Here is a 137,328-nt window from a genome sequence, read left to right on the forward strand (position 1 = left end):
GGGGGCAAATATTGCCCCACAATGGAAAAGATATGACTGCAGTCTAAGTGGAAAAGAAGGGGTACGCAAAAGGATGGTAAACGCCTCAGGTACAGGGTACAACACTTCACAAAAGTTTGAGAACTACTGCTCCAGTGTGTTTGATCTTTGACTTTTAATACAAACTTCTTTGCTTTTACTTTACTAGTATGCTAGCCAGCTCCTGATCAATGCCATTTACTGTAAGCGTGAATGCTTGGTTTCATTACAGGTGAATAACAATTTCTGTATATCCAATGGACAAAGAGCCTAGTATTTTGGTGGACGGTTATGAAGGCCCTGCATCAAAGCCTGAGGCCGAGGCAATTGCCTACTCTGCCTATAGGCCCTGAGCATTTCACAGCAGGGCAGAACTTTAAAGGGGAACTGAAATGAACAAAATATAATTTGATAACATGTTGGTTATTAAAATTGTAAACAAAAGAATTCAAAAATAGTATTAAAAAACAAAACATATATATGAAGTTTTTCCCAATACTGAAATATACGTTTGTTGTTATCAGAGCGCAGTCGTGTTCGATGACGTCACTGGCATGGTACCACTGTGGGGTACTAACGTTATGTCAGGCTACTCTACTGCTACTCTGACTGAACTGACTCATTTTAACAGTATGGACAGGGAACTGTACAAGTTAACACTAAAAACAGCATTTAAGTAAGAATTGAATCATCAAATGAAATAATAAAACTGCATATTCTTCACTATGAATGAAACGTATACTGATTATTATATAGACTGCTGTCACTTTAAGAACTACAGTAATGCAGGGATATAGAATATACTGATACACATACACACTTTCTTAAAGATGTTTACATTAACTTAAGACAAAAAATGTTTATGTGAACCTTGTGTTTTTGACACTTTAAATGCAATAAGATGATAAAGAGAATGTAGTTTAGTGCACGCGCTGTGACCGCTGGCTCTTTGTGCAGTGCGTTTAGCCGTGTGCGCTCGTCAAATTTAAACTGGCAAGGCGCGCCGCCGCGTCTCTCATACACAGTTTGAAAGCGGCTGAAATCACAGTAACAAGTGTCTTGCAGGTGTCGTCGATGGATATTGCTTATATTGGATAGCATCCTCGATGTCGGATTAATTTAGCAAGGTGATCTACGGTGAAGGTGAACATCACGGTAACAACTAAGAGGTGAGTGGAACTTGTTCACAGGACCCGCCGTGGTCACATTTATGCCACAGTCATTTTGCAAACAGGTTATTCGGTCCTTGATGGCACCGGAGGTTTTAAATTTGCTTGTTGGACAGATCACAATTTTTGAACATGCTCTTGAGATGCCATTTAGCTGGAGCTGTCAAGGTAGCCTACCATGCCAGTGACGTCACGGACCGTTGAAGTTCAAGATGGCTGCGCCCTAGTAACAAAACAACAAACTAATATCACGGATTTCCTTGTAACTACTGTAACAACCACAAATAACAATGATAACACATGTTATATCACCTTTACTTCCTATTTCGTTTCAGTTCCCCTTTAACTAATATTTGATTCTGAGGCATCCTTATACACAGGTTTCTTGTATACAAACAATACCGGATGCGCGCGCATCCAAGAGGCAAGACCGCTATATGTTATGCCGAGTTCTGTAAAAGAACATTGTAATTAACGTAGATTTCGCATTGTTTGTAAATTCTTGTTGACTCAATAATAAACTGCAATTTCAGAGTTGAATCTGTTTGCTTGTGTTTCATTTGCATATTAATATAACATTATGTAAAAAGTTAGTTAGTTAGTTGACTAGTATAAAATTGTCCAACTAAGTTTGCAAATCATAAAAACATGACATACCCTATGCATTTAGGTTAGTTTACAGCACAACAGCTCCTCGTCATCTCTGCTTCTGCTAGATATAGCCGTAAAGACTGTTGCTTTCTGCCTCTTAGATGCGCGCGCATCTGCGTGATGACGTTGCACAGAAACCCATGTATATGGAATAGAGTGACTCCTCCATACTGTCCATTACTGCAACCACTCAATTTTTGAAAGGAAGTAGACCAAATTCAGTTGCGGCAGGAGTGTAGCCTAAATTTCTAGTTTTATATTTTCTAGTGCCATTTTAAACACTTCCCACACAATGAACAAAAATGGGGTCTCACATTTTTTGTCACACTGATTAAAATTAAATGTGAATCTTCATGTGGGAATTGAGGTTTACTTTCCGTGCGAAACTCTTTCCACACTGATCACATGTAAACGGCTTTTCTCCAGTGTGACTTCTCATGTGGCCTTTAAGATGTTCTTTATGAGTGAAACTCCTTCCACACTGTTGGCAGGAGAAAGGCTTCTCTCCAGTGTGAATTCTCATGTGTTTTTTAAGGTTTCCTTTTTCAGCGAAACTCTTTCCACACTGTTGACAGGTGAACGGCTTCTCTCCAGTGTGAACTCTCATGTGGACATTAAAGGTTGGTTTATGTCTAAAACTCCTTCCACATTTAGGGCAGGTGTAAGGCTGCTCTCCAGTGTGAATTCTCATGTGGGCATTAAAGGTAGTTTTATATGTAAAACCTCTCCCACATTGAGGGCATGTGAAAGGCTGCTCTCCAGTATGAGTCCTCACATGGTTTTTGAGGCTTGCTTTTCGAATAAAACCTTTTCCACACAGTTTGCAGGAGAAAGGCTTCTCTCCGGTGTGAATTCTCACATGGTTATTAAAAGTTGGTTTATGTGTAAAACTCTTTCCACACTGTTGGCATGTGAAAGGCTGCTCTCCAGTGTGAATTCTCATGTGGCTTTTAAGGCTTGCTTTTCGATTGAAACTATTTTCACACAGTTTGCAGGTGAACGGCTTCTCTCCCGTATGAATTCTCATATGGCTTTTTAGGCTTCCTTTTTGAATAAAACTATTTCCACACAGTTTGCAGGTGTAAGCCTTCTCTCCGGTATGAATTCTCATGTGGCTTTTGAGGCTTTCTTCTTTAATGAAACTAGTTCCACACAGTTTGCATGTGAAAGACTTCTCTAACGTGTGAATTCTAACATGCCTGTTAAGGATTACTTTTTGAGTGAAACTTTTTCCACACTGTTGGCAAGTGTAGGGCTTCTCTCCTGTGTGAACCCTCATGTGGACTTTAAGATGTCCTTTTTCAGTAAAGCTCCTTCCACACTCTTGGCAGGTAAAAGGTTTCTCTCCAGTGTGAATTCTAACGTGCCTGTTAAGGATTACTTCTTGAGTGAAACTTATTCCACACAGTTTGCAGGTAAAAGGCTTCTCCCCTGTGTGAATTCTCAGGTGGACTTTAAGATGTCCTTTTCTGTTGAAACTTTTTCCACACTGTTGGCAGGTCAAATCACGTCCATTTGCTCTTTTTCGTGAAGTCTTTTCAGTCTGTGAGCAACTAAACGACTTTTTGTTGATAATAAGATGATTCTGTTTGTTATTCTTGTCTTTCTCTTCCATTTCATACAGTTCTTGACTCTCCTCTTTCAGTGCCATCAGGTCTAAGGCAAAAAAAAAAGAGACAAATCCAAATTAACCACAGTTTAATGGTCAAAGCACAAAAACAAACTTGCCCAGGAGATGATAATTATAGACGCATTTCAAATTTGCCATTTTTGTCTAAAATATATAAAATACAATTATGGAGTACCACAGGGCACAGTATTAAGACCTCTGCTTTTCTCCCTGCTGCCCTTGATAAATATTATTTTACTGTTATGCCAGTTTTACATTTCGTCACAACCAGACAAAACGTCTTAACTCTAGAAAGAGATTCAATCAAATTCTGCTAAAACAGAAGGACTAATTAATGGACCAAAAATCTCTGAACCGCATAACAGTGAATACACGGAAAGCAGGAAAATTACGTCAATGGCGGGAAAACGTTTTCTCACAAATTACGGAAATCAATGGCAGGGAAATAGTTAAGTAACCCTCTATTCATTGAAATATGAATATTGAAATCCACAAAATACATTGAAAATATTTAATGTACACTATCGTTATTAAATTAAATTGTGTGATATCTCAGATCATTATCTAGTCTCGTGTATACTACATTTAGTCAAGGCTGCAAAACCAACTCCCGTTATAAATATGGTATAACTATCACTTCTTCCACTAAAGATTGCTTTATAAATAATCATTCTGATCAGTTTCTTTTACTCTGCATACCAGATAGCTTATAAGAACTCAATGTTATAACAGAAACTATTGACTCTTTTCCAGTGCTTTAGACAGTTTCTCCTATGTGCTTAATTTTTTTTTTAAAGAAAATAGTCCAACACTGTGGTACACTGAGCACACTCTGTCCTGAAGAGAGCAGCCCGAAAAATGGAGTGCAGCAAAACAAGAAAACAAAACTAGAGGTTTTTCGCATTTCGTGGAAAGCAAGCATTATTGCATACAGAAAGGCCTTAAAACTGCTAGATCTGCTTATTTCTGCTTATTCAGTGGCTATAATAACGAAAAATAAAGCTTAAAGGTCCCATGACATGGGGTTATTTTATTATTTTAGAATGTTTCCTTGGTTGCCCTTATAATTATAGTATGTTTTTTAGATCAAAAATAGTCATAATTTAGAAATTAAAGGCATTTTTCCTAGCCTGATTTTAGCCTCTGATTTGAACCCTCTGTTTGAAGGGGCGTGTCTGTGTGAAACTTCAGTGTAACCGGCCACTGCTGTGATTGGCTGACATGCTTGCATATGAAATAGCTACGCATTGCATGTGAAACTCGCTCGAATACTTTTATTACAGCTATTATACGTTTTTACTATTACAGCTGTCGAGATTAACGAATCGTCAGAAGTTTTTAAAGTATTTAGATCTATTCCCATCACATAAAATGTTGCCGTGATGAGCATTGAGCAGATGACAGTCTGTTGTTGATCGCGAGAATGAAGATCTTATCATGGCAACGCAGTTTCTGCACTCTCTCTAATGCTTTCACCAATGCAAACACGATGATGTAAATACAGTAAGAGCTTCGTTGTGCAGTGTAACGTGCGCCATTGATTTTATATCGAGTTTGGCAAGTGTCCAGATAAACTTGCGCTGTGTGGAAAGATTGTTCTTTGATCGCTTTCTGTATATAATTTATTCACAATTTAAATACGATTATTTTCATCCTACTAAAAAAAAACGATGTGAAGTGGATATTTTAGTCACTGGCTTGACTTACTGATGCATAAACAGTATTGAACGATTTGAGAGAAAGATTACCTGTCTGAACTTGAACAATTACACATCAGAAAGTGTTGCTTGGTAACGTTAGCTCGATCGATGTATTTTCAGACGTTCATCAAAGCCAGCTCTATGACCCAAGTTGAGGAAACAGTCGTCGGTGAAATGTTTGCCGCAGACATGCAAAACTTTGGGGAGTTGTGTTGGCGCATTTCCAGAGAAAATGAAATTAATCCACTGGTTCTTCTGGGGCTTGGATGAAGGAATTAGGATATGTACCGAAAACATAACTAAGTTATTATTAAACCTCTCATTAAACAAACGCAACTTGATCTTAGAGAATTAGTCACATAAAGGCCGATCTCGAAACTACCGTTTCTGTCAAAGATACTAGAAAGCAGGCCGTATCATAGTACTGAGACTGCTCTCATTAGAGTTACAAACAATTTGCTCTTATCCGACTGTGGTTGTATCTCTCTATCTAGATCAGGGTTCCTCAATAGGCGGCCCGCGGGCCAAATCCGGCCCGTGGGAGGAAAATGTTTGGCCCGCGCTTATTTCAAGATTGTCATGGTAACATCAGCGTAAGCACGTCACTGGCATTAAAATTCAAACGCGCAGTATCTGACAGCATTCGCGCACAACGAAAATATGCCAAGTGTTAAGAAAAGAAAAGTGGACAAAGAAAATAGACAATTCAAATCTGAATGGACTGAACAATTTAGTTTGATGTTGCCTGACCACCACAACGCAGCGCGTTTGTTATGCACGCAGATCGTGCTGTCTGTAAGGCTGATAATATCAAACGCCATTTCATCAGAGCTATTGCTTCAGCAGTGTTGCTTTCGTCCACAAAAATTATGACGAAATATCTTCGTCAACGAACCTTTATCGCCTGACGAAAACGAGACGAGACGCAACGTAAATGCTGCAAGTTTAGTTAAGTTAGGCTAAATCGCGTTTATGACACGCGCGTGTTATTTTTTCTCTAGCAGCGCAATATCAAACATAGCCTAAATGGCTCGCCCCTGTGGAGGATAAAATTCGCTCTTGACCATCTTACATCAAGTAGAAAACATGAAGATATCAGAAAAGAGATCGATGGTCTCTTTCCTGCTCGTGTCCCACATCCTAGCTATATCACGCGTCTTTGTGCTTGTGAGTTTGTTTTTGTTTTTTGTTTTTTAACAACCCCCCAACCACCCCCCGTAGTTGGTCCATTAACACCAAGGTGATAAAAAAGACTGCCACCGTCACAGCCCTAAATATAATAAGATAACCTTGTTTGAAATACTATATTGACTGGGTTGCATTACTTAAAAGAGACTAAAATACAATTTTCAATTACTAAAACTAGACTTAATGTCATCAGATTTCGTCGACTAAAACTTGACTAGACAAAAAAAAAAAAAAAAAAAAAAAAAAGAGTATGTGACTAAAACTAACAAAAACTAAAATGACAGCTTGACACAAAGACTAGACCAAAACTAAAACAGGCCGCCTCTCACTGTCACTTCTCTCATTGAATGGTGAGTACATGCCAGTTAATACTTTTAGTTTGATCCAAGTAAGAACAATAAAATAGTAATGCTGATAGGTCTAATAATTGAATCTGCTATTGGGGAAGTTGATGAGAAGAGATCCAGTGTGGTGATGAGCAGGATCAGTCGACTCCCATGCAGACATGGAGATCCAGAGCTGTTGTTTGTTCATTTGTTTTTAATATCCACAATGCAAAGTTCTTTAGTTTTCAGTATCTGAAAAATGCTCATAATTGCTTGAATAAAACAGACTAATGAGAAAAAGAAAATAATAAATAAACAAATAAAATCAGAATAATTATATTGTGATTTGTGACTCTTTTAACAAAACAACAACAATAATAGCAGAGCAAACATTGAGACCATAACATTGTGGTCGGTGGCCCTTGGCTTTATATTGTCGGCAGAATTTGGCTCTTGGTAAAAACTAATTGAGGAACCCTGATCTAGATCTTAGTGTTGCATTTGATACTATCGACCAAAACATACTTTAATATAGACATTATTATTATCATTATGTTGGCATTAGTGGAATTGAATTTGCATGGTTCAAATCCTACTTATCTGACTATCAGTTTGTAGCAGTAAATAAAGAGGCATCATATCAATCAGTACGGCAAGGCTCAGTACTAGGACCGTTGCTTTTCACCCTGTGCATGCTACCCTTGGGAGATATCATTAGGAATTAGCTTTCACTGTTACACTGATGATAGTCAGCTCTATATTTCTTCATGCCCTGATGAAACATACCAATTAACGGAATGCATTGCTGATATAAAAAATTGTCTAAGACTCGATGGATGTTCTGTCAAGTCATCGTCGTCGGTTAGGAACCTGGGTGTGCTCTTTGATACCAATCTTTCATTTAAAAGCCACATTTCTAGCATTTGTAAAACCAAATTCTTCCATCTTAAAAATATATCTAAACCTTGACATAGGCTCTCAATGAAAAATGCGGAAAGGTTAGTTCATGACCTCAAGGCTAGACTATTGTAATGCTCTACTGGGTGGTTGCCCTGCATGCTTAATAAACAAACTCCAGCTGGTCCAAAACACAGCAGCTCGAGTTCTTACCAGAACCAGGAAGTATGACCATATTAGCCCCGTTCTGTCAACACTGCATTGGCTCCCTATTAAACATTGTATACATTTTAAAACCTTGCTAATTACTTACAAAGCACTAAATGGTTTAGCTCCCTAGTACTTGAGCGAGCGCTTAACGCATTATAGTCCTTCACGTCTGTTGCAATCTCAAAATTCTGGCCAGTTGATAATAGCTAGAATATCATAATCAACAGCAGGTAGTAGATCCTTTTAGCACCAAAACTTTGGAACAGTCTTCCTAGCATTGTTTAAGAAGCAGACAAACTCTGTCAGTTTAAATCTAGGCTAAAAACACATCTCTTTAATCTAGCATAGACGTAGAACATTATACATTTATATTGTTCAAATCTATATTATTCAAATCAGTTAAATGATTGTTAAAAACTAGGTCAGCTGGAACCGTGAACACTTCCTACAACACCCAATGTACTTGTTACATCATAAGAAGAATGGCATCTTCGCTAATGTTAGTCTTTCTGCTTATTCCGAGGTTTACTGTAATCAGCTGGATCGAGGCCGTATCCAGATCAGATGGAGGACCTGCGCCTAGACACGACCACAACGCATGATGTAGTCAGCCGGATCCGGCCGTATCCAGATCAGATGGAGGACCTGAAATTGGTTTAAGGGGCAAAAATCTAGCTGTCAGTCAGTTTAAGCTTAAAAGGATATTTCACAGCTGGAAAGATGAATGTGTATTTAAATTGGGTCATTTATGTAATAGAAATGTGAAATTATTTTATAAGTTGGAGCCTTCTAGACTGAGAAAAGCCAGAAAATTTATTTTTGGCTCATGTGGATGAAAGACAACAACTCCCAGAATGCACTTGCTTCGCTGCCCTGCGAGACCACTCCCAAGCCACACCTACCGGTTACAGAAGGCAGTATCGGCAGAAATTATACAACTAGGCTACTAGTTGACTCAAAACTGAAAAGACGCCATTTTATTGTGAGTCTCCTGACCGCCAAGTAGTGTTGTCACGATACCAAAATTATGACTTCGGTACAATACCAGACTAAATACCTCGATACCGATACTGAATCGATACCATGGGAAAAAAACTAAAACAGTAAAAGTAATTGAAAAATATGACAGAACTTACAATTCATTGTTTTATAAATTAATAAAAAAAATAAAAAAACTTAATTCTGTTCCTGCCCTGCTTTTTGACCATTCCTTCCCCTTTATAAAATAATAATAATTACATGCCAGTGTGTACGTCCTTACAAAGATGTTTGCAACATTGAAATTATTATCAATCACAATTCTGAACAGGTTTGGGATGACCAAAATCTTATTTCATGAAACGAGTTATTTAATACTTGTTAAATGTAATTTTATAATTACAATATAGATATTTCATTTAATTTGATTTTTGCTATTAAAAATAAGCAAAAAAGCTAATTACAAACAATATGACAAATACTATAAGAGACAAAATAAACAGTGCTTAATTTCTTTTTTGAATGCTGTTAAATAGTAGCCTACTGTAGCTGAAAAAATAAAGTCTTCTCTCTATAAATTAACTATAGACTGATTCTTAATAAATAGATCAAATTTATTCAGTCAAGCATTGGGTGATTGTCTTTTTTCTGTTGTTGTTTCATTGACATTAATCACACAGAATAATAGGCTGCTGGTCCGGCCCTTTAAGACCTGCACGTAGACTACCCAATGGAACACATACGATTTATTTTTACAAGCGGTTTTCGTTCACTAAAGACATACCCGACTGTGTTTACGTGAATACTCGCCAGGACGTAAATTTTTACCAAGAATTTTGATTATTCAATCCTAATAATGCGTGAAAGAGAAGCGCCTGACTGAAGTCGCGATCACATGCTGTGTGAAAGTGTGAGAAGCGTGTGTACGCGCTTCAGGTCTGAGCCCGGCCGCGCAAGCACGTCCCGCGCTTTATTTTCTCATGCATGCATGTTTCGCTGTGCAAATATATTTTACTGTTCTGCTTCCGTTGTTATCACACAAATGTTTGAAGAACATTAAAGAAATACTGCTCTTATTATTTAGACTTAGAATGATGTCACTCTTAAAGTACCGGTACTAATCAAATTTAGTATCTTACCGATTTTAATAGCTGGGTATCGCGATACCTTTCTAGTACCGGTATATCGTGCAACACTACCGCCAAGCAACTGTTCCTCACTGTATTGCGGCTCGTACAGGTAGCCACGAGTATCGGATTCACGCACCTATGGGCGGGATGAAAACATGCGGAACGGCTCCTACTACTGGCTGTAGTCTCTAGCCTCTGGCCAAAAAAGCCTCCGATGACGCCAAATGATGATTTTTTTGCGTCGTCTGAGGTTTTTTTTTCCAGACACACAATACAGAAATCTCTCGTCTCATGAGGGAGGGAAGCACGGTCATTCGAAAATACTACCGGGTTTCTACTGATACAAAGCTTAATACTAATCGGTGAAGAATCCCTTTTAGTTTATGTTTTTTATGCCGTTTATGACTTTACTCAGATAAAGGAAAATGGGTTAACGCGTTAATGGGTTACACGTCCAGATGCATTGTTGGCTTATTAAGAACATGTATGTAAACTCACGCTCACTTATTCCCTGAAAGTTAAAGTTAAAGCAAAAACAAGCTTTTGGCATCTGTCGCTGCATTACCGGCGCATAATCACAGAGACGAGAGAAGAATCTACCTCAACAAACCTATACCGACTCTTAATTTACTGATGATGATGAAATTACAGGTTTGGAATGAGATGAGGGTGAATAATTAATGACAGAATTTGGAGGTGGAGACCATAGAAAGACTATTTCTATAATACATAAGATTTCATTCAACATGTTATGGAATAGAATGCAAAATTTGCTCTTGAAAAAGAATGAAACCAACCTGTTTGTTCCTCGGTTTCTTCATGTTTGACTCTGAATGTTTCTTCGATCTTGAAGTCTTCACTCTCCTCTTTAATAAACGACATCTTTATAATAGTGTGTCACATGGATCTCAGTCGCTTCACCAGGAGTTTTTATGTGTTTGGACACACTGTCCTGTTTAAAATTAAAATAATGAACAGAGAGAAAAATAAATGCAAACTAAATCTCAGCCTTAGTTCAGCGCACTGGTAAAGAGTAATTCAGAGTGAGAGTTAATGGACTAAAATGATCTGATTAAAAACACTCAAAACTAAATCTCTGGGTGTGTCTCAATCAGATCTAGTTCAGTTCACTGGTAAGAGAGTCAGTCAGGTCACTCATTAAGACAGTCACTTGCTGCCATCTACTGGCAATGTAGTTTCATGTTTCATGAACATAAATGTGCTAAAGAATTTAAAACCTACAAGTATATTTTTATGATTTATTATTTTATTTTTTTCATTTTAAGTTTAGTAAATTTAACAACTACTTTAAAAAGCATTATTTTGTTTATAGATTGCAATGTTAGAATGTTATGTGATTTTTTTTATCCTTTTTTGGATAGACTGCAAGGTTCATTCACTAGGTTTTATAGCCTTCAATATGAACATTGTTTGTAGGACAATATTGATCAGGATATGAAATATATATACTTAAAATAAATAGGTTGTTTTTATTCAAATAGAAAAAAAAGTAAATACTTTTACCATTTTAGAGATTATAGCCTACCATACATCGCCATTTAGCCCAACAATTCAGATTTCTTTAGCAATTGGCTATTGCCCAATACCTTATGGCACGCTTTAAATGCTGAATTTTCCATTTTTAGCTAAGCAGTATCATGCTAATGATACATTATTATCACTGTTAAATGGTTATTTAACAATTAGCCTACATTCAGTCCTGCATTAATAATTCAGTTTGTTTGCGCGCATTAATGCGCTTTTGAACTACAGATCAAATTAGCTTTAACGGGAGAAACACCACGAACACATGTAGGCTAATTCTGTCATATGACACCACCACATTTATTTGCGTTAAACTTGACACTAGAGAGCAAAATGAGACGAAGATTTTCTGTTCCTAATGCGCTTTACTCATAAAAAACTATGTTCATTAATGCTAATATAAATTAACCTACATTGTTACTTTCCTTAATAATACATTTAATTCACAGTTCTCTATATAATTGTACGAACAGCGTCTATTGGTTAAACACTTAAAATTATTAAAAACACAAACCTCTCTTCAGCAGAAGGACAGATGAGTGAGCGCGGCGCAGCCTTATGACGTCAACTAACACACCAAAATAAAAGTCCTGTTCACACGCTAAAACATTATTGAAATAAGCATACAGAAAACACATTCAAAATGATAAGATAAATGATTAATTCATTTAAATGTAAGCAAATGTGAAGTGATCTCAATTATAATACCAACTACAGAGCATTTGTGATTTTCTCAATCAAGGGTATCTTCATATTTTTGTATTAAGTCTTCATATTATAAAAGATTGGTAAGAATGTTTAAATATTCCAAACTAATTAAAAAAAGTGTAGATCAAATGTTAATGTGTGGTTTAACTTATTAACAAAGACTGAATCCTTTTTACAATATCAACTTATTTCATAAATAAAATCAAATTGCAACTTTATTTGATTAAAGTTTAAAATTATATTAAAAGGGCCTGTAAAGGATTACAGTGACTGTCTGAATGTCAAATTTGAATTAAATTAATTTAAAATAATTTAATCTAAATGATAATTAAATCTGGTTAACATGTCCCCGGATTATCTTTATCAAAATTAACAGTGTGGAATTTGATTGGAAATGTGACTATAATAATATAAAGAAGTTTCTTCTTTAAGTTGTTACTCATCATCTACACTTATTAGGAGTCAATGATGCTCAGTTTCTAGATACAAGATACAATAACCAGTTTACTAGAAACACTGTAACTCTTGAGCTATATCCATCACCAGTGCTTAATTTGTAAATTAATAAATTCCGGATAAAAATAAGCAATTAAAAGGCGCTGTGACCGTCACTGACTATTCAACTTCCGTTTTCCCGGAACATATAATTACGTCACTAAATAGTAATAGCGCAACTACAAGACCATCATTTACATTGCATTATTTTTTGAATACTTCGATTTTGACCCTACTTAAATAATGCTTGCTTGGATATAAAATTAGCAAAGAAGATAAATTGCATTTATAACAATTAATGTAAGTTTACCTACAAACAAACCTTTTTGAAAGAATTAAAAATATGTGTTAATACTATTACATCTTTAGTGAATAAGAAAGCAAGTATTCAATTTGTAAGTACTTTAATTTGTACACTGTAATTGATGTATAGATCAATGTTTTTCTTCATCTTCTCAAATTTTTATTTTATTTTCAGTTTCCAGCTAATCATTGTTAACTCTTCTTTTCGCATGTGTATTCTGATGAAATTGAACATATTTGTAATACAATTTGTATATAGTATTACAAAGTTGTATTTCATAAACAATGTATATTGCACACACACAAAAAACATTCACAAGTTTCTGAACGGCGTATTATTCTTCTGTTATAGCTACAGACCAAAAGAATTAAAAAATATATGTCGCTGAAAATATGATAATTATTATTATGATTAATATGATAATTACACACTGACATCCAACATTTATTCTGTTCAAATAAATTTGCACAATGATGGTCCAACAAGGCACAGAAATAGCAGTGTTGAAATTGTCTGTTTTACCAGAGCCCTCTCTGCTCTCCTTCTGAGTAATCTCTCCATTCTCAGTTGCCTCATTAGATCCTCCATGTGAGCCCGGTCATAACTGGCCCTTGGCAGTCTGGACCCTGGAGCACCTTTCCCTGGCAAACTGGCCTCTTCATTGCTGACCTCTGACTGACTGGCCCCTGTAAGTGTGCTGACATCTCAGGGCTCCAAACTGCGACTAAAATGGTCGCATTTGCGACCAAATATATTTATTTGCGAGTGAAATTTCTGCCAAGGTCGCCATTGGCGACAATACAAATTTACTCCCTTTGATTGTAAAATCTGCATCATACATGCATGTTTTATAACCAGTAGCCTATCGCTTCATTTGTTTTGTTAACGTCATGAAATGAGACGCTTTGTGTGAACTGAGTGAAAGCGCCAAAATATGAACGGGTAAAGCGAATGTCACCTTTCGCGTCAGAAAAAAAAAGTCAAAGCGAAAAATATTGGACTTCTTCAAGCAATCCTCATCTCTGTCAATCACCAGCACGCATGACACACCTCTGCTAACAAAAAATATGCGATATTTTAAATGCGTCATTCTGTTCATAGAACGCTCCATATGAAAGTTTTTTTTTTTTTTTTTTTTGCAATGCCAATCTAGCGCTGACTCCATGACGAGCCAATAATCAGAGTTGTTCCCTGCACCGCACTGCTTAGTTTCTAGATTTAGAAACTAGAATGTTTTGCCGGACTGGACAAAAGCGAAGCGAACTGGGCGAGATGAGACAGAGTGTGTCTGTGCGCGAGCAATAGTGCGCGAGAGAGACCGATAAGGGTGTCTGCGCGCGAGAGACTTCAAATAACAAGAGACCTTTCAAATAACAACTACAGAATTTTATTAACTGACATCGGGATCCCGCTTACATGGCTACCTTCCAAATAAATCAATAATTTGACACAAAATATTGATTTAAAAACGATTGTATTGCTTCCGTGTCCATGACAACGCTCTGTTTTTCATGGCAACTGTGTCTTATCAAGAAATAACATACTGCATTCTACATTAGAATTTAACCAAGCCATGTAATAATAGGTAATAATAATAATAACAGAAGATAATATCTCTAGTCTATCCTAATAATTATTATAAATACAATGTATATAAAATATAAATACAATTTAAAATATTAATAAATTATTTATTTTTATTTATTCTGGAGAAGCACTGAATTTTGGTGAATAAGAGGACCCATTTTATTTTGATACACATTAGCAGGAGATGTAGCACAATATGAATGTAAAAAGCAGTTATAATTAGCCTATGTGACAAATCAACAAATAATTTTGGCCAAAATCGTGCAGCCCTACTGAGGTATGATCACGAGACACAAAAATTTTTTTGTGACTTTTGTTCAAGAGCGGGCAAAGAAATAGCGGGGAAAACGGAGTTCATTACAGGAACTAACCATTTCAAAAAAGAGACTGTGAGAAAACACGGGGACAGTAACAAGCATAAAAATGCACGCGATCATATAGGCTAATCGCGAAGAATGCTCCACAGACTGCACCGTTAGCACGTGCAGTTTCTCGTGCATGCGAGCTGCGGGAATTTATTATTTATTATATAAAAAAAAATTTTGGACTGTATATAGTTCATAAGTCGGAAGTGACATTCAGTTCCCAAATAAGCTTCAGTTCCCAGAACATTCACAAGATGAAAATGCTGAAACTGTAAGAAGAGGAGAGACATGCACACAACAGGGTGACTAAAAGTAAATGCATTATTATGTGGCTCTTAAAAAAATTATTTGGCGCCTGTTTTTTCCCCCTATAGGAGCCAATGGCTCCTTACTTGATTTTTTTGTTTGGAGCCCTGCATCTGTTTCTCTCTCTCTGTCTGTTATGTCCCTTTCATTCCCTTGGATCTCCTCCTCAATTTCTCCCTCAATCTCTGTAACAATAACAAGGTATTCTTGCTGTTATATGTATGCTGCCTTCAGATGTGCACCTATTGTAATTTAAGAGTACACTATACTCCTTTAGTGACGTTCATCTAAGTTAATCTAATGCCAATGGTAAAGTATGAATAAATCTGTAGATTATCTACATGTGGTGTATGAATCTTCTAGAAAATCCCTGAACTGTTTTGAAGATGTATGTACTAATCTGAAGGTTGCATTATGAGTGTAGTCTATCCTTGAATTATATAACATGGGAAACATTGTTAGCTGCTTTTATCATACCGATGTTTGATGTGCCATAATAGGTGTGGTCATTATTCCTGACATTAACAGCTGGAGGCATACTCCTTGACGTGACTTTCCTCCTTTTCGGTTTAGGCCGATGTATAAATACTGTTGGCACAGCATCTGGCCTCAACCTCAAATTGGTCATCTTCAAAGTGTACCTGTAGGTAGGCTAATAAAATCTGTTAATAATCAGATAATGCCATGGCCGGGCACAGTCAGGCCAACAGACCAGAGCAGACGCCAGAGCTTCAGGCACCAGAGCTTCAGGCACCAGACAACACACCAGTGCAAAGAGCAAGCCAGCCCGCCCCGAGAAGGAAGAGGCCCCACACCTCTGACTTTGAGGAGAGACTGCTCACAGCATTGGAGGCTGTGAGCAACAGACCGGGACCTGTCTCCAGCCCTTCTCCTCCTCCTGGGGATAGTGATAGCTATTTTTTTTAAAAGCCTGCAGGAAGACTTTAGAACCATGTCTTTAAGAACAAGGCATGATCTCAAGTTTGAGATGCACCACCTGGTGTATGAGGCAAAGTGTCGTGAGGTTGACCCTTGGGCTGAGAGGAATGGGGTGCAGCTGACAACACTGTGAGGGGTGTTAGTAAGCTTGTTACCCTCGCAGTGCTGTCAGCTGCCCCCTGTTCTCTCTCCCTCACATGCATGCATGCACGCACACACACAGTATCATTCACACAGGGAGTCGAGTGCAGTGAGGAATGGGGTGAGGAACCAGAGTGCAGTGAGGAACCACGTTCACGTCTGTCTGATAGCTGGAGCCAGCAGACTCATTCAACATGTTGACGTTACAGGCCCTGTTGGGACCAAGTTTTTGTTAGCTCGTTCAAGAGTAAATGTTTTGTCACTATGCAGTCATATTCATCAACTAGCTTATTAATTTTGTATGAATTGTTTTTTCAACAAATATTGTAATAAATTGTAAATACGTTTTAATATTTTTAAATAAATGCACAAAAAATATTTTCAACATTCATGGTTGTGCGTTTCATATAATTTTTTTACTCCATGTTATATAGTTTAAAAGTGTATAGGTGCTTAGCTATGGAAACTTTGCGTTTAATGTAATTGGTGGCTCTTAAAAGAGCCGTTTGTAGCACTAGGCTTATACTCCAGGTTGCCAGCTGACAGCTTCCTCAGTGGAGAAATAGGAGGTATATGTCTCCCGGACACGGATGGCCTCCCGTGCGGAGTTGTTGCTGCCCACTCGGCTTACTGCCTGAAGGCCAGCAACTTCCCTGTCCGTTTAGCAGGTGCCCTGGTTGGCGTCTTGGAGGTCCTCCTCAGGAAATTATGCAGGACACAGGTAGCCTTCACACAGGCATCCACATTTGCAGGGCTGACCCCAATGATTCCTCTGTACATACGCCATTGAGACGTACAATCAGCCTTGCATGTGACAGCCTGAAGTTGAATACTCTGCACCTGCCAGAGTGGTGGGAGCCAGGAAAAGGCCGCATGAGGTTGGGACGCAGTGGGAAGGCCTCATCAGCAACAAAAACATGTGGCTGCGGTCCTAGATGCACGGCAGCAGAGCACCCTGTGGCAGGCCAAGAGTCCTGTCCAGTAGTGCCCGGCCGAAGGTAGAGTTGGCCAGGGGTCTGTTTCAGAAAGGAGGTTAAGTGAAAACTCTGAGTATGTTAACCCCGAAAAGAGGGAAACTCCGGGTTTTCCGTTTCAGAATGGGAGGTAAATCAAACCCGAGAAAGCAGAGTAAGTCAAGCCCGTTTCTGAAAGAGAGGTAACTTATACTCAGAGTCAGTTACCATGGCAACTTACTCTCTGAACCTAACCTGGTCGGGAGCAGGTTTTCTTCAGTAAACCCAGAGTTTCTTGCGGTCTCCTCCCCTTTTTTAAAGAGGAAGCGGTTTAAACACTTCATTCCTTCTTTCTGTACATTTATTCATTGCTGTTTTTACCGCTGTTTTTTCAAATTCTTTAATAAGATGAAGTCTATAACTCCTTAACTGGCAACTGAAAATATAGTAGATTAGATTAACATCATGTAGTTCTAAACAAATTCTACAGAATTAAACTGTGGCATTTACTGAAAATCACTGAAGTGTGTTCATCTGTGCACCAGAAGTTGATGGACCGTCCTCCTGCTGTTCTTCCACACACATGGGGGAAATATAAGAATGTCTGTTTATACTTAGATATAAACTTAGAATCTATACTCCACATAAAAATGTGAAGGTGTAGATTGTCTGATGTGTAGAAAATATTAACATTGCCTCTGTAGGCCTCTCTATGGCAGCAGAAACTGTTTCTTCATCCCCATCATCCTGTGAAGATGAGCATTTGGTTGACACTTAGGCCTACTATTTGTCATAATTTCTGGTGTATTGAGTCGGCTACTTACAACTGCCTGGGACCAATGAAAACCCCAACCCAAAGTAAAATAAGTGGCAATATCAAAAATATCCTAAATAAAAAATAACACACCTCTTACATATTATGAAGGCCTTTGGATCTTCGGGAGTGACTGGTTCTGATGAAGTCCCTCCAGGAATTCCCAAAAATGCTGCTGCACTGCTAGACACTGGATGCTATTTAGTTATTTAATATGTCAAATGTTTGTAAAGTCAGGTAGCAATGATATGCATGATTTAGTTTCCTTGCCACTGTTGCCTTTGGCTTGCTCAGTTGGGGATATTCAATTTAATGAATCAATCAATAATACTATTGATTAGCATTACCATTATTATTTTAATTTAATACTGTGAAGCTGCTTTGATACAATCTGTATTGTGAAAAGCGCTATACAAATATTCTTGACTTGACTTGACAAGCCTTACCTGATTGAATCATGTTTTTATATTTCATTTTCAGCTGCTGACACGTTCTTTTAATGACCTAGCCTACATTTTTGAATAACTGTTCTTTCAGTTTCACCTCTGATATTATAACAGTTACTCTAAAATAGTTATTAATTACTAACTACAAATGACATCTTCAACAGTGTAATTAGATTAATGTATAATTAATATCTTTAGAAAGTATTGGTTTACTTATTACTAATTACTAAGTCCCATATCAACCTCAACCACTTGAAAAACACAAGGAGAAGACAAGAAACTGCACTTTTAATGCTTTTAACAATATACAATTGCATGAATTATTCTTGAATTGACCAAAGTGTGTAGAGGGAGAAGGTTACATTAAAAATATACCTTTTAAAAATGTATGTTAAATATTGTTTTACACAGAATTGTTCTATAGTCTATGCAGTAGCCTATTTAATGTAATTAAATCAGATTTTATTTAAAATTACAGAAGAATTAAGAGTAATCCCTTTAATTAAATTACAATATTTAGATTACTTGGTAATTAATTACACCCAACACTGTATAACAGTAATTCCTCTTTTTGTCTGGCGCTGTTGCCATGGTGACTCATAATATCTGCGCTCCATTGATAATGGCTTTCTATAGTTGTGGTGCACGCGCTTAACTCAGAGTCAGTCAACTTAGAGTTGATTGAACTAACTAATTTCAGCTGATCTGAAACCGAAAACTCAGAGTTTCCCATCTCAGGGTAAGTCAACTCAGAGTTCAAGTTTTAACTCAGAGTTGGTTGAACCTCCTTATTGAAACAGGCCCCAGGACACCGCCGTTACTCGTCCTCCCGTAGCTGCCCACATCCACTACCCGAAAGCAATATTGGGCATCTACCACTGCCAGAAGCACAACTGAACAAGTCCCCTTATAATTAAAATACATGGACCCTGAATTGTCAGGAGACTTAATTACCACATGTTTCCCATCAATGGATCCAATGCAGTTGGGGAAAGCCCAGCGCATGTAAAACCCCTTTGCTATGCTCAGCCAATCCTCCGTGGTTTAACATTAAATGTTCAGAAAACTGCCGTTATGCATTTTTTAATTAAAAGGGAGGAGGAGAATCTTCCAGCTGTAAAAGCTGTAAAAAGTTGGCTTTTGAAAGACAATAACTTTATATACGGTGCACTTTCATATTTCAAACTTTGCAGGATGTTTTTGTTCACTTAGATCTATGTTACACACTACATGAAAGGTAAATTTCAAAATTCCATAATAGGTGCCCTTTAAATATATTTAAAAAAAAAAAATCAAAGAATGCAAATACATTTTTGCAGCTTCCAAAGAAAGTTGACTCAGCATTAATGCAACATTTCTAAGTTGGGGTGTCACTGTGCTTTTCAAATGTTAAATGCGTATCTAAAATAACTCAAAGATATTTAAAATCTGGCACAATTTGTAATTTTTCACCACAAACTAATATATCTGGAAGATTCTCCTCCTCCCTTTTAATTAAAAAATGCATAACGGCAGTTTTCTGAACATTTAATGTTAAACAACACTGAGTAAGCCAGTCCGAAGGTTTGGACATTGCGACACCTCATTTTTGTGCCACTTGTTCATTTGTTTTACCATGTACATAAATCACAGTGTCATCTGCGTACATTTGAATATGTACATCTGGACAAACATCAGGTAAATCATTCAAATACAAACTAAAAAGTAGGGGCCCTGATACAGACCCCTGGGGTACCCCTGTAAAACAATCTCTCAAAGACGATACATGCATTTCAATCCGGGTACACCGTTTCTTTGATGTAAGAAAAGATTCAATCCCTTTCATTGTTTCTACAAAAAAATTCAAATATAATAATTTAGACAATAAAATATTATGATTTAACATATCGAATGCCTTTTTTAAAATCAAGAAATACTGCACCCACAACCCAACCTTTATCTAATTTTGACCTCACTTGCTCGATAAAATAACTTACAGCCCTTTCTGTCGAATGCGGTTTACGGAACCCAAATAGGGCATAATACATTTTGTACATTTAAGAAATTTAAAATTTGCTCAGTTACTACCTTTTCTATTTTACACTACTGACAAAATTGAGATCAGCCTATAATTTGCTACATTACTCAGATCACTCCAACAATTTGGGAAAATAGATTGTCTAATTGATAAATTCACAAAATGCTAAAAAAAAAATACAATCCAAACCATCTATATCTTTGGGATTAGAATGTTTTAGATCTTTTATAATATTCTGAATGTTATTCTCTGAAACTGTAGTTAGATAAAATGTAGGTTTTACTGAATTAATAGAATTTAGTTCTTTATATTTAATTACATATTTATCAAACTCTGAACTGAGTTAACAAAATAATTGTTAAATATATCAGTAATTTCATCAGGCTTATCAATTGTTCTCCCTTTAACTCCCTGAGCTCCCACTGGTTCATTTCATGTCTGGGGGATACATTAAGAGGCAAGTAATTAAATAATATATATCATTTTCAAAAAGTGAGCAGGATTAGATATCACATAAGTGATCGCAGATGTGAACAATTGAGCAGATTGTGTGACAAATGCTTGTGTGAGGGGGTTAAGCTACAATAACTAATTACTTTTGACCAATTAATAGGCTAGAAACGCCTAGGATCAGCGATGAGACTGCAAGCTGGAAGCAGCTTCTAGATGTCACCACCAGTGGGCAAATTCAAGTCCGGATTGACAATTTATGCATTCTCTCACTGAATGAAATAATGACTATTGCACTGCATTATTTGATTGAATTTTAAAGTGTATATAATTGTATGTATAATCTGTCATTTACATTGTATCATTCCAGGGCCGGTTATAGACATTTACTCTATATCTTTGACTTTGAATACAAACTTTGCTTTTACTTCAGTATTTTGCTAGTCAGCTCCCGATGCGATGCCTTTCTCTGTACGTGCAAATTCAAAGTGTCTGCAGTCTGGACGCACTGACTGCACTTGCACTGTTTTAACCCTCTGGGGACCAAGGTGTTTTTGGGGCCCTTGGGATGTTTTGAAATGCCCTGACATTAGTGCTTTTTTCAGTTATTTATAAACATGTTAATAGCAAAGGTGTAAATTCACTCTATATAGCAAACAGGGCTACCATAATATGTGAGCAACATGTATGTACATGTTTGTATTTTTAAGAGAATAATGTTTATGCGTGGTTATTGAAAACGCGCACTAAATATGTGTTCCGAAGACTTTTGACTAATGGATGTTGTCGCTTCGAGTTCTGGCTTCAAAATGATGTGGAAAAACATCCTGCCTAATCGTTCACATAAAACAATACATTGATTTAAACTTTGTAAGACCATTTTTTTGTCAGAAGAGGTTATGCATGGGAGTGATAATGGCTATCAATATTTATGAGATTCAGACCCGCGGTGTGACAGACACTCCCCCAATGGCTAAAGGCCCATCAGCCTAAACAAAGAGATTCAAAGGTTTTGTTTTTAAATCTGTTTTATTGTAATTCCTCTATGTGGAGGAACTAAATGTTCAACTGAAGACACAAGTGAACATTAAATGCCTGGCATTTCCAAGGTGTGTCCTGCCTTTTACCAAGCTGTCCTTTGCTAAGCACACAGATCTTGCAACCAACTGTGCAAAAAGGAATATTTCGCAAAACTGCAATGGAAACAGTTTTTGCGCATTTACAGTCACCTGACTTAGAAGACGCGGCGTGTTTGGGATCCGTGTACGCAAATAATAATAATAATTATCATCATTATTAAAACATTTATTAGGCTACATATTTAGAGACGGTTTTATCCAAAAAAAGGAACAAAGCAATTCGTCAAATGTCATTCATAATACGGGTTAGACAATAATAATACAGGGCAAAGATTATCACAAATAAACAAGATTTTGACGCATATCCAAGGGTTTGTGAGGAGTGTGGAGCGCGCACTACATGGCACGGAGCCACGGACGTGAACACTTGCATTTTCCTATCAACAGTGGAAACAACTTAAAATAGCCTACTCTTATGTCTGGTCATACAGAAAATAATAATACATTATTCGCAACTACTTTTATTTGTGTAAACTCACAATAACAAGACAGCGTTGTGCTTTTGTAAAATAAAATAAAACAATCAGGCGCGCTTTCATGATCTCCGTGAACTGGAGCGCGAGAACTGAAACAAAATATAGCCTATGTAGACTAAAGCTTGAAATGTCCACTTTAAAACGAACAAATTCGAATCGAAAGCGAATACATTCTGATTATGTAATGCGTATGAAAGGAGCATTTCTCTCTAAAAGCGCATCTGCTTAACAGCGGAGATGGAGATGTTTTTACTCGACTTAGAAAACAATAGTTTATTAATAATATTTATGGCTCTTCTCATTCAGCACTGCGGGAAAAATATCAATTCCAGGTTCTAATTTGGCCTTAGATAACCAGTAAAATCTACAGGTTTTCCATATTAATTTGTGAAAATATCTGTAATAATAGTGGGTAAATATGTACTTACTCTTTCTGATTTCTGAATGTGTTGCTAAGCGCACTCCGAGTTGCAGGCGTAGTGATGAAGCTCCATTCCTTTAAAAAAAAGTTGAATAACACGAAAATGAAAGATCAAAATTAACAGAGCATTTTGAGTTTATTTTGCATTGCAAAAAAAAAACACGAGCAAAACGCGCCGGCGCATTTTTGGTCCCCAGAGGGTTAACTCATCATAAACTGGCAAAAGATCCTGATTGACAGAACAAGTTTATTTTTAAAATACAGAGACAACTTTTCATACCCAATATTTCATATATTCTGAAGTTGGGACACACTTCCATATGGTGAAAATAATTAGATGAATTGTAACCAGTATTGAAACCACACTAAACAAAATTATAAACGCGAGACTTTTGTTTTTGCCCCCATTTTTAATGAGCTGAACTCAAAGATCTAATACTTTTTTTATGTACACAAAAGGCCTATTTCTCTCAAATATTGTTTACAAATCTGTCTAAATCTGTGTTAGTGAGCACTTCTCCTTTGCCAAGATAATCCATCCACCTGGACCATCATGGCATATCAAGATGCTGATTAGAAAGCATGATTATTGCACAGGTGTGCCTTAGGCTGGCCAAAATAAAAGGCCACTCTAAAATGTTCCTAAAATGGAGTTTTACTGTATTGGGGGGGGGGGGGGGGGGGGGGGGTCCGAAAACCAGTCAGTATCTGGTGTGACCACCATTTGCCTCACGCAGTGCAACACATCTCCTCCGCATAGAGCTGATCAGGTTGTTGATTGTGGCTGTGGAGGGTCGGTCCACTCCTCTTCAACAGCTGGGAAGTTGCTGGATATTGGCAGGACCTGGAATACGCTGTCGTATACGCCAATCCAGAGCATCCCAAACATGGGCCATGCAAGAACTGGGATATTTCCAGCTTCCAGGAATTGTGTGCAGATCCTTGCAACATGGGGGCGTGCATTATCATGCTGCAACATGAGGTGATGGTCATGGATGAATGGCACAACAATGGGCCTCAGGATCTCGTCACGGTATCTCTGTGTATTCAAAATGCCATCAATAAAATGCACCTGTGTTCGTTGTCCATAACATACGCATGCCCATACCATAACCCCACCGCTAGCCACTCAATGCACAACGTTGACATCAGCAAACTGCTCACCCACACGACGCCATACGTCTGCCATCTGCCCTGTACAGTGAAAACCGGGATTCATCCGTGAAGAGAACTCCTCTCCAAAGTGCCAGACGCCATCGAATGTGAGCATTTGCCCACTCAAGTCGGTTACGACGACAAACTGCAGTCAGGTCAAGACCCGATGAGGACGACGAGCATGCAGATGAGCTTCTCTGAGACGGTTTCTGACAGTATGTGCAGAAATTCTTTGGTTATGCAAACCGACTGTTGCAGCCGCTGTGAAGATGCTGGATGTGGAGGTCCTGGGCTGGTGTGGTTACACGTGGTCTTCGGTTGTGTGCCCGGTTAGATGTACTGCCAAATTCTCTGAAACGCCTTTGGAGACGGCTTATTGTAGAGAATTTACAGGCAACAGTTCTGGTGAACATTCATTGCACGCTCCCTCAAAACTTGCTACATCTGAGGCATTGTGTGATAAAACTGCTCATATTAGAGTGGCCTTTTATTGTGGCCAGCCTAAGGCACACCTGTGCAATAATCATGCTGTCTAATCATCTTGTTGATATGCCACACATGTGAGGTGGATGGATTATCTCGGAAAAGGAGAAGTGCTCACTAACACCGATTTGTGAACAATATTTGAGAGGAATAGGCCTCTTGTGTACATAGAAAAAGTCTTAGATCTTTGAGTTCAGTTCGTGAAAAATGGGGGCAAAAACAAAAGTGTTGCATTTATAATTTTGTTCAATGTATGTCCAATGGACAAAGAGGCTAGTTTTTTGCTGCTTGATATTGGAAAAACAGAAAAAAATATATAAAATAACTTTACTGTATAAATTAAATAATAATTTAATAAAATGTACCTTTGGTAAATGCTAAAAAAGTTATTTTCTCTTTTGTTGTTTGATTAACATTTGTGAAAAACAGCTGCGGATATTAGGCTGTTGTCAAGACGAAAGAACGGATCCAATATAATGATGCGCATCTGTTTTCTTTCTCAGTTGTTTACAAAACATGACCAACTGTTTACAAGGACACTCGCAGAGACGGGCATTTTGACTTAATTTTAATGTTAATGTCCATTCAAGCTCAAAAGGAAGAGAAAGAGAACTGAATTAGGTGTTGACGTGCTGTGCAGACAGAAAACAGCATGCGAGTTCCAGTCTTCTTGCGCTTGATGCGTAAAACTTTGCAATTAATGCCCGAATCACATTGCATTCCAATTCGGGGAGCAGCTGGCCTGTCTGGATCATGGATTAACTACAATCCCTATAACTTCAGTTGCGGGGTGAGTGTAGCCTAATTTTTTTAAACACTTCCCACAAAATTAACAAAAATAGGGTCTCATTTTTTTATTAAACTGATCAAAAATGTGAATCAAGGTTTACTTTACATGCAAAACTATTTCCATACTAATCACATGTGAAAGGCTTCTCTCCAGTGTGAACTCTCATGTGTTTTTTAAGGTTTCCTTTATCAGTGAAACTTTTTCCACACTGTTGGCAGGAGAAAGGCTTTTCTCCAGTGTGAACTCTCATGTGGGTATTTAAAGTTGTTTTTTGTCTAAAACTCCTTCCACATGTAGGGCATGTGTAAGGCTGTTCTCCAGTGTGAACTCTCATGTGGGCATTAAATGTTGGTTTTTGTCTAAAACTCCTTCCACATTTAGGGCAGGTGTAAGGCTGCTCTCCAGTGTGAATTCTCATGTGGGCATTAAAGGTAGTTTTATATGTAAAACCTCTCCCACATTGAGGGCATGTGAAAGGCTGCTCTCCAGTATGAGTCCTCACATGGTTTTTGAGGCTTGCTTTTCGAATGAAACCTTTTCCACACAGTTTGCAGGAGAAAGGCTTCTCTCCAGTGTGAATCCTCACATGGTTATTAAAAGTTGGTTTGTGTGTAAAACTCTTTCCACACTGTTGGCATGTGAAAGGCTGCTCTCCAGTGTGAATTCTCATGTGGCTTTTAAGGCTTGCTTTTCGATTGAAACTATTTTCACACAGTTTGCAGGTGAACGGCTTCTCTCCCGTATGAATTCTCATATGGCTTTTGAGGCTTCCTTTTTGAATAAAACTATTTCCACACAGTTTGCAGGTAAAAGGCTTCTCTTTTGTGTGACTTCTCATGTGGCTTTCAAGGTGTCCTTTTTGAGTGAAACATTTCCCACACTGAAGGCATATGTAAGGCTTCTCTCCAGTGTGAATTCTCATGTGGCTTTTGAGGCTTCCTTCCCTACTGAATCTATTTCCACACAGTTGGCAGGTAAAAGGTTTCTCACCAGTGTGAATTCTAACGTGCCTGTTAAGGATTACTTCTTGAGTGAAACTTATTCCACACAGTTTGCAGGTAAAAGGCTTCTCTCCTGTGTGAACCCTCATGTGGACTTTAAGGTGTCCTTTTCTATTGAAACTTTTTCCACACTGTTGGCAGGTCAAATAACTTCCATTTGCTCTTTTTCGTGAAGTATTTTCAGTCTGTGAGCAACTAAATGACCTTTCCTCAGTAATAGGATCATTCTGTTTGTCATACTGGTCTTTCTCTTCTATTTCATTCCGTTCTCGACTCTCCTCTTTCAGTGCCATCAGGTCTAAGGCAAAAAAAAAAACAAAAAAACAGACATATACAAATTAAGCCCAGTTTAATGGTACAAAGCAACACACATCAAAATCAACAGTATCAAAGCAACAACATGTATGTTAGATACTATACACACACTAAGCTACTAAGATAGGTGTTACATGCAATCTCAAAACCTCTTCACAATATTGTTAACTCTTAACTAAAAATGTTCAAACTGTCAGCTATCAAAAAACAAACGTGCCCAGGACAAGATAGTTATAGACCCATTTATGTCTAAAATATTATAAAATACAATTATGGAGTACCACAGGGCTCAGTATTAGGTCCTCTGCTTTTTATTCCTGCTTCCCCTGAGAGATATTATTAGGGCCCAAGCCCTGAAAGGGCGCAGAGCCCTATTGTTCTTCTAAGGGTTTTTTGTTATTCTTCTTCTTTATAATAATTTTTTTTCAAGGTTTTTGCCACTTTTGGGGGCCTTAACGTGCTCAAAAACTCTTGAAACTTTGCACACAGGTCAGAACCCGCGGCCATTAGAGCCGGACTGAAGCTGGTACCCGGGCGTGGCAGGGGGGCTCGACAGCGCCCCCTGGAACGGGGTCCGAAAACTTGGTCCATAAATCAAACACGCTTGCATGAAATAATATGAAACTCGGTACACTTATAGATCTCATCGGTTCATATATCCTTCATGCTCTGACTTTTTACCCCAGCCCAACAGGAAGTCGGCTATTTGGCGTAGTTTAAAAAACACATGCAATGGAATTTAAAATATTCCTCCTAGACGATTCAACCAATCACCACGAAACTCGGTGTGCATGAAGTCAAGACATTGAGGATGATAAATTGCCAGGGGATTTTTGATATCTCGAACGGTTTGGCCGTGGCGAGGAAACGAATTTATGGCGAATATTGGAAACAGGAAGTGTGTTATAACATCCTCATACATTAACTGATCTTGATGAAACTTCAGCAGTGTGTTCGCTGTAAGAGGCCGATCACATGGATGTGACTATTGTGAGTCAAAGTTATAGCGCCACCAACTGGCAGCAGGAAGTGTGTCACTTTCAAAATGCTTTGAAATCACCCTCTTATTTTTACCCGATTTGCTTCAAACTTCATCTGTATAATGTAAACACACGACAGATGTAGACCTGTGAAAGGATTATTGATATCTTTAATACTGTCGCCATGGCAACGCTTTAAACTTTTATATTCTTTTTGGATGCATTTGAGGCTCTTAACATGCTTCAAATTGCATGAAACTCAACATGCATATCACATTTATTGCCTAGTACACTTGTGCGAAGTTTCAGAAACGGGCTTGGTAAGGGGCTCAGTAGCGCCACCTTTAGTCAAAAATGGGGTATTAGTTTTACCTACAGTAACCAAACTCGGTACGTATATTCTTCTCTTCGATCCGGACAACTTTCTAATTTACAGTCATTAGCTCCGACCAACAGGAAGTCAGATATTTTGGTTTGAATGTGTACTGTTTGGAGCATTTTCCCTCTGCCCCTCTGTGTGTGAGAGTGTGTGTGAGGAGGGGGGCTAGTTTAGTTTAACCCTTTCTCTGCTGTGTGCAAAATCTCTGGCACTTTTGAGGGCCTTAACATGCTCGAAAACTCTTGAAATTTTGCACACAGGTCAGAACCCATCAGGGCCAGGCTGAAGCTGGTACCCGGGCGTGGCAGGGGGGCTCGACAGCGCCCCCTGGAATGGGATTCGAACACTTGTCCGTATATCAAACACGCTTGCATGAATTAATATGAAACTCGGTACACTTATAGATTTAATCGGGCCGAACAACTTTCCCTGGGTCAAGTTTTACGCCAGCCTAACAGGAAGTCGGCTATTACGGGTTGATTGGAGAACGCTTGCTCTCGAATTTGAAACACTTCTCCTAGAGAATTCATCCGATGACCACGAAACTCGGTCAGCATGAAGTCAAGACATGGAAGATGATAAATTGCCAGGGGATTTTTGATATCTCGAACGGTTTGGCCGTGGCGAGGAAACAAATTTATGATTAAAAAAGGATGCATAAAGTGTGTTATAACTTAGTTATAGTTTTACCTACAGTTACAAAACTCAGCGTGTATATTGATCTTATCAAGCCGAACAACTTTTTAATTTACAGTCATTAGCTCCGACCAACAGAAAGTCAGATATTGTGGTTTGAATGTGGATTGTGTCTCTCTCTGTCTCTCTGCCATTCTGTGTCTGTGTGTGTGTGTGTGTGTGTGTGTGTGTGTGTGTGTGATATTTTGGTTGGGTGACAGTTTTAGGTTACAGATTGACAAGAGTTTATAGTTTAACAAAAGCACAATGTTGTGCTTTATTGCGAGTGTACACAAATATAGAGAAACACTTTGAATGATGTCCTGTGTGAACAAAATGACGGAGTATGTTTTTTTGTCTCCATTCGATCGAGCCACACACACACACACACACACCCCACACACACACACACACACACACAGCATTCCAATCTTGACATCGCAGCATGTTCATTATAGCCTTAATAAAATTTAATAATAAAATAGTCAACCTAACATAAAAAAATTACACTGCTCTGTTTAAATAGTCAGTTGTACAGTTCGTACCGTTCACAGTAAGCACCGCTCCACTGTGATGTTTCCAAGCATATATATATATATATATATAATATATATTATATATTTATAATATATATATATATATATATATATATATATATATAATTAAAGCTGCAAGCAGCGATGGAGGGCCCAAGCCGGTAGCACCGCCATCCGGTGCCTTTAGTGCAACACTGGAATGTGGGTAGGTTTCATGTTTTCAAAATCATGTTGTCAAAGACTACATCTGGATGATATTCAGAACTATGATCAAAACACAGATGGAGTAGATCGAGTCCATTCACACCGACAAAGCTTCAGAGGCCTACAGCTCGAAACTTCATTCAGTAACATTAGTTTTGATTTATATACTTTTTAAAGGCCCACTGAAGTGCCTTGGAATGCGCAGCTTTGTATGATATGTTGATATAATTTTCACTGAAACAGGCAGGGCATATTGAATGGCTCCTTCTCAAATAGCCAATAGAGTTTAGTTTACCTCAGACTGCAAATCGTACTTGACAGCACCAAGGAAACGAATCAGAGTACTGGTGATACGTTGGATTCAATAGTAGAGGTGTGAATAAATTCTAGCCATTTCATTCTTAACCAACATACAGTTGGAAAACCGAAAACTCAAGCAACTGAACACACATCAACCAGTGGCGTATTTTTTTTTTTAAAGTGGGTGGGACTGGGGTGTGGGGGGAAGGAGGTTGCTACAGTATACAATGCTAAATCAGATATATGTATAATATGCGTGTACAATAGGAATTTTTCCAGAAAAAATTACATTACAATGTCCAGAAGTTAATTTCAATGAGATCCACTAATTTACTGTATATTGTTAGTGCCGAGAATTCCACATATGTAGCTTGTGTCCTTTAATGGTCTAGTGGTATAACTTTTGGGTTAGAATCCGCACTCATATATATTTTTTTCTCATCAAAACCGAATGTGTTTATCAGTGGTTGTATGAATGAATAAACGCCGTGTCAATGAACACCGGTCGCTTTGGCCAGGTAGTATTTATAACATAGGGGGCGGGACGCTTTACATTCTAGAGAGCAGTTTGATTGCTTGTATCTCCTAAATGTGAATTTTGTCATTGGTTTGGAACACACCAGCTTATTCATAACCTTAAAGGATAATTCCAGTATTTAACACCTTGAGTCTATATTGTCGGTTGTTTTGGATGAACAAGAGTGGTGGACAACATTTTTTTGACAATGGTTCCTCTCTCGAGTTTTTGACTATAAAAGAATTGGCCATGGACCCATTTAACATTGGAGTCAATGGGCATGTCCGAAAATGTCATTAAAACAACCTTTAACATTAGTTTTCAAAACTGTGCAACTCACCGAGTGATTAATGATGTTAGTTGATGTTCCAGAAACAAAAAGTGTTGCGAAATACAGTTTCTGTCGTGTTTTATTCGTCATTTTGTAAAATCCCATTGAATTCTGTTGAAGGACTGAGTGCTCGTTAATATAAATGCGCTAACGGAAACGGAAAGGGGGCTGTTTACATTTGGTCGATGTAGTCTTTTTGCTCGCTTCCGTTTCTCATAAGGCTAGCGAGCAGAGCAACCATAGACATCATATAGATAGATCCCTATCGACCGCTACTGGCTACTAGCGCGGTCGAGCCGTGGGGCCGCCATCATAGACCGGTCACCCGCTGCACTCATTGCTCCTGCCATACAGATTACACTGAGCTGTCAGCGCATTTAATTAATCATTCCTCACTGAATACCCAACTGATTTTCACGCGGGGTTTTTTTCTGCAAATGTCATTCATGTAGCTATAATACAGGACACATGGTTCGGCATATTTTAATATTCATAGTAGGCTTAACAGTAATATAATATTCTGATATAAGATATAAAGTGACCAGACGTCCAAAATCAAAATATGTGATGTAGGATATAAGGTATTTTATAAATCACACACTATAAATATGATAAAGAAGCAGAAACATATAGTTGCAGTAAAGTAAGATATTTTAATAAGTTGAAGAAACAATAATGATTTGTGACACACACACACACTTACTCTCTCAAACTCACACACACACACACTCGATTTGCGCATCGCCGTCATGTGTGTAACGTTATTACACAGGTAACGTTATTACATTGCTTCCTGATATCACGTGCACAAACACAAATAACCTAACGTTATATGTAGATATGTTTATACTACAGGGCCGTTGAATGCTTGTATCTGATAACCGAGAAGCTCTTGTAATTATTACTTTACCTCACCTCTCCATCCATGCCGAGTGATGCAGTAAACAATAAACATAGCCTAGCTAACGTTAGCTGTCTACGATTTCAGTACAGTAATATCAAAGATCCTCGCTCCTTCTCAATTATCTGGTAATATTCTATTCACAAAATACAACCAAAAGTACGGTGATGTTAAAATTTACTTGTGAAAAGTAATCCCGGGCCCTATTTGCGCTGGTCCGCCGATTAGAACAGGAAAATGCTCCACAGTGCTCTGGAATCTGACTGCTGCTAAGCAACGAAACTAGGAGTACGACTGGTTTAAGATGGCGGCCGTATTTCTCAGTGCCCAGCGGCCAATATGGCATCTAGTCTCTAGGCTATATAATATCTATGAGAGCAACTGTGCTCCGGGAGAGTAAGCGAAATAAACAAACAAAGACATGACCACTGACCAGTGCAATATGAAGTTGAACTCGACTGTGACCGTGAGTGTCCCACGAGACATAAACATCGGTTATCGCCATCAAGTGGTCGGGAGTGTGCTAATGCTTCAGATTCAAATATTGAGCGGAAGTTACACGGTTGTGAAGTGTCTGAAAAAATAGTTCCACTATAGCAAAATAAACAAATTAAACTACAATATAGACTCAAGGTGTTAAATACCGGAATTATCCTTTAAGGCTAACATCTTCATACTATAAGCTAAAAATACATTTTTATTTCAGGGGGCCGGTAATGTTGATGATCGCATTATTTTACATATGCATATGATTAAATATGATATCACTTGTTTCTGCATCTTCGCATGCGTTTTGATCAGGAGATTCAGTACTCTTTTAGAAGATATCATAGCACCCCCCTACTGTATAACAGTGAAAACACAGACAGATCAAGCACAGCTGGAAGAAAACAAAACTAGAGGTTTTTCGCATTTTGTGGAAAGAAAGCATTATTGCATACAGAAAGGCCTTAAAAACTGCTAGGTCTGCTTCTTTCCGATTTTCTTAGAAGAAAACAAACACCACCCTAGGTATTTGATACAGTGGCTAAATTAACTTAAGCTTTATTTTAAATTAACTTAAAATTCAGACGTTTCCCAACAGCACAGCAGTGATGACTATGAACTTCTTTACTTGCAAGATTGATAATATTAGAGAGAAATTTATAACCCCACAGTCTACTACAGTATCGCATCAGAGAGTGCATTGTAGTGTCCCTGAGGAAAAGTTCCATTCATTCATTGCTATAGGAGAGGAAGAATTGTCTAAACTCGTTAAATCATCAAAATCAACAACATGTATGTTAGACACTATACCAACTAAGCTACTGAAAAAGACGCTTCCAGATTTTTGTAATAAAAAAAAAAACCTTGCACAGTGTGATATATTTCATGCAGTTGTGTACATAAATTATCCCACAATTTCCCAAGGATTTGTAAATCCAGATAAATTTCAGTTTTAAATAATGTGTATATATATATATTTATATACAAACATAGATCCCTCATTAGCGGCTTACGTTAAAGGGGTGGTTGAGTATGATTTCACTTTTCTAACTTTAGTTAGTGTGTAATGTTGCTTTTTGAGCACAAATAACCACTGCAAAGTTGCAACGCTCAAAGTTCAAAGTAAAGGGAGAGATTTGCTTTTAAAGATATAGTTTTTTTAAGGACTACAAACGGCTGGTAGGGACTACACGACATTCCTCACGGGTTAGTGATATCACCAACCCTAAAATTTACATAACCCCGCCCACGGGAACACGCAGTCCATGTTGAGAAGAGGAAGAGTTGTTGTAGTCGAGCACATTTGTGAGTCTGCTCAAACTGTAGCATCTGTCTTTTCACATGCAATAGAAAGTCACTCTGTGTGCATCTCACAACAGTTCCTATACGAGCGATTTATATATTACCATGACAGAATATGCTAATTGAAGATAGTTAACTCCACATCAGCAACATAAACTCATCAGAGACGTCCTGTTGCATTCTATGTGTTGTCACTTCTTCTTGAGTCTCTCCATCTTTGTCTGACTCCATTTAAACATTAAAGGCAGAATTGTTTCTGACATTTTAGTGCGTCTGTGTGAGGTAATGGGCGCTGCTAGCAAACACAAGCTCTTGAAACCCCACCCTAAGTGTCGGGAGCAGCAGCTAATTTGCATTTAAAGGGCCAGGCACAAAACGGTGAGTTTTTGCTAACCCTCAAAAAGTGACAACTTTAACATGCTATATGGCGCTTTTCCACTGCATGGTACGGTACGGTTCGGTACGGCACGGCACACTTTGGCGCTTTTCCACTGCATGGTACGGTACGGCTCGGCTCACTTATGGCGCATTTCCACTGCATGGTACGGTTCGGCTCGCTTTTAATGGTACCACCTCTGTTGAGGTTCCAAGCGTACCGCACCGATACAACTAAACGTGACGTGAAAACACTGCAATCACTGATTGGTCAGACAGAATCGTCACTTCAGCGTCATTGTATTTGTGACACGAGACACTAAACTCGCTAGATTTAAATAGCCAGACAACAGCCAACACGGTAGCACCTGTTTTTAAAGTATTTACTTGACAAAAGAAGTAAAAAAAATATCAAACAAGAAATGGCTGAATTGTGGTCAGTGGACGAGGTGCAGACGTTCCTCTCGTTGGATGCCGAGGAGCGGATCCGGCGAGAGCTGGATGGGGCAACACGGAATGAAAAAGTGTTCCAAGAAGTAGCACAGCTCTTAGCAGCACACGGCTACCACCGGACCTACAAACTTAAAAATAAAAAGTGACTACCGAGCCAGTAGAGGCGGCAACTATTAACGATCAGTCCCACCCACTTTGAAGCGGTACTAACTGCAGTGGAAAAGCAACCGAGCTAAAGCGAACCGAACCGTGCCGTACCGAGTCGTACCACGCAGTGGAAAAGCAAAGCGAGCCGAACCGTTCCGCGCCGAGACGAGCCGTACCATGCAGTGGAAAAGTGTCAATATAAAAATATTTATGTGGAAAATTTAGATATTTTGAGCTAAAACTTCACACACACAAGTAGATCTACAGAGGCAAGCAGGCTTTGGGAGAAACAGAGAAATTAAACCAGGATCAATGATGTCATGGCAGTAGAGGCGGCTCAACTATAACGATCAGTCTATAATCCTACCCACTTTGAAGCGGTACTAACTGCAGTGGAAAAGCAAACCGAGCTAAAGCGAACCGAGCCGTGCCGAGTCGTACCGAGTCGTACCACGCAGTGGAAAAGCGAAGCGAGCCGAACCGAGCCGTACCATGCAGTGGAAAAGCTCCAATAGACAGGTAAGCAAATATACATTATTTATTGTATACAGTTATATTGCACTTTGTTTGTACTTCAGTAACACTTTTTATCAAGTCTGGTGACCAAGTCTATGGCAGTGAAATTAAATGCTAGTGCTAATGCAGGCTAATATAGCATTTCATGTTCCTTGCAGCTAATTCATTACGATGACATAAAATAGTGTAATCAAACATACAGGTAATAAAAAATAACTAATTTATTAGCTGATATATTATTTATATGATTCGTGAATTCCATTCTCTGGATGGTGAAAAACTAAAATGGTCACTGTTAGCGATCGCCCTCGCGATCAGAGGCATAATAAGACCAATGCGCCAGGAAATCCCAATTAAGGTGAATTTATTGTGAAGACAGTGCAAATCCAATGGCAAACAACAAACAAACAAAACAAAACAAAAACAAAGAAAAAGAAAACTAAAAATAACAAATATTTACAAGGTTTCGTGGGAAGGTAGCCACAACCACAGTGGTATTGTTTGGTTAACAAACTTTCTGGAACCAGTTTCTATGAGCTTGCTTCCACTTCACACAACCAACCTGACCTCTCCTGCACCATGCTTCTGGCAGCCATTTATAGTCTAGTCCACACCCTGGAATGTACCATTCTACAGGTAAGTTTACTTTCTAACATATGTACTTCCAACCCCCTAATGCATATTAAACAACAACCATAATTAAATTACACAGTAACAACAACATGCAACTATGATGCAAAACCAAATGCAAAACAATGAATTAACAATTATAAACCTTGCTTTACAGGAACATTTGGAAACCCCCCAGTTACCCAACATGGTTTCTCCCAATCAGGCAGCATGTGCACCATGTTTAAATAATCTGCTTTTAAAATAATACAGGTTTGTTCACAGATGTTTTCCAAGCAGGTAAGTTAGATATATAATAATGTGTTACACAATTTTCAATAAAGTTTCAAATCAAACATATTTGTGTTGTGGTTCTCTATAATGATGAATGAATGTTAGCGGCTAATGATACCCAAACACGTTGTACATATCCACTACACATAACAAACAAATACACATTGTACCCTCAAATATCTAAAACACATTATACACAATACATTCAAGTATTGCACAAACATTGCAAATTCACAATACTGCAGTCTGAATATCCAGGATATCCGTGTCAGTAAACAGACTGCGTTAATGCGGCACATGTTTGTGTGTTTGATATGGTGTACCTTCATACAGTGATTCATGATCACGGGTTTGCTCCGTGACATTTCCTCCCCCTTCCCCTGGACACCTCCTGTGGTGTCCTAGAGAGAAAATCAGCCGCACAGTTCTCAGGACCAGTCCGATATAATACTTCAAAGTCAAAGGGTTGTATAGCTAAAAACCACCGTGTAATACGGGCATTAGTGTCTCTCATGCGGCCCAACCAAGCTAAGGCCCGATGATCAGTCTCTAGGGTGAATTTTCTACCCAACAGGTAATATCTAAAGGAATCCAAAGCCCATTTCACAGCTAGACATTCCTTTTCTACCGTTGAGTACCTTGATTCTCTGGCAAGAAGTTTCCTGCTAATGTAGGCAATGGGTTGTAACTCACCAGGTTGTCCTTGCAAAAGTACCGCCCCCAGACCGAACTCTGAAGCATCAGTCTGAACTGTAAATGTCTGATCAAAGTTTGGACTCTTCAAAACAGGCTCTTCACACAATGCATCTTTCAAATCCTTGAAAGCACTCTCACATTCTGCAGTCCAATCAATCTTATTTGGTTTATCCTTCTTCGTAAGGTTAGTAAGAGCTATGGCTCTTGCAGAGAAGTGAGGAATGAAACGTCTGTACCATCCAACTAGGCCCAGGAAAGATCGTACCTGCTTCTTTGAAGTAGGTTGTTCAGCATGTTTGATGGCTTCAATCTTCCCAACTTGAGGACGAATAACTCCATGTCCTAGCTTATATCCCAGGTAAATAGTTTCCTTCTTGGCAATAGTACACTTATCCGGACGAATAGTAAGTCCTGCAGATTTTATTCTTGCCAGTACTTCTGTTAGATGTAGTAGATGCTCCTCCCATGTTTCACTGTAAATGACAATGTCGTCCAGGTATGCTGCTGCAAATTTCTCAGTTCCCCGTAGAATCTGATCGATCATTCTCTGGAATGTTGCAGGTGCTCCGTGAAGCCCAAATGGTAGGACCCGGAAATGGTAGTGTCCAAAAGGCGTTTTAAAGGCTGTGAACTCCATGCAGTCTGAGCTCAATGGTATCTGCCAATAGCCTTTGCATAAATCCAGTGTTGTTAGAAATTTGGCACTGCCAAGTCTTTCTATTAACTCGTCAACTCTGGGCATGGGGTATGGGTCAAATTTACTCACTGCATTGAGTCACTAAGTGTTCCATCCTTCTTTGGAACTAGTACGATGGGATTATTCCACTCACTGGAAGATGGTTCGATAATTCCCATTTCCTGCATTGTCTCAATCTCCTGCTTCATGGTGAGTACTAACTTCTCTGGCACTCTGTAAACACATTGATGTATTGGTTTATTATCTTTCAGGTAAATGTGATGTTGGACAAGGTCTGTTTTTCCTGGTGTTTTCAGGAACAGTTGTTGAGGGATGCTCTCTTGCAGTTGTCCCTTCTGTTCCGCATTCAGATGTTGTAAATTCAAGAAACAGTCATCCTGATGAACAGGCAAGTACTGCTCTTCCACTTCATCCTCCTCCTGAACCGCCCTCACCAGCAGATCGTTTACAACATTTTCTGTCGTCTCCGGATGAGAGGCTTGTTCATGCCACTTTTTCAGCATGTTAATATGAAAGATCTGTAAAGGTTGTTGCCTCGATGGAACTTCAATCTCATATGTTACGGAACCAACTTTCCTCTTTACCTGGAATGGACCTTGCCATTTGGCTAGAAGTTTGTTGTCTGATGTTGGAAGTAATAACAGTACTTGCTCTCCTGGTTGAAAGGTTCGTGCCCTGGACTTCTTGTCATACCAAGCTTTCTGTTTAAGCTGTGCTTGTTGCAGATTCTCTTGAGCAATGCTGGTAGTTTGCTGTAACTTTTCTCTCATTTTAAGCACATATGAGAGTATGTTCTGTTTATGCAACTTGTTATCTTCCCAACTGTCTCTCAGCACGTCCAGTGGTCCTCTGACTTGATGAGCAAAAAGTAGTTCGAAAGGTGAGAACCCAGTTGTTGATTGAGGAACTTCCCGATAGGCAAATAAGAGATAGGGTAGCCATTTATCCCAGTCTTTGCCAGTCCCAGACACAATTTTTTTTAACATGCTTTTCAGGGTCTGATTGAATCTCTCTACTAGACCATCAGTCTGTGGGTGGTAAGGGGTAGTACGCACTCTCTTAATACCTAACAATTGATAAACCTGATGTAAAGTACGACTCATGAAATTGGTGCCCTGATCAGTCAGTATTTCTTTAGGTATCCCTACATGTGAGAAAAAATGAAGTAGTGCAGTTGCAACTTGATTCGCAGTAACTTCTCTCATAGGATAAGCCTCAGGGTATCTGGTTGCATAGTCACAGATCACCAGAATAAATCTGTTCCCTTTCTGACTTGTTTCCAGAGGTCCCACAACATCCACACCTATTCTCTCAAATGGAATACTAATGGCAGGAATGGGTACAAGCGGTGCTACACTGGGTGCTCTGCTCGTTGCCAGCTGACATTCAGGACATGCTTTACAGTAATCCTTTATCTCGCTGTACATGCCAGGCCAATAAAATCTTTTTGCTATTCTCATTAAGGTCTTCATAAACCCCAAATGACCTGACCAAGGATTAGAATGACCAAGTTCAACCACTTCCTTGCGATAAAGTTTTGGTACCACTAACTGTGTACCATCTTCCTTAGACTGTCTGTAAAGCAGACCTTGCTCAATCACAAAGGTTTCATCATTTAACAAATTCACAGCAGCCTCTGCACTAATTTTGTGAAAGCAATCTGCCAATGTTGCATCTTCTGTCTGTAACCTAGCTATATCATTAGATATGCCTACATCCAATTCATCAACTTCAGGTTCTTCCAGTTCAACCATCAACTGTTCTGTGGAATTAATTACATTGGCCACCCATTTTCTCCTCTTTTCTAGCCTTTCTTCCTTACTTGACTTTGTTTCCCCCATTATCTCATCAGCAAAGAACGGCATTTCCTGAAGGGTATTCTTTGCAAAATCTTTGGATGATGACAATCGAGTCAACTTTTGAGCCTGTGCTCTAGTAACAACACCACACCACGCAGTTTCCTGCACCAAATCTGCTAATATGGGCATGTCTGTACCTAGTAAAACTGGATAGGGCAAGGTTGTAGTAATTCCTACTTTCATCAGGTAAGACTGCTCATTAATCTCAATGTATACCTCAGCCGTAGGCAATTCTGATTCATCTCCATGGACACAACATACTGTAACTGTACCCTCCGTCCAGAAATCCCTTGGGACATATTGTGCCTGCACCAAAGTTCGTGCACAACCAGTGTCTACTAAAGCGGTTACTGGCTTACCGTTTAACAATACAGAAACTGTAGGTTCTTTGTCTATTCTGGGCCCTAGTGTAGAGGTCGGTATATAGCATAGTCGGGCTGATTTAGGCTTCCTCAAAGGACAATGTGGACTAGTATGGCCTGGTTCTGCACAATTATAACAGACCACATCTTTTTTGTCTGATGATTGGCCCAAGGTTACAGCTGTCTGGGTTTTAGGGTGGGTGGGTTTCATAGTCTGGGTTTGCCATTGAGAGCACGAACTACCCCCAAACCCCACAGACTTACCTCTGTTGGATGGTAGGCTTCCAGCATACAGAAATGACCCAGAGGAACCTCTCCTCGCTGTGATGTAGGCCTCAACCAAGCTAGCTGCCTCTCCTGCAGTTTCTGGATTTCGCTCCTTCACCCAAGTTCTTACTTCTGGGAACAACAACCTCATGTACTGCTCTAGTACCAGCTTCTCCATCAAGTCCTTTTTGCTACTTGTTTCCAGTTGTACCCACTTGGAAAATAAATCCTTTAATCGAACATATAATTCCATTGGGGATTCATCAACTGGTGTATCCAGTGAACGAAATCTCAGTCGATATGTTTCAGAGCTGATTTCATATTTCTTTAGAATCGCTTCTTTGACTCTGTCATAGTCCAAAGATAGTGTTGGTGACATTGCAACAAATGCACTCCTTGCTTTTCCTGTGAGTAGAGGAATCAAATGAATAGCCCAGTCCTCCTTCGGCCACAAGTACACTTCTGCCATTCGTTCAAAAGTGGTTAAGTACTGCTCTATATCATCATCCTCTTGTAGCTTCGGCAACTGTGGCACCGGAGCCAATCCCCGAGAGGCTGATTGGTCTGCAGTGGCAGCTCCATGTCTGGTGCGCTCTACATCCATTTGGATTTGCGTGACCTGATGAGTAAGTACTTTGAACTGTTGTTCTCGTCGAGCCATGTCTCTTTCTTGTCTCTCATCTCTGTCCTTCTGATACTGCAAGAAAGTTTGAAACATACCCGCTAATGCCGTGAGGGCTGCCCCTTCTGTGGTTGGTGGAGGTTCAGTAGCCAGGTGTGCACTTCCCTCTGTAATTCCACTTGCTGCTTGCTGTCCATCCCCAGCATCCATGTTCACCGTCTGCTGTCCTCTCGTTTTGGGTGGCATTCCAGTCTATTTTGGCCTCTTAATCCCACTTCTGACACCATCTGTTAGCGATCGCCCTCGCGATCAGAGGCATAATAAGACCAATGCGCCAGGAAATCCCAATTAAGGTGAATTTATTGTGAAGACAGTGCAAATCCAATGGCAAACAACAAACAAACAAAACAAAACAAAAACAAAGAAAAAGAAAACTAAAAATAACAAATATTTACAAGGTTTCGTGGGAAGGTAGCCACAACCACAGTGGTATTGTTTGGTTAACAAACTTTCTGGAACTAGTTTCTATGAGCTTGCTTCCACTTCACACAACCAACCTGACCTCTCCTGCACCATGCTTCTGGCAGCCATTTATAGTCTAGTCCACACCCTGGAATGTACCATTCTACAGGTAAGTTTACTTTCTAACATATGTACTTCCAACCCCCTAATGCATATTAAACAACAACCATAATTAAATTACACAGTAACAACAACATGCAACTATGATGCAAAACCAAATGCAAAACAATGAATTAACAATTATAAACCTTGCTTTACAGGAACATTTGGAAACCCCCCAGTTACCCAACATGGTTTCTCCCAATCAGGCAGCATGTGCACCATGTTTAAATAATCTGCTTTTAAAATAATACAGGTTTGTTCACAGATGTTTTCCAAGCAGGTAAGTTAGATATATAATAATGTGTTACACAATTTTCAATAAAGTTTCAAATCAAACATATTTGTGTTGTGGTTCTCTATAATGATGAATGAATGTTAGCGGCTAATGATACCCAAACACGTTGTACATATCCACTACACATAACAAACAAATACACATTGTACCCTCAAATATCTAAAACACATTATACACAATACATTCAAGTATTGCACAAACATTGCAAATTCACAATACTGCAGTCTGAATATCCAGGATATCCGTGTCAGTAAACAGACTGCGTTAATGCGGCACATGTTTGTGTGTTTGATATGGTGTACCTTCATACAGTGATTCATGATCACGGGTTTGCTCCGTGACAGTCACATTTTCAAAAAAATAACAGATTGTACCTTTAATGTCAATAATTTTTCTTTGTCATTAGAATACCGAAAACTTGCAACTTGATCCTAAAGAATGCCAATTACTGGCCGATTCTGAATCTGACTTTTTTAGCATCATTGACAGAAAAGGTAATCTCCTCACAACTTAATTTCTTTAAAAAAATGGTATCTGCGAGGACTACCAGTCAGTATCAGACTGTATCACAGTACTAAGACAGCTTTCATTAGTTTTACAAATTATTTGCTCTTTGCTCATCCGGTCGTGGTTGTATCTCTCTATTAGTGTTAATGGATCTTAGTGCTGCATTTGATATTATAGACCATAACGTTCGTTTGAATAGATTTTATTATTATTATGTTGGCATTAGTGGAATTAAATTTGCATGGTTTAAATCAGGGGTCACCAAACTCGGTCCTGGAGGGCCGCTGTCCTGCAGAGTTCACTCTGTACATGCAACACTTAGGAGATATCATTAGGAAGCATGGCATTAGTTTTCACTATTATGCTGATGATACTCAGCTCTATATTTCTTCGCACCCGGATGAAACTTACCAATTAATGAAATTAATGGATTGCACAGCTGATATAAAAAACTGGAAGACTAGTAAATCCTATTACTTAATTCTGAAAAAAAAAGAGATTCTATAATTATTGGGCAAAAAACCTCAGCACACATAATAACCTAGAACACTGGCTGTGTTTACATGGACCCTTATAATCGGATTGAAGGCTCAATCGGATTGAAAAACCTTCATGTAAACACCTTAATTGATCCGATTGAAATTTCGATCGGATTGAAAGGGGTGGTTTATTCCTTTTGTAATCCGATCAAGAGAACATGTAAACACTTAATCGGACTGAAAACCAAATCTGAAAGGAATGCGCATGTGCAATGACGTAGAAATGACGTATGACACTGTTGTTTTTGAAGGGAAGATGGCGTGCGGTAAGTGGTGCAAGACAACGTTGTCCCACCAGTCCTTGCTTCGGACTTTCATCCACAAATGCCTTGTTCTGGGCTCTGGCAGAGGCATTTTAATTGCTTGATAAATACAAGCAGCACGGCACAGAACATCACACGCTCGTCGTCTCCTAATTAGCAGCTGAAGTACGTAAATGTTAAATCTGATTTTTAAAACAAAAAAAATAAGAAATGGTAAGAGGGTGCTGTTATGCGCATCGTCGAACGGCGGCGGGAATCGTCTAGTGGACTGATTGTGCGTAACTGCGCATGTCTAAAACGATCAAATCAGATGTAGCTTGTGACATGTAAACGCGCACATCAACCCGATTACTTTATTTGTCGTCCATGTAAACACCTTGTTCGGATTCTTTAATCGGATTGATTTCATTCGGATTGAGCCATGTAAACAGCTAGTGTTTCCCAACCTTTTTTCAGCCACGGCACCCTTTGAAATTTTACAAAAATGTGTGGTGTTGTCACTATACTACTTTGATACGATACTATACTTTGATACGATATGGAAGAACCGCCAACTGTCATATAGATATTTTTAATATAATATATATTTTTTTTAAAGTGTCCATCCATTGAAAGATCACTTTATTTGATGACATATTTACATTGTGATACTGTACATTACATTTACATATAAACATTGTTCAGTTACCATTGCAAATCTCACGTAAATGTTTGCTTACTCCGTGCATTTGTGTTTTTATATAGGGATAGTTTTGTTGTAATTGCACAAGATAGCTTGTTTTTAATATGTTTTATAATTAAATCATTTCACAGTTAATCTCCAAATGAATGTAGAAACAACATATTTTAAATAATTGTTTAATGGCATCTTTTTATGAATGAAGGCCAGTATCACTGATACCAATACTGCTACTGATGTCTTTAATTTATTTATTTTAAATTTTAAACATCAATTCTCACCATTCAACACTGCAGTATAATTGAAAGCTAAACATTTTAACATTTATTAGGCTCCAAAAAATATAACAACTTTTAATTTAAGTGAACTTAAAGGATAATTCCGGTATTCAACACTTTAAGTGTATTTTGTAGTTTGTTTTGGATGAACAAGAGTGGTGGACACAGAAATTTTTACAATGGTTCCTGTCTCGACTTTTTGACTATTTTAGAATTGCCCATGACCGCTTTAGAATGGGAGTCTATGGCCATGCACAAACATGTCCTTAAAACAACCCTTAACGTTCGGTTTCAAAACTGTGCAACTCACAGAGTGGTTAGTGGTGCCGGTAGACAGCCACTCTGAAGCGGTCAAAGGCGATTCTAAAAGAGTCAAAAAGTCGAGACCGGACCCATCGTCAAAATTTCTGTGTCCACCACTCGTTCATCCAAAACAAACTAGAAAATAGACTCAAAGTGCTAAATACCGAAATTATCCTTTAAAGACACCCTGTCATGAAAATCAAGCTTTTAAATGTTTATATGTCTATAGCCCTATTCGGACAGGACTAGTTATACATGGAGAGGTGGGGTAAAGTAATAATTACCAGAGCTTGTCTGAGATTTTAGTCCCGTCCGAATGTGCCATGTCAGTAAAGATTACGGCGACTTTTACCTTCTGTAAAAAGGTCCGGAAAAATCACCTCAGGTAATACTAATCCAGTGCCAATAGACCCGCCGTAAATAAGTACGTAAATAATCCATAATTTCCAGTTTAAAAATAGTTTTCTGCAGTTTTTCAAGTATGGAGACGCTTGAACAAGCATCAGTTGCGTTCTAGATGCTGGGACGAGTCCATTCAGATCAGCAAGAAGATCGAAAGCACTTGTTAGAGGCACGAAACATCTTTTAGCGTTAGATAAGGGATCGTTACCAACACAATCCAATCTGAAGGTAATTAATACATCGTTCGACCGGACATAACAGTTTTATATATATAAATATAAGTTATACGTGTTTGCGCACATGATATCAGGAAGCAGAGTAATACACACATGACGACAGGAGTGACGGCGGTGCGCAAGTCGAGTTACTCTCCCACTTCTGCTAGTTTTACTGAGATATCTTATCCTGTGCGAATTGGCCATTAATATTACAGACGTCCTGTGATTAAATTACATCACTCCATCTACCCTTGTAAAGTTAATCCCGTACGAATAGGGCTTATGTGGTGTTTTTAATATGCTTAAGACAAACCATGTGCCAATTCATAAGTCAAAACCATTGCTGAGTATTTTCTCCTTAATACCGCAGTGAAAAAAAGACGTTTGATATTGCCAGTGTTTTCTACATCACAAATATGTTGTAACCAATCAGGTTAGCGTGCTGGCGGCCTTTAGCATATCATTAACTATGCTGTGAAGTAGGTGGGTCTCAAGCGAAGCCAGGTTATCCAGGCATATTTTTCTGTTGATATGGAAAATCGGGTATATTTAGCAATATAGCGAGTGAATTATGTATAAGATTATATTAGTATATTATATAACGATGTTAAACGTGTTGCGTAACACGCGAGAATAAACCCCATTGGTTCTCGCACATCAAGCGAACATGCTTAAGCTAAGGTTCACCACTGATGTGTGAGTGGATGAATGTTTAGCCTATGTGAACTAAAGACTAAATTCAATCTGTTCATCACATTATAATCATGTCTGTTTTTCTGCTCAATTCATATGGATTCGTTTTATCTCTTTATGAACATTTTGAAACTGGTATTTGCGTAGCTGTCAATGGAGAGACACAAAGCTCTCAGATTTCATTTAAAATATCTTCATTTTGGGTTTAGAAGGAGATTAAATTATATATTTCATTTTTGGGCGACCTAACCCCTTAATTTGCATGTCAATACATCAAACTCAGTGGAGGTGGGGACCATAGAAAGACTATTTCAATAATACATAAGATTTCATTCAACATGTTATGGAACAGAATGTAAATTTGCTCTTAGTGATTCTTCAAAAATATCACTCATTTCTGTAGAGTTGGACATTTTAATGAGGATCAAATGACCGAGTTCAGCTTTGAGAATGAAACCAACCTGTTTGTTCCTCAGTTTCTTCTTGTTTGACTCTGAATGTTTCTTCAATCTTCATGTCTTCACTCTCCTCTTTAATAAACGCCATCTTTATAATAGTGTCACATGGATCTCAGTCGCTTCACCAGGAGTTTTTATGTTCTCCTGTTTTAGATGAGAAAAAATAAAAGGAAGAAAAATAAATGAAAACGAAATCTCTGAGAGCGTCTCAATCAGATCTAGTTCAGTAGTTCAGTTCACTGGTAAGAGAGTCAGTCAGAGAGAGAGTTAATGATCCGGTCAGACTAAAAACACTCTAAACTAGCACTTCAAATTAAGAACACAAAATATACAAACACTTTGTTTAGTTATTCTTTATGTAATGGCAATCTTTGCCTTGCTGTACCCCTAGCCTTATTTCCAGTATACTTATCTTTGCCATCATGCACAGGTAGGACTGAAGTTTTCACATTTGCATCAGCATTTGGTTCAAATGACTCAGGTTTGAAAAGCTTCTCCATCGTTACTTCTCAGTTAGTTATGTTTCCATATCGTTTTTACGCTGTTTTGTTATTGACAAGTAAATATGCGCAAAAAAAAGCTACGAAATTTTGCTGTCTCCAGCCGTTTCTAGTTTCTAGGTCTAGTTGGTCTTTTACTGATAAAATGGTGTGAGATGACGTCATCCCTAAAAAACTAGCCTAATTGTTGCATTACAAAAAAAACCTGCCTTTGAGCCAAACATAATTTTGCGTATCGCAAATTATATAGTTTCTTTTGCGTTCCAAAAATGTGTAAACCGTACAGAGAAATGAGACGATTGAAATTAGGCTACCGCTAATCATTAATATGATGTTGGGGAATATCAGAAGACGACGGTGAGCAGCTCGTTACGGTCTATAAAAAAAGTTCAGTCCTTGTATATTGCAACAGTCTTTAACGCCGTGAACATGGTCAAGCCAGTGGTGGAGAACGCAATGCAGAGCTCGACATTAATGCAAGTGGATCTTTTGAAGGGGCAAGAGAAAGAAAAAGAGAAATTGACTTGCCAAACTGGACAAGTAGCCTGATTAAAACATCAATGACAAAAAATTAAAGTTGAAGTGTGAACTGTTATACTGGGTCCCAGCCAGGGCAGATAAATATAACACACAAATATAAACATTGCTTCAGAATAAATTATATTTACAAACACACACAAGCAACTTTTTTACTTGTACAAGTGAATGACTGATTTACATGACAAGGCTTAATGTGGAGGCTTTTAATGCTTAGTAATAGACCTATTATATATATAAAATGTGAGAAACACCTAGGCTTAGCTACCTATTCAAAATGTATACACTGTAAAAAAAATATTGTTGCAATTCTTTTAAAATAACTTTTTTAAACTAAAATAAACCTGATTTAACTTGAGATAACTCAAATATCCATGTTGTCACTTACAACGATTTCACATTTTAATTTCAATAATTTTTATGTTTAGCCTAATCAAGAAAAAACACATAACAAATAATGATAAATTATGTTAAAGATGTTAGGATAATACATCTTATTCTTAACAAATATCAACAGTAGACTATTAATTTGAGATACAATTTAATAATATAAATAATAGATTATTAATGCACATTTAAACTAAGTTACAGAGAAACGGAGCTTTAACGGGAGCAAAAACACGAACACATGTAACTGTTAGGCTTATTCTGTCACGTGACCACTACATTTATTTGCGGTAAAGCCGCATTTACTTGACAAAAAGTGTTCCCAAACTACTGCTAACATTTTAAGTAGCCTATCTAAGTTATGTGCTAAAGTTAAATGCAAAAAGATTGTGTTGACACTACAGAAATGTAATTGATAAATGGCATTTCATCTGCTATACATAAACATTTTGAAGCGCAAAAATGTTTTCCGCAAAAAAAAAACGTACGTTAGATGGAAACCTGGCTATGACTGAATTAATTTACGATAAACTGATTGACGAGATAGGGAGAGAACTGAGACGCAGCTTTTCTGTTATTCATGCGCTTTACTCATATAAAACAATGTGCATTATGCTATTATATACATTGCAATGTTACATTCAAAAATAATTAATTAATTTCTAAGTTCTCTATATAATTGTACGACCGTGTTGTATTGGATTAAACACTTTAAATGATTAAAAACACAAACCTCTCTTCAGCAGAATCACAGATATGGGAGCGCGGCGCCGCCTTATGACGTAATACTAACACACCAAAATAAAAGTCCTCTTCACAAGCTTTAACAAAAACGACTTAAAATGAGATAAAAAAAATAAAGGCATCTGTCAGAGCATTTGTGATTTTCTCAGTCAAGGTTAAAATCAAGAGATAAAAAGAATGCAAAGAATGTTTAAAATTTTCAAACTCGTTAAAAATATGTGTAGATCAAAATTAAATGTGTGGTTTAATATATAAACTAAAACGGAATCATTTTCACAATATATCCATCTTATTCCATCTCAGTTTTTCCCCATAAAAGGATTTTGTGCAAGCTTTTTTGAATGGTTTGCCTTGATTCTATGACGATGTACGGAACAGATTTGAGTATATTCCCGTCATAACTACATTGTTGTTCTATTAGAATAATCTATTAGGTCAATGACCTCATTTTTTTGTTCCTCTGCTGTCTATAAATATTGACTGTGAGATTATTATAGGTTTGTATATGTAGGCTGTATGCTTATAGGTCTGTTTTTTTTTTTTTTTTTTTTTTTTTTACTTTTTTTTTTTTTTTGCTGTTGTTTCTGGTCTCTATCTTTCTTTTCATCTCGAAGTCATGGTTGCAGGAGTGGGTTGTTTAAAGATGTTTAACAGTTTTTTACTGGTCATCTTTTTGGAGATGGGTCTGTCTGCAGACTGCAAGAGAGGGGCGTAACAGGAAGTGGGCGCAACTTGAAGTTGTCCAAATCACACACAACCACAAGATATGTCAAACTCAAAACAAGATGTTGTCGGCAAGAAGCCAGCTCGTATAGAGACAACAGTAAGAATATTTTCCCGAGATAACAGTGTAAATCGAAGTGCATAAGTCATATTGCTGCTTTATAAAATTAAATCTTAAAATTGATTTAATTTTTTCTAACATTTAAACTTAGACCACATTATTAGATTACCCTTTGACTTTATGAATACACATAAATGACAGCCTAATGATTTTTTTATATTTTTTTGTGCATTTATTTAAATACCATTTTTTTTGTCACTGGTGTTACCTTACTTCTTTGGCAATATTAAAGGTTTTATGAAATATGATTTCAATTTTTTTTCCAGCACATGTAGTCAGAGTTACAGAAAAATAATAATAATGCCACAAATAAGGAGATTATGTTTATTTATTTTAAGCAGGTTTGTTAAATGATGTTAGTTCATTTGCGCAACCATGCATTAGCTATAACGGTGAAAATATTTGAACACCAGTTAAAATCAAGCAATGATGCAGTCCTTTAAATCGTAACTTTTGAGTATAAGCAGAATTAAATGGATGTAAAATTATTATCATTTCACATGTCGTCCCCTTGGAATTATAAGGTTCTATCTGACATTTTCGTAAAAATGTAGTTATTCACATATTCTTATTCTGTGACCACTTCTTTACATTATGTGATGTTGTTTTTTAAGTTGTACATTTTGGAACTTTTTATTTAGAAAATAAAACGGTTCTTTCTACACAGTCGAATGGAATGCAAAAACTTTAAAGGTGCATAGCGCAAGATTCTGAGTTTTTGCAGAACTATGCCACCTCTGGTGGCAAGCGAAACTGCAGCCAGAGATGTGCACGCACTAGACAAAAGTTTTCTTTTTTTTATCTTACGTGGAGTTTGCGTTGGTGTTTGAAATGAACTACAAGCAGGTCTCTTACAATCCATCTTCTACGGAGAATGCCGGCGAATACACAAACCTGCCAGACATAGCTATGTGAGCGTGCCGTGAACGCGCATGACGTCACGCCCAGTCTCAAACTCCGGCCCGAATCCCTCTTATTTATTTTACTTTACAGAATTATAGAGACAATCTCAGTGATCAGAGAAGGGCTCATTCAGCCCATCAGGCAATTGTTTAAGCATTTATGGGTTAGAAAACGGGTATTTTTTAACATGAAAAGTTGCTTAATGCACCTTTAAAGCTCAACATCTCAAAACCAGTCAGAATGCAGATAGAACCTTATAATTCCTAGGTGGCGATGTGATATTTTATTTAATGTGACAGGAAAAAAAGACAGTGACACAATGAATCACCAATGACATGCATAAGACCAGGGGTCACCAAACTCGGTCCTGGAGGGCCGCTGTCCTGCAGAGTTTAGCTCCAACCCCAATTAAACACACCTGAACCAGCGAATCAATAGGCTTGTTTGTATGTGAGAGTAGGCGGCTGCAGTGATGGGAGGAGTGAAAAAAGTATATTAAATATTAAAAGGATTACAATGTAAAAGATTATTGTGTACATAAAGATATGGTGGAATCCGGCTTGTCCCGTAGATCAGGGCTATTCAAATACATTTGCAGGGGGGCCAAACTAGAAAATTCCAAAATTTGTGAGGGCCGGACGGACAAATTGATATCAGCTAAAGGAAATTAAAATATACTATATATACTAAGGTACATAATATATGAAATAAAGGTACATTATTCGTTTGGTTTCCTTTATTATTTCAACACATTAAACTTGTATTGAATAGGCCAAACTGCAAAACTGCAAACTGAGACATACATAGCTTTTACCCTTAAAACAGTAATAAGTAATAGCTTATATATATAAAAAAAAATCAAACAATCAAAATAAAGCTGTCATAAGTGCAAAACTGCACCTGCAGTTTCAAGTATCAAGTCTTATTTAGGGAAATAACAACATTCAAATATCCCTGAAGTATATCTTTCAGACATTGAGTATTTTTAAAACTAGAAAAAAACTTTTCAAGTGTACAGTAAGTACAAATCTGCTAACTATGTGCTGTAACGTTAAACATACTCTTGATGAAAACTAACTAAAAACAAGAATATTTTTTTTATATATATATTCTCGTGAGTATCCACGCCACTCGTAGAGAGGCAATGAAAGCTCTCTCTTGTTCGGTACAAAACCCGCCAATTGCACGCTGACTTTGCTCAAAAGAAGTTACCAGTCTGTCTATTCTACGTTGTCTCTCCACTGAGCCCTCTTGGTATTGCGCAGAAAAAGACGAATGTTTTGTAGTAAAATGTCTCTTCACATTATATTCTTTGGCCACAGCCACTGATTCGTTGCACAGTAAACACACCGGTCTATCGGTCCCTCGCTTGCTTGCCGTAGTTGGCACCGTAAATAAGTACTTCTCCGTCCATTCACTCTGAAACTTACGATTTTCTCTGTCAACTTTGTGGTTTGGCTTGGACAACGCCATGTTAGATGCATGTGTCATAGGCAGCGTGAGAACATCAAATCAGCGAGAATCATAGGCGAGAATGAGTGTTTGTTTGTCACCATAGAGACGACCTGCTCCGCTCTAGAATCTTTGCCTGTACTCTTGTCTGTTCGCCGCGGCAGATTCGTAGATATTTTTTTTTAGACTTTTTTTATTTTTAGACTTTTTTTTATTTTTATTTTTTTAATCTGCCGCGGGCCAGAATAAATTTCAATCGGGCCAAATTTGCCCCCGGGCCGCTATTTGAATAGGCCTGCCGTAGATGATCTGCTTGCACACTTTTACCTCGCGCAAACGCGTTTCGGTCTTTCCACTATCAAATTCTGTCATGTAAATAGCGAATCCGCCATGGCACAAGCACAACTGGCATTTAAAGGGAATGGGAGATGAGACTCTGATTGGTTTAACGCACGTAAATCCCAAAACACACCCATTACTCATTAAGAGAATAGGCACAACCCTTTTAGACCATGCACCTGGCGTGCTGACCATTTTTCCCCTTGTTAAACGAGCAAAAGTGGATTCGGACACGACCTTAGTGAACTTGTGCCCTGCGCTTTAGACCATGCGCTTAGATCGTTAAATAGGGCCCTTAGTGTCATTGGCCCTGAAATATCCTGTCAGTTTTTCTTCTGTTTCTGTCGCTGCTTTACGTTGTTATTCCAGAGACCTTATGTTTTTTTTGTTCATTTTCAAATTGGTTTTCATATATTTCATTGATTCAGAAAAAAATAAAACCATCTAATGAACGCGGCTCTTATAGGTCTGTGTGCCTGTTAAATGTAGACTGTAAGCTGCTCTCCAAGCTTTTAGCAAGAAGACTAGAATCATTCCTCCCTTAGCTAATAAACCCAGACCATACAGGCTTTATCCAACAAAGGCTGTCTTTCTCCAATGTCAGGAGACTTTTAAACATAATCCAGTATTCACAATTTTCTAAAACTCAAGTGTTTCCCATTTCCTTAGATGCAGAAAAGGCATTTGACCGCGTAGAATATGGGGGTACATGTTTGAAGTGTTGGGCAAATTTAATTTAGGCACGGACTTTGTTGTTTCGATTCTGACTCTTTATTGCGCATATAGCTGGTTAAAAAATTATAAAATATAATGAACTCCATCAAAACGTATTTTATATTTGTGCTCTGAGTTATAATTAATTCTATTTGGAACCATTCATGCAGAATGTTTTATAAGGGGCACATATTGGTGACGCACATGATAACTTTAGAAGCACATTTGACACTGACGGGTTTGAGTGTGCTCTCTCTCGCTCTTCTAACGAGTGTGCTGACTGAAGGGGAGAGACATGTATCCCGAATAATTCACTGTGCTCCATGTATTTCTGCTGAATAAAGCATCCTGAGACCTCTTCCATCAACATTGTCTTTATTGGCGAGGACAACAAACTCAACCAGAGTAAAACTGTTACAGGCACTTACTGCTTGTGTGATTTCCAATGGCTGTTGCTCCATGCCTTTTCCGTTTGGCCGAGGGACAAGGCAAGGTTGCCCTCTTTCCCCTCTCCTTTTTGCCTTAATTCTGGAACCCCTTGCAGAGACTATTAGAACTCACATTGATATCCAGGGTGTTGAGATTGGCCAGTCAGATCGGCCAAAATTGCGCTATATGCAGACGATTTACTTTTATTTCTGACTGTCTACTAGCTTACTGTTAAGCCCCCCCTTCTGTTAATTTTTACTTTCACTTTCTTAGTTCTGTGCCATTGGTGCTGCTTCCTGTCAGTCATCGTTGGAGCCGATGATGTTGCGCCGCTTTCCTCCAATTGGTGGACACCAGGAACCATAAAAGAGAGACGCGGACGGAGAGAGGATAGGCTTTGCTTTTGTCTGTTGTTGTTGTTGTTCGGAGAGAGATGTGATTTAGAGACGCTGTCCATTCTGTGTATTGTTCTTACGATTCTGTGGTATGTTCTTGTGTGCTACCTAAATAAATCTTTACCACCATTAGTTTGGAATGGTTGTGATGGGGAGGGAAGGAGAGGAAAGGTAAGCATATCACGTGATGTACATTGAGCACCACCCGTTAGTGAACTATTTCTGTATTTTTGTTTGGATTTAGTGAGTATAGTTTAAATTAGGGTATCTTCGGATACTGAAGATGTTCTTTTATTTTTTTTCTTTGTTTAGTCAGTTTAGTGCTGATTTATGAGTTAGTTAGAGGGTTATGTTCTGATTATTTCATTTATTTGATTGCTGCCCAGTTCTCTTCTTATTTTCCCCTGCCTGGGTATATTTTTGTTTCTTTACTTTTCTGTAAATATTATTGTAAGTTGTTTGATTTATGGATTCTTTCCATTATACTTTTGTAAATAAATACGTGTTGATTGCCTTTAGAGCTGTGGTCTTCTTTGCTTGCATTAGCGTTGGTACGAAGTCAAACTCCGACAGTTAATGTTAATCCCAATAAAATTATTCCCATTTAATAATCGCAGGGTACGTTACAAACAGGCATCACATATCTCGGAATTCGTCTGTCACTTGATCTAACAGAATTATGGAAACTTAACCCCTCTTATTAAAAGTATAAAAGATGATTTGGAACGTTGGTTTATATCTTGGATGGGAAGAATTAATCTCATTAAAATTAACATCCTTCCCAGAATATTATATCCAATGCAAATGTTACCACTTTGTTACTGTATTTGTTCATCTTTGTTAACGTTAGTTAATAGAAATTCATTGTTAGTTCATGTTAGTTCACAGTGCATGAACTAGTGTGCACAAGATTTTAATAAAGTAATAGTAAATGTTGAAATTAACATTAACAAAGATGAATAAATGATGTATACGTGCAATTCATTATTAGTCCATGTTAACTAATGTAGTTAACTAATGTTAACCAACCAACCTTATTGTAAAGTGTTACCAGAATATTCTTGATCAGGAAAGAAGTTTTTCATATTTCATTTGGCAAGGGAAAAAACCTATAGTAAGAATGAAGATCTAACAACTGCCAGTAGATAGGGTGGAACATGCAGTACCTAACATGTATACGTGTGTATTTGTATTTGCTTTGTTCCTTGTGATGATTGTGTTTTTGTTTTTTTTATGTTTTGATTTTATGTAAAAGCCTAACCAGGGCCGCGGGCCGCAAACTAGCTTTACGCTATATGCCCCATGTACACGGCATCGGTTGTCTATGTGTAACAATGCCTAGAGTATTATCCCTGTTAAATAAACAAACAAAATAAAAAAAACGTTTCGAGGGAACTCGCAATGCGTCAACGCTTTGGGAACGCTCCTGCGTGATTGCGTCTGAAGCACTTGTGTCAACTAGTCCAATGGCGAGAGTGGGCGTCACGGGCGGGTGACGTGGCGACCAGAAAAGGATAAAGGACATCCGGTTTAGAACCGCGCTAGCTTTTGTGCCTCAGCAAGAGCTCTGTTACATACTGTCTGTCTTCTTTATTGTTGTCTGTCACTATTTCAGTCTACAAGCATAGATATTATGGCGAACAAAACAAGCTTAGATCGTGTGTTCCTCGCTGCCCTCTTTCTTTATGGGTGGGGATACACACAATGTATGTGTTGTGTGTTTTGAGGAAGGTGTTCAGGCTCGCGTTCCTCGCAGTACCGGCCCCGTGTTGCTGAGGCAGCACGGAAGTTGGTATTGTGGGGTTCGCAAATGGATCTCGCGGAGGGGTTAGAGACGGGCTCCGCCTTTTCTCTGCCTTTACCCGGGGGATCCAGCGCTCTCTCTCTCTGGGATCGGAATCCCGCGCCGCGGCTTCTTCCGCCCTGGTTAGAGAGCCCGGCATTTCAGCAGTCAATCTCTGAGGAGGTAGAGGTGCTGAGCATCAATGTATGTCCACAAGCATATAATATATATCTAGACAGGAGTATGGGGAGCAAACAGCTTTGAATCGCGTTCCTCCCCGCCCTCGCTTCATTACGAGTGGGGACACACACGATTCATGTGTTGTTTGTTTGGAAGTAGAGCAAGCTCTAGTAAAATGGGGGCTGACAGTGTTCATTTATAAATTCCCGACGTGTAACATTTGCACTATCGAGAGTTTTAGCTCTGCTTCTGATGGCTTTCTTCTCTAGGGAAGAAAGTCAATAAAGATTCTGTTACTCTATCTCGGATCTCGCGTGTGCTGAGGCAGCAATTAGATTTCGGGTCTGCAATAAGAATAATAGTGGACGGCTACGTTCATTCATAAACTTTACAGACGTGCGTTCACTATCGTGAGTTTCCCCATGCTATTGTTTATTTAAAAAAGACTGCAATAAGAATCCAGTGGTTATGCAAATGCAATGCATTGATTAAAGAGATACATGTTGTATTGCAAGCTATGAATTGATGGTTCTTTTATTGTATGTTGAAACTATTTTTTATGTAATATATATAAATATATATTCAGCCTTTCATCCAGACTATATTAACTTGCCTGGTTGATTTTTTTGCTGTTTGATTCTGAGGAATTAAATAAGTGGGCTGCATTTAAATTTGCTTATCTGACTTTCATTAGTTAGATTCATGTATAAGTTCAGCATTTCATCCAGACCGTGTGAACTTGTCTGGTTGATATTTTACTACATTTAATTTTGAGGAATTACATGGTATAATTTGGTGCTACAGCTGTCCACCTCCGAGGGGATAGATGTGCTGAGCAACGAGTTAAGGGAATTGAAGATTCTCCATCTCAATCTCCTGTGTACAATGAATTTGGAGTTTATAACTTCGTAAATGGGGCTGCTGGGCGGAGCAGCACTAACCATTAACAAACTCCTTGTACAGGCAGAGTGTCATTTCCTGTGCTCCCCCTCAGAGCATTCTCAGCATTCTCAACAGAAGCCTTTAAATCAGGTTAGTAGGTGCCCTTAGTAGGTTTTGGGGCTTGGGGATACTTGTCCTTGGGGCTGGACTTTGTGGTATTGACATGTTTTTTTATTTTTTTATTATTATGTTCCCTTAGGTGCAATTATAGTATTACTATAGTTTTTTTTACAAAAAACTTTTAAAATGTAGTGAGTGATTTATGACCTTTTCCCACCCTGTTTCTCATCCTCTGATTCAAACAGTCTGTTTTGGGGGTGTTTCCCTTTAAGAGTTCAGTGTTAACGGCCACTGTTATGATTGGCTAACGTCAGTGCCTATGCATCAATTATTAACGCCCCCAGCCAGAACATTTGCGGATTTGGCGCAACTTTTTAATAGCGGGTGATGCATGCGAAGCGATGGCTCTTTCAATGATAAAACCTTATTATGTCTGAGCCGGAATCAGAGGAAAATGAGCCATCACCACAACAACGAAGACTGGATCAGCCCGTGTCCACATGGAACGTGAAACTATTTTGAATTAATAAAAAAATTGTAACCCGAGACACTTGAAAACGGATTATTGTTGCATAATTATCCTATAGCTTAATTTACTATCTAACAGTTTAACATTATTTAACTAATTTCAATGAAATGATAGGGTGTACGACGGACAAAAATGTATGCACAGGCCATCTTTGAAGATTGATAAAGGCAACATTTTTTATTTTCTATCACATGTAGGCCTACTAGAAAAGCGACATATTTTCAAGATTCTCTTATACAAATGTGTTTATATTAGCCATGATAAAAAGTAAGTTTGCGTCGTCGTTGTTGAGCCCAGAATAGCCAGCATCATTTTGGGATTTGTTCTCAAAACAGTCATCCTTCAAATGTATAGAACAAACGCTTAAATTAACACTGCCGTGACTGGGACGTCCGCAAGAAATAAAGTGCATCCATTTTTCCCTGACGTCTGGATCTTTCTGCAGCGTATTCAAAGATGTTGTTTGTCCACAGCCAGGAACAGCACATCTGCGGCATCGTCATTTCCCTGTACACAGACCCACTCGCTGTCCGTCGACTGAACACTTGTGAGGCGCGCGGGCGCAACAATGATACGAGATGAGCGTAGTTGTCTTGCGCTTAAAACGTAGTTGTCTTGTGCCAGAGGCGGTCATATGAAAACGCTGGTACGTCACTTCGTACCGTGACGTCACTTCTTACCATGGATCCAGAACGAGCTGTATTTAGAGCTTGATTAAATAAATTATTCGTTTATAATGGGGAGGACGTCTTAACCTATGAAACTTGCAGGACGTTTTAATGACACAAAGACCTCTTATATACCAAAAGATCAACGCAAATTTGGTTTCTCATGTCATGACCCCTTTAAGTGATGGGTTTTCACTTCATATTGCGGGTCTCGGACAGTGGGGCCCAGTTTACTGCCCGATTGGTACAGTGCTGGAGTTACTGCTGGTTCCTTTTTCCGCAGGGTTATCCCCTTCCACACTGAAGGTGTACGTGGCGACCTTAGTGCCTACCATGTCCCTTTTGGTTGTTGTTTCCTCTGTGGTGCTTTTAGACCAGGACAGGAGTATGGCGGCTTAGAAGCCTTATTATATATGTATATATCCCTGTAGGATGTGGTATGCGGCAGGCTGGTCCTCTCCGCTCACATTCGTAAGGATTTACAATTTCGACCTGGGCGCTTCCCCAGGTTCTCAAATGCTCTTGTCTTAGTTGTGCAGTATTCACACAGACAGGTTCTGTTTCGTATGGCGTATTGGGTATTCTCATTCCCAAAGCGTCATCGTCGCATCGCGAGTTCCCTCGAAAGGGAACGTCTCAGGTTACGACTGTAACCCTAGTTCCCTGAGAAGAGAACGAGACGATGGAGCGTTCCCAAAGCGCCATCGACACATCGTCTCGTTCCCTTCTCAAGGAACTAGGGTTACAGTTGTAACCTGAGACGTTTTACAATTGGGCTTGCCATACCCGCACAATTTGGAATTGGGAATTATTATTATTATTGTTGTTGTTATTGTTATTATTGAACCTTATTTATTTATTTATTTGTATTTGTATTTCATTATTTGTATTGTGTTTCTGTTCAAGTGTGTGTGTGTGTGTGGGGTGGGTGTTTATTAAACTCGCAGATTTTATTAGACTCACATACTGAAAAGTAACAAATCCTTCATCTATAAGGATTAGATGGAAATGAACATATGGTCTGCCTTTGATCTTTTTGATAATGTCTAATTTATTTGTTGAAACTTGGAAGCCATGTAAAGAACATTTTCCACTGAACAACATTAAAATAATACAATATTTAGCTCTACAGTCTATTCTGATTCATCAACACAGTTTCACTGATCCATTAAAAACATAAAACCCAGGATAGAGCGGTTGAGTGAATGTGGTCTGGACTGTGTGTATGAGGCTCATTGTGTCAGAGACGCTGTAGAAGGACAGGGTTCCTGCACTGTGATCCACATACACTCCTGTTCTCCTGTGATCCACATACACTCCTGTTCTACTGCTGATGGGCTCTACAGGGAGATCAGTCACTATGTTATTGTGATAGAATATGTAACCGGAGGAAGAGGAGATCAAACTCCAGGACTGATCATTATATCCAAACCGACACTCATTACTCCTTCCCTTCCTGCTTATGCTCTTATATGACACTGATATATACACACGTTCACCACTCCACTCAATCTCCCAGTAACAGCATCCACACACACTCTCTCTACACAACACCTGAGGATACACATCAAATCTGTCTGGACGATCAGGATACGGCTGGACTGTGTTAGTAAATCTAATCACTCTGTTCTCCTCAGACAGACGGAGGTGTTTATTCACTGTGTTCAGATCCAGAGTGAGCTGATGGGAATCTGATGGAGAGAAAACACATCAGAATCAGGAATTATGAATCTGATATTTTAATGTATCTGAACTCTTCATGTTAATATATATCAGCAGTGTCTCAGTACAGTTTACCAGATATCCTGTGCAAATCATCATTTACATGATAGACTCTAAATCTCTTCTGTCATGTTTTCTTTCATCTTCTACAGGAAGAACATGAACACACTCAATGAGTTTTTCTGCTTGTTTTCTTAGTGACTTACATTGTAGGAAGTCGTTCCTGGTCCTGGACAGAACAATGTTGATGAAAGTGACTGTGGAAATCAACAGACATGAAGAGTTTGATTATCATGTCAAGAGAAAATGATCCCTGCATCCGTTCCTAAGACATTTCTAATATGATCTTCTACATGGTCTGAGATGATGGAGGATTATTTCTGAGAGCAGAATCTCCAGGACTTTACCTCTGTTAGAGATCTTCTTCAGCTCCTCTTTGCAGAAATCCTCCAGTTTGTCTCTCAGCTGACGGACAGATTCTCTCACTCCATCAAAAGAGGAGAGAGAACTGAAGGGATTGTCATTTACGTCTGTAGATTCAGGAGGAGCTGAGAGAGACTGGACACTCTACAGAAAACAGAAATCAGAGCTCATCTCCTCCACACTTCATCAATAACCGGCTCTACTGTCAGATTTGTGCGGCTCTTGTTGATCTTTAGTAACTCTCCTCAATCCAGCACTTTCACAGCACCAGCTTCATTCTTCTCATTTTTATTACATCATGTTACATCAACAAGTTCTAGCGTTTGACACATATGTGAACTTCTAGGAAAACACTTGGATGATTAAACATATGGCAATAATATTAATGTAACAGATAAAGTGCATCAATGGCATCACATGGCAGGACTGAGTAGATTTGATTCATTCTGAATTATTTGGCTCATTCTGCTCTCATGAAATGTTTCTCTGTGAGTCACTTGCTCAAGTCCACTATGACCCTCTTCTTCTAGATCTCTGTTACCTGCAGGAACTGGATGTGATCCTGTGTGTGTGAAAGCTGCTCCAGCTCAGTGTCTCTCCTCTTCAGATCATTGATCTCCTGCTCCAGTCGCTCCAGTCGTCCTTCAGCTCGACTCACTGCAGTCTTTTCCTGATCTCTGATCCGCTGTGTCGCCTCAGAGCTGCATCTCTCAATGGAGCGGATGAACTCAGTGAAGATCTTCTCACTGTCCTCCACTGCTGTCTCTGTGCAGAGCGCTGTTAGGACACACATCACAATCACACAGTGAGCTTCAGTGAGTCCTGACTGAGACGTCTCAAACTTCTCTTCTTCTCCAGACTCACCTTATGAGACTCCACAGCCTCTCTCAGCTGCTGAAGATCTTTCTCTCTCCGCTGGATCCTCTGCTGGAACGACCTCTGCGTCTCCTTCAGCTGCTTCTGCACCACAAACCAATAACAGAGATGTCAGTTTATACTGCTGGTCTAGTTTATTCTTGACACTCCTGTATTGTCTTGTCTTTATGTAAGCGTACGGTCTCTTGTCTGTCTGCCTTGTTTCATGTTCGAAGCGTGATGTTCGGATTCAGGCACTCATGTCTAGTTCTGGTTTCGGTTCTGTGCCGGGATTCGGACATTCATGCTCTGTGTGTTTGTATTCTGTTGTGAGTGCACAGGATGAGCATTCACTCGTTCTCGTGCACTCTGTCTTGTTGTGTGAGTATGCGGTTTCGAGTTCGCTCTGGCCGTACGCTCTTCTGCCCGCGTGTGAGGTTGTGTTCTGTGAAGCACATGATTCGTGTTTCCATCGACCGGGTGCTTTCATGATGTTTTGTCTTGTGCTGAGCAGCATGCGGCTTGTGTTTTTCACTGGCTGCGTGCTTTCATGTTTTCACACGGCTTATGAGTGTTCTCATGTTAAAGCTACGTGTTTGTGTCTTGTTTTGTTTATTTTTTTACTGAAAGTAAAATCTTTCAAATTTAATTATATAATCATCTAATAAGATTATCAAGTGTAAATATGTTATTTTATTAATTGTCAGGGTTTGTTTTTTTTGTTCAATGAAGGGCTCAGCTAAACAGGCTAATAAGGCTATTAACTACCATTATTCATTTTATTTATACTAATATCTAATTATAATGTCTACAAATGTAAAGATGTACAGATGTACAGGCACTTGTTCATTGGTTCTCAGTGACTCCTCATGATTCATGGGTTTACAGAGATTATCGCCCACATCGGTGAACCATTGAAATTTCTAATTGGTCCGAACGTTTCGAAACATTTATGACATAATGAAGCCTCGTTTACTGAAATCACATGACTCTGGTAGTTTGATATAGGCTCCGAACCATTGATTCGAAACAAAAGATTTGTAAAGGCTTCGAAGCTTCATGAAGCAGTGTTTTGAAATTGCCATCACTTGTCCTGCCCTTCCAGATCCTATTTGCCTAGCCAAGTCATGCCTCATCGGCTTATCCAGTTGCTAGTCTTGCCCTTGTCCCCCTTTTATTTTTATAACTAATAAAAACCCTTAACTTCTGCTTTACTGAGTCCTTGCTTTATCCCTTCACCTCACCCTTGACAAAATCATCATGTTATAAGTTAAATCCAATAACAGTAGAATACATAACCAATGGCTGTAGGTTCAAACTCCTTAAATGGATGATAGATTAGTTTAAGTAGTAAGTATAAGGCCTCTTTTACACTGCAAGCATAAGTATCATAAAAGTGAAACTGACACAGATGTAAAGCTTCACACTGACAGTGTTTCTGCTGTGTAACAGTATTTCTGTAAATAACTGCCATCAGTTATAAAATGTTGATCGGGAATCAGTCATTCTAATTTACATGAAGACGAGCATCCCATTTCCATCAAAAGTTTTTTTTGAAAACACAGAACAGAAGCCAAAGTCTGAAGTGAAGCTATAAACGACTGAGTTTATTAGGACTGACACAGGTTTACTGAAAATAAAGTGTTTTTGTCTGTCGTTGCATTTAATTGTGTTATTCTTGTCATAGATATATTTTGTCAAACAACCGGTGAATATTTTCCATTATTTTCTGTTAAGTTCAGTGCGGAGCACAGATACACTCAGCAGTGAAAGTCCACTTACAGCTTCTGTTCACCTCTCCTGACGTCTGCAGTGTGAATGATGTTTCCTGATCATATGGGTGCCAATAAAGAAACTGTCAACATTATTTCATCAGTGTTTTGTTTATAGTTCATACCTGTTTCTCTGTCCTGTGAGCTGCTGCTGATACAGTGTTGTGGTTTTTATGTTCATCCATCGTACACAGCAAACATATAAACTTCTGATCAGTGAGGCAGAAAACCTCCAGGAGTTTATCATGTGTCTGGCAGATCATCTCCTGCAGTCGTCCAGTGGCATCGGTCAGATCGTGTCTCTTTCTTTTAACGAAACTCTCGTGTTGTTCAAGGTGATTCTGACAGTAAGACTCAAGACAGCGTAACAGTCAGCAGCAAGTTTAGTCTTCTTCAGTTTCTCCACCACTTCAGCCAGCATGGTGTTTTTAGCTAAAGCAGGTCTTGGACTGAAGGTCTGTCTGCACTGAGGGCAACTGTAGACTCTCTTCTCATCCTCCTGATCCCAGCAGTCTGTAATACAGATCTTACAGTAACTGTGTCCACAGGGAATGGTCACTGGATCTTTCAGGAGATCCAGACACACTGAACACTGGAACTCATCCTGAGAAATTCTGGCTTCTGCCATTTTACTGCATGAGACACACAAATACACAACAGCTCAACTGCACTTCAGTTTCAGTTTCTCTGAACTAAAGAGTTTCCTGGTTCGGTGTTTAAGTGATTTGTGAAAAGCGTGTCTGCAAATCTGTAAAGAAGGTTCCTCACTCCTAGTGTAGTGGGTTTCTGTCAGCGTCGTTTTCTTCTTAATAAAACAGATCCCACACGATGATGCAGTTATGTGATTTACTCTCGGCTTCTCTCAGTTTCTGTATCAAAATATAACAGACCCCATCAGACACTTCTAACAAGGAGAATCTCTGGTCCTCTCATCGCCATGACATCCCGCGAAAGAGAGAGGGCGCCCGGAAATTACATCAGCTTTACCCACCTTTAACATTTCTCACATTATCAGAGTTTATTTGCTATAGTTTAGAAAATGGTAATAAAATATGACAAGAACTCAAGAGATAAAAAAAAGTAGATATTTCCCTGCTTTTAGCCAGGTCCTGCCAATATCCAGCAACTTTGCACAGCCATTGAAGAGAGTGGACCAACACTCCACAGGCCACAATCAACAACCTGATCAACTCTATGCGAAGGAGATGTGTTGCACGGCGTGAGGCAAATTGTGGTCACACCAGATACTGACTGGTTTTTGGACCCCTGGTTTTTGGAGTTCAGCTCATGAAAAATGGGGGCAAAAACAAAAGTGTTGCGTTTATAATTTTGTTCAGTATTTAAGCGTAGCTAATCATCAATCTGTCAGGAATTATATAATAATATGGATTGCTTATGTAGCAGGGTGACTGAATCCACTTAGGAGGATATCATTCACCTGTGCTTAACTCGTTACCACCCGCCCCTTGTCCTATATATGAGATGTGTGGTGGCCACTCTGTATGCGTCTTGGTATCGCCCACTTGACGGCATCTGTGGCTGCCGCAGGTATGTGATTGTATGGGGAAACTCGCGCTTTCTTGTCTTGTGCTGGCAGTTTATACAGAATTTCTCTTGCTGTCAGGTTGCGACAGTAGGCTGTTCCTCCCGCTGCTGTGTGTTTGCTGCCCACTTCTCTCAGGTATGTGTAGCCTCTTCGTCAATGGGAAGAAAATGGCTGCGTTTGACAACTTGTGATTTAATATCTGCAGTGACAACGATAGAACGTCATCTATATTACCTGAGTGAGAAGCTGGATTATATTATGGTGTGCAGTTTGTGAGCAGTACCTCCCCGTGGTACGTAAGATTATGGTTTTGGATATTAATAACTTACCGTTGTTATCTAACATTATCTTTCTGCTCGGCAGGCCCCCCCTGCATAACCGAGTCTCTTGGGCTAATTATGGGTACCGTGTATCACTGATGACTTGTGATCGCGTATATTATGACTGCGTCGCTGTTTTGCCTCGACTTAAATGATGTAAACTTTTCTACTGCTGTAATTCCCTCGTTTGTTGTTTGAGAAGATTGTGCATTCGGTTGACTTTGTGGAAGGCCTGTCTCTACTGGTCACTACCGATTGGAACTAAAGGGTGCGTTCAAGCATGTTTATTGCGAGCTTTGTGTAAACTGGTTGTCGCCATGAATCTCATTGACCCATAAGCGTGGATGTTTGAGGTCAAAGCCGAACTTCTTCGGCAGAAGCTGTCACATCTTTAACTTTTACTCTCAGCAAGAGGTCAAAGCAGATGGCTTCTCTTTTGAAAAGGTGTCAGAGGCAGTTGTACTTGAGAAGCTTAAAAACCTAAATAGCTCAAAAGCCACTGGCTTCGACAATATTCCATCTAGATTCTTAAGAGATGCTGCTGAGGCTATAACCCCATGTATCACCCATATCATAAACATGTCTATTGAGCAAGGATATTTCCCTAATGATTTCAAGCTTGCCAGAGTAATTCCACTTTACAAGAAAGTGAGTAAATTAGACCATGGAAATTATAGACCGGTTTCTATTCTGTGTAGTCTGTCAAAGATAATTGAAAAGATAATTTTTGAACAGATTGACAAATATTTAGCATCACACAATCTACTCTGAGTTCCAGTCTGGCTTTCGTAAATCACATTCCACTGACACCTGTCTATTGTATCTAACTGACTACATTAGGAGGGAGGTAGATAAAGGTAATTTTTGTGGTATGGTCATGTTAGACCTACAGAGGGCCTTTGATACTGTTGACCATGGTATTTTGGTATGCAAATTAAAAGTCATTGGTTTTAATGACTTAGCAGTCAGATGGGTGAGTTCTTATCTGAAGGATAGGAAGCAGGTGGTGGATATTGGAGGAACAATGTCTCAACCACAATGTATAGAATGTGGGGTTCCTCAAGGGAGTGTTTTGGGCCAACTTTTTTTCCTTCTATATATAAATGACCTTAAGTCTGTATGTTCATGTGAACTTTTTTTATATGCAGCTGATTCTGCGTTATTGGTTTCACATTAAGATAAGAACATAGTTGAAAGAACTCTCAGTGTAGAACTATCGAATGTCAGTAGGTGGATGTCAGACAATAAACTATCACTTCACTTAGGAAAAACGGAAGCCATACTGTTTGGGTCAAAAATAAAACTGAAAAGATCCCCTGGTTTTAAGGTTTTAGTTGGAGATAATGAGATTAATGTAAAGGACTCAGTTAGTTACCTTGGTTGTGTGCTGGACTGCCACTTGTCTGGAGTGGGCCAAGCTCAAAAAGTACTTACCAAGGTAAATCAAAGAGTACGTTTCTTGTCCAGCGACAAAAAAATGATGTTAATTCTAGCAAGTGCTCTAATTCAGCCTTATTTTGATTATGCATGTTGCTCTTGGTATAATGGTGTCTTAAAGCACCTGAAACATAGGCTTCAGACTGCTCAAAATGGGGTTATAAGGCTTATTTTGAACCTCCCCATGAGATCTCATCTTGATATTTCTCATTTTGAGACTATTGGGTGGTTAAAAGTAGAAGATCGAGTCTCTCAGATTCACCTGTGCATGGTACATAGGACTGTGCATGGGGCTGTCCCCAAATATTTGATTAATTATATTAATAGAGTGAGAGATGTTCACAGCTACTCCACCAGGGGCAGCTCTACTGATTTTGTACCTCCTAGAGTTAAGAGTAATTTAGGCAAAGAGTCCTTTTTGTATGTAGCAACAAGCTTGTGGAACAGGTTGCCAGGAAATCTAAAGATGACCAGAAGTTTAGTAGGTTTTAAGCTGGCACTGAAAAAATGGCTCAGATGCCAATCTTAGTATGACAATATTTTACGGTTTTGTCTTGATGGTTCTATTTAATATATATATATGGATGTGATGATTGATGCTTGATTTGTTGCCACTTGTTCTGTCTCCCCTCCCCCTGGGACCACAATGGAAATAAGCCCTAGGGCTTTATTGTGTTATCCTGACTTTGTTTTGTTTCGTTTTTTAATGTATTGTGCTAAGATGTATCATATTTTAAACAAAAGGGTCAAATAAAATCAATCAATCAACTGTATGCTGTGCTCACATCGAGTGTTGTGTGTTTTCTGGCATTTAACCTTCACGTGTGCAGTGGGTATTTGCAGTGGCCTATTGTGGGGAGGGTTTGTCTTCCAATTTGGCAGCTGACCCATACCTCCAGACACCCCCCGCTCTTAGTTAATTTGTTTCTTTAAATTGAAAGTGTGCATGTATGTGGTGCTGATTAATGGTGTCTCTCATTATAATGCTTGTGTTGAGTTTTAAACTTTGAATTTCTAACTATTTAATATTTTATTGACAAACAAAAATAAACTTTTCTATTCTATACGACTCATGTCTTTTCACCCATCCACACAAAACGAACCTGTGTGCCCTTAGGGCTATTTCCCTGGTTTTTCGGGGTGGCGTAGTCGAGCGTATTATATTGTAATTTCTGTTAGAAGTGTGGTAAAGCCCTTGTTAGTTCTCTTAGGACTTCTTTTCTCGTACCCACAACGCTACACTTACATACATAGCCTTGTCAGGGAGCTCAGATAAATGGATGACTCAATTGCGGTGACAAATGGGAGTAAAGTTTATCAGAAAACTTTGGGAACAATAGAACCACCATAAATCACTAACAAACATTATATAATGCTTAACAGAACAATAGAAACAGTCCATGTGACACAGTGCTTAATGTCATGTTTTGAGTTTATTTGTTCATATTTAGAGTTTGTTCTTGCCTTAGTGTTCTCGTTTACTTCTCAGTTTGTTAATTACTTCGTTCTCTCCATGTTTGTTACTATGGTTTCTGATTGTGTTTGGGTGTGTCTTGTTGTTCAGTCTAATTAGTTCCTTTCTGTTGCCTGTGTATTTAAATCTGAGTTTAGTGCTGTGTAGTTGTCTGTCGTCATCACTGTTGACCTGGTTGTTCTGTCCCGTGTGTGAAAGATTCCAAGTCTCCTGAGTATTTCTGTACGTTTGAGCACACTATTTTGCTCGCCACAGCTGCACAACACCTCGGTTTAAAGGGCAGACCAGAGCAAGTGAATTTACGGACAGTACATCAAGACATCAGGACACTGCATGAACAAACATGACGACAAACATTTGCATGACGACAAAGTGCAGCACATCATTTGGGTGCTCACGTTCAAGTCTTTCCACCATCAAACATCGCTGTTCTTCGTCTTGAATCATTAATGGACTTAAATTACCAGATTAGATAAAAAACACTTAAAACTAAATCTCTGAGTGTGTCTCAATCAGCTCTATAAGCAAGTGTGAAGTGATCACAATTGTAATACCAACTACAGGGTATTTGTGATTTTCTCAATCAAGGATTAAGTTAAAGAGATAAAAAGATTGATAAAGAGATAAAATAAATAAAAGTTATAAAATATATAAAAGTTAAAGAGATAAAATATCAAGCCATATTTCAAACTTGTTAAAAATTTGTAGATCAAAATGAAATGTGTGGTTTAATATATTAACTAAATCTGAATCCTCATCACAATATATCCATCTTATTCCATCTCAGTGTTTCCCCAGTCAATAAATAACATAAAATTTCAACTTTTATGTGATTAAAGTGCATTAAATAAAAGGGCCTCTAAAGGATTACAGTGATGGTCTGAATGGAAAACTTAAAGTAAAATAGTTTAAAATTGTGTAAATCTAGTTAACATCATTATCTTTATTAAAATCAGCGTTTATTAAACTCAGATTTCCTTTATTGAAAATTGATTTACAAAACTAGTTTTACCCCACATAGATCATGCTATGAAATAACAGATACATACTGAAAAGTAACAAATCCTTCTTCTATAAGAATTAGATAAAAATGATCATATGGTCTGCCTTTGATCTTATCTGTAATGTCTAATTCAGGGAGCAGCTTCGGTCCTGGAGGGTCACTTCGGCTGCATTCGAAACCGCATACTTCCCTACTATATAGTAGGGAAAAACAGTAGGCGAGCGAAAAAGTATGTACGAATCATAAAAGAGTAGGCGAGAATTACCTGGGTAATGTACTAATTCTCGCGAGATTCGGACGTACGTATACTTATAGTGCGTTCGAATATTTCTACTTTCCTACTATATAGTAGGAGAAAACTGTACGTGAAAGAAGTATGTTCGAAACGTATTCATAAAAGAGTAGGCGAGAAGTTCCCGGATGGCTTACTGCTTCCGGACAGATTTTCAACTGCAGTCCGGTGGATACTCTTCTATCTGAGTGATGTATGTGTGCTATTATGTAGAACAAATCTATAAATTAACTAAACATAAGTTATCTATTGTATCTATTTTGTCCATTAGTACTGTTGATAAATTGAGGAACATTTATGTTGGATAAAAAGTTAAAACAACCTCAACATGTAAATGTAGTGTTGAGCTCATAAATCACAGAGGTAACGTGAATCTTGTCTGGATGTTACAGGGACAGAAGAACAGATGTGTGTTTGAGGGACAGAAGAACAGATGTGTGTTTGAGGGACAGAAGAACAGATGTGTGTTTGAGGGACAGAAGAACAGATGTGTGTTTGAGGGACAGAAGAACAGATGTGTGTTTGAGGGACAGAAGAACAGATGTGTGTTTGAGGGACAGAAGAACAGATGTGTGTTTGAGGGACAGATGTGTGTTTGAGGGACAGATGGATGAACAGATGTGTGTTTGAAGGACAGATGAACAGATGTGTGTTTGAGGGACAGAAGAACAGATGTGTGTTTGAGGGACAGATGAACATATGTGTGTTTGAGGGACAGATGAACAGATGTGTGTTTGAGGGACAGAAGAACAGATGTGTGTTTGAGGGACAGATGAACAGATGTGTGTTTGAGGGACAGATGAACAGATGTGTGTTTGAGGGACAGAAGAACAGATGTGTGTTTGAGGGACAGAAGAACAGATGTGTGTTTGAGGGACACAAGAACAGATGTGTGTTTGAGGGACAGAAGAACAGATGTGTGTTTGAGGGACAGATGTGTGTTTGAGGGACAGATTAACAGATGTGTGTTTGAGGGACAAAATAACAGATGTGTGTTTGAAGGACAGATGAACAGATGTGTGTTTGAGGGACAGAAGAACAGATGTGTGTTTGAGGGACAGATGAACAGATGTGTGTTTGAGGGACAGATGAACATATGTGTGTTTGAGGGACAGATGAACAGATGTGTGTTTGAGGGACAGAAGAACAGATGTGTGTTTGAGGGACAGATGAACAGATGTGTGTTTGAGGGACAGATGAACAGATGTGTGTTTGAGGGACAGAAGAACAGATGTGTGTTTGAGGGACACAAGAACAGATGTGTGTTTGAGGGACAGAAGAACAGATGTGTGTGAGGGACAGATGAACAGATGTGTGTTTGAGGGACAAAATAACAGATGTGTGTTTGAGGGACAGAAGAACAGATGTGTGTTTGAGGGACAGATGAACAGATGTGTGTTCGAGGGACAGATGAACATATGTGTGTTTGAGGGACAGATGAACAGATGTGTGTTCGAGGGACAGATGAACAGATGTGTGTTTGAGGGACAGATGAACAGATGTGTGTTTGAGGGACAGATGAACAGATGTGTGTTTGAGGGACAAAATAACAGGTGTGTGTTTGAAGGACAGATGAACAGATGTGTGTTTGAAGGACAGATGAACAGATGTGTGTTTGAGGGACAGAAGAACAGATGTGTGTTTGAGGGACAGATGAACAGATGTATGTTCGAGGGACAGATGAACAGATGTGTGTTTGAGGGACAGATGAACAGATGTGTGTTTGAGGGACAGGTGAACAGATGTGTGTTTGAGGGACAGATGAACAGATGTGTGTTTGAGGGACAGATGAACAGATGTGTGTTTGAGGGACAGATGAACAGATGTGTGTTCGAGGGACAGATGAACATATGTGTGTTTGAGGGACAGATGAACAGATGTGTGTTTGAGGGACAGAAGAACAGATGTGTGTTTGAGGGACAGATGAACAGATGTGTGTTTGAGGGACAGATGAACAGATGTGTGTTTGAGGGACAAAATAACAGGTGTGTGTTTGAAGGACAGATGAACAGATGTGTGTTTGAGGGACAGAAGAACAGATGTGTGTTTGAGGGACAGATGAACAGATGTGTGTTTGAGGGACAGAAGAACAGATGTGTGTTTGAGGGACAGAAGAACAGATGTGTGTTTGAGGGACAGATGAACAGATGTGTGTTTGAGGGACAGAAGAACAGATGTGTGTTTGAGGGACAGATGAACAGATGTGTTTGAGGGACAGATGAACAGATGTGTGTTTGAGGGACAGGTGAACAGATGTGTGTTTGAGGGACAGATGAACAGATGTGTGTTTGAGGGACAGAAGAACAGATGTGTGTTTGAGGGACAGAAGAACAGATGTGTGTTTGAGGGACAGATGAACAGATGTGTGTTTGAGGGACAGAAGAACAGATGTGTGTTTGAGGGACAGAAGAACAGATGTGTGTTTGAGGGACAGAAGAACAGATGTGTGTTTGAGGGACAGATGAACAGATGTGTGTTTGAGGGACAGATGAACAGATGTGTTTGAGGGACAGGTGAACAGATGTGTGTTTGAGGGACAGATGAACAGATGTGTGTTTGAGGGACAGAAGAACAGATGTGTGTTTGAGGGACAGAAGAACAGATGTGTGTTTGAGGGACAGAAGAACAGATGTGTGTTTGAGGGACAGAAGAACAGATGTGTGTTTGAGGGACAGATGAACAGATGTGTTTGAGGGACAGATGAACAGATGTGTGTTTGAGGGACAGAAGAACAGATGTGTGTTTGAGGGACAGAAGAACAGATGTGTGTTTGAGGGACAGATGAACAGATGTGTGTTTGAGGGACAGATGAACAGATGTGTTTGAGGGACAGATGAACAGATGTGTGTTTGAGGGACAGGTGAACAGATGTGTGTTTGAGGGACAGATGAACAGATGTGTGTTTGAGGGACAGAAGAACAGATGTGTGTTTGAGGGACAGAAGAACAGATGTGTGTTTGAGGGACAGAAGAACAGATGTGTGTTTGAGGGACAGATGAACAGATGTGTGTTTGAGGGACAGAAGAACAGATGTGTGTTTGAGGGACAGAAGAACAGATGTGTGTTTGAGGGACAGAAGAACAGATGTGTGTTTGAGGGACAGAAGAACAGATGTGTGTTTGAGGGACAGATGAACAGATGTGTTTGAGGGACAGATGAACAGATGTGTGTTTGAGGGACAGGTGAACAGATGTGTGTTTGAGGGACAGATGAACAGATGTGTGTTTGAGGGACAGAAGAACAGATGTGTGTTTGAGGGACAGAAGAACAGATGTGTGTTTGAGGGACAGATGAACAGATGTGTGTTTGAGGGACAGAAGAACAGATGTGTGTTTGAGGGACAGAAGAACAGATGTGTGTTTGAGGGACAGATGAACAGATGTGTGTTTGAGGGACAGATGAACAGATGTGTGTTTGAGGGACAGAAGAACAGATGTGTGTTTGAGGGACAGAAGAACAGATGTGTGTTTGAGGGACAGATGAACAGATGTGTGTTTGAGGGACAGAAGAACAGATGTGTGTTTGAGGGACAGATGAACAGATGTGTGTTTGAGGGACAGATGAACAGATGTGTGTTTGAGGGACAGAAGAACAGATGTGTGTTTGAGGGACAGATGAACAGATGTGTGTTTGAGGGACAGATGAACAGATGTGTGTTTGAGGGACAGATGAACAGATGTGTGTTTGAGGGACAGATGAACAGATGTGTGTTTGAGGGACAGATGAACAGATGTGTGTTTGAGGGACAGATGAACAGATGTGTGTTTGAGGGACAGAAGAACAGATGTGTGTTTGAGGGACAGAAGAACAGATGTGTGTTTGAGGGACAGATGAACAGATGTGTGTTTGAGGGACAGATGAACAGATGTGTGTTTGAGGGACAGATGAACAGATGTGTGTTTGAGGGACAGAAGAACAGATGTGTGTTTGAGGGACAGAAGAACAGATGTGTGTTTGAGGGACAGATGAACAGATGTGTGTTTGAGGGACAGATGAACAGATGTGTGTTTGAGGGACAGAAGAACAGATGTGTGTTTGAGGGACAGATGAACAGATGTGTGTTTGAGGGACAGATGAACAGATGTGTGTTTGAGGGACAGATGAACAGATGTGTGTTTGAGGGACAGAAGAACAGATGTGTGTTTGAGGGACAGATGAACATATGTGTGTTTGAGGGACAGAAGAACAGATGTGTGTTTGAGGGACAAAAGAACAGATGTGTGTTTGAGGGACAGAAGAACAGATGTGTGTTTGAGGGACAGAAGAACAGATGTGTGTTTGAGGGACAGAAGAACAGATGTGTGTTTGAGGGACAGATGAACAGATGTGTGTTTGAGGGACAGAAGAACAGATGTGTGTTTGAGGGACAGATGAACAGATGTGTGTTTGAGGGACAGATGAACAGATGTGTGTTTGAGGGACAGATGAACAGATGTGTGTTTGAGGGACAAAAGAACAGATGTGTGTTTGAGGGACAGAAGAACAGATGTGTGTTTGAGGGACAGATGAACAGATGTGTGTTTGAGGGACAGATGAACAGATGTGTGTTTGAGGGACAGATGAACAGATGTGTGTTTGAGGGACAGAAGAACAGATGTGTGTTTGAGGGACAGAAGAACAGATGTGTGTTTGAGGGACAGAAGAACAGATGTGTGTTTGAGGGACAGATGAACAGATGTGTGTTTGAGGGACAGATGAACAGATGTGTGTTTGAGGGACAAAATAACAGATGTGTGTTTGAGGGACAGAAGAATAGATGTGTGTTTGAGGGACAGATGAAGAGATGTGTGTTTGAGGGACAGATGAACAGATGTGTGTTTGAGGGACAGATGAACAGATGTGTGTTTGAGGGACAGAAGAACAGATGTGTGTTTGAGGGACAGAAGAACAGATGTGTGTTTGAGGGACAGATGAACAGATGTGTGTTTGAGGGACAGGTGAACAGATGTGTGTTTGAGGGACAGGTGAACAGATGTGTGTTTGAGGGACAGAAGAACAGATGTGTGTTTGAGGGACAGAAGAACAGATGTGTGTTTGAGGGACAGATGAACAGATGTGTGTTTGAGGGACAGAAGAACAGATGTGTGTTTGAGGGACAGATGAACAGATGTGTGTTTGAGGGACAGATGAACAGATGTGTGTTTGAGGGACAGATGAACAGATGTGTGTTTGAGGGACAAAAGAACAGATGTGTGTTTGAGGGACAGAAGAATAGATGTGTGTTTGAGGGACAGATGAACAGATGTGTGTTTGAGGGACAGATGAACAGATGTGTGTTTGAGGGACAGATGAACAGATGTGTGTTTGAGGGACAGAAGAACAGATGTGTGTTTGAGGGACAGAAGAACAGATGTGTGTTTGAGGGACAGAAGAACAGATGTGTGTTTGAGGGACAGAAGAACAGATGTGTGTTTGAGGGACAGATGAACAGATGTGTGTTTGAGGGACAGAAGAACAGATGTGTGTTTGAGGGACAGATGAACAGATGTGTGTTTGAGGGACAGATGAACAGATGTGTGTTTGAGGGACAGATGAACAGATGTGTGTTTGAGGGACAGAAGAATAGATGTGTGTTTGAGGGACAGATGAACAGATGTGTGTTTGAGGGACAGATGAACAGATGTGTGTTTGAGGGACAGATGAACAGATGTGTGTTTGAGGGACAGAAGAACAGATGTGTGTTTGAGGGACACAAGAACAGATGTGTGTTTGAGGGACACAAGAATAGATGTGTGTTTGAGGGACAGAAGAACAGATGTGTGTTGAGGGACAGATGAACAGATGTGTGTTTGAGGGACAGAAGAACAGATGTGTGTTTGAGGGACAGAAGAACAGATGTGTGTTTGAGGGACAGATGAACAGATGTGTGTTTGAGGGACAGAAGAACAGATGTGTGTTTGAGGGACAGATGAACAGATGTGTGTTTGAGGGACAGATGAACAGATGTGTGTTTGAGGGACAGATGAACAGATGTGTGTTTGAGGGACAGATGAACAGATGTGTGTTTGAGGGACAGAAGAACAGATGTGTGTTTGAGGGACAGAAGAACAGATGTGTGTTTGAGGGACAGATGAACATATGTGTGTTTGAGGGACAGAAGAACAGATGTGTGTTTGAGGGACAAAAGAACAGATGTGTGTTTGAGGGACAGAAGAACAGATGTGTGTTTGAGGGACAGAAGAACAGATGTGTGTTTGAGGGACAGAAGAACAGATGTGTGTTTGAGGGACAGAAGAACAGATGTGTGTTTGAGGGACAGATGAACAGATGTGTGTTTGAGGGACAGATGAACAGATGTGTGTTTGAGGGACAGATGAACAGATGTGTGTTTGAGGGACAGATGAACAGATGTGTGTTTGAGGGACAGATGAACAGATGTGTGTTTGAGGGACAGATGAACACGCGTGTGTTTATCCGGTGGAGAGAGGCTCATGAAGCTGAATGCTGCCATCAAAGGCTTTGAGTGAGTATACTACAGAAATGAATAACAACAACTATTTACATATTAAGTTGTAGTTTAGTTTCCGTGTCCAGGGATCGGGTTGTCTAGGCCCCCGCCTTCGACTGTCGCCCGATCCTCTCAGCATCGACCCATTACGGTCCCTCCTGTAGGTGGTGAGCCCACCGGAAAGGCGGCCCCACGTTGCTCCTTCCATACCGGGCGAAGTCACGGTCCTTGGTTTAATTTTCCTCATAAGGGTTTTTAGAACCGCTCTTAGTCTGACCCGTTGCCTAGGACCTGTTTGCCTTGAGAGACCCTGCCAGGGGCATATAGCCCCAGACAACATAGCTCCTAGGGTCATTCGGGTACTCAAACCCCTCCACCACGTTAAGGTGGCAGTTCAAGGAGGGGCCGATAGTAGAACCTCGGGGGCCGATAGTAGAACTTCAGGAGGAACAGTGCGGTTTTCGTCCAGGCCGTGGAACACTGGACCAGCTCTCTATACCCTCTACAGGGTGCTGGAGGGTTCATGGGAGTTTGCCCAACCAATCCACATGTGCTTTGTGGATTTGGAGAAGGCATTCGACTGTGTCCCTCGTGGCGGCCTGTGGAGGGTGCTCCGGGAGTATGGGGTCCGGGGTCCTTTGCTAAGGGCTGTCCGGTCCCTGTACGACCGAAGCAGGAGCTTGGTTCGCATTGCCGGCAGTAAGTCAAACTTCTTCCCGGTGCATGATGGACTCAGGCAGGGCTACCCTTTGTCGCTGGTATTGTTCATAACTTTTATGGACAGATTTTCTAGGCGCAGCCAGGGGCCGGAGGGTGTCGGGTTTGGGAACAACCCGATTTCGTCTCTGCTCTTTGCAGATGATGTTGTCGTGTTGGCCCCTTCAGACCAGGAACTTCAGCATGCACTGGGACGGTTTACAGCTGGGATGAGAATCAGCACCTCCAAATCCAAGGCCATGGTCCTCAGTTGGAAAAAGGTGGCTTGCCTACTTCAGGTTGGTGGAGAGTCCCTGCCTCAAGTGGAGGAGTTTAAGTATCTTGGGGTTTTGTTCACAAGTGAGGGAAGGATGGAACGGGAGATTGACAGACAAATCGGTGCAGCTTCTGCAGTAATGCGGTCGATGTACTGGTCTGTCGTAGTGTTGCGGCTTAGCTCTCGATTTACCGGTCATCTCGATTTACCGGTCAATCTACGTTCCTACTCTCACCTATGGTCATGAGCTTTGGGTCATGACCGAAAGGACAAGATCCCGGATAGAAGCGGCCGAAATGAGCTTTCTCCACAGGGTGGCTGGAGCTCGGTCACTCGGGAGGAGCTCAGAGTAGAGCCGCTGCTCCTCCGCATCGAGAGGGGTCAGCTGAGGTTAGACTTAACTCTTCTTAGACTGCGGAAGATGGATGGATGGAAGTTGTAGTTTATTTTAATTATTGTAATTTCAAACAGAGCTATTACAGCACTTTTCTGATTCTTGATTTCTGTTTTGGTCTTCTAAATAATACTGAAATCAAATGAGATTGTGCTGTTAAAATTACTGCTTTTGTGTTATGTTTGTGCATTTTTGTAGGATCTGAAATGTCTGCAGACTGGTGTGAGCACTGAGGATGAAGAGCCCAGAGCTGAATCCTGGAGATGAGACCCTCCATCACTCCACCGGCCCTTATGAGTCCCTCTATCACTCTGGCCCTTATTGGCTCAGATTGTGAAGCACAACACATCACGCAACAACCTCCAGCACTCCGGCACGGCTCACCTCTGGCGGTCCGCTGGTTCATCAGAATAAAGCCGCTTAAAACTATTGAGCAAGGGTTTGAGAAACTGGATATCTTGTTGGTTTTATACAAATTACTTAAACAGAGAATATTTGTTTTCGTTTAAATCAGATAATTTAAAACTACACACTTAAATGTTTATAAAGATATATAGCTCATAAATGTGTGACAAGTATTCGCTGAGTTTTGTTTATGTTTAGAGACATGCTCAAGAAAAAAAAGTTCACAAGACGGAGAGGCAGAAAGCACACCCTGTTTAATTTCTTTATTTTACAAAAGCACAACGTTTTGTTTTGATTCTAAGTGGACACATACAAAAGTAGACATCTCACAGATTCTTTTTTCATATTTATTAAGTCTGTATGACCATAAATGACGGAGTAATTCAAGTCTATTCAGCTGCTATGTGAAAAAAATTGCGCAAATCACGCCCGCGTGATTGCCGACCCCAGAGGGTTAAGACTGATATGATATGGTATAAATACACATACAAATTTTAAATATTCATAATGGCTAACATAGAAATAGTGCAGAACTTTAAATAGGCCCATTTCTGAAGCAATTTTTCATAAAATGTTTTAATTTTGTCAAAATCCTTTAGATCCTAAAATCCTGATTGTTTTCAGTTTTAAATTAATCTTTGAATAACAGATTTCCAATGGGTCTGTTTAAGCCTGGTCATTCATGCTTTTTAAATTATCAGATAGGCTATCCGTTTTGTCAAAACTGTTCCATTTACACTGGGCAACATAACTGTCTCTGCCAAACGAATATAAATCTAATCTTTAATTCCTGCACTACATGCAAATTTAACAGCGTTCACGTCAAAGAAAGTAATATCAAAATTAAAGCGCGTCGGCTTGCTGAAGAGATGTTCAGCTACTTCTCTGCTGTGCTGCAGTAGCTCTGTCATATCTGGGTACCGGGAGCCGTTATAAAACGCTCTTGCATGTTTCGTTTTTACCATTTGTGGCTTCAACAACCAGATGCAATCTGTCCAGTTTTATCTGGAATGCGAATGGAGCGTCTGGTGCGAGTGATTTCAATGTTAAGTCAATGTAAAGACGCGTTTAGGCGCGTCTAGAGGTCCTGCGGCGTGAATGAGGCGTTTAGCGTGGCGCGGTAGACGGGAATTCGCAATTTCACTTTGGACGTATGAATGAATTCTAAATGTTCAAATAGCTGATTTTATCCATACTTTACGGTACTTTATCCAAATGAAATGCATACATCTCTCTCACTTTTGCTCGCGTGCCAGCGATTAACCCTCAGCGTTTCAGTGTTGGCACGCGTGCCATAGGTTGCCTACCCCTGCTAGACCACTTGTCTACTTGCATGACGTATTTCCTCTATTTGGCTAAGTGTTTGAGTAGGTGTAAAGACTGCAAGTGTGTGTAGAACTTTTCATCACTTGATGGGACATACTTATAGTCTTGCAAAAAAGGCTAGTGTTTACAGAGCTTTTATTTATTGTATTTTCAATACTTTGCATTTTAAAATAAACTTCTACATGCTGTTCAGTAGTCGCTATGTAACTAACAGAAGACACACATTTAAAATTGTGGTGCTTCTAATTAAGTGATAACAAAAGTTGCAAATGTTGTACAAAATAGGCCTACACATACCATACTCATTCTTTGCACCAATAAAATGTGCAACACTTTGTTTTTACTACTTTGTTTTCCTCAACATCTCACGATTTTGGGGATATTTAAGGGATCTTCTATCGCCCTACAATCCATCGCGCTCTTTAAGATCGCTAAATTCGAGGCTTCTGGTCGTACCTAGGATATCTAAGTCCACTAAAGGAGGGAGGGCGTTTTCACATCTAGCTCCTAAACTCTGGAATAGCCTTCCTGATATTGTCCGAGGCTCAGACTCGCTCTCCCAGTTTAAAACTAGATTAAAGACGCATCTCTTTAGCCAAGCATTCACATAATGCATCTCATACCTTTTATACTAGTTAAATCAGATCAAATGCATTCATATTATGAACAGCAGCTACGCTAATTATTTCCCATCTGCTTTTTTGCTGCATCCCGAGATAAATAGTTCGCCAGCTCCAGTTATGTATCCAGCCTCTGATGGAGACTTCAGATGCCCCAACGCCTGTGAAGAGACGACCCAACGCCGGCGATATGTTATGCCCTAAATGAATACATGATTAACTAACTGTATTTTTTTCTATGTACATTTTTGAAATGCATTTTCTGTAAAGCTGCTTTGAAACAATTTGTATTGTGAAAAGCGCTATACAAATAAAATTGAATTGAATTAAACAACATTTAATATAATACAATATTTAGCTCTACAGTCTATTCTGATTTATTAACACAGTTTTACTGATCCATAATAAACCACAAACCCAGGATAGAGCGGTTGACTGAATGTGGTCTGGACTGTGTGTATGAGGCTCATTGTGTCAGAGACGCTGTAGAAGGACAGAGTTCCTGCACTGTGATCCACATAGACTCCTATTCTCCTGCTGATGGGCTCTACAGTGATTTCAGTCTTTATCTTGTGTTTGAATGAGTAACTAGAGGGATAGCAGATCAAACTCCAGGACTGATCATTAGATCCAAACACACACTCATTACCTTCTCCCTTCCTGCCGATGCTCTTATATGACACTGATATAAACACACGTTCACCACTCCACTCAATCTCCCAGTAACAGCGTCCATACACACTCTCTCTACACAACACCTGACGCACATCATCAAATCTGTCTGGATGATCAGGATACGACTGGACTGTGTTAGTGTCAGTAATCACTCTGTTCCTCTCAGACAGACGGAGGAGTTCATTCACTGTGTTCGGATCCAAAGTGAACTGATGGGAATCTGATGGAGATAAAACACATCAGAATCAGGAATTATGAATCAGTCTGATCTTTTAATATATCTGAACTCTTCATGTTCAATATATCAGCAGTGTCTCAGTACAGTTGACCAGATATCCTGTGAAAATCATCATTTACATGATAGACTCTAAAACTCTCCTGTCATGTTTTCTTTCATCTTCTACAGGAAGAACATGAACACACTCAATGAGTTTTTCTGCTTGTTTTCTTAGTGACTTACATTGTAGGAAGTCGTTCCTGGTCCTGGGAACAATGTTGGTGACATTGACTGTGGAAATCAACAAACATGAAGAGTTTGATTATCATGTCAAGAGAAAATTATCCCTGCATCCGTTCCTAAGACATTTCTAATATGATCTTCTACATGATATGAGATGATGGAGGATCATTTCTGAGAGCAGAATCTCCAGGACTTTACCTCTGTTAGAGATCTTCTTCAGCTCCTCTTTCCAGAAATCCTCCAGTTTGTCTCTCAGCTGACGGACAGATTCTCTTACTCCATCAAAAGAGGAGAGAGAACTGGAGGGATTGTCATTTACGTCTGTAGATTCAGGAGGAGCTGAGAGAGACTGGAAACTCTACAGAAAACAGAAATCAAAACTCATCACCTCCACACTTCAGCCAATAACCTGCACTACTGTTAGATTTGTGTGGAAGTCTCAACAGAAAGAAAACTGGACAATCAATTTTCTAAATGGGTTTAGGTTTGGATTATGAGCACTTGTGACTATATACAGTATATACAGTTGCAATCAAAATGATTCAACCCCCATTTAAAATCAGGTTTATTGGCTAAATTTACAGATTTGCAGCTGTTTGCAATAAACAAAAGTAATTTAAATAACTCAACACAACAAATGGTTTTAAGTGGTTTCCCCAAATTCTACTGAAAATGCAACTTTTAATGACTTCTGCAGTCTCAAAATTATTCAACCCCTTCATGGCAAGCATCTTTATTACCTAGTAGAACACCCTTTTTCTGCTTTGACCTACTACAAACAAGATGTATAACCAGACGTCAGCTTCTGGTAGCGTTTCTGAAGAATCTTAGCCCATTTCTCATGAGCAATGGCCTTCAGTTCAGTAACATTCTTGGGTTTGTGTGCTGCAACTGCCTTGAAATCCCACCAGAGATTTGCTATGGGGTTCAAGCTAGGTGACAGTAATGGCCAAGGTAGAATCTTCCAGGACTTCTTCTGAAACCAAGTCTTGGTGGAATTTGAGTTATGCTTGGGATCATTGTCCTCCTGGAAGGTCCAATGACGACCAAGCTTCAGCTTCCTCACTGACAGTATTAAGTTTTCTCCTAGGATTTCCTGATACTTCAACAAATCCATCTTGCCTTCCACAGGCAGCAGGTTTTCAGTGCAGAGGATGCAAAACAGCCCCAGAGCATCACCGAGCCCCATCATGTTTAACTGTAGGCAGAGTGTACTTTTCAGCACATGCTTCTTCTTCCTCCAGACATACTGCTAATCCATAGCTGTTCACTCACGTAGCCCCTTTCTGTCAACACTGCATTGGCTCCCAACATTGTATTTTTATATTTTTTATATTGCTGATTACTTACAAAGCACTAAATGGTTTAGCTCCGCAGTACTTGAGCGAGCTCTTAACACATAGTCCTTCACGTCTATTGCGATCTTAAAATTCCGGCCAGTTAATAATACCTAGAATATCAAAATCGACTGCTGGCGGTAGATCCTTTTCCTATTTAGCACCAAAACTTTGGAACAGTCTTCCTACCATTGTCCGGGAAGCAGACACACTCTGTCAGTTCAAAGCTAGATTAAAGACACATCTCTTTGGCCTAGCATACACATAACACATTGATCAGCCAGAACTGGGAACACTTCCCATAAATTCTGATGTACTCATTACATCATAAGAAGAATGGCGTCTACGCTAATATTAGTCTCTCTGTTAATCCCGAGGTCCGCCGTATCCGGATCTGATGAAGGACCTGCGCCTGGACACAACGACAACGCAGTCCTGAAGTGTCAACTAGTCTCTCCCCTGTGAAGGCCTCCTTCCCTTCCCTTTAACTCTGTACAGATAAAACGTTATCAAAATGATTCCAGTTCGCATGTATACTTGGAAGTGACTAAAAATTCTGTATTATGCAGGCCAGACAAGTAATTTGGTGAGGTCAATTTGTAAAGAAATATATGTGCACATATATTTTAAAATGCGCATACCTATAGACTAAACACATAATATGTGCACGCCGTCAACGTTTTCACAGATTCACGGTTTTGAATTTTACACGGAGATGATAACGATTTTCAAAAATTTTCAAAACTTGCACCTTGGAACCCATTTCAAAGTTTGCGTTCTCGAGCCACCAAACACTGTTGTCATGCAAATTAACGGCCAGAACACATTAAACGTTTTCTGTTTTCAGTTATTATCACTGTAAAGCTGCTTTGAAACAATCTATATTGTTAAAAGCGCTATATAAATGAAGGTGACTTGACTTTTTGTATCCTGTTCCTTGTTTGTGAAGGGCTATGATATCTTCTCTTAATTTTTTGGACCATTCTTTTGACTTGCAGTCAAATGTGACACTTAACAAACCTAGCCAGTTAAGATATTTTGTGTGTTCTAGCTCAAGCACACCTGGTGTAACTAATGAAGCCCTTGATTAGTTGCATCAGGTGTGCTTGAGACAACACATTTTTTGCAGATTTGTACTGTTGTAAGGGATTCTTTTCAGGGGGTTGAATCATTTTGAAACTGCAGAAGTCATTAAAAGTTGCAATTTCAGTTGAATTTGGGAAAATCACTTGAGACATTCGTTGTGTTGAGCGATTTCAATTACTTTTGTTTGATTTGTTCATTGCATACAGCTGAAAGATTTTTTGCCAATAAAACTGATTTGCAATAGGGGTTGAACAAATTTAGCTCCAGAAGAAAGAGTTAAGATATGCTTTCCTAAGAGATTTCCAGAGCTGAACTGCATTTATAAGTGTCTCTTTCAAAAGAAGATGATCAGATGAGAGTCTGACTGAAGTGTTGATCTGTGTGTTCGGTTATTATATAATCATCCGTCAACAGCTCATTCTGCTCTCATGAAATGTTTCTCTGTGAGTCACTTGCTCAAGTCCACTATGACCCTCTTCTTCTAGATCTCTGTTACCTGCAGGAACTGGATGTGATCCTGTGTGTGTGAAAGCTGCTCCAGCTCAGTGTCTCTCCTCTTCAGATCATTGATCTCCTGCTCCAGTCGCTCCAGTCGTCCTTCAGCTCGACTCACTGCAGTCTTTTCCTGATCTCTGATCCGCTGTGTCGCCTCAGAGCTGCATCTCTCAATGGAGCGGATGAACTCAGTGAAGATCTTCTCACTGTCCTCCACTGCTGTCTGTGCAGAGCGCTGTTAGGACACACATCACAATCACACAGTGAGCTTCAGTGAGTCCTGACTGAGACTTCTCAAACTTCTCTTCTTCTCCAGACTCACCTTATGAGACTCCACAGCCTCTCTCAGCTGCTGAAGATCTTTCTCTCTCTGCTGGATCCTCTGCTGGAACGACCTCTGCGTCTCCTTCAGCTGGTGCTGCAGCACGAACAAATAACAGAGATGTCAGTTTATACTACTTTCACTATATCATCATGTGATATCTTTTTTTTATGAAAAAGGTTGTGTTGATAAATATGTTTACGGTGCATTTTCACTATATTTTCTGTTAAGTTCAATGCGGAGCACAGATACGCTCAGCAGTGAAAGTCCACTTGCAGCTTCTGTTCACTCTGCTGACATCTGCAGTGTGAATGATGTTACCTGATCATATGGGTGCCAATATAAATAGTGTCAACATTATATCATCAGTGTCTATTTAAGGTTCATACCTGTTTCTCTGTCCTGTGAGCTGCGGCTGATACAGTGTCGTGGTTTTTATGTTCATCCATCGTACACAGCAGACATATAAACTTCTGATCAGTGCTGCAGAAAACCTCCAGGAGTTTATCATGTGTTTGGCAGATCATCTCCTGCAGTCGTCCAGTGGCATCGGTCAGATTGTGTCTCTTTCTTTTAAAGAAACTCTCGTGTTGTTCAAGGTGATTCTGACAGTAAGAGTTCAGACACCCTAGACAGGACTTGACGGCTTTGCGTTTTCTTCCAGTACAGGCGTCACACTGCACATCTCCAGCTCCAGCGTAAGGAAGTTTAGTCTTCTTCAGTTTCTCCACCACTTCAGCCAGCATGGTGTTTTTAGCTAAAGCAGGTCTTGGACTGAAGGTCTGTCTGCACTGAGGACAACTGTAGACTCTCATCTCATCCTCCTGATCCCAGCGGCCTGTAATACAGATCTTACAGAAACTGTGTCCACAGGGAATGGTCACTGGATCCTTTAGGAGATCCAGACACAATGGACACATGAACTCATCTTGAAAAAGTATGGCTTCTGCCATTTTACTGCATGTATACAGAGACACAAACACACAACAGCTCAACTACACTTTAGTTTCAGTTTCCTTGAACTCACGTGATTCCTGTTTCCTGCTTCTGTGTTTGAGTGCCGTGTGCAAATGTCTGTAAGTCTGTGAAGTCATAGATCATAAAACGTCCACTAGATGTCAGTCTAGACTGACACTCAAAGAATATAAGTTACAGAGAATCAGGAAACACCATTAATAACTGCAGTAAAACTGCATCCTATTTATCACATCTATGCAGTGCTGTAAGTGGTTTAAACTATATGAGAAAAGCTATTTACTTTGTTTTAAAACAGTTGTCATTTTATGTAATAGTATGTCATTGTATGACTGTGTCCTCAGATGAACATTAACTGTCTTCTGTGTAGATATTTAGACTACGCCACCCGGGATTAACTACCCGGGAAAGACCCACAGGTTAGATTTTTCACAAGATGACCGAGACGTGGATACTTGGTATCAAAAGTATAAATCTTTATTAAACAGCCAATTAGTTAGAGTAATAGAGCAATCATAAAAATGATCAGCAGCAGCAAGCCACTAGCACTGTGAAATAAGTTTATCAAACACAAAAGAAAAAGACAAACAAAGAGCTAGGGCTTACCAATTGGAAGGGAGGCTAGATGCTGGGCTTTAATAATGCCTGTAATAATAGATACCCACATGTGCACCAAACCACACTTACACACTAAAGAAATTCACTGCAAATCCTCACCACTTTGGTAAGATGAGAGTGTCACAGTATCTGGTTTGTGTATTCCTGGTGTCCACTAGATGTCCTCTTCCCCACGGTGTCATCCACATCCTCACTACATTTCCCATGATCCTGTCTGTCACTTAGTGTTCATTGTGTTCAGCTGTTTCTTGTCACCTCATTTAGCACTTGTGTATATATACCCTGTCAGTTTCAGTGTTTGTCACGGAGTCCTTGTTTAATGTCCCCACACTTCCGTTCCTGTTTCTGCCTGTTTCTTGTGTCTGTTGGATTGCTTTACTGGATTTTGACCCTTGCCTGGACTGTTTTGTGAGTACGGATTACCCCTAATAAACCACTGCAATTGGATCTACCTTTTCCTGTGTGTGTGTTCGTGACAGAGAGCTACTGCCACACAGGAACAGCTACCCTGCCTTCTTCAGGCCCCCAGCTCCAGCAAAAAGTAAAGAGAAAAGGCAAGATTAGGAAAATAAACCAAAACCACAAGTAACAGACTTGTCACAACAAAATAAGGCCAAGAAAGTTAGACCGAATTGTTGAATGCAAAGCAAAACTATTAAACTAATAAATGCAAAAGAATGAATACAAAACAAACTATATAATGCAAAACAAATGAAGACAAAACAAAACTAGTGACTGCAAAGAAAATGAAGGCAAAACAAAAATAGTGAATGCAAAACAAATGAAGGCAAAACAAAAAGTATTAAATGCAACAAGTTATTGAATGCAACAAGTTATGGAATGCAAAGATTATAGAATGCCACACAAAGCTAGTAAATGCCAGACCAATGAATATAAAAGTAATGAATCACAAAGGTTGTTGAATTAAACACAAAGGTTACTGAAAGCAACAAAGGTAAATGCAACAAAAAACTAAACTAAACAGAGTTAAAGCAAACCAGAATTAAAGCAAAACAGCAGTGTTGCAGCTGTAAGCCATGCTGTAGACCATGCTATAAGCCATGCAAAGCCGGAAGCAACAGATATGGCTGAGTGGTTTAAACACCTAAAACACAAAAGTAATTAAAGGGCACCTATTATGGAATTTTGAAATTTACCTTTCATGTAGTGTGTAACATAGATCTAAGTGAACGAAAACATCCTGCAAAGTTTGAAATATGAAAGTGCACCGTATATAAAGATATTGTCTTTCAAAAGTAAGAGTCGACTCTGAGTCATTTTTATGAATCGTTAGAAGACCGAAGCTTTTTCTCTGACTAGATGACGTCAACTTGTCAAGTTATTTGAATACGATACGCCCACTTATTGCGCTCCAAGGCCAGGGAAAATATCATGGCGACGAGACGCTGTGTTCTGAAGTGCGACTCAAAAGCCAACTTTTTTCATATGCCCAAGGAGGAGCATTTGAAGACTAAGTGGCTACAATTCATATATACAACTATACCACAGAAGTATACCGAGCCTTGTGCTTTACTCGCGCCATTTTCAAGACGATTGCTTTACCAACTTAAATGCAATCAAACTTGGATTCGCGAGCCGGCTGATATTGAAGGAAGGTTCAGTTCCAAGTGTATTTGCATCAGCTTCCTCCTCCGTATCACAACCTGTAAGTGTTATTAATAATTTTTTGCTTTTATATTTTATGTAGCATGCTTAATAATTATTTTGTTTGTTGTGTAAGCACCGTTTAGCTTCTAGGTCTTCAATGATAATTGTATTGAGATAGCCTATGTGAAGTGTTTGTCGTTGTTTTCGGAGTTGTCTTAAAGAGTAATACCTCGTAGTAACGTAACTACATTTAATTTTTTTTATTTTTGTAAAAACGTTATGTTTATGCATCGGGCTAACGCAAACAAAGACTGATTGTGCTTTTACAATATGAACTCTGGGCTATGCTCGCTAACATAACATTACATGCTTTATCTTATTTTTAGTTTTTTACTACAAACTACAAAGCAGTGGACTATAATAATTATTATAACACAATTTAATTGATAAAAGCATCATTGTACTCCGTGTTAAACAATAAGTATTATCTCTGTAAACACTGCTGGGTCATCTGACCAATCAACGCAGATTAGCGTCGCGCAAAGGAGGGGTTTGAAAAATGAGTCGTTGAACGATTCATTTGGGAGTCGGTGAGCAAATCAGGTAAAAATAAATGCATATTATACGACAACAAAAGTGTTTTTTGTCATTGCATGCATGTAAAACTGTTGTTGGGGACTCCCTAAACAACATTAGGAACATTTTAAATGTCATAATAGGTGCCCTTTAAAATAAAAACTAACATGCCTTTATGAGGGCCAAATAAATGGACAGGAGTGGGTTGTACATACAGTACCAACTAATGCGGACCACGGCATGTATCCAGCAGCTAAACCTTTATGATCACATGCAGAGTCAGACGACAGTAGTCACCCAAAGAGACACCATAGTATAGATCACCCGTAATTCTCCGATGCAGAGAACACAATGGCAACAAATGGCGATCGATCATATACGGGTGTAGCAAACGCCCAAACAAATGTCAGCTTCACGAAGGGGCTACAATAAGCAAAAAAAACAACTATTACAGATACTATTAGGGCGCTTTCACACTTGGTTCGATTGCCTGTTCCGAACCCGAGTTCGATTGCTCCCCCCTCCCCCTGATGGACTGTGTTCACATTATATTATTTGTATCTGAACAGCGGTACGCTTGCGTCAAGCTGCAGCTGGCGGGAGTAATCGTGTTGCTTAGTAACCGCTATGAACGAAAGGCGTCAAAATGGATAAAATTGCTCGCTTCACATTTGTTCTTTTTTTTTACTTTTGATTTTGTTTTTTAAAGAAAAGATACAGAAACACTTGCATTTGTCTGCCACAAAAGTGCAGAGGCAAGCAGAAATCATCGCCAATCCCGCTTTTCGTCAAGGCAAGTGTATACACACACACACACACGAAAGAGCTAACGTTATTACATTATACGTCATCAATAGCGGTTAATTTCCGCGATTTGGTACGATTGCGTTCATATCAGCAGCGAACTATACCGGAGTTCACACGTACCCCAGACCACCCTTTTTAAGTGGACTCGAGTACGGTTCGCGGGTGCGCACCCGAGTTCGGAAGACAGCGTACACATCATCCAAATGAACCGAACTCTGACGTCATTCGAACCTGGGTGCGCACCAAAAGTGCTAGTGTGAAAGTGCCCTTAGAGTCTACAACAATGACCAAGCATGGAAAACGCCAATACATACCCCTCGTTCAAAGTGGCGAGACCTCGGAAATGCGATCAGCTGAGTATGACGCAACATTTTTACCTTACCTCAAGCCTTTATATACGCTCCCCTGACCAGCACTCGATAACAAATGGTTACCTAGGGGGTTTGGTCGTAAAAGACAGCCACGAACCCAAAGCAATAACTGCATTTCACTACAATCACAAAAATAGTCCAGGCCTGGTCCTATCTCGTCCTTCACTGTCATCGCTCCTCCTTTTATGCTTCCGTAGCTCCTCCATGAGATACGAGGCCGGTGCAGCGCGCAGGTGACTCTCATTAGTAATCACGCGCTGTTCTCTCACAGCCCTCTGCCTCATCCTGCTTGGATCTGGACAAGCTGAGGATGGTGGGTACCAGGAGGGCTGTAAAGGGCTGATGATGATGTGGCATGCGGTAGTTCGTTTCTTCATCCACCTCACCGACTGTGTAACGCGAGCCAAATCACCTCATCACCAAATCAAGAAACTAATGTATATCCCACATATACAAATGGCCATAACTCCGAGTCCAACCCACTCCAGAATAAATCCATTAACTCACCCTGTCACATTGTCAGTCTGTTTTGATTTCTGTCTTTTCTGTCTTTGTCTGTCAGTTAGTTCTGTTCTGTCTTTCTCCGCCCCCTGCCTGTTTGTTTCTATGGTGTTTGACTGATTGTTAGTTCAGTTCAGGTGTGTCTTGTTAATTTGCTCTTCAGTTCTGGCTATTCAAACCCTGTGTTCTGTCTTGTTCTTTGTCAGTTCTAACATTACATTTATTTGGTTGTCCTGTTCCTGAGATCCTGTTTTGTTTAAGTTTTGAGTTAGTCTTTAAATAAAGTTGCTGCACGTAGATCCTGTTTCATCCTTGCTGCAACCGATTGTAACAGAAGAACTGATCCCAAATGGATCTAGCAGCACTACCCGTCCAAGGACACGGAGGCTGTTCCCGAGACACCCCCTGAACTGTCGGCGCCTCCCTGGCCTCCAGAACTAGCTGGTGGCCCCCTAGACTGCTTGCGCCTCGCTGGTCTCCCGAGTTGCTGTATAACGTGGCTGCCTTAGGCAGGGATCGTACCCGGGTCTGCAGTGCTCAAGTGCAAGGTGTTTACCACTGAGATAACTCCCCAAAAGTTGAACCCAAAAGCAGAAGAGCAATGAGCCAGGATGCCTGTGTTTCTCTCCAAAAGTATAATCTTTACAAATAAACAAGGAAAGCCGAGCTCTCTGTTCGCGTCTCTGCATCCTCACATACTTAATATTCAACAATATTACTGATCTGCCTGCATTGACACCATTATATTAGAACTGAACTGAGCTGGACGATGACATCACTGTTTTCTCCAGAGTGGCTGTGTAGATCAACTAAATTAATAACTTTTTACAACAAAAATGAACCATCACTGAACTTACTTATGCTGGACTATGACACTTTTTTCTTCTAGATCTGCTGTACAGCGGAAACAAACTTTTTCCCCCGTGTTATCACTTTAAAGCTGCTTTGAAACAATCTGTATTGTAAAAAGCACTATATAAGTAAAGGTGACTTGACTTGACATCTTGTTTACAACTCTCCGGAAAGTTTCTGAAACAGTCCAATTCACAAACGGAGATTGGGGTGTTTGGGAGAGTTCACTTCCGAGGGGTGGCCTTTCTTACAACATGTATGAAGTAAAAAATAGAGTAAAAAAGAGCTGTGACAATGACAATCTATCTCACGTGTTTGGAAGAGATTCTTCTTTTTCTTAGATGTGACCGTGAGCCTCTCCTCTGGATACCACCCACAGACCAATGGGCAGATGGAGTGGAAGTTACAGGAGATCGGACGATTCCACCAAACCTTTTGCCATGGTCACCAGAACTCCTAAAATCAGTTCCTTGGCTGGGCCAAGTACGCTCAAAACTCCCTTAAGCAACCATCCACCGGCCTGACCCCGTTCCAGCGTGTACTCGGTTATACCTGCCTCCACTGTTCCCGTGGTCCGGAGAACCTTCAGATATTCCAGCTGTGGATTTCTGGTTCAGAGAGAGCAAGAGAGTCTGGGATGATGCACACCATCATCTTCAACGGGCAGTGCACAAACAGAAGAGTCACACCGATGTTCGTCGGACCGAAGCTCTATCCTACCAACCCGGGCAGAAGGTGTGGCTCTCACCGAGGGACATCAATTTTCAAAAAATTAAGTCCCAGACACATTGGCCCCTTCACCATCCTTCGTCAAGTAAACCCAGTCACATATGAACTGCAAATCCCTGCGCACTATAGAATTCACTCAACATTCACATCAAACCTCACCACCCCTCTTTACTTTGTTAAATGTTTTAGATAAAAGCTCCTTGCATGCAGGATGGTGTTACAATCTGTATTCTTTCCTAAGAGTGAAGTATAAAAAGGTCTTTCATCTTGGTCTTTATAAATAGTAATATCTGAAAATTTTACTTTATCCTGACTATATTCGAGACTCAACTTAATACATGTGTTTGAGTTAAAAAAATGCATGATAATGCATTTTCATGCGTTTTTATTTTCATATAGAAAGCATTAATAGGAGCATTGAAGACAAACTCCTCCCAAGAGTCCCAAAAAAGGATTAGCATAATTTTGTTCAAAACCTTTAACCTGTTGTAAGAAGTCATCTTCAAACATAAAAAAAAAACTTATGTTAAGTCCATTCTGTTAGTGTCAAGATACATCATTTTTTAGCTGTCACAGCTGGTTGTATAATATGATTGAAATTATAGTAGAATAGAATAGAATGAGGCATTTATATAGCGTTTTCATATGTACTACTGTAGGTCTCTGGTCTCTCCACCACCAGTGTGCAGCATCCACTGGGATGATGCGACGGCAGCCACAGTACAACGGCGCCAGTGCGCTTACCACACACCAGATATAAATGGAGAGAGGAGAGAGTGATAGAGCCAATTCAATGGATGGGGATTATTAGGAGGCCATGATTGGTAAGGGCCAATGGGTGGAATGTGGCCAGGGCATCGGGGTTACACCCCTACACTTTACAAGAAATGCCATGGGATTGTTAATGACCACAGACAGTCAGGACCTCAGTTTTACATCTCATCCGAAGGACGGTGCTCTTTGACAGTATAGAGTCCCTGTCACTATACTGGGGCATTAGGACCCACACCGACCACAGGGTGAGCACCCCCTGCTGGCTTCACTAACACCTCTTCCAGCAGCAACCTGGTTTTCTCCTATCCAGGTACTAACAAGGCTCAGCCCTGCTTAGCTTCAGTGGGCAACCAGTCTTGGCCTACAAGGTGATATGGCTGCTGGCTAGTAATATGATAATGATTCAGCAACCAGTTTTAACTACTGTTTAAACAAATGATATAAACTAGCATGCTTGCATAGCATTCCTCTAAAAATGTTAACTCATTTTAGCCCATGCAATGTCGGTACGTTTCAAACGTGGTCCACTGAAGCAAGTTGTAGTTTTATTTAACATAAACTAAATACAAACTAGGTTTGACTTGACATGAAATAAACAGGAAATTACAGTAACAGAGATTGTTTTGGCTTTACAGCAGCAAGTTATTGTCCAGCTAAAGTTAGTTTTAATTGATTGCGCTCATCCACACAAAACAGTGTTTGGTGGCTTGAGAATGCAAACCCTGAAATAGGCTCAAGATTTTTTTGGGGGAAAAAAGGTGTGCAAATCTCAAAAACGCAAACCCACAGACGGCAAGCACATGCAAATCACGTGTTTAGTCTATAGGTATGTGCGTTTGAATATATATGTGTGCAGGCGTGTAGTCGTCCTTTACAAATCAACTCTCAACAAACTATTTGTCTGGCCTTAAAAATTTAAAATGCAGAATTATTTATTGCTTCCACGTAGCCACTTGAACCGGAATTATCCCGACAACGTTTTATCTGTACAGAGGTAAAGGGAAGGAGGCGTTCACAGGGGAGAGACTAGTTGACACTTCAGGACTGCGTTGTCGCCGTGTCCAGACGCAGGTCCTTCATCAGATCCGGATACGGCTTGGATCCGGCGAGCTGCGGTAAACCTCGGGATAAACAGAGAGAAACTTGTTTTGGTCCAAGTCCTTGAGGATTTACCCAGCGAGTGAAAGCAATTTCTCAAAAATTTAGCTGCAACTAAGAAAGAGAGGCAAAAAAGTTATGGAAATTCGAAAGAGTGAAAGAAATTGCACTTGCCACCTTCCCGTCCCATCTCCCTGGACACCAAATAAATATGTGAAGAAATGTGTGGGTACTTTCATGTAAGCAGCAGCATTAGTTATTCTAAATCTAAATTTCCTTCATTCTACCTAGTGCCACTCCCGCTCCGCCCCAACCCTACTTTTAGAGCGGCATACATTAGTCTACATGCAAAACACCCTGATATATATCCAAGAATGTCATCAAAACCATTAAAACTATACGGATCTTCAAAAGATGAAGACTTTTACTGCTGGTGATGACTCATTTGTTTTAAAACCCGACACACACTTCTAAAAGGTAAGCTTGTGTTGAGTATGTGTGTGTGAGAGAAAGCGGGGCAGAAATCATCATGTGGCTCACCTTATTGTGTATTTATTCTAAAGTGAAAGCATGATAACTATCTAGTAATGACTGAAGTCAGTGCGAAGCTTGTTTTGCATTGCGGACATTACCAAGCGCTTTTTTTTTCGTATCATTCTCTGTGTTTCTCTGTACCTTTGATCTCTGCCTAGACTCTGGACTCTGTGATCCTATTCTGCCTGCCCCGGCTTCAGCCTGTGTTTCACTACGAGTACTGGATATCCCCCTTGATTCTTGCCTGTCTCATTATATGTCTGCTTACCTGTGTTTCATTGCATGTGCCAATAAACTTCTGCAAATGGATCCAACCGCCTCAGCTTCAGCATTACATATTTAGCAGTGATATTGTCAGGCTTTTCTATTTCCAGTGCAGTAAGCTAATTGCCTAATTTTAATTTTAATTTAATTAGCTAATTTAACCCTCTGAGGACCAAAAACACGCCGGCGCGTTTTCCTCGTTTTTTTTCACATAGCAGCAAAATAGACTTAAAATACTCCCTTCATTTTTTGTCATACAGGCTTAAGAAATATGAAAAAATAAACTGTTAAATGTCTTCTTATTTATGGGTTCACTTAAAATCAAAATAAAACATTGTGCTTTTGTAAAATAAAGAAAGTAAACAGGGTGTGCTTTCTGCCTCTCCATCTCCGTGAACTTTTTTTCTAGTGCACATCTCTAAACTCAAACAAAACTCAGCGAATACTATTCACTCAGACATGAGCTATATATCTCTATAATCATATAAGTGTGTAGTTTTAAACTATCTAATTCAAAACTAAAACAAATATTCTCTGTTTATGCAATCTATATAAAAAGAGCGAGAGATCAGCCGTTCTCATTATCGTTCTGGCAGCTCATTACTCTGCTAATGTGACACGCCCATGGAGAGCGCGCGCTACTCAAACGCAGATGATCTGAAGCAACACATGAAAACCAGTCAACGCCCACAACAGCTGGAAAACACACTCGCAGTGAGGAATAATAATATCGTGATAATCCTGGAAATTTTACCTCAAACGTGCTGGAGTAGCCGAACAACGGATCCAGCTGCAGATCATCAGTGAGTGCTTTGTTCTAAATATATATGAAATAATATATATGAAATGGTGTCTGTAAACCGCAAAAGACTGTTTAAATTTGAATCGCGTTTCTGTGTTTGAATGAATGAATGGCGCATATGTTGTTGTTTACTACAGCTCGCGCGTGTCTGTGTGTGAATGAAACTATCTATATTGCTTACTGAGATGAGTAAAAATCGACTGAATACGTTGAAATAAAATGTCTTTGTATAAGCAACATATTAAACTGCAAATTAACATTTATGCCCTAATATATATTATAAAAGATATGTTACAGACGAAATATGAAAGACAACATTTCGTTTTGGAAAGATTATAAAGTTTTTACTGCCACATCAAAACCTAATTTACAAGGTGCAAACAAAATCTTAAAAGGTCAATATAAGCCTTCTCTTTAAATTATTTTTGTGTTTTATTAGTGACAAATTTGAGGAGAGGATAGTAAGTAAGTAAGTAAGTAAGTAAACTTTATTTATATAGCACCCATCACAGAAAGAATCACAAAGTGCTTTACAAGTAACATGTATACCATTTAAAAAGCATCATACTAACATAAATACATAAAACATAAAAGCACAATCAAATAAAAGCTTGTCTAAATAGTAGTGTCTTCAGCTGCTTTTTAAAAGAAACAATAGAATCGGCCACACGCAACGACAAGGGCAGGGCATTCCACATTTTTGGAACAGTCGCCTGGAAGGAGCGATCTCCCCGAGTTTTAAGGCGGGTTTTAGGTACCATCACGAGATTTTGACCTGAGGAGCGAAGAATACGAGACGAAGAGTAAGGGGTCAACATGTCAGTGATGTATTGAGGCGTCTGTCCATGTAGTGCTTTAAAAGTTAAAATTAAAATTTTATAATCAATTCTGTATTTTACCGGAAGCCAGTGGAGAGTAAATAAAATAGGAGTAATGTGTGCCCTTCTGTTTGTTCCTTTTAAAAGCCTGGCTGCGGCATTTTGAACCAGTTGAAGACGCCTCAGAGAACAATTGTTATAACAAGTAAAAAGAGAATTACAATAATCTAACCGTGAAGAAATAAAAGCATGAATAATCATCTCCATGTTAGTTTTGGGCAGTATTGTTCTTAATTTAGAGATATTTCTCAATTTATAAAAACAGTTTCTGACCAACTGTCTAGAATGACCATCCAGGGACATCGATTGGTCAAACAGAACACCAAGGTTTCTTATGCTCGTCTGGACAGAGGAGTCCAAGGAACAGAGGTGTTGTTTAATTTGCAATATTTTTTGTTCTGGAGCAATGATCATAGTTTCAGTCTTTTTTGTATTTAGTTGTAGAAAATTGTTATATAACCAAGACTTAATGCAAGACAGACATTCCAATAAATCCGTTAATTTTTCAAACTCAGAATCATTAAAAGAGCAGTACAACTGAATGTCATCAGCATAAAAGTGATAAGACACATTATTAAAATTTCTGATTATTTCACCAAGCGGACTCATATATAATAAAAACAAGAGAGTACCTAAAACTGAACCCTGAGGAACTCCATATGACAGAGGGGTCATATCTGACAGAATGTTATTAACAGACACACAAAATGATCTGTCGCTCAGGTAAGAGGTTAACCATCTAAGAACAACATCAGAAAAACCCATTTCATTGTGTAATCGATTTAACAGGACCGTATGGTCTAAAGTATCAAACGCAGAAGATAAGTCGAGTAAAATCAGCACTGTGTACTGTCTTGAGTCAGCAGCCATCAGAATGTCATTTGAAACTTTAAGAAGTGCCGTCTCAGTTGAATGGCATTTCCGGAAACCTGACTGAAATTTATCAAGTATGTTTTTACCATTAAGAAATGTAATCAGCTGGCCAGCGACCACTCTCTCAAGAATTTTTGGTAAAAAAGGCATTTTAGATATCAGCCTATAGTTAGTTGGCACAGAAGAATCCAAATTAGGTTTCTTTAGTAAAGGGCTGACAACTGCTTGTTTAAAATGACTGGGAACAGATCCACTTAAAAGGGACAGGTTAATCATTTTAACAACAAATGGTCCAAGTAAATCAAACACATTTAATAACAACAAAGTCGGCACTACATCGAGCGGGCTAGAAGATGGTTTCATTTTACTTAATATACTCTTAATGTCATCTAGATTAATAGGTGAAAAATTATCCCAAGTGTATGAGGCAGCTGACCCACATGAAATGACATCAAGAGATGGATTTGTAGTATTTCTAATATCATGCACCTTGTTTACAAAAGCCTGAAAAAACCTATTGCAATCACTCTTTGAGTGTACAGGCACTTGGGGAGCAAGGGGAGAGACTATTTTAGATATTGTATCAAATAGGACTCTAGAATTGTTCTTGTTCTGAGTTACAAGTTTAGTAAAATAATCTGACCTGGCCTGTTTTATCTTAACATTTAGCAGTGAGATAAGCTCCCTCAAATGCAATCTATGTACTTCCAGACTTGTGGATTTCCATAAACGTTCAACTTTACGGCATTTTCTCCTGAAAGACATTATATCATCATTCATCCAAGGGCACACATTATTGGGGAACATGCTTTTACTTTTCAAGGGAGCAACTAGATTTAAAACCGACAGGCACTGATTATTAAAAGACTGCAGAAATAATTCAGCATTATTACAATCAATAAAAGAACTCGGGTCAAATGACTCAGAAAATTTCTCAGCTGTAGCTTGATTAATAATACGTCTACATTAATAGCCATACTAATAGCCTACATATTCCAAAACTTTCTGAAAATACGAATGAGAATTAACTGCACAATTACTAGAAATGTTTACCTTGGATATTATACAATTTGCAAGCATACACAGTTTGTGGAAAAATACACTTTTTTTCAAGATGTTTCCAACTCTGAACCAATTCTGTAGTAATATATATATATATATATATATATATATATATATATATATATGTATGTATGTATATATGTGTGTGTGTGTGTTGTCTTTGCATTCTTTGCATTCTGTGTGGTTCAGTGACACCTAAGGCTCATTAGTATGCAGCATTAGCGAGTCTTTGTCTTCTCAGGTGTGAATGAGGACATTATTCATGACCTTGTTGGATCATTCACGCCCACCTGCATATTGCCTTTCCAAACAAAAATTTGTCTTACAAAATTTAAATCAATCTATTGTTTAATGTGAACGATTAGCCCGGATGATTTTCAGATCATTTTGAAGTAAAAACTCTAGCCGACAACATCCATTAGTCAAAAGTATTGTGGGAATATGTGAAGTTGGTCGTATGTGGTCTTATATCAGAAAATTTTAGTTTTAGTTTTTTGAATAACCACGCATAAATAATATTCTCTCAAAAATGCAAATATGTACATGCATGTTGCTCACATATTATGATAGCCATGTTTGTGCTAAATATAGTGTAATTACACCTTTGCCATTAATATGTTTATAAGCAACTGAAAAAAATACAAATATCAGGGCATGTCAAAACATCTCAAGGACCCCAAAAACACCTTAGACCCCAGAGGGTTAAAATGAAAATCTTTAAACAAAAAATGAATGTGGAGAGAAAAGGAGATCATGTGGAGAAATAGATCCTTAACCCACTGAGGTCGGCGGTCAAGCCGGCGTGACAAGCTCGCTTTTTTCTTATCAGTGCAAAAGAGACTCAAAATACTTTGATTTTGATCTTACATATAAGTGTTATACATCATTCAAAACTGTTAAATGTCTTCTTTTATTTGTGTACACTCCTAATAAAAACAAAATGTTTTGTTTTTCATAAAATAAAGAAAATAAACATGATGCGTGTTCTGCCTTCTCTCTCAAAATGTGAAGTTCATTCTGAAACACGACAGAAAATTATCTGTAACTCAGCAAATGCTGGCCACACTGACATTAGACATATGTCTTTACAAAGCTTGAAGTCTATTTTTAAATGATGTAAATGATGAAAATACAAATATTCTCTGTTTAAGTGACACCTATTTTTAAAGCAGGTGATAGGACTCTTCCATCAAATTATAGACCCATAAGTATCCTTCCAATAGCATCAAAAATTGCAGAAAGAGTAGTTTGTGATCAATTAATTTCTTATCTAAACGAAAGTGAAGTGAATCTACACCCAATGCAATTTGGGTTTCGAAAAAAATATTCTACCGAAACTGCTAATTGTTATTTTCTCGAACAAATTAGAAGTCAACTTGACAAAGGTGGTGCTGTTGGAGCTGTGTTTTTAGACTTAACAAAGGCATTTGACACAGTGAATCACAACTATTTAATGTCAAAACTTCAGAATTTTAATTTATCAGATGCTGCCTTGATGTGGATGAAATCATACCTCAGTAATAGAAGTCAATGCACAAGAGTGGCCGATAAATGCTCTTCATTTGCTAGCTGTCCTACGGGGGTTCCTCAGGGGTCAATTTTAGGACCGATTTTATTTAGTATTTATATTAATGATCTGCCTCAAGTATGTCCAGGTGTAAATGTTATAATGTATGCAGATGATACTGTGCTTTTTACTCATGCAAGAACCAAAGAACTAGCTGCTAGCAAACTGTCAACTGCAATGGTGAAAGTCTCAAATTGGTTGAATGAGTCTTGTTTGTCACTAAATGTAAGTAAAACTGTATGCACGTATTTCACTGCACGAAAACAAAATTCTGTGAATCCAGATATTATATTTAATGGTGAAGCAATTAAATTTGTGACACATGTTAAATATTTAGGAATAATAATAGACCAACACCTGTCTTTTAAAAAGCAAGTAAAAAGGGTTATAAATAATGTTAAATTTAATTTGAATAATTTTAAAAACATCAGACACCAGCTCTCTGAATCAGCTGCACTTCTTTTAGTACATACTCTGATTCTCCCTCACTTGTCGTATTGTATAACAACTTGGTCACAAGCAGATGCAACTACCCTTAAGCCTGTGTACTCCCTTCATAAACAAATCATGAAAGTGTTAGATAAAAAACCAAGGGACTACCATCATTGTACAATTTTGAAAAGGTTAAATTTTTTAAGTTTTAATAATTTTGTATTTTATACTGATGTGTGCCTGATGTACAAAATTATTAATAATCTCGCTCCACCCCCTCTTCAGGGATATGTGACCCATAACGGAGGTGCAGGTAGGACTAGAGCATCTGCCAGGGGAGATTTGGTACCGCAGTTCAGAAAAACAGCCTTTGGGCAAAAAGCTTTCTCAGTTAGAGTAGTGGGGCTGTGGAATTCCTTACCTACAAACATTCGAAGCCTCAATAGCTTCTCAATTTTTAAAAATAAGCTTAAGTGCTGGCTACTATCTCAACAGATCTGCAACCATTAATGACTGTGTTGTACATTATCTGTTTTATATTCTGGTTTTAAATTTTATATCTCTTGACCTGTATGTATTGTGATGTTTTATGTTGTTTATGAGTAATGTATGTTATTTTATTTGTTTACCTGCCCAGGGACAGCAGATGTAAACTAGCTATTAGCTAATTCTGGTGCAATTATTTGTAGTTGTGCATTGTCCCTGTAAAAATAAACAATAAAATGAAATGAATGAAGTAATGCGTATGTAGAGATGGGAATTGATAAGAATTTAACGATTCCGATTCCATTATCGATATTGCTTATCGATCCGATTCCTTATCGATTCTCATTGGGTGAGGGAATAGGTACAAATTTGTTTGTTTGTATTAACTCGCTTTAATATCTGATCAGAAGACACAGCACAGAGCACATATACACAAATTATGAGTATCAACCTCAGAACAAACCTAAAAGTAGGTGAGCTACTTCTCAAAGGAAGTCCAGGGACCTATAGCCTAGGGCAGTGTTTCTCAACCAGTATGCCATGGCACGCTAGTGTGTGCCTTGAAAGATTATCAAGAAGAGTGCCTTACTTCACATTCATTGGTCCAGACAAAAAAATAAATAAAACTGCCATGTATGTGCCATAAAAACTAAAAAAAACAGACTGAAAACAGTCAAGGAAGAGCATGTGCCTTTTGGAATATGAACAGTGCTCATTTGGATTCAACCTGAAACAAAACGTGAGTGAGCGAGAGTGTGCGCGCGCGTGTGTGTGTGTGAGAGCTTGTGTGTGAGCGCGAGATAGTGTGTGAGTGAGCATGTGTGCGTTTGTGTGTGTGTGAGTGAGTGAGCGAGAGTGTGTGCGTGTGTGCGTGAGCGCGAGATAGCGTGTGAGCGCTAGTGAGGGAGTGTATATGTGCGCTCGCGTGTGTGTGAGTGAACATGTGTGCGGTTGTGTGAGTGAGTGAGCACGAGTGTGTGTGTGTGCAGTGAGTGCGTATGTATGTGTGCGAGTGAATGTGTGTGAGACGGCACGCGATGGCTGGTCGGAAAGCAACATGGCGTCCCGTTAAAGGCCTCATTATACTTCTGCGTCGAACTTCTGCCTCTGCCATGTTTGCCGTGTTCTGAATCAAAACAACGCAGCGCTTGTGTGACGTCATGACACATTTGCAACGAGCGGAACCGATACGCAGGCATGCTAACGGTTCCAAGGAATTGATTCACTGGGCACCGGTTCTGAAGAAGAATCGGTTCTCGGTTCCCATCCCTATGCGTATGAAAGCAACAAGATGTACAGTTTCTCAAACGCGTCCTAATTAGCTCTGACCACACCGACGCGCACAAGAGCAATTGACATGCAAATCATCCACGTAAAGGAACGCAGACATGTAAACGCCCTCATTACCTCAAAAACAAAGAGACTTCAGTACTCCTCTGCTTTTTATTAAGATTGGAAGACACATTGTGTTTGTGCTGTATACCTTAGATTTACCTCAGAAGAAGTAGTAAAACGCGATTTGAAGATGAGAAAGATTTTTAAGGTAAGAAATTTCCATTCATAATAGTAAGCATGTTATTGTTATATAAACTTTATATTGTAGCAACTAGTCAAACTGGTGCCAGACTAAAATGTATGTATGTATATATATATATATATATATATATATATATATATATATATATATATATATATATATATATATTAATAGCGATAATAAATAGCACGTGTACTTTCTTAAGTTCTCCACTACCGACAGCAGAACCGATAACATCCAGCGGTCTTTCATAATTCAGCACCGGGACCCGTTTATTAAAAAGGTATTAAAAAGGTGATCGCCTCAGATATGTGCTTGTTTAAAGGGGTCATATAATTAATTTTTTTTTTTAAGGTAATATGATTCTTTAGGGAAAGTTTGTAATATACTTTAAATAAAAATTATCATTAGTATTGTAAGAAAACACCCATTTGAAAGTGTGCAAAACATCATTCCCGGCAACATCTGTGTAACAGTCCACTAAAGGCAAGCTGAACTGAACCCATGTGCAGTTTATTGCATAAGTGAACAGATACAAAATAAACAAAAGGCTTGACTTGAAATAACATTAATTAAATTTGAAACATAACACTCAAGCTTTTTGTGTTGCAAGCTTTAGAAACAATTAACTGTCACTCTTCCTTCATCATTATACATGCATATGTTTATTAAAACTGAACCCAACATTTTTGAGAGCTTTGAAACAGTGAATAAAAAAACAAAAATTGATTGTTCATTCAAATATTTATAAAGCTTAATTTCTTTTATTACTAGCTTGAACTTGCCATCAAGCTGCACTACACTTATGAGACTAGACAACTCGATAATGATAAACATTGATACAACATGATATTATGCACAATTTTGGACCTTTAACGCAGACGCAAAGCATGCTGGGTAACCAATAGAACAACAGTATAAAGCGAGAGTGTTTTTTTTTGTGTGTTTTTTTCAGGTGTGTGTGATTTCTCTGTTGTTGCTCACATGCTTTTCAATCTCACACAAAGTCACGGAGGAACCACTAGAAACCTCAAATCCAGCATAGAGGGGTTCAGTGAATATGGAGGTGAATGTGTGTAAGTGTATGAGTGTGTGTGTGCCAGAAACACTGTAGAAAGACAGAATGCCGGCTGACACGTCCACATACACTCCAAATCTATTTGAAGAGCCTGAAGGGACACATATGCCAGTTTCCTTACTATTGTGGCAGACTTTGAATCCACCATCAGAGTAGTTCAGACTCCAGGAGTTTTCATTGAATCCAAACCAACAGTTTTCACTCCTTCCTTTCCTGCTGATTCCTTTATATGCCACTGATATTTCAGCATTTACAATTAATTCAGCCTCCCAGTAACAGCGTCCAGATAGACTCTCACTACACAGAACCTGACGACGCTTATCAAATCTCTCTAGATTATCAGGATATGACTGGACCTCTTCCACATATGTCACCTTTCTGTTCTTCTCAGACAGAATGAGATGAGTGTTTGCTGAGTTTGGATCCAGTGTGAGATCACACGCATCTGAACACAAGAGGAGGCACATTTATAACACATCAATATTCACTAAAAGCAGTGTGTCTGTGTGTGTACAAGTTTGGCTAGACTTGTAAGGGCCAAATGTTCTCACTTATATATTGAAATATTAGGACAACAGAAATTTTTACTGGTCCTCACTAGTAAAAAAGACTTATAAATTGGCCAAAACATGTAAACTTTAAATCTAGTGTTTTGCATATGTTTCTGTGATAGGTAGGTTAAGGGGTAGGGGTAGGAGTGGGTTTGGCAATAGAAAATATAATGAATCTAATATAAAAACCAATGAAAGTCTAAACAATGTCCTCACTAATACAGTGAAAAAAATGTCTGTGTGTTTGGATCTGGTGATCACAGACATCTGAACACAAGAAGAGACATTTCTAACACAAAAAAAATACTAAAGTTGTGTGTGTGTGTGTGTGTGTGTGTGTGTGTGTGTGTGTGTGTGTGTGTGTGTACATACATTTGCGTAGTCCTTCTATAATCCTGAATTCTCCTCCACAATCCACACTATAAAACACAAAAACACAGTCTCACATTCTGCACATCTGATACAATCAGTACACACACACCACACCTCTTCATGGTTAACATACTTTAATTTTTCCAGTGTGCAGTTTGGATCCACACATTTTTCAGAGAGCAGCATGACTCCTGAATCTCCTGGGTGATTGTAGCTCAGATCCAGCTCTCTCAGGTGTGAGGTGTTTGAACTCAGAGCTGAAGACAAATAACCACAGCCTTCCTCTGTCACCATACAGCCAGACAATCTACAAAAGGCAAGTGAAGTTTATTTATATAGCACATTTCATACACAGTGGTAATTCAAAGGGCTTTACATAGAAATAATTAAAATAATCTAAAGAAATAAGAACCGTTTAGAATAGAATAGAACTAAATGGGAAAGCCAGTGAGGAGTCCATTACAAAAATCCACCCTGCTGGTGATGAAAGCATGCAGAAGTTTCTCTTGACTGAAAACAAAGCATCTAATTCTTGCAATATTTTTCAGATGATAGTATGCTGATTTAGTTATTGCTTAGACATGACTACTGAAGCTAAGGTCTGACTCCTGAATCACACCGAGATTCCTGACTTGATTTTTAGTTGTTTGACCCCTAGCGTCAAGGTATGTGTTCACCTTGAGAACTTCCTTTTTGTTTCCAAATGCAATGACATCAGTTTTGTCTTTGTTTAACTTAAAGTTTGTCACATCCAACTGTTGACTTCATATTAGATTGGTTTGCTGTACGGCTTGGAAAGACCTTAGACTTTCTAGCATGTAATATACAAAAATAGAGAAAGATACAGGCACACTGCGTTCCCGCTTGTTCTGTAAACATTTGAGAAAGTTACTGTTATCATAGCTGGGACACATATCACTGAGAGCTGGTATCAGTTGTTTTTGGTTTTTGGTTCACCTAGAGCAGACGGAGGAGGGTGTGGGTCCTCGCATTGTGGCAGAGACTGAAGATAAAGACTAAGCAGGACACTTTCCATGAATATTCAGATAAGGCCTAAAAAATCAGAATGCTTCTCAATTGTTGACATTTTTTATAAACATCTTTTTTTTTTTTTTTACATTTGCAAACATTTCGAAGCCCAAATTATTTTATGGAAAACCATTCACCTCAGTATCTCCAGCTGACAGTTTGGACTTTTCAGTCCACCAGAAAGAAGCTCCACTCCAGAATCCTGCAGGTCATTGTTACTCAGGTCCAGCTCTCTCAGAACAGAGTTTGAGGATTGTAAAACTAAAGACAAACGTTCACAGGACTGAGCAGTGAGATTACAGTACTGTAGCCTGTGTAGAGAACAAAACAAACAGCAGCAGTATTGCTTATTAGGTAGCTTTTATAATCTAGAGCTTGGAAAAAACTTTTGACTGAATTATGCAAGTAAAACTAAAACTATTATATCTCCATAAAACATCAAAACAGTATTTATAGCAGTATAAATTAATGTAAAGAAGCCTCTTACAGTGCTCTTCTGGTGTTTTTGATCACTGGCAGCAGTCTCATCAGTGCTTCATCAGATCTTCTGTATTTCTGCAGTTCAAACATCTCTTGAGCCTCTTCTGACATCAGGAGCACAAACACCAGACCAGACCACTGAGCAGAGGACAGATTCTGTGCTGAAAGTTTTCCTGAGCTCAGATTCTTCTGGATTTCCTCCACAAAGTCATCTTTCAGTTCACTCAGACAATGGAAGAGATTGATGGTCTTCTCTACTGATTCCACTTTCTCTATTTTCTTTTTGATATAGTCAACAGTGTTTTTCATGTCCTCTGTTCTGTGTTCCAGTCCTGGCAGTAGTTCCTTCAGGTCAGTCTGATTGGACTCCAGTGAGAGACCCAGGAGGAACCGAAGGAAAAGGTCCAGATGTCCGTTTGTGCTTTCTAAAGCCTTCTTGACTGCAGCCTTGTGAAGCTTAAACAGTGGCTTTTTGGACCATTTCCATAGCAGTTTTTCTTTCCAGGATTGAGGAAATAGTTCAGCTTTCTCATCTTTGCCCATCATATACACATAAAGAGCAGCAAGGAATTCCTGTACGCTGAGATGTACGAAGCTGTAAACACTTCTTGCTGAAAAAGCCCTTTCTTCCTGAAAGATCTGAGTGCATAACCCACAGAACACAGACCCTTCGTTGACATCTAGTCCACATTCCTCAAAATCTTTTTTGTAGAAAATCAGGTTTCCTTTCTCCAGCTGTTGAAAGGCCAGTTTCCCAAGCTTCAGAATAATCTGATCAAAAGGCACTGCATTGGCTTTAGGCTCAGCACAGTATTTTTCTTTCATCTGTTGCTGCTGAGAAATTAAGAAGCTTATGTACATCCCTGTGAGAGTTGTGGGAGTTTTGTCATTGCTCTCTCGAGACAGTAGAGGCTGGAGAACAGTGAGAAAGATCCAGCAGAAGACCGGGATGTGGCACATGATGTACAGGCTCCTGGATTTCTTGATGTGACGAATGAGATTTACAGCAACATCAGGACTGCTGTTATTTTTGAAGTATTGCTCTTTCTGTTCATCGTTAAATCCTCGCACCTCTGTCACTTGATCAATGTAGTTTCGGGGTATCAGACTGGATGCTGCTGGTCTGGAGGTGATCCAGATGAGAGCAGAGGGAACCAGATGTCTCTTGATTAGGCTTGTAACTATCTTACTTACTGTTGTTTTTTCGTGAACATCTGTAAATCTGCCACCCTCTTTAAAGCTCAAAGTGAAGCGAAATTCATCCAGTCCATCAAAAATGAACAAGACTTTACCATCACCTTTAGGAAGAGAGGGCAGTTCTTTAGGATCACTAAAGAAGTGTTCGTGAAGCAGTCCCATGAGACTGCAGTTCTCTGTAATCAGGTTTAGCTCACGGAATGGCAGAGGAAAAATGAAGGTTATATCCTGATTTTCTTTTCCTTCAGCCCAGTCAAGGATGAATTTATTGACAGAGACAGTTTTTCCTACGCCTGCGATCCCCATCATCAGTACCTTTGTGTTTTGTTTAAACATGTCATTACACTGGATTGCCGTCTCCTTGGCAGTCAGTCGGTTGTGATTTGATTCGATCTGTCTCACCTCGTGCTCGTTCACTCTTCCTCCAGTCTCATTCTCCACCACATATAAATCAGTGTAAATATCGTTCAGGTTTTTCTGATGACCTGTCTCTGAATTACCAACCAATATCTGCTTGTAGTCCTGTTTTAATTTGTTCTTCAGTCTGCGGGTGTTCTCTGTGTAATCATGAAGAGTAGCTTGACTGTCTGCAGTTGAGCCTTTAAGAAATAGGAGAAAAGACAGCATAAATTCCTGCTTCAACTATATTCAAATGAATCACACTCTTACTACAATAGTGTTTACATGCACATCTTACACTGATTATGCTGAAGTTGACAACATATATGGTGATGTAAATGCCTTGACTAATGCTGACTCGAATGCAATTGGTTTCAATTTAGAAATTTATGAATTTACCCCAGCTCTGTCTAGAATGAGCTCCAACAGCAGCAAATGTATTAATATTGCCATCAGCCTGATCTGTGTGTGTGTGAGAGAGAGAGAGAGAGAGAGAGAGAGAGAGAGAGAGAGAGAGAGAGAGAGAGGATCATTCACTGTGAAACATAAATCACACAAGCAAAGAGGAAAGTTTACAGTCACAGCAAATTAAATGTTACCTTGCTTGTGATTGTTCTCCAGCTGCTCAGCCAGATCATTCTGGTTAATCTTCCTCAGGATCTCCACCGTGATCTTCACAGCTTTTTCTGGTCCAAAACATGCTACCATCTTATCCACAGTTTTTAATCTATCTGCATTCTCCATTTCAGAATTGAATATATGCTTATCATTCTTTAAGCGCCATTGAAACTCCTTCAGATCACCTTCTACCAGGTCCTTAAGTGAGTTTAACAGCAGCTCTTTAACAGACGCCATCATCCTTTACTGACTCACAGCTGCAAGACAAGAAGAAAATGATCTGAATTAGCTCTTAACATGTGGACCTAAGCATTCAAATGTTATATGGGCTATGAATTGAAGTTGTAATCAAATGCCCCTCGTCCAAATTCATCTGTTAAACAGTCACTGATCCCTCAGTGACTCGCACAAGAGTCACATACAGGGCTTAATTTGTGCTAGATCCTGCCAGAACAGGATCCTGGACCTCTCAGGTTTTGACTGAAATTAGGTTTTTGCTAAAAACAACCAAAATTATCTATCAATGGGGTAAGAAAAATAATCTGTAACGCTTTAGATTACAGCCCAGAAAGTACCGCAAAAGTCAAATTAATTTATACCGTACCCTGTAACTTCATGGAACAAGAGTATATTTTCCCAATATTAAAAAAATAAAATAAACTTGCAATAATTTTAGTTTTACCTGGCATACTCATACATGGAACCCGAACTTTTGCTATAAAAAAAACGAATTGCTGTTTAAATGGATAGATATCCTGTAATAAAATGCCTTTATTGGTTCACTATTATTACAAAAAGTGTGTTCTTGTAAAATTTCTCCCGAACATAAGATTGTTGCCTATGATAATAGTAGAATAAGTACCCTTTAGTTCCAGAATACTTACAGTATAAATAATTAGTTAATTTTCCTGGTTGTTACTAGAGGTCTGCTTCCCGACCCTAGCTATGGTTCATCAGCCAGCAAGAGGAGGTACATCGCAGATTTGGGAGAGGGTGCTTGCAGCGAAGAAGGGATTTTTTTTAAAATCAAGGAAATTTCTCTGGCATTTCTTTCTTTTTGCTGTATCGAAAACGTACTTAACCGTGACACCACTGTGTCGTACCGAACCGAAACGTGAATTTTGTGAACAGTTACACCCCTACTTATTACAGATGATTATCTACCTCAAAGTTTGCCTTGATTGTTCTATGTTTACACTTTCACATTGCACACATTATGTAACATTTTGCCTTAATAATGTGGATAAATAAAACAAAAAAACAGTGGTTTAAATTCAAACTTTTCTTTTCTACTTGTCTTTAAAAAAAAAATGTAATAATTTTTTTAAATAATTATCGATACCGAACGATATGAAACATTATATCACGATAATTTTTTTAGCTATATCGCACAGCCCTAAATTCTACATTCCAGTTTTACGTGTGCAAATATACAGAAACATATTTCATCAGAGAAATGAAAGGGAAAACTGTTTTGAAACAATAGTACAGTGTACACCTACACTTTGATCATATGCCTTCAGCTGCCAGATGCGCACAAGTGTTGATGTGGGCAATTGACTGCTATACAGAATAATGTAGTAGGTTAGTAAGTGGGGATTTGAGTACATAACATGCTGTTTTCAGTATCGTTTTGTACACGTGCTGGGACCTGCGCCCACCCTGTCACCCCGCCGCTCTCATATACACTTTGCGTTCCAACACCTTATTATTTACATATTAACCACTGATCACACACAAACACTGACACACAAAAGCAGGAGGTCAAGGTCTGACTCAGAATATGTTACTGTAGACAGACTAAATTATGAAAATACACATTGACAATCTAAATAAATGAATTGAAATAAAGGTTGTGAGATGAATGTGCAAAGATACAGTCATCCGAGCTGCATCAAAAAGTTGTTGTGTAAATCTGTTATAATTACTCAAATTATTGATCAAGATCAAATTATTGTTTTGAGTTTTTTTAACAACCAAAAAACAGATATGCGCAGCTGTCTGGTAAGTCTCAAATCAATATGAACGGTTACATGACACTTTGTTTTAAATCAATATCTTTTAGTATTATATAAAGTAATATTTACTAACCATGAATAATGACGATGTAGATGTTTCTTGTTCCTCCACTGAACAGGCGTCTTGAGCAGAAGTTCTGAAACTTCTTTCAATTTAGCTTTTGGATAAAGGACCGGGGGGAAGGTTTTTTCTTCTGAACTTAAACCTGTTAAACCAGAACCTGTTTTTCAAGAGAAAAACAACACAGGAGTGAAACCATGCAGAGACATGCCATTTAGCAGAATGATTGCGAAATTACAGAAAGAGACAAACAACACTGACAAAGACAAATAAACAGAGATAGACAAATAACACTGAAATATTTATGAGACTAAATGACATACAGAAATAGACAGACAGCACTGTCTGCAGAGGTTTCTTTGTGCTCAGAGTGGCATTATCAACATTGCGCCACACGTTCTGAGCCTTTTACTGGGACGCGATAAAGTTCAAAGTTCAAAGCCTTTATTGTCAAACGCACAGTTCACTGTACAATGAAATTCTTACTTTGCTTTCCACCATGAATTCCGTTAATAGAAAAGACTAAAATATACATAAGTAGAAGAAACATAAATTACAAATATACATATAATTTATCAATATGTAAACAGTGCAATATAACAGTATAGTTAGTGTCAGTGCGAGTCGCATATGTACATCCGTGAGTGACTGCGGTGTGGTATGAATGTATAAGATAAGAAGGCTGTGTTGAGGTAGATAAGATGGCTGCTGGATAGAAACGGTTGCTCTGTATTCGTCTACAGAGGGAAATCAGGCGAATACTCTCGTTTATTGCATGGGTGACGAGGAGGAAGACATTCTGCAAGGATTAAAGTGTCAGCTGTTGCATCTCTAATTATTTAAGCTCATGAGATGCACGTGCACCTGCTCATCCATCATCCTCTGAAACAGAACAGGGGCTGCTCGAAACCGCATACTCACTGAGTAGGTACTTACTTTCAATAACCACTTACTTAACGAGCGCTAAAAGAGTAGGTACTTTATAGTCTTATCTCGTTAAGTATGAATGCGAGCCGTACATCACCCGCCATGTTGACGTTATCCTTTGACCTACAACGCGTTATTACAAGCGCAACAACTTTAAAGATATGAATGATACGTTTAATTCATCTATCTGTAAATATCTTGATATTGATTAAACTTGCTCATTTTGTGGTATTGTTGAAGAAACTGCTGCCCATTTATTTTGTGAATACATTTAGGGTTGATTTAAGTTGTTATATTTTAAACCCTACTAATGTGGCCCGCAGTTTTATCCTTATAACGATATATTTTTTTATTAAGAAACCCCAAAATCGCCATCTCTTGAATATGTTGTTAATTTCTTTATTTTATACTCAAAAAGTTTCTCCTTTAAGGTTTCCTCTTTTTCTTGATGAATTTATCTCTCGTTTCATCCCTCTGTCACGGGAGGAACACAGGAAGCAAAAGCAGGTACTCAGAATATTTATTGTTACACAAAGAAGTACTCAGTCCACTATCCACTAGGCTGGCGATTCAGGCTCACGCAGGGACCCGATGGTCAGACGAGTGCAGGTGAAGTGAGTAGTGCTGATCCAATCCAGGTGCCGACGTGAAGTGAATAGGAATACCACACGGAACAGGAAACACAGAAGGAACCCAAGACACGACCGATCTCATGGAGAGGAACAAACAACAATCCGACACTGAAACAGAGAATGAGGTGAGTATTTATGGGAGATGGAACGAGCTGCAGCTGTGAGTGATAATGATGGTAATCAGCTGGAGCGCTGATAGACACGTGAGCGGGACAACGCCCACTCACACATAAACAAACAAAGACACGAGACGAAAAGGAGGCAATGCACTTGACCACCGTGACAGTACCCCTCCCTCTAGGAACGCCTCACGGCGTTCCCAGTCTCCCTTACCTGTCGATTGTAATCATCGATCAGAGAGTGATCCAGGATGCCACTGGTAGGAACCCAACTTCTCTCCTCTGGACCGTAACCTTCCCAGTCCACCAAGTACTGAAATCCGCGTCCCCTCCGCCTAGAGTCCAGAATGCGACGGACCGAATAGGATGGTTCCCCATCTACGAGACGCGGCGGTGGGGGAACCGGGACAGGCGGATTAATGCGAGAAAAGAAAACGGGCTTAATTTTAGACACATGGAATACCGGATGAATTCTCTTGTACGCTAGAGGAAGGTTGAGGCGGACTGCCACCGGACTAACAATCTTGGTGACAGAAAACGGGCCAATGAATTTAGGAGCTAATTTATTAGACACGGAGCGGAGCGGAATATTCTTGGTAGAAAGCCACACTTTGGAACCGACGACGTATACGGGAGGCCTAGACCGGTGGCGATCGGCCTTGGCCTTGGTGCGTGCCCGTACACGGAGGAGAGTCTCCCGGGCTCTCGTCCATGTGCGGTGACACCTCTGGACAAAGGCGTGAGCAGAGGGGACCGCGACTTCGGATTCCAGACTAGGAAAAACAGGTGGCTGGTATCCTATACTACACTTAAAAGGAGAAAGGCCCGAAGACGATACTGGCAACGAATTGTGGGCGTACTCCACCATAGACAGTTGCTGACACCAGGAGGAAGGATTCTTCGCAGCCGTACATCGCAAAGTTCTTTCCAAATCCTGGTTGGCTCTCTCAGTTTGACCATTGCTCTGGGGGTGGAACCCCGAAGACAGACTGACCGTCGCCCCCAGCAGCTTACAAAACTCTCGCCAAAATTTGGACACGAATTGGGGTCCCCTGTCGGAAACCACGTCTGTCGGGAGGCCATGTAACCGAAAGACATGATTAACGACTGCAACCGCTGTCTCCTTGGCTGAGGGCAATTTGGGCAAGGGAATAAAGTGAGCTGCCTTCGAGAACCGGTCCACCACGGTTAAAACTACCGTGTTACCCTGGGAGGGTGGGAGGGCGGTAACAAAATCTAGCGAGATATGGGACCAGGGTCTCGAAGGCACCGACAGCGGTTGGAGTAGCCCATCTGGGGGTCGATTGGACGCCTTGCCAATGGCACAGACTGAGCAAGCCAAAACAAAATCGTGAACGTCGCGAGCCATAAGCGGCCACCAGAATCGTTGTTTGACTACAAATAGAGTACGACTAACTCCTGGATGACAGGCTAGACTAGAAGAGTGACCCCACTGAATGACGTCTGGACGAAGTTTCTCTGGCACAAATAAACGGTTAGTAGGACACCGGATCGGAGGCGTTACCCCTTCTAGAGCCTGCTTGACTCTCGACTCGACCTCCCAAGTGAGCGCAGAGATAATTAAGTTCTCAGGAAAAATGCGCTCGGGAGTAGATGCGTGTTCGGAACGATCAAAAATACGCGACAAAGAATCGGGTTTGATGTTTTTGGAACCCGGACGATACGAGAGGGAAAAATCGAAACGGCCGAAAAAAAGTGCCCACCGAGCCTGCCTGGAGTTCAACCTTTTGGCGGTCCTAATATATTCCAAATTCTTATGATCGGTCCAGACCATAAAGGGTACCCCTGACCCCTCTAACCAGTGGCGCCATTCTTCCAAGGCTAACTTGACTGCCAACAACTCCCTGTTGCCAATGTCGTAATTACACTCAGCAGGTGATAGACGATGAGACAAAAACGCGCACGGATGCATCTTGTTGTCTGAAGGAGAGCGTTGGGAAAGAACTGCGCCTACCCCCACCTCTGACGCGTCGACCTCCACCACGAACTGACGTGAAGGATCAGGGGCGATGAGAATGGGAGCCGAAACAAAGCGGCTCTTGAGTTTGGAAAAAGCAGTTTCGGCTGCTTCTGTCCACCTGAACGCAGTTCTGGGGGAGGTCAAGGCAGTCAGAGGCGCGGCTAGTTGGCTAAAGTTGCGAATGAAACGCCGGTAGAAATTGGCGAACCCCAGAAACCTCTGTAGGGCCTTACGGGAATCTGGGTTTGGCCAGTCTACCACAGCCTTAACTTTGTCAGGATCCATACGCATTCCCTCAGCCGACACGATGTGTCCTAAGAAAGGAACCGACTGTGCATGAAAAACGCATTTCTCCGCCTTGACAAAAAGCCCATTCTCTAACAACCTTTGGAGTACTCGTCGGACGTGCTGCACATGTTCCTGGAGAGACGAAGAAAAAATCAGAATGTCATCCAGGTAAACATAAATAAACTGATCGATCATGTCTCGCAGCACGTCATTGACGAGTGCCTGAAAGACTGCTGGACTATTGGACAGCCCGAAGGGCATGACCAAATATTCAAAGTGTCCTCTAGGGGTGTTAAAAGCAGTCTTCCATTCATCCCCCTTCCTGATGCGGACCAAATGATAAGCATTACGTAAGTCTAATTTTGTGAAGAGAGACGCTCCCTGCAACCTCTCGAAGGCTGAAGACATCAGCGGCAAAGGATAAGTATTCTTCACCGTGATGTTGTTCAGCCCCCGGTAGTCAATACAAGGTCGCAGTGATCCGTCCTTCTTCCCCACAAAAAAAAACCCCGCCCCCGCCGGAGATGAAGAAGATCGGATGAACCCAGAAGCTAGAGAATCAGAAATATATTTCTCCATAGCCTGCCTCTCAGGAACCGAGAGTGAATAAATCTTGCCTTTAGGCGGAGACGTACCTGGCAGTAAATCTATAGCACAGTCGTAGGGACGATGCGGAGGAAGAGAAGCAGCCCTTGACTTACTGAACACTTCTCTCAGGTCGCGGTACTCCGAGGGCACGTTTGACAAATCCATCACCTCCTCCTGTAACACAGGAACAGACACCACAGAACATGCAGACACAAGACAAGACTTATGACACTCAGTGCTCCAGGCTGATATGGTTCTCTGTTTCCAGTCAATGCGTGGGTTGTGATGATCTAACCAGGGATGACCAAGAACAATGGGTGTGTGCTGAGAGTCCATGATGTAAAATGCAATGGTTTCTGCGTGGTTTCCTGAGGTGATGAGTGTGAGATCCTCCGTGATCTGAGAAATGGCTGGAAGAGGCTGTCCATTGAGAGCATGTACCGTGATTCTCTGGGGAAGTGTTCTGAGGGGAATTTGAAACTGTAACGCGAAAGAGTGATCCATAAAATTACCTTCTGCCCCGGAGTCCACCAGTGCGGTGCATGGGTGATCGTGGATAGACCATCGGAGTCTTACCGGGAGGATGGTGGATGTGGATGAGGACTTCTCGGCGGAGATCCCACCCGATAGTAGCCTCAAACTTACTATCGGGCTTGGCCTTTTACCGGGCAGGCGAATGCAAAGTGCCCCGCTCCGCCGCAATACAAGCAAAGGCCTTGGGACCTCCGCCTCTCCCTCTCCTCCCGGGAAAGCCGAGCTCTACCCACCTGCATAGGCTCGTGATCGAAGGGACCGGCCGCGTCCATGCCACTGGACCGTAGATGTTCCCTACCTCCGCGAGGCATGTCTGATGGCGCTCGTGGTCCCACCCGAGCTAGGCGAGAGTCCACCCTCAGGGCCAGATCCATAAGATTGTTAAGGGAGGTGGGCAGGTCCAGGGCGTAGATCTCCCTCTGGACGCGGTCGGCCAGCCCATGCAGGAACCTATCCCACTGCGCCTCCTCGTTCCAGCGACACTCGGCCGCCAGGGTCTTAAATTCGATGGCGTAGTCAGACACCGAACGATCCCCCTGGCGCAGTTCTGATAAGACCCTGGCAGCCTCTCTCCCCGCAACCGCACGGTCGAACACTCTCCTCATCTCGGCTGAGAGTGCCTGGAACGAGGAACAGCAGGTCTCCTGGTTCTCCCACACCGCCGTTCCCCATAGTGCCGCTCTCCCAGTCAGCAACGTGAGTACGAAGGCCACCTTAGATTCCTCCCTCTCGAAGATTCTGGGCTGCAGGGCGAAATGCATGCCACAACGTGTAAGAAATGGACGACAGAAGTTGGGCTCACCAGAATATGGTTCCGGAGTGGGTAAGCGGGGCTCCGACTGGGAGGCGGGCACTGGTGGAGTGGGAGGAACAGGCGGTGGAGCTGGCGCAGCGGGAGGTTGCAGCTGTTGAAAACGCTGGGTAAGCTCGGACACCTGCGAGACGAGAGCCTGAATCGCACGCGCTGCTTCCTCCTGATGCCGATCCTGTGCATCCATCCTCTGAATGCTAGCGCGCACAAAATCGTCCATGGTTGCTGAAGTTCCACCTGCTGCTTCCATGATGTGGTCGGATTGTTCTGTCACGGGAGGAACACAGGAAGCAAAAGCAGGTACTCAGAATATTTATTGTTACACAAAGAAGTACTCAGTCCACTATCCACTAGGCTGGCGATTCAGGCTCACGCAGGGACCCGATGGTCAGACGAGTGCAGGTGAAGTGAGTAGTGCTGATCCAATCCAGGTGCCGACGTGAAGTGAATAGGAATACCACACGGAACAGGAAACACAGAAGGAACCCAAGACACGACCGATCTCATGGAGAGGAACAAACAACAATCCGACACTGAAACAGAGAATGAGGTGAGTATTTATGGGAGATGGAACGAGCTGCAGCTGTGAGTGATAATGATGGTAATCAGCTGGAGCGCTGATAGACACGTGAGCGGGACAACGCCCACTCACACATAAACAAACAAAGACACGAGACGAAAAGGAGGCAATGCACTTGACCACCGTGACACCCTCAGACTTATAACAAAAAATTTTTTTTAAATGTATTTTAAAGAACTGTTTAAAGATATTTAGCCTTGTTATTGTTCTTTTTTCCAGTGTATAAATATCACATTATGACGTACACAAACCAATGATCTTTATGTTTTCTGTTCTGTCATTATGATTGTTCATTGTTAGATACAACTATGGTATCTTTCCATGATCTAGTATGTAAAAAGTTTAAATGATGAGCGACAGGTGCACTAACACTTCATAACATCAGTAACTCGACAGCCCAACCTAGAACAGTTTTCCTCGGCGTCTGTAATGTCTGCACAAAGGAGACGGGCAGCTGCTCGAAGATCTCTCCTTTGGAGAAAACTGTTGATTTTATACTCGAAAAATTTAAGTATCGCTCCTTAAAAATTAATATTACCTCAGAATGAATTGCATTGTTAGCCCACCCCAAAACTTAAACAAAATAATAATATTAAATGCTGACCAATACTTAATTATATTACTTTTTTTATGTACTAAAAAATATATAATTTAATAAAACAAGCAAAATGTCATTTGTTTTGTCATATGACATGCATGAATACACACTAGATAACGGCAGTGAAACATTTCAATTGTCAGTCAAGCAATGAATTAACGCATACATTGATTAAATCATTATATTTCATATACTGACAACAATAAGAAACAAATAAATTAGTAAAAGAACAAATAAAAGTAACCATCACAATAAACAAATGCATATACAAGTCAACAACACATGAAACAAATCTTTATTCAAACTAGAATCATGTATTTACAGGCGCTGAACCACATCTACTGCCATCTCAACACAGCGGTTCCCATTCTGCGGCTTTATTCTGATTAATTCACCAGAGGTGAGCCGTGCTGGAGCTTCGCTTCAAAATCTGAGGCAATAAGGGCAGATGGAGTGATGGAGGGTCTCATAAGGGCAGATGGAGTGATGGAGGGTCTCATAAGGGCAGATGGAGTGATGGAGGGACTCATAAGGGCAGATGGAGTGATGGAGGGACTCGTAATGGCAGATGGAGTGATGGAGGGTCTCATAAGGGCAGATGGAGTGATGGAGGGTCTCATAAGGGCAGATGGAGGGACTCATAAGGGCAGATGGAGTGATGGAGGGACTCGTAATGGCAGATGGAGTGATGGAGGGTCTCATAAGGGCAGATGGAGTGATAGAGGGACTCATAAGGGCAGATGGAGTGATGGAGGGACTCATAAGGGCAGATGGAGTGATGGAGGGACTCATAAGGGCAGATGGAGTGATGGAGGGTCTCATAAGGGCAGATGGAGTGATGGAGGGACACGTAATGGCAGGTGGAGTGATGGAGGGTCTCATAAGGGCAGATGGAGTGATAGAGGGACTCATAAGGGCAGATGGAGTGATGGAGGGACTCGTAATGGCAGGTGGAGTGATGGAGGGTCTCATAAGGGCCGGTGGAGTGATGGAGGGTCTCATAAGGGCAGATGGAGTGATGGAGGGACTCATAAGGGCAGATGGAGTGATGGAGGGTCTCATAAGGGCAGGTGGAGTGATGGAGGGTCTCATAAGGGCAGATGGAGTGATGGAGGGTCTCATAATGGCAGGTGGAGTGATGGAGGGTCTCATAAGGGCAGATGGAGTGATGGAGGGTCTCATAAGGGCAGATGGAGTGATGGAGGGACTCATAAGGGCCGGTGGAGTGATGGAGGGTCTCATAAGGGCAGATGGAGTGATGGAGGGACTCATAAGGTCAGGAGGAGTGATGGAGGGTCTCATAAGGGCAGGTGGAGTGATGGAGAGTCTCATAAGGGTAGATGGAGTGATGGAGGGTCTCATAATGGCAGGTGGAGTGATGGAGGGTCTCATAAGGGCAGATGGAGTGATGGAGGGACTCATAAGGTCAGATGGAGTGATGGAGGGACTCATAAGGGCAGATGGAGTGATGGAGGGACTCGTAAGGGCAGGTGGAGTGATGGAGGGACTCATAAGGGCAGATGGGGTGATGGAGGGACTCGTAAGGGCAGGTGGAGTGATGGAGGGACTCGTAAGGGCCGGTGGAGTGATGGAGGGTCTCATAATGGCAGGTGGAGTGATGGAGGGTCTCATAAGGGCAGATGGAGTGATGGAGGGTATCATAAGGGCAGATGGAGTGATGGAGGGACTCATAAGGTCAGATGGAGTGATGGAGGGACTCATAAGGGCAGATGGAGTGATGGAGGGACTCATAAGGTCAGATGGAGTGATGGAGGGACTCATAAGGTCAGATGGAGTGATGGAGGGACTCATAAGGGCAGATGGAGTGATGGAGGGACTCGTAATGGCAGGTGGAGTGATGGAGGGTCTCATAAGGGCAGATGGAGTGATGGAGGGTCTCATAAGGGCAGATGGAGTGATGGAGGGACACGTAATGGCAGGTGGAGTGATGGAGGGTCTCATAAGGGCAGATGGAGTGATGGAGGGACTCGTAATGGCAGGTGGAGTGATGGAGGGTCTCATAAGGGCAGATGGAGTGATGGAGGGTCTCATAAGGGCAGGTGGAGTGATGGAGGGTCTCATAAGGGCAGATGGAGTGATGGAGGGACTCATAAGGGCAGATGGAGTGATGGAGGGACTCATAAGGGCAGATGAAGTGATGGAGGGACTCATAAGGGCAGGTGGAGTGATGGAGGGTCTCATAAGGGCAGGTGGAGTGATGGAGGGTCTCATAAGGGCAGGTGGAGGGATGGAGGGTCTCATAAGGGCAGATGGAGTGATGGAGGGACTCATAAGGGCAGATGGAGTGATGGAGGGACTCATAAGGGCAGGTGGAGTGATGGAGGGACTCATAAGGGCCGGTGGAGTGATGGAGGGTCTCATAAGGGCAGATGGAGTGATGGAGGGACTCATAAGGTCAGGAGGAGTGATGGAGGGTCTCATAAGGGCAGGTGGAGTGATGGAGAGTCTCATAAGGGCAGATGGAGTGATGGAGGGTCTCATAATGGCAGGTGGAGTGATGGAGGGTCTCATAAGGGCAGATGGAGTGATGGAGGGTATCATAAGGGCAGATGGAGTGATGGAGGGACTCATAAGGTCAGATGGAGTGATGGAGGGACTCATAAGGTCAGATGGAGTGATGGAGGGACTCATAAGGGCAGATGGAGTGATGGAGGGACACGTAATGGCAGGTGGAGTGATGGAGGGTCTCATAAGGGCAGATGGAGTGATGGAGGGACTCGTAATGGCAGGTGGAGTGATGGAGGGTCTCATAAGGGCAGATGGAGTGATGGAGGGTCTCATAAGGGCAGATGGAGTGATGGAGGGTCTCATAATGGCAGGTGGAGTGATGGAGGGACTCGTAATGGCAGGTGGAGTGATGGAGGGTCTCATAAGGGCAGGTGGAGTGATGGAGGGTCTCATAAGGGCAGATGGAGTGATGGAGGGACTCATAAGGGCAGATGAAGTGATGGAGGGACTCATAAGGGCAGGTGGAGTGATGGAGGGTCTCATAAGGGCAGGTGGAGTGATGGAGGGTCTCATAAGGGCAGGTGGAGGGATGGAGGGTCTCATAAGGGCAGATGGAGTGATGGAGGGACTCATAAGGGCAGATGGAGTGATGGAGGGACTCATAAGGGCAGGTGGAGTGATGGAGGGACTCGTAATGGCAGGTGGAGTGATGGAGGGTCTCATAAGGGCAGATGGAGTGATGGAGGGACTCATAAGGGCAGGTGGAGTGATGGAGGGTCTCATAAGGGCAGGTGGAGTGATGGAGGGTCTCATAAGGGCAGATGGAGTGATGGAGGGACTCATAAGGGCAGATGGAGTGATGGAGGGACTCATAAGGGCAGATGGAGTGATGGAGGGACTCATAAGGGCAGATGGAGTGATGGAGGGTCTCATAAGAGCAGATGGAGTGATGGAGGGTCTCATAAGGGCAGATGGAGTGATGGAGGGACTCATAAGGACAGATGGAGTGATGGAGGGACTCATAAGGGCAGATGGAGTGATGGAGGGACTCGTAAGGGCAGGTGGAGTGATGGAGGGACTCATAAGGGCAGATGGAGTGATGGAGGGACTCGTAAGGGCAGGTGGAGTGATGGAGGGACTCATAAGGTCAGATGGAGTGATGGAGGGACTCATAAGGTCAGATGGAGTGATGGAGGGACTCGTAAGGGCCGGTGGAGTGATGGAGGGTCTCATAAGGGCAGATGGAGTGATGGAGGGACTCATAAGGGCAGATGGAGTGATGGAGGGACTCATAAGGACAGATGGAGTGATGGAGGGACTCATAAGGGCAGATGGAGTGATGGAGGGACTCATAAGGGCAGATGGAGTGATGGAGGGACTCGTAAGGGCAGGTGGAGTGATGGAGGGACTCGTAAGGGCCGGTGGAGTGATGGAGGGACTCGTAAGGGCCGGTGGAGTGATGGAGGGACTCGTAAGGGCCGGTGGAGTGATGGAGGGTCTCATAAGGGCAGGTGGAGTGATGGAGGGTCTCATAAGGGCAGGTGGAGTGATGGAGGGTCTCATAAGGGCAGATGGAGTGATGGAGGGTCTCATAAGGGCCGGTGGAGTGATGGAGGGTCTCATAAGGGCAGGTGGAGTGATGGAGGGTCTCATAAGGGCAGGTGGAGTGATGGAGGGTCTCATAAGGGCAGATGGAGTGATGAAGGGGTCTAGTTGAGGCACTAATAGATAAAAAATGTATCTTAAAAAAGCAGCTGTTGTTAATGGAAAATGTCTGCTCACTTCTGTTTTCCTAAGTTTTCAGAATATGACTCGGGACTACCGAGTTTTCTCAGAGAGTGATTCGTTCATTTTGTGTTGACCGCGCATGCGCAACATCTTATGGGTAGGTACCAGAAACCGAAATGATTAGTTCATCTCTCGAGTCTTTCGTTCTTCCTGCTCAGGAACCACTTCCTGCTCAGCTACTGTTCGGACGCTCTTGCTTACTGCTCCGCGCTTTGCTCTATCGCTTTTATATTTTTTATATTTTATCTTCTTTTATCAACTAATTTTAACCTCAGCAAATCAGCACAGTGCTCAAACGCTTGGATTACTACAAAAAAGCTGAATTATTTTATTCGACCAGCCTCCCACTGAAAGCTTACATTCCGGGGAAGAGAAAACACAACTGCATAAGGATAAGAGAAAATGCCTCTTCTGGAATCTACTTGCTGCACTAACTGCCACAGACTTTTACAAAGGATTGCAGTTCTTGAAACAAAGTTATTTGCGGGACTACCAAACCAGACGGAACACACAACAGAGCTCCGTCATGGACGCCCTCAGCATACCGGTGAGCCCCATGAATCTACTGCTCCTCCACAGGCCATACTGAGTGTAGAGAAACAAGCCGATCGACTTACAAATCGATGGCACACACAGGGAGCGAGACCCAAAGGCACCCGAGACATCAGATTGTCACAAATATCACATATTGCCGCAGTAGCATCCTCTACCCCAGATATGGCTCTGACAAGGATTGCAAACACTGGTCTCCTACCACCGCCTATACATCTTGAGAACAGATTTGAAGTATTAATGAATGTAAATGAGGAATCTCCAAACGTGATGAATGTGATCGAACACAGACTGGATAAGCCAGTAGCTAACACTGATGCTAACTGGCGCTCAAGGTCGAGCAGACAGCGGCACTCAGCTCAGAGCCTAGCCGGGCACACGGCTCTGATAGTGGGCGACTCCATTATCCGAAACACTAGTAGCAGGGATACAACTACGTGCTGCCTTCCACAAGCAACAATTTCTGATGTAAACAGGGAACTTGAGAACATTCTGATGAAACATAAGACTGCAAATCGACTCATCATTCATGTGGGGAGAAATGATATTCATAAAGAGCAGTCAGAACTCCTCAAGAAGGATTTCAATGAACTTTTTGAAACACTTAAAAGACTGAAAGTACAAACATTCATCAGTGGACCACTCCCAGCAAGAGGAACAAACAGGTTTTCACGGTTGCTTGGGCTTAATACATGGCTCCAAAAAACCTGCAATATAAAAGGAGTGAACTTCATTGACAACTTCAATCTTTTCTGGAGTCAGAGGCAACTGTTTCAACAGGACGGCCTCCACCCAAACAAACTTGGTTCAAGAGTGCTAAAGGACAACATCTACTTCTCCCTCAATCATCCTTCTGCAGTGTGTGCCAATCCACTCAACCTGAATGGCACACACACACCTGGACACAGTATGAATGACCACAGGACTTCACTCCAGCACCTGAATGGACATGCGGTTGACACGTCACCCAAGGACAATGATAACACCACTCAGCCACAACAACTTCTGCTCACGGACACAATCTCAGCTGAGCCCTGCCCACAGAGCTCACCACAGATAGACTGTGACATACTAGAACTGCTCCAAGATTCAGCACCCAAGGACGACTTCCTGGAAAACAGCCAGGGAAACCAGGACAGCATATTACAGCCTCCGATAACACCAGAGCAACAGCCCCTCTCACCAGACACGCTATCTCTATCTCCAGCATCTCCACTTCTGTGCTTCTCAGAGAGAATGGAAAAACTGGTCTATGCTGGAACCAAACTATCCCACTCTTTTGCGAGCCCCCAGATATCAACCAAAAAACGGCAGGCCCCAAAACCACCAAAGCCTGCGGGCCCCGCTCGCCCTCCCCCTCCTCCTGCAAGAGTTCTTCGGGCTCTGCCACAACGACAGGGCTCACACCCTCCTCCTTCTGCTCGAGGTGAACTAAAAACAACTGATACCAGCTCTCATTGATATGTGCCGGGTCCCCGCTATGATAACAGTAACTTTCTCAAATGTTTACAGAACAAGCGGGAACCCTGTGTGCCTGTATCTTTCTCTATTGCTGTTCGATTAAATGATAGAAAGTCTGAGGCCTTCAAAAGCCGTACAGCAAACCCATCTAATCTGGTGCCTATTACACGCCAAACTAAGACTGCTGTGCGGACAAAAAGTAAGACTGTTAAGTTAGCACTCTTAAACATCTGCTCACTCAAAAATAAATCACTTCTAGTCAATGACTTAATAACCACATACAACCTGGATTTTATGTTTCTAAATGAAACTTGGCTAGAAGACAACTGCAGTGCAACTGTCCTCAATGAAACATCCCCTCCTAACTTTACTTTTATGAGTGTCTGCAGAGCGGGTAGGAGAGGTGGGGGAGTAGCTGCTCTTTTCAAAGATGTCTATCCATGTAAGCAAATATCATTTGGTAATTACCCGTCTTTCGAATATCTGGGTATTGTGTTAAAAGTTGCTCCACGCATTTTAATTATCAATGTTTACAGGCCTCCAAAATACTCTTCAGCTTTTGCTGAGGCCTTTACAGAACTGTTATCAATCATTTCCTCAGAGTTTGACTGTTTTGCTATTGCTGGAGATTTCAACATCCACATAGACAATGCAGAAAACAATATGGCAAAAGAAATCAAAACTGTTTTAAAAACTTTTGATCTGACTCAGCATGTACATGGACCGACACACAATCGTGGACACACTCTAGATTTACTTATCAGTAAGGGTCTAAACATTTCATCGATTGTTATTAAGGATGTAGCACTGTCTGATCATTTCTGTATTTTCTTTGATATATTGATCTCTCCTGCCATTGAAGCTAGATCTGTGTCTGTCAAAAAGAGATGCTTAAATGAGAACACTAGTGTACTATTTATGAAGGCTATATCTTCAACACCAAGCATATCTGCTGACTCTGTTGATTTTCTCCTAGATTCTTTTAACTCAAAAGTTAAAAGTGTAATTGATGATATTGCTCCTGTGAAGGTCAGGAAGAGTGGTAGACAAAAGGCACCTTGGAGAAACTCAACAGCAGTGCAAAATATGAAAAGACAATGCAGAAAAGCAGAGCGCATGTGGCGGAAGACAAAACTTGTAGTCCATTATAACATCTACAAAGACACCATCCATGCTTTCAATATGGAGCTAGGCAAAGCTAGACAGACTTTCTTCTCAAATATTATAAACAGCAACTTAAACAACACACGCACTCTTTTTGCTACTGTAGAGAGACTGACAAACCCCCCGAGCCAGATTCCCAGTGAAATGCTCTCAGACAGCAAGTGCAGTGAGTTCGCTTCTTTCTTCTCTGAGAAAATCAATAATATCAGAAAGGTGATCAGCACATCCTTGAGTTGCACTGGGGTCAGACAGATCAGACCACAACCTGAGAAAGTTACTGTCTGATTTCAAAGAAATTGATGGCAAAATTTTAGAAGAAACCTTACAGCACCTTAAAACATCAACCTGTGCCCTTGACACTCTTCCCACATCTTTCTTCAAAAGTGTGTTAAACAGCTTAGAAGCAGATCTCCTAGAAGTGGTAAATGCCTCACTTCTCTCTGGAAGTTTTCCAAACTCCTTGAAAACTGCAGTTGTCAAACCCCTCCTAAAAAAGAGTAATCTTGATAAGACTATATTAAGCAATTATAGACCGATCTCAAATCTTCCTTTCATAGGCAAGATAATTGAAAAAGTTGTTTTCAATCAGCTGAACAAATTCTTAAGCTCGAATGGATACTTTGACAATTTTCAATCTGGTTTCCGATCGCATCACAGCACAGAGACAGCGCTCATAAAGATAATTAACGATATTCGCTTAAATACTGATACAGGCAAATTATCAGTGTTGGTACTACTCGACCTCAGTGCTGCATTTGACACTGTTGATCACAACATACTTCTTGACAGGCTGGAAAACTGGGTGGGGCTTTCTGGGATAGTCCTAAAATGGTTCAGGTCATACTTAGAAGCGAGAGGTTATTATGTGAGTATAGGAGACCATAAGTCTGAGTGGACATCCATGACATGCGGAGTTCCTCAAGGCTCAATTCTTGCGCCACTCCTATTCAACCTGTACATGCTTCCAATGAGCCAAATAATGAGAAAGAACCAAATCTCTTACCACAGCTATGCAGACGACACACAGATCTACTTAGCCCTATCGCCTAACGATTACAGCCCCATTGACTCCCTGTTCCAATGCATTGATGAAGTCAACAGTTGGATGTGCCAAAACTTTCTTCAGTTAAACAAAGACAAAACTGAAGTCATTGCGTTTGGAAACAAAGATGAAGTTCTCAAGGTGAACGCATACCTCCACTCTAGAGGTCAAACAACTAAAAATCAAGTCAGGAATCTTGGTGTGTCTCTAGAGTCAGACCTTAGCTTCAGTAGTCATGTCAAAGCAATAACTAAATCAGCATACTATCATCTAAAAAATATTGCAAGAATTAGATGCTTTGTTTCCAGTCAAGACTTAGAGAAAATTGTGCATGCTTTCATCACCAGCAGGGTGGATTATTGTAATGGACTCCTTACTGGCCTTCCCAAAAAGACCATAAGACAGTTGCAGCTCGTACAGAACGCTGCCGCCAGGATTCTGAGCAGAACCAGAAAATTTGAACACATCACACCAGTCCTCAGGTCTTTACACTGGCTTCCAGTCACATTTAGGATTGATTTTAAAGTATTATTACTGGTATATAAATCATTTAATGGCCTAGGTCCTAAATACATTGCAGATATGCTCACTGAATATAAACCCAACAGATCACTCAGATCATTAGGATCACATCAACTAGAAATACCAAGGGTTCACTCAAAGCAAGGAGAGTCCGCTTTTAGCTATTATGCCAGCCGCAGCTGGAACCAGCTTCCAGAAGAGATCAGGTGTGCTCCTACAGTAGCCACATTCAAATCCAGACTCAAAACACATCTGTTTAGCTTTGCATTTACTGAATGAGCACTGTGCTACTGTGCGTCCGACTGTTTGCACTGTATTTTATTTTTATTTTTTACTCTAAACTGTTTTAATTATTCTTATTTCTTTTGATTATTTTAATTTCTTCTATGTAAAGCACTTTGAATTACCATTGTGTATGAAATGTGCTATATAAATAAACTTGCCTTGCCTTGCCTTGCCTTCCTGTCAGTCCCATAGAGACTATGGAGTCTGTACCGGAAAGATAAATTATTAGTTCATCTCTCGAGTCTTTGGGTCGGATTCTTCTGTTCTTTTGTCACATAATGAATGAACGACTCGAACCCAAAGGCTCAAAAGATGAACGAATCAATTCTGTATCCGGTACCGATTGCATAGCTCAGCCTATGAACGAAATGACTCAAAACATTTTTTTTTTTCATTTTGTTGAATGAGATTCAAAGATCCGAGTCAGTAAAATGATCCTTTCTGCAAAGTTACATTATTATGAAAAGTTTTAGGCACGTGAGTAAGAATGCTGTAAAGCAGGTGTGTCAAACTCAGTTCCTGGAGGGCCACAGCCCTGCATAATTTAGTTCCAACCCTGCTTCAACACACACACCTACAATTCTCAAATAATCCTGATTAGCTTAGCTAAGGACTTGATTAGCTGATCAGGTGTGATTAATTGAAGCTAAACTCTGCAGGGCTGTGGCCCTCCAGGAACTGAGTTTGACACCCCTGCTGTAAAGTGAGGATGCTTTCAAAAATAATGTAATGGTTCTAAGAACCCTGAGACAGGAGTGACAGGATACGGGGTGGCAATACCTGTTAAAGGAACAGGAATTAATAGAAGAACATCAGATTTTTTAGGAGTGTATACAGTGGAAATGGTGGCAGTGTTAGTTGCATTAAGGTGGGTGGAAAAAACAAGACAAGAAAAGGTGCTGATATGCTCCGATTCATCCTCAGTCCTTATGAGTTTAAGGTCATTTCACTCAAAAAGCCGTCAGGATGTGTTGTATGAAATCCTTCAGTCAGTAACAAGGATAACGAATCAAGGAGGACAGGTGGAATTTATGTGGGTTCCAGCACATGTAGGGGTGAAAGGGAATGAGGTGGTGGATGAACTGGCAAAGAGGGCATTAAAAAAAGGTAATATAGAAATGCAAATTAAAATAAGTAAAGCAGAGGTCAAGAGTATTATTTGGGGAAAAACTAACAAAATGTGGCAGGAAGGGTGGGATAGAGAGGAGAAAGGAAGGCATTTATATCAAATTCAAAAGAGTGTAAAAATAACTAGGTTAGGTGGTGGGTACAGGAGAGAGGAAACTGTAATAACTAGGTTAAGGCTGGGGCACTGTGCTCTTAACAAATCACTGAAAATGATAGGTAAACACGAGTCTGGTCTGTGTGAGTGGTGTCAGGAGGAGGAGTCAGTGGAGCACGTAATTATAAGATGTAGAAAGTATGAGGTACAGAGAGAGATAATGAAGAATCATTTGAGGGAAGTAGGGGTACAGGAATTAACATTAAAAGGGTTGTTGAACATAGGTGACAGAGCACAGGTTAGAATATTGATAACTTTTTTAAGGGAAACGGGTTTATTTGATAGGTTATTAGAATAGAGATAGATATGGAAAAGTTAGTTGGGTAATGATTGACTGTGTGAGTGATTAGAAATTTTTTTTTTTTTGGGACCTAGATTGTAAACCTATCGTCTGATTCACACTCCGGAGCAGAAGGTGGCGGTAATGCACCGAAAGCTGGTTGCCAACCGCCGTTAAAAACAAAAAAGAAGAAGAAGAAATAATGTAATAAATAGATTTTATTTATCAATTAACCTCTGTTAACTAAATCAAATCAATATTTGGTGTGGTGAGGTTACAACAGTCGTTACGTTACTGCGGCGTTCAAGTGCGTGAATAGTGTTTAACGCTCTGTCTTTATACAGCGGCAACAAACTGCAATTACACTGAATCGTTCTTCTTCAGACCGTTGGAACAAGCCCAACATAGAAGTTGCTCGCCATAGAAAAGCACCTCTTCAGCGGACCGAATCACAAGCTGCTATTGTGAACGCGCCACTCCGCTGCTGTGTGTGCTACGGTGAGAAGACCAACAAGAAGCTGAGCTTGTGAGGCTCTCTACAAAGCTGCTATATATATTGGCGCTTTTATATAGTGTCCATCCAAAGCATCACTTAAATATTTTGAAGAATAACAAATTTAATAAAGGTTTAATTTAGGAAACTGCAAAAGTGAAGAGACTAAATGTTTAGATCAGCTGCGAAACTTCCAGTAAGAGAGTCCGGTCAGTCCTGTTTTCTGTATTTGTTAGATTAAACTGGCTCTTGGAGCTCCTGTTTCAGCAAGAGAATCCTGCCAGCCCTGTTCTCGCGTCTCAGCGTTTGAATAGTTATGCTAACTGGATATAGGGCAGGTTCCAAAACCTGTAATACTTCATTTCTCATCACAATGTAAATCCTTGCCCCTAAATGTACATAAATTGAAAGTACACAATTTGAATTTGTGTGATTGAAAGTGTTCCAGCTTCCTCACCTGAATCCAGCAAGCTCAAACAAAGATCTGCTTTCCAGACTGCATCTTTTGGAATCCAGAGCAAAACTTCCAGCTGAACAAAGATATCCAGACTGAATCTTTCTGTACAACCAAGGGTTGGTGAGTGCGACTATCCAAAAGAACCTTTAAGACCAGTACAAATTTTCTTGTATCCTCTGCGCCGTCAGAGAAGAGTTAACAAACAGCTGCAGGGTTTGGTTAACTAAGTTTATCCTCTAAAGTTTTCTTTTAGAGATTAAAGTTATCCTCCGTTTCAGGGCAGGGAAGAATAGCATTATGTGCTAGTTATTTTGTTTATCCTCTGTTCACAAAGAAGGTTAGCATTACATGCAAATATTTTGGTTTATCCTCTGTTCACAGAGAAGGATTAGCATTATGTGCTAGTTATTTTGTTTATCCTTTGTTTCACAGAGAAGGTTAGCATTACGTGCTAATATTTTGTTCTACGTTTGCTAGAGACGGTTCATCCTCTTTAAAGTTAGGGAATGTTTATTCTTGGCTTTACCAGAGAAGTTGATATATCCTATGTGTAGTCATAGAAGTTTAATCATCTGTTCAGGCAGGGAAGGTTAGCATTACGTGCTAATATATATATATATATATTTTTTTCCTCTGTTATTGTAGTCAGAGAAGTGTGAAGTGTTGGTAATTTGGAAGCTTAACAATAGCTAAGCGGTGTCTGTTGATCAGAGAAGTTTTAGTATTTGTTTGAGTGGTAACAAAGAAACATCACAAAATGGTTAGAAAAAATGCTAAACTGATCTCCACAACTGAAAAATATGGACTAGCTACCCCTTTGTGGTCAGACAGTGAGTTCAAGTCATCGTTAGGAGAGCACATGGACTCCATAGTGACTGAGTCAGTTATATTGGATTTGACAAAGAAATTTGGTGTTCACCCAGAAAAAGTATGGTCTATTGAAGAATGCAAGAAGGTGTTAGGGTGCATGTATCAGGAAGAATAACATCAAGGGAATAATTTGCTGCCACAAAGAATTTAGCTTATCCATTGCCCAAGAACAAGCTCTGTGTATTGCTCAATTAAATGAACAGAACAAACGATTGCACACTCGAATGTCCTGTCTCACAGACAAGGTGGGCCATAACAAGGCCTCAACCAAATGTGACTCTGAAGACCAACAGTCAGATGAAAGCATTAATAAAGATGTGAATGCAGTTGAAGTGTGTGGAGCAAGACAAAAGGCTCAGAATAGGGGAAAAGGGGTTGATGCAGTTCCATCTGCAACCTCCGTGCTGCAGTCACAAGCAGTCAATTCAACGTTAGCTCCTAAAGATATAGAGAGAATATCTCAGAGCTTACCTTCAGCACGCACAAATTTTTCTGAATTTAGAAGGGCATTGATCAGCAAAATGCGTTTATATGACATGGCGGTAACAGAAGTCACACAGTTGATGTCACAAATTTGAACTGATTCTGAATTCAACAGTTTTGAATCTGCTGTTACTTCTGAACTGATACATGCCAGTAAAGATGAATTGAGAGAAGGTGTTTTGAAAATTCTAAAGAACATTGTTGGACCCAAAATAGACTGGTCAAAGATCACTAGTTGTGTACAGAAGAAAGATGAAAATGTTAGAGAATACACAGAAAGATTTTTTTTTTGTGATCAATTATTTATTTATTTTCTTACAATCATTGTTTACACACTGGAGAGGAAACACCTTCACAAGAGAAAAATAGGCCAATTACATCATCATTGAATATACATAAGCACATTAAAATGTTACTTATTCTGATGTAGGGCTGTGCGATATGACGATATATATCGGATGGACGATATAAAAAGTCTATCGATTCATATTATGCTCTATCGTTCATATCGTGGTGTCGCAAAAAACATTGTTTACGGCAAAACTTTTTTCATCATTTGGAGGACTGCAATCTTACCAATCTTACACGCCGCCATGAGAATGCAGGCAGAAACGTGAATAACATGGCGAGTGAAGGGTGACAGAACCGGGTGTTTCCGAGCAGGACCAGCCAGGACAAACCGAGGAGCTCGTTCCTAAATGAGGGGCTAACGTTACCTCTGTAGCCTGAACATGATTTGGTAAAATTTCTTTGTTTAGTTGACTATTATATTTTGATAATGAACATGCTGCTATGTCAAGTTAGCAATGCAAGAACGTGTGCGCGTGCCGTGAAGCGTCGGCGCGATCACAGGAACAGGAATCCGTTACTCCGTAATTTATGGTCATACGGATAGAAGCAAAATAGATTCAAAACTGTAAAGCCGTAAAATACAGAAAACAAGCTCGATTCCCTTTTCTAACATCTCGGTTTCCTTTTTGTGAACTTTGGACCCTGTCGCATGATCCGAAGCTCAGCAAAATGCTTCCTTTCGTTTTGTTAATCTGTAATTATTTAAGGCAAATAGCCTATATTTCGCATATAGGCCTAACGTTATATATTAGACTGACAGCTGAGCATGGGCATTTCACTCACGTTGGATAGGCTATGCGCGTCAATATCACATTTGCTCAGTCTGTACTATTTGAATACATGATTGGTTGACTGGGAAATTAAAATAGTTAACAGAACGATAAAATAACGTTGTTAACCGGGTAATGGCCATTTCAAATAAGCGTGTCTGTTCCATAGACAGTATATAAACGGTCTGTTCAGAACGATTAAATTTAATTTGGTTTCCGGTTCTGGTTATGCTCCTGTCAAAATTTCGTTTGTTTGTTTTCGTTCATTGAACAGGTTCAGAGCCCTGATTTCTGCTACATTTTAAACATCTTCCATTGAATTTTTAAATTTGGTATTTTATATAGCAATATTTTATGTTGGGCCTGTAATCATTTGTTTTTGAAAAGTGTTTTAAATTTCGTTCATATTTTATATTTCTACATTCTTAATCAAACATTTGCCCATTTTTTTAATTGAGAATAAAAAAAATAAAAAAAAAAAAAAAAAAAATATATATATATATATATATATATATATAAACATTTTTGAGGATATACTTAATATATACTCAATATATATATCAACTTTTCTTTTATTTGATATATGCTAAAAGTATTTTCCATGTAGTAATTATATATATAAATTATTAATTGATTGAATTTACAGAAAAGGTACTATATCGTGATATATATCGTTATCGGGATATGAGATGACTTATATCGTGATATGAGATTTTGGTCATATCGCCCAACCCTATTCTGATGCCAGTTTCTCTTCTCCTCCCCATATCCTACCCAGCCCAAAACCACCCTCCAACCCCTAACAAGATTCGCTCAAGGTATTGAGCCGAAGAAAGAAAAAAAAAGAAGAAAAAAGAAACACACACACACACACACAGCCCCCTTCCACCGCCACCCGTCCACCCCTCTGACATCCACAGAGATCCGCACCACACCATAGACCCCAGAGCAGGACATTGGATATTGTGTATATGTTAGATAAATATCTCATACCTGAAAGTATCAAGCACATCCTAACCTCTTCCCTCACACCATAAAATCAAGAAAAATCAGATGTAAACAATAGAAGAGAGAAAAAGTCTGACCTTATCTACATCATTTCATTTATTTTCTCTAATTGCTCTGACCAACAGTCAATATTGGAGGTTTTGGCATAATGTAAACGTGCTGTAGAAAGCTCTAATTGAACAATTTCCCGATAGGAGGAGAACCATTTCCTCATTGACAATGTATGTGGTGGTTTCCAGCGACAGACTATCATTTTTTGGCGGCTGTCAAACCAGCCAAAAGAAGACGCCTATCGTTAATAGTTAGCTTTAGAGACGATGTGTCATTGAGCAGAAGCAAGCATGGAGAGAGAGGAATGGGTCCTTTGATAATACTAGACATGATGGATGAAGCACTATGCCAAAATCTATTGACCTCTGGACACTGCCACACCATATGGTAAAAAGTAGCAATGGTATTGTCTGGACAGAAATCACAATATGGGTTGTCTCTAAGTTTCATTTGCTGTAATCTTCGCGGGGTTAAATAGGACCTATGAATTAATCTATAATGTATCATTTGATGATCAGGGTTTCTAGATGATAAAGAAATATTTGACCAAACCACACACCAGTCTGGATCCTGGGAAATGTTAATATCTGTCTTCCATAGTCTGATAAATGATAAAGGTTTATGTGAAGCTGTAGTCATGAATTTATTTAACTCCGAAACAATACCCTTGATTTTACCCTTAATGTCAAAAATTACATGAAGGGGATGATTCCCCAACTCAATACCCCAAGGAACGCCCTGAGCGCGCATAGCTGTGCGTAACTGTAAATAAAAAAAGAAAGTGCCCGGCAGATTATAAGCTCTCTCTAGGTCATGGAATGCACGAAGACCCTGTTCCCCTATGATATCCTTAAGGACACAGACCCCTCTATTGCGCCACTGAGGGAACATAATTGGTTTCTTATCAATTAAAAGCGAGTGATTCTTGAAAATAGGGGATTGAGCGAAAAATGTGTTTGGAATTTTGGCAAATCTGTGGACTTTATGCCACACCGTGAAAAAATAAGAGATTATTGGACCAAAATTGCGTTTAACTATACTATGGGGTATATTAGAATATACCAAGTCAAGTCAAGTCAAGTCATCTTTATTTATATAGCGCTTTTTACAATACAGATTGTATCAAAGCAGCTTCACAGTGATAACATGAAAATAATACAAAAAATAATTTCATCATCATCCACCTTTAAGGCAGATCTATAATATTGTTGAATATTGAATGTCCCCAACTAAGCAAGCCAGAAGGTAAGGCAACAGCGGCAAGGAACCAAAACTCCATCAGGTGACAGAAGGGAGAAAAAAACCTTGGGAGAACCCAGGCTCAGTCGGGGGCCAGTTCTCCTCTGGCCAATGAGTAAACAGTGTATGAAGTTCAGAATTATGTTTGGTCAGCCATCTCTTGTAAATATTATGAAGTCCTGCATACAATGGAAGAAGAGAGAGTGCTTGATCTATCCGATGAGCTGCACCTCTTTTGTGTGCACTATGCAATTCTTCCACGGTTAAAATCGGACCTGAAGGGCTTCACGGGGAGCTGGAACAACCATCCGGTCAGAACAGAAATCTTTCACCAGAACAGCTTTGGTACATCGGAATGTTACAGACACCAGTGGATGAGCCAGATATAGAGGTATGCTTTAAGCATCTATGCAAAGTTAAAAAGATTACACATCCAAAAATGCTAATTCTGTTTTCATTTGCTCAACCTTAAAAAGGTATTTCAATTGAAAATGTAAATGTTCATGTCGTTTCAAACCCGTAACTTTCATCCATCTTCAGAACACAAATTATCTGAGAATGAAATGAAATCTGAGATATTTCTGTCCCTCCATTGACACTCTACATATAACTACCACTTTCAAGCCCCAGAAATCATATGTCCTTTAAGAAATACATGTGACTCCAGTGGTTTAACCACAGATGTGCTGTTCCTGGCTGTGGACAAACAACATATTTGAATACGCTGCCGAAAGATCCAGTCGTCAGGGAAAAATGGATGCACTTTATTTTTTGCGGACGTCCCAGTCACGCCAGTGTTAATTTAAGCGTTTGTTCTATACATTTTAAGGATGTATTGAGGAAAAAATCCCAATATGATGCTGGCTTTGCCAGAAAACTGTTGCTCAAAGATAAGTCTGTGCCGACTATTCTGGGCTCAACAACGACGACGCAATCTTACTTTTTATCATGGCTAATATAAACACATTTGTATAAGATAATCTTGAAAATATGTCGCCTGTCTAGTAGGCCTACATGTGATAGAAAATTTAAAATGTTGCCTTTATCAATGCTGCATCTTCAAAGATGGCCTGTGCATGCATTTCTGTCCGTGGTACACCCGATCATTTCATTGGAATTAGTTAAATAATGTTAAACTGTTAGCAAATTAAGCTATAGGATAATTATGCAACAATAATCCGTTTTCAAGTGTCTCGGGTTACAATTTTTTATTAATTCAAAATAGTTTCACTTTCCATGTGGACACGGGCTGATCCAGTCTTCGTTGTTGTGGTGATGGTTCATTTTCCTCTGATTCCTCATCCGATTCCGACTCAAACATAATAAGGTTTTATCATTGCAAGAGCCATCGCTTAGCATGCATCACCCGCTACTAAACAGTTGCGCCGAATCCGCAAATGTTCTGGCTGGGGGCGTTAATAATTTATGCATAGGCACTGACGTTAGCCAATCATAACAGTGGGCGTTAACACTGAACTCTTAAAGGGGAAACACCCCCTAAACAGACTGTTTGAATCAGAGGATGAGAAACAGGGCGGGAAAAGGTCATAAATCACTACATTTTAAAAGTTTTTTGTAAAAACAACTATAGTAATACTATAATTGCACTTAAGGGAACATAATAATAAAATAAAAAAAACCATGTCACAGGGTTCTCAAGTCTCACGCATTGGCCGTGAGACACACGCAATTCAACCAGTTCACACGCTCACACGCCACACCGTGTATTTCTCACGCTGAAAAAGCAATGCCAACCAAGTTGTCCTGTAAACTTTATAATTAAACGTTGTATACAAGGCGCAGACACACAAAGTGAAGTTTCCTGCCGCCCGCACGTATTTTGGCCAGATTGCGTTCGTTACTAGGCAACATGGATGCGCGAAGTCGCGAACACACGGAAGTTGACGGAACATTCTCGGCTACCGTACGTTCGTTACTAGGTAACCAACAACATCGCACGAACACACGTGATGGAGAAGGTAAGTTGGAAGACAGCTTGTGTAACATTTTTAGCCTAGAACATTTAATATATAGCCCATATACATTATTATTGATGCAGTCAAAAGCTCTACTTATACTTTGCAACCTGGCCAGAAGCTTTGGCTCAGTTTGGCTAGCTTACGTTATCTGAAACTAAGGGAAATGTTAAGGAAGGATGAATGTATTTCTTCATTTTATTTTAAATTGTATATTATACTGTATTAATAGTCTTTCTAGTTACATTAAGCCAAGGCTACATGTATTAAAGCAGAGTGCTCTGGTTAATATTTGATATCCTGTCAAAACATACATTATAATCATTGCCATTGCATTTGTATTTTATACAACACTTAACGTTACAACACAAAACACATTTCATAAGCTGGAGTGTGTACTCGTGTACGTACACACACACACACACACACAATGCAAAAATATTAGTTTTTTCCAAACAGTTTGGAGCAATTTGTTATATTTTTGTCATTTTTGTATATTTGTAATTTTGAATATAACATTAAAGAGTATATTTGATGTGATAAATTGCTCTGTCATTTATCAGATTTACCAATTGTTAAAATTTCTATTTGTGCTGGTTAATTATGAACAATGGGTAAAATTGAGGGGTGGGGGCGGGGCTCCATTAGGGCTCCTCCCCTAACCGCATGTGATCTCACTCCAAGCTTTTGATAAAACTTGAGAACCCTGATGTCATGACCCCTTTAATGAAGCGGCTCGACTGCTTAGTTTTTCAGTTCATTACTCTTCATTTGACTAATGTAAATGTATTCAATTGAAGACCCGATTTAGTTTTAGAGCTATCAAATATAAATGTAATGTAAATGTTTTTATTTTTTCAGATAGCTGAATAATTCATGCTTTTCCATTTTGGCACTATTATCTTGACATAGCAAGAGGGCTCTCAACTCTGGCCCTCGAGATCTACTTTCCTGCAGAGTTTAGCCACAACCTTGTGTATTTGATTAAGGTTAGAGCTAAACTCTGCAGGAAAGTGGATCTCGAGGGCCAGAGTTGAGAACCTCTACAATCGTGACTCATTTCAATGGCTGGTATAAATAGGGCCTAAAATACATTTTGGCAAATAAATGTCAGGATTTTCATTCTGGGTGAACTATTAATTTACTTAAATATAGCTTCTTTGGGATAAGATAATTAACCAGTTTATCAAACTAAATAATTTAGGTCAGCCTTAAGTTTTTATAATTAAAAGCAGTTAACATAGTAAAATAACAATGGTTTCTTTTTCAGGTGGTGGAGCAACTTTTTCGACAGGGAAACTCCTGATACTGACTCAGAGGATGGTGTGGTGGTGCCAGAGATCCATTGCCCTTTTTCTGACCAAAAACTTGCTGTTCTGCATGGATTGATTAATCCCTTGACATCACCATTGAGTGACAGGGAGCTTTATGTCCAGACACTTGCTATCATCCAAAGATTGTGCTCTATTTAACATTTAAATGTTTAAGTAAAACACTCACAAGTACAGATGCAGTTCTGTCAGAATTTTAATTAAAAAAGAAAATCAGTTAATTGCCATTAAAACATTTAATTAATTTTATACAATGCTGTAAAACATTTAACCATTCAGAAGCATGTACAGTTATTAATACGTTGAACATTGTCTCTTTGAATTTTAAAGATGAAATTAAACCTATTGAGAGAAATTCTATGTGGACATTTCAGTTCATTTTTAAATCTACACCCTAAAAAAGCAACCTCCATGTTGCACAGCTGTTTTCATTATTTCTTTAAATTCATCACAATTTGACAGATGGGAAATGTAATGGTTTGGGTGCATGCACTGATGATTGGATAGCAAAGTGTGTGGCTTGGCAGTCTTTGCATACAAGTGTGGTCAAACTGAACAGTAATTTTAAAGGCCTCTCTCTCTGACAGGAGCAGGTGCCTATGCGCTTGACCAGTCAGCCACTGCATCACCTGTGGGACAGAGAGTGCTGCCTCATCCTGAGCATCTCCATCTAGGGCAGTAAAATATACAATGTTTTAAATAACCATTTATAACATCACAACATTTGTAAATTGTACCATTTGTAATTTATTTGTGATCAAAGCGGAATGTTCAGCATCATTTCTTCAGTGTCACATGATCCTTCACAAATCATTCTAATATGATGCTCAAAAACTTATCAATGTTGAAATCAGTTTTTGCTGCATTTGTGTGGAAACAATGATACCATTTAAACATTTTTGGTAAGATTATAAAAAGACAAATTAATAATTGTATTCATTAAGGATGTATTAAATTGACGTAAGAAGACATTTATAATGTTACAAAAGATTGTAATAAATGCATAAATAAATTAACTTTCTATTCTTCAAAGAATTATGAAAAAGCATAACTACTTCCACAATAATGTTAAGCTTTTTTAATGTTAACTTTTTCCAACAATAATATTCTGAAATGTTTTTTAAGCATCAAATCTGCATATTAGAATGATTTCTAAAGGGCCATGTGACACTGAAGACGAGTAATGATCTGATCAATCAGTTATCAGCCATATTTTGACTAATAATGTTTTACCGGTGTAGAAATAGAATAAACACCTGTAATGAATACAAACTTACCTTCGAGCTCCATCAGAAAATCCTGGAAGTGATTCAGTATTTGGACCTCTTTGGTATGTTTTAGAGTGCCACTCTCACTCATTTGTGGAACAAGATGGGATACAATGTAATGAGAGTCCACCTGAAACACACAACAAAAATGACATTATATAAACAGCATCATGCAATATACAAAGAAAAAATAATTTAAGGATTACTGCTGTAACATCTTTTAAACCAGATATGCAAAATAGAACTAGTACGTTTTGGAAATCCTATCACTTCACCTTATCATTACCACCTTGCATAACAAAGAGGCTGCGGCACACTTTCCTGTTCTTCTCCATAGTGTCAATTAAACGGTAAAGCTGTAAACCTTCACGGAGCTGCTGAAGCATGAGTGTTCTCCGAGCAGCAGCATGCATTACAATCGCTCTTTAAAGAAATAAAACAAAAATTTCAGTGTTAATGTTTAACCATTGTATTTTCTGTGGAAGATCCATAAAATAAATACATTTAAAAAATATTGCAGAGTAAAACCTTGTTATATTCTCCTTGTTGTCCTCATTTATAGGCCCCGTGTAGCCACAGTTGACAATCTGTTCACTGTAAGATGACAAGTCTGAGGCCTCCTCGATCTTTAAGTAGAGGAAAATCTAAGTGTTACACTTCAAAAAAAATAATACATGGCAATAGAAATAGGGGATTATCACGCTTCCGGGTTTCATTGGCGGGATTTTTCAACTTTGTGCATGTCCACTTCCGGCGCAGTTCAACAATGGCTGAAACGAAGGCTAGATGTCACTGCTCTGTTCCACTTTGTCAATCAAACAAACAACGCCAACCTTATTTAAGTTTCCATGGATTCCCGACTGAACTGAGTCTAAGGAAGAAGTGGATTAAAGTGGTTCGCCGGGATGAAGGGCCAAACTTTAAAATAAAACTAGGTAGCACGTATGTTTGTAGCCGGCACTTTTTTTTTAAATACCAGGGATGTAGTATAAATAAACTTAGGGTCGTCCATCATGGGTTCGCCAGAGTGATGAGTGATTCACCGGAAGTGGCAGTGCACAAAGATCACTGAATGCGGAAGTACTACGTATCAGCGTGATAATCCCCTATAACCTAAGACAATTTGTTTTCTGATACCATTTTAATCAGTGGTGAAAACTCAGCATCGTAAACGTTATCCTTGGTAGCGTTTTCAAAGGTTCCACTCAACAGAAAATCATAACACCAGTCCTGAAGAAATCTTGGAGCTGGGCCAACCTGTGCAAGGCTAACAGCAAAGACCTCCCCAGCAACTCTGTTGCAATGACAAGTAAACAAGAAACACAGTATAGTAGAATTTTACAATTTACCAGTTAGTGTGTACCGGTATTTGAAATGTACATGTTTAAATTACATTTGCTTTTGAAAGGATTGTTCAGCCTAAAACAAATGCTTCCTATTTAGATCCAGAAAAGTTTAAATGTCATTGATTTTTTGTACAGACAATAACAGCTGAGATTTTTCTTCTTTGTTTTCCACAGAAAAAGGCACACTTAAGTTTGGAATGACATGAGTGTGAATAAATGACAACATTAATTTTTGGGTGACCTATTTCTTTGAGGAGAAACACTTGCCGAAACAGGCCATTGTCAAGATCATTCAATGAATATTTTGGCATTTTGCCTTTGCCCTCCTCT

General features: G+C 40.0%; 4 protein-coding genes and 1 pseudogene across 7 annotated transcripts in view; all 5 read right to left on the bottom strand.

Moving 5' to 3' along the window:
* LOC307004880 (uncharacterized protein) overlaps window positions 1–12,119 on the bottom strand; it is a 13,189-nt gene extending 1,070 nt beyond the window's left edge. The window contains exons 1-3 of one of the 2 annotated variants that reach the window (XM_079624442.1): window positions 11,957–12,119; window positions 10,695–10,849; window positions 1–3,494 (exon numbers count right to left, since the gene is read on the bottom strand). The exon at window positions 1–3,494 is cut by the window's left edge and continues 1,070 nt beyond it. In XM_079624442.1, coding sequence (XP_079480568.1) covers window positions 2,176–3,494; window positions 10,695–10,779 — 1,404 coding nt within the window. In that variant the 5' untranslated portion in view covers window positions 10,780–10,849; window positions 11,957–12,119 and the 3' untranslated portion in view covers window positions 1–2,175. Of the gene's footprint in view, window positions 3,495–8,318; window positions 8,435–10,694; window positions 10,850–11,956 lie in introns of those variants that run through there. The other variant, XM_079624443.1, reaches the window with a different exon arrangement.
* A 12,929-nt stretch (window positions 12,120–25,048) lies between these two features.
* LOC307004769 (uncharacterized protein) lies at window positions 25,049–52,640 on the bottom strand. Of its 2 annotated transcripts, none has more exons than XM_079624246.1 (3): window positions 52,363–52,640; window positions 45,518–45,658; window positions 25,049–26,730 (listed from the first exon to the last, which is right to left on the bottom strand). In XM_079624246.1, exons 2-3 carry the CDS (start codon window positions 45,600–45,602, stop codon window positions 25,556–25,558), a joined length of 1,260 nt encoding a protein of 419 aa, XP_079480372.1. In that variant the 5' UTR covers window positions 45,603–45,658; window positions 52,363–52,640; the 3' UTR covers window positions 25,049–25,555. The 2 variants fall into 2 exon arrangements, with proteins under 2 accessions (XP_079480372.1, XP_079480371.1); XM_079624245.1 differs by lacking the exon at window positions 52,363–52,640 and adding an exon at window positions 47,672–47,736.
* Window positions 52,641–58,011: 5,371 nt separating this feature from the next.
* LOC307004550 (tripartite motif-containing protein 16-like protein) lies at window positions 58,012–62,373 on the bottom strand (annotated as a pseudogene). The gene is made up of 6 exons (XR_013800702.1): window positions 61,818–62,373; window positions 59,930–60,025; window positions 59,595–59,842; window positions 59,050–59,209; window positions 58,849–58,899; window positions 58,012–58,611 (listed from the first exon to the last, which is right to left on the bottom strand). The product of XR_013800702.1 is annotated as a tripartite motif-containing protein 16-like protein (transcript).
* Window positions 62,374–76,705: 14,332 nt separating this feature from the next.
* Window positions 76,706–107,606, bottom strand: LOC307004551 (uncharacterized protein). The gene is made up of 17 exons (XM_079623868.1): window positions 107,465–107,606; window positions 105,355–105,630; window positions 105,155–105,217; window positions 103,167–104,955; window positions 102,817–102,990; window positions 101,784–101,957; window positions 101,651–101,697; window positions 100,608–101,172; window positions 89,046–89,221; window positions 87,530–87,649; window positions 87,121–87,164; window positions 82,695–83,300; window positions 82,306–82,401; window positions 81,985–82,218; window positions 79,264–79,423; window positions 79,066–79,113; window positions 76,706–78,825 (listed from the first exon to the last, which is right to left on the bottom strand). Exons 2-17 carry the CDS (start codon window positions 105,611–105,613, stop codon window positions 78,311–78,313), a joined length of 5,070 nt encoding a protein of 1,689 aa, XP_079479994.1. The 5' UTR covers window positions 105,614–105,630; window positions 107,465–107,606; the 3' UTR covers window positions 76,706–78,310.
* A 27,085-nt stretch (window positions 107,607–134,691) lies between these two features.
* LOC307004226 (uncharacterized protein) lies at window positions 134,692–136,924 on the bottom strand. The gene is made up of 5 exons (XM_079623327.1): window positions 136,790–136,924; window positions 136,181–136,278; window positions 135,928–136,075; window positions 135,662–135,782; window positions 134,692–135,054 (listed from the first exon to the last, which is right to left on the bottom strand). The coding sequence occupies exons 1-5, from the start codon at window positions 136,790–136,792 to the stop codon at window positions 134,816–134,818; spliced, it is 609 nt and encodes a 202-aa protein (XP_079479453.1). The 5' UTR covers window positions 136,793–136,924; the 3' UTR covers window positions 134,692–134,815.
* Window positions 136,925–137,328: the final 404 nt, after the last annotated feature.

This window comes from Phoxinus phoxinus (genome assembly GCF_949152265.1).
Source record: "Phoxinus phoxinus genome assembly, chromosome: 9".
NCBI lineage: Eukaryota > Metazoa > Chordata > Actinopteri > Cypriniformes > Leuciscidae > Phoxinus > Phoxinus phoxinus.

Coding starts and splice junctions, on each gene's coding strand:
- LOC307004769 (XM_079624246.1), bottom strand. CDS start 45,602: ATGGCGTTTATTAAAGAGGAGAGTGAAGACATGAAGATTGAAGAAACA. Junction 26,731..45,517: donor AGAAACTGAGGAACAAACAG/GTTGGTTTCATT, acceptor TTTTTGCCTTAG/ACCTGATGGCACTGAAAGAG.
- LOC307004551 (XM_079623868.1), bottom strand. CDS start 105,613: ATGATGGCGTCTGTTAAAGAGCTGCTGTTAAACTCACTTAAGGACCTG. Junction 89,222..100,607: donor AACAACAGAGAAATCACACA/CACCTGAAAAAA, acceptor TCTCTGAACCAG/AAATCCACAGCTGGAATATC. Junction 83,301..87,120: donor CACTTTTGGTGCGCACCCAG/GTTCGAATGACG, acceptor ACTAAAGTGTAG/TTGAGCTGTTGTGTGTTTGT.
- LOC307004226 (XM_079623327.1), bottom strand. Junction 136,076..136,180: donor AACAAGGAGAATATAACAAG/GTTTTACTCTGC, acceptor ATTTCTTTAAAG/AGCGATTGTAATGCATGCTG. Junction 135,783..135,927: donor TGCAAGGTGGTAATGATAAG/GTGAAGTGATAG, acceptor TGTGTGTTTCAG/GTGGACTCTCATTACATTGT.